General features: G+C 40.3%; 1 protein-coding gene across 4 annotated transcripts; it reads left to right on the top strand.

Moving 5' to 3' along the window:
- The first annotated feature begins 17,270 nt into the window (after positions 1 to 17,270).
- GPAT3 (glycerol-3-phosphate acyltransferase 3) lies at positions 17,271 to 80,933 on the top strand. 4 transcript variants are annotated; one of them, XM_030313525.2, is made up of 13 exons: positions 17,271 to 17,305; positions 17,456 to 17,733; positions 25,540 to 25,606; positions 59,828 to 60,098; positions 63,834 to 63,908; positions 64,419 to 64,508; positions 66,621 to 66,714; positions 70,697 to 70,812; positions 72,014 to 72,069; positions 72,593 to 72,678; positions 74,185 to 74,313; positions 74,797 to 74,876; positions 79,653 to 80,933. In XM_030313525.2, the coding sequence occupies exons 2-13, from the start codon at positions 17,593 to 17,595 to the stop codon at positions 79,747 to 79,749; spliced, it is 1,302 nt and encodes a 433-aa protein (XP_030169385.1). In that variant the 5' UTR covers positions 17,271 to 17,305; positions 17,456 to 17,592; the 3' UTR covers positions 79,750 to 80,933. The 4 variants fall into 4 exon arrangements, with proteins under 4 accessions (XP_030169385.1, XP_030169387.1, XP_030169386.1 ...); XM_030313527.1 differs by lacking the exons at positions 17,271 to 17,305; positions 25,540 to 25,606 and having other exon boundaries at positions 17,457 to 17,733; positions 59,926 to 60,098; XM_030313526.1 differs by lacking the exons at positions 17,271 to 17,305; positions 63,834 to 63,908 and having other exon boundaries at positions 17,457 to 17,733.
- The last annotated feature ends 56,348 nt before the right edge of the window (positions 80,934 to 137,281 follow it).

The following is a 137,281-nucleotide window of genomic DNA, read 5'->3' as shown; positions in this document are numbered from 1 at the left end:
GAGGTAATAGAGGATTTAAACCACACAATAAACCAAGTAGATCTAACAGACATGTACAGAATGCTTCACCCAGTAACTACAGTGTGCACATTCTGCTCAGGTGCACACGGGACATTTTCCAGGAAAGACCATGTGTTAGGCCACACTTAAAAATCAAGAGATTTAAAAAGGTAAGTACCAGACAAAGTATCTTCTCCAACCACAGTGGGATGCAGTTAGAGACATCCATAACAGAAGGAAAACTCAAAAATTCACAAAATTATGGAAATTAAACAGCATGCTTTTAAACAATCAATGAATCAGCGAAAGATATCACAAGGGAAATTAGAAAATACTTAGAGATGACAATGAAAACATGGGGCTGCCTGGATGGCTCTGTCACTTAAGTGTCTGACTCTTGATTTTGGCTCAGGTCATGGTCTCACAGGTTCGTGGGATGAAGCCCTGTGTCAGGCTGTGTGCTGGCTATGGGGATCCTGCTTGGGATTCTCTCTCCCTCTCTCTCTGCCCCTCCCCCCCCATAAACATTTAAAAAAAAATGAGGGGCGACTGGGTGGTTCAGTCTGACTTCAGCTCAGATCATAATCTCGTGGTTTGAACCCCACATCAGGCTCTGTGCTGACAGCTCAGAGTCTGGATCCTGCTTCAGATTCTGTGTCTCCCTCTCTCTCTGCCTCTCCCCTGCTCGTGCTCTGTCTCTCTCTGTCTCTCAAACAATAAATCAGTGTTAAAAAAAAGAAAATGAAAACATGACATAACATCACTATGGGTCACATTGAAAATAGTGCTAAGGGGGAAATTTATAGCTATAAATACTTACATTAAAAGACAAGAAGGATCTGAAATCAACAACATAATTCACAACTTAAAGAAGTAGAGAAAGAAGAACACACTAAACCCAAAGCTAGTAGAAAGAATGAAATAATAAAAACTAGAGCAATAAATGAAATAGAAAATAGAAAAACAATGGAGAAAAATCAATGAAAAAAGTTCCTTCTCTTCCTGGTCAAGGAGGCCCTTTTTCCCATGAGAAATTAAAAAAAAAAAAATTTTTTTTTTTAATTTTAGAGTGAGAGATAGCAAGAGCATGAATGGGGGAGAGGGAGTGAGGAAGAGAGAGAGCAAATCCTAAGCAGTGTGGAGCCTGACATGGGCTCAATCCACTACCCTGGGATCATAACCCCAGGGTGAGAGTTGGACACTCCAATTAAGAGTTGAACGCTCAGGGGTGCCTGAGTGGCTCAGTAGGTTAAGCGTCTGACTTCAGCTCAGGTCATAATCACGGTTTGTGAGTTCGAGCCCTATGTTGGGCTCCGTGCTGACAGCTTGGAGCCTGCTTCCGATTCTGTCTCTCTCTCTGCCCCTGCTGCACTTGTGCTCTCTCCATCTCTAATAAATAAATAAAACTTAAAAAAAAAAAAAAGAGTTGAATGCTCAAATAAAAAAAAGTAAAAAAAAAAAAAAGAAGTTTGACGCTCAACCGAGCCACCCAGGCGCCCCTCTCATGAGAAATTTTATGACCTATTTTTTGGTAGAAAGAGTAGGTTCCAGAGCTCTTTCTGCCTCTGCTGTTTTTCAGATGTCTTCAGCTCAAAATAATCAATATGCTAAAGCAGTATATTTTGGGCTGGCATGTTCTAAAGCACTTCACCTTATTTATTTTATGCAGATTTACTAAACGTTCTCCTTGGTTGCAGGCATCAAATAATACAAGTATTAAAGGGAACTTCAGAGATTATTTAGTCCCTTCTCATTTTATTGATGAAGAAACTAAAAACCCAGAGCAATTAATCAAATCATCCAAATTCATAAATAGTTATTTTCTACAAACTATTTTTTATGGTTAATATTTATTTAGATTCATTCTCTTTTTAGCTTTATTGGAGTATAATTGACAGGAAGATATTGTATATATTTAAGGTATATAACTTGATGTTTTGATATCTGTACACTTTGTGAAATGATCACCACAATCAGGCTGGTTAACATGTCCATCACCCCGCATAGTTACCTTTTTCGTGTGTGTGGTGAGAAAAGTTAGGATTTACCTTCTTAGCAAATTTTGAAGTATACAATACAGCATTATTAACTATAGTCACTGTGCTGTATGTTAGATCCACAGACCTTACTCAGCTTGAATAACTATAAGTTTGTACTCTTTGATCAACATCTCCCCATTTTCTCCACTCCCTAACCCCTGTCAATCACCATTGTACTCTGTGTCTCTATGATTATGATTATTTAGATCATGAAATATTTGTCTTTCTATGTCTGGCTTATCTCACTTGCCATGGTGTTTTTCAGTTTCGTCCATGTTGTCACAAATGGCAGGATTTCCTCCTTTTTAAAAAGGTGAATAATATTCCTATACATTTCACATTTTCTTTATCCAATCACCCTTTGATGGATAATTAGGTTATTTCCATATCTTAACTATTAATTAATAATGCTGCAACGAACTGTAAATACTAATCTGAAGCAGAGTCGGAACCGGAACTTTGGGGTCCTGATTCCCAGTGCTATACCCGTCTTACTAGACCAAAAAAAATGAAGAGGTGATTGAGAGAGAAGAGGTACCCTCACATATAAGGCCATTAGACTTTGGAAAATCCTCCAAAAATGCTAGGAAGGCTGGTAGGGCCCAGCTATTGTCATTTCTGAAAAATGTAGTTATGATAGCTGTTAGGGTTGTAAACCACTACTTTACAGAAGATTGTAAATGCTTTTATTACCAACTTTTAGAGGTAAGGACATTGCTTACGTCATAGGGTGGCCCCCTACTCCAGTATGACTGGTATTCTTGTAATGAGACCGCCGTGTAAAGAGACAGACGTGCATGCGGGGAGAACACCATGTGAACATGAGGGCAGAGATGTTGTGATGTGTCTACAAGCCAAGGAATGCCAGACTGCAGGCAAACCATAAGAAGCTAGGAGAGAGGAAAGAAGCAGATTCTTCCTCCCAGCCCTCAGAAATCCATTCCTGCCCTCCCGAGCGTGGACTTCAGCCTCCAGAACTGTGAGACAACGACTTTCTGTTAAGTCACCCAGTTTGTGGTACTTTGTTAAGGCAGCTGAAGCAAATTAATGCATTTCCTAAAATAGCAGATTGCTTTGCTGCTAAATCACTGTCTGATCCACCTAATCTTCCACTGCCCTAAGCCTTTTCCCCACTCCCCACTAAAATCATGCTTTCTCTACTGAATTTTACTTTCTTATAGCCCTGTCTTTGTCTCTTTGGGCTGCTCCAACAAAAATATCATGAACTAAGTGGTCTATTCACAGCAAACACTTATTGTTCACAGTTCTGGAGGCTAGAAAGTCCAAGATCATGGTGCTGGCATATTTGGTGTTTGATGAAGGCTTCTCATAGTAGCCTCAATGGCAGTTGACTTTCTGGGGTCTCTTTTACAAGGGCGCTAAGTCCAATCTTGAGGGCTTTGCTCTCATGACTTAATTAGCATCCAAAGGCCCCACCTCTTACAACCATCACCTGGGGCTTAGGATTTTAAAATATGAATGGGGGAGGGGGGGACACAAGCATTCAGGCCATAACAGTCCCTTTCATTCCTTCTTTCTTTTCTACAAATCTGCATCTCGCCTATTAGAGTTCCACTTTCTCCTTAAATCCTTCACCATTGTACAAAGTTATTTTTACTCCTATGGAATTTTTCTAACCAACATCAATTATTTTGTTAGAATGTGAGCTTCATATGAATAGAGATTTAGAGTTGAACCCACAAATGGTGAGATCATGACCTGAGCCAAAATCAAGAGATGGCTGCTTAACCGACTGAGCCACCCAGGAGCCCCTGGTTTTTAATTTTTTTAACTTCTGGATATAGTAGGTGTTTCTTGGATTTTTTCCCCTCAATATTATTCTAAATTCTTAGAAGACAGGAATCCTGGCCTTATACCTTCCTCATATTCATGAATTCACAACTCGTGAATATGTACTTTAAATCAGGCTAGTCAGTGCCTGCCTTAATGGAATTTATAATCTAATGTGAGACAAAAACATTAAAGACATAATCTCTTATGTGATGACATAATTACATAATGCTGATAAATACTTTGTAGAAAGATAGAAAGCTAGAAGCAAGGATAATTAAGGTACCTAACCCCCCCTAGTGTTGGGATCAGGAAATGTCTGTTTAAGGACCTAAACACCGCCAGGGAGGAAGGGGTGGAAAGGAACACCAGGTGTGGAAGACAGGACTGAAACCTGAGGAAAGCGTTACCTCAGCTGAGAGAGAAAATTAGAATACATTTTGCAATCTTATTTTGAGTCAATTGTAAATAGACTCTTTAATTACACAAACGTAAAGCAAGTGCTTACGCTTTGTTTTTAGGAGAAACCTGAAAGGAAAATAGGAATGGAGATGTTTTGGACATTAAGTCTTAATCAATGCCATGTTTGGATTGTAAATAGTTGTACATGCTTTGTTGACCTTAAAGTTAGAACCTTTATTTTACCAGCAAAAATGGGTTTATTTGGGAATAGCAGAGGATTGAAATTTGGGGCAAACAAGCTACAGCAAAAACCATAGGCAAGTCCAACAAACAAAAGAGAGAAATGTTATTTTGTGGAGAAGAAGGAGGATGTTGGGAGGGGTGGTTCTGAATGAAAGTCCATTGGAGAAAAGCAAGAGTTCAGGATGATGATGGTTTCTCATCTGGATGAGTGGCTGGGGTAAGTTGATTTCTATGTCGGAGATGCAAAGTACATCTTTTCCTGTTGGGGCCTATAACTGATGATTCTCTCCTGTTGACGGTTCCTCTGTTGGGGGTCTATAGCTAATTAATTGGCAATTCTTGAGTTAATTGATGTTGAGTGTCACAGCATGAGAGCTCCCCCTTCTGGCCTCCTGACTCTATTTTAGTGAGGTTTCCTTTTGTTAATTTTCACAGCTTGAATTATTACTACACTGGGACTCAGTTGCTTCTGTGGTGGGAAATGTTTCTTGGCTTTATTTATGCCTACGGTTCCTGCTACATACAGCAAAGGAGGCTTATCCTTGGGGAGGCATATGTGGGATTATTTAAGAATTGCTTGCAGAGCTCCAGAGCTCTTGCATTAGTGCAAAGAACCCAGGGTCCTTACCTCTACTAGAAGAGAGTAATGAGGAATAGGACTGGGCTTGGAAAACCCAATCTATGCTGGATTGTTGATATCTTATACATGGCTGTAAGACCAAATAAGCTAAAACACGCTGATGCTTACTTTCAAAATGACTGCTCAAATAGCATAGTGGAAAATGGATTAGAAGGGGTAAAAGTGGATTCAGTCTAGATTATTCTGTATTTATGAACCCTCTTAATTTCTTCACATGCACTGGACAATTTTATTTTTCTTTAAACCTCTGAGATTATCACAATATCTGGCTTACAAATAGTATGTCCTGTATATTTACTTATTGAATGAATGGACTTTTTCATTAGGAGTTACTAAAAAAAGTCATTATATAGAGAATGGAGTAAGATATCCCCGGATCACCAGAATTTGGAAATAAGAACATCCATTGAGAATTAAAATAAGGTATACATTTATTATTTATACATTTATTGCTCATCACTTTTAATTTCTTTATTTCTTAAGGATTACTTATTTAAGAGGATGAATGCAACTATGCGTAATGAGTCATTTGTAGCAAAAAAAAAAAAAAATCAGAAAAAACTGGCAAATGTGTTGTGGAAGAGATGTGGGAAACACCCATGAAAGTGACTAGAGTACATTTCCCAGAAGAACCACCAGAATATGACTAACCCAAAAGGAACCATGACCTCACTGATGATCAAAAAACCCATTTAAAGAAGATGAGAGTCCGGGTAGAATTGGGTCATGGATGAAAGAACCCTCGACACTAACTACAACTCTCCTGCTCTCATTTCTTTTGCTTGTGAATTTTGCCTTTCATCCCTTTGACAGAGTGAAGGAGGAGGTACTATATTTTGAAGATGTTCTGGCTACTAGGAAAATATATACAGCACCATATATATGGTATTAAGCACCATGATTCATAACTCAGTCTCCTCTGAATTTGATTATTATGAATCGGCCACAAAAGCTTGACTAAACCAAGTTTTAGATCTTAAACCCAAGGGCTATTTTAGCTATCTCAAGTGGAGATGATTACATAAGGTAGTTGTGAGTCCCCATTTTTGATATTCTGTTTCACCGTCTCTAATCCCAGAGGAATTTTATGGGAAGAACCTGCCTCCTCAGGGTAGTTCATTCCTAGGCAATCTTGCAAAATCTCTGCGGTGGAGTCATTTGCATTTGGCTTTAGGAGTGCTGGGGAGATTGGGTCATGGTATTTTCCAGGTAGGAGTCACCAAGAAAATGCCCCCAACATACTTTTGTAAAGGCAGGTCAATAGGAGAGTTTGAGGCTGAGACTTTAGTCAACAGTGAAGAAGCTGATGTTTTCCTTACTTCATTCAACACAAACATGTAGATGAACCATCTGTTTTTTAAGGTCTTTAGAAACAGAGCCATAGGCTGGGATTTTCGTGGTTCCAAAGAAAGAACATTTCCTACAGATTTAAGTTCATCAGATTCAGAACCATATCACCATCTTCCTGGGATGCTCAAACCAGAGTATTCTCAGATCTCTAATGTGTTTGTATGCTCTAAGTTAAGAAATACTGAATTGAAAGAGTAGATGGTCACTACTTACTCACAGAAGACTTATGGATCCCCCAGACTATGTCTGTGTCCCTGTGGTTCCAGGAACCCCATTTTGAGAGGAACCGGAGGGATGATTGTCTTCACCTGACTTACTCACGGACAAGGTTGGGTTAACGAGTTTTCTTTGCATTGATGTTGAGGTCCTGCCCAAAACACTGTTAGTCATTTTCTAGTGAAAGCAATACCTGGTAGCTTTAAAGTAAGTAAAACAAAAAAAGTTTTCATTTGTTAAAATAACAAAAAAGAATGGTGGAAATAATTGAAGCATAGAAATCACACTGGAATGTGCTTGGCATCATTACCTCATTTTAAGCTTTGCTCAACTAAACTCTGTTTTGATGACAAGAGTGGTTTTCCTCCAACTTCAGGGAGGAGACACCAGGAGGAGACAAATAAAGAGAAATGGGTGAAGCATTATAAATAACAAGAGTGTGTTATAACAGTCATCACAATAGTTGAAGAGATTTTATTTTTAAGAGGTCAGAGTACATTTGAAGCTACTAATTAGTCAGCAAATTATTTTCTTTTTAATTGTTGTCAGCTAGTTGCTTTCTGCTCAAAATGCAGAAGTGAACTTTAGCACTATATATTATAGGGCGGCGACAGCAAGCCATTAATTAAAGGCAACTCTCATGATTTGAAAACGTTTTTAACTTATGAACTTGCAGAATGAAAGACTCTAGGACTAATCCTGGGATAAATTTGACTGTTCTTCTTAACTGCTAATCTACTTATTTTTATTCTGCCCTAGAAAAGGGAAGGTATGCATCTAAATAATATTTAAAATACCAGTTTCTACTTATTACCACTTGTCCAAATCTATAATTTAGAACTGCATTTGGTCTTTGAAAATTTTTATCTGTAAGTTCTTAATTTTCCCTGAAATGTGAATATTTTAAGGACAAAAGACAGAAAATCAATCTCCATGACAAGTTTTCCAGTCATGAATGAATTTCAGTCCCTATGTCATCAGAGAACGGTAAATCATGAAATCATGCCTATACTCACCAAACCACCAAGACCTGTGTACATGCAACTATGTATGTGCACGTGTGTGTGCAGATATGGTATAATACTTCACCAGAGAGATGAGGATTTTACTTACTCTCAGGTAAGTTCAGATGGCTAGATGTAGTATTAGCATCTCATCAAATTGTTGCTATTATCCAGAAATTTTGAATATAAAGTCAATTTTTAAAATCTGTTAAAGAAAAATAAACAAAATCTTTTAAAGGTTTTACTGGTTATTATAATAATGTCATGATTCTTCCAAAATTGGGGAAATATTTTGGGAATATTGGTAAAAAAAAAAAATGTTTTTGAGAGAGAGACACAGAGAGTGTGAGAAGGAGAGGGGCAGAGAGGGAAAAAGACAGAGAATCCCAAACAGGCTCCTCAAGGTCAGTGTGCAGAGCCCAGTGCGCAGCTCAAACTCATGAAACCGTGAGATCATGACCTGAGCTGAAATCAAGAGTCAGATGCTTAGCCGAATGAACCACCCAGGTGCCCCTGGAATATTGGTAAATTATGTAAATGTGGATATTACTGGGTATAAATTGATTACAGCTGCCTGAGGAAGAAGATCTTCCCTAAGTGACCAGTTCCTTAATGGGAACTTTTGCCAAAATGTTTATTATCCCCCAATTTTATACTCCTTTGTCATCATCTCTCCCTAAATTTCTGGGGAAAGGAAGAGAGATGATGACAAAAGAGAATAAAATTGGAAGATAATAAAAATGTTGGCCAGATTCTAGAGTGGGGTCTTCTGTCTCTTGGGGACACAGGGCACTTGACCATCAAAGTCCTTCTCTAATCTTTTTCTTTTTTAATTAAAAAAATGTATTTTTAATGTTTATTTATTTTTGAGAGAGAGAGACACACAGAGCCCACGTTGGGGAGGGGCGGAGAGAGAGGGAGACACAGAACCCAAAGCAGGCTCCAGGCTCTGAACTGTCAGTGCTGAGCCCGATGCGGGGCTTGAACCCACAAACAGCAAGATCATGACCTGAGCCGAAGTCAACACTTAACCAGCTGAGCCACCCAGGTGACCCTCTCCTTCTCTAATCTTGAACAAAGATCTCTAATCTTTGAACAACAACAACAACAATAACAACAACAATTTAAAAGAGGGAAGGAAATAACAAAAGAAGGAAAGAAAAAGAAAATAAAAAGAAAGTTATTTCTTTATGATATCCAGCTCTTAGGAGTACTGAAACTCTAAAGCTTTGCTAGCAATGGGGTAATAAAATTCCCTGTGGAAGAAATTCTGACTAACTGGGCTAACTGAGGTTTATCTACTTTCAAATTCAAATACCTACTGGAAGAGGCTGGGTAGGTAATGAAAATGAAGAAATAGGCTGAGGTTAAGAAAAATTTTGCTAAGTCCCTAGGTACAAAGTACAAGTCATTGTTCTACTATAAGAAACACATCAATGGCATTCTATGACAAAAGACCATGAGAGGGATGAAGATGGAGAGGTTCTGCCCTATAGGAAGCATGCTCAGTGTTGCCTGATTATAGGAGTCTAGAAATTTTAATTTTAGTGTGAATATTTTAATATGTGGATTATCAATTCAAATTTTCTAAAAAAGCATTGAATGGGTCTTATAAAGGCGCTGTAATTTCTGATGGCTAATTTACATAAAATCAATGAATAAATGGCTTGGGAAAAGGGGAGCTTGGACTCTTTAGGCAGAGACTTCCCTTCTCCCTATGTACACACTCCTTGAAGCTACATTCTTGCCCTTTTGGGACATTCTGTTCAATTTAGCAAACGTTCATTGAGTATATCACTATATCATAACAGTTTTCCATGGCATGAAAAATTTTAACTACTAGTTGTTGCTCCTACATTTGGAGACTAAACATAGTAGGTTCGGCTATCAGGTCCTATGATAGTGGTTCCCAATCAGATTGTAGATTATAATCTGTGGGGTCACATTCTAGATCCAAGAGTTAGTTTCTTAGCCCACCCACAAAAGAAAAAGTTGAGGGGCACCTGGGTGGCTCAGTCAGCTAAGTGTCCAGCTCTTGATTTTGGCTCAGATCATGATCTCACAGTTCATGGGATGAAGCCCCACGTCAGGCTCTGGGCTAACAGGGCAGATGCTGCTTGGGATTCTCTCTCTCCCTCTCTCCCTCTGCCCCTCTCTCTCATATGTGCTCTCCCTCTCTCTCAAAATAAATAAATAAACATTTAAAAAAGAAAAAAGAAAAGAAGCTGAGTATGTCAAAATCATCCTTGAAGAGTTCACTAGAAATTCTCCATCATGGAAACTGAGAGACTACCTCTTACCATGTCAGTTTTCCTTCCAATATTGGAATAGATTCATTGTCCCTTGGACTGAGCACAGATGAAGTAATTGCTTGGCTTTTAGGGCTAAGCAGTTTGAAAAATGTGCATTCTAGTTTTTAACACTAGAATCATACCCAGCAAGGGAAATGTTCACACTTTGAGAGACCCTCATCCCCCATCCGGGAACTGACACCTTGAGAAGGAAAAGATTTATGCTCCCTATCTCAAAATGCTACCTGAGTGGAATGGCCATTATTTCATTTTTTTCTCTTTTCATTTTTTAGTCATATAATTTAATTCACATAAATAAAAATGAGGCATGAGGTATTAGGCAACTCTGCCATAAATAATGTACCTCCATGCACTATTATTTTTTTTTGTTGGACAAATACTTGTGTATACTTCAGTAGTTTGCAAAGCATAGCCCAGGGACTCCTGGAGGTCCTTGAGAGGCTGTCAGGGGTACATGAAGTCACAACTATTTTTATGGTAATAGTAAGGCATTAGTTTTCCTTTTCCCCCTTATTTTCACATAAGTGTGATTGATGGTATTTAAATTTTTTTTTTAATTTGAGTAGAGTTGACTCACAATGTTACATTAATTTCAGGTGTATAACATAGTGATTTGACAAGTCTATACATTATGCTGTGGCTCACCACAAGTGTAACTATCATCTGTCACCACACAAGGCTATTACAATATCATTGACTATATTCCTATGCCATGCCTTTTATTCCCACGACTTACTCATTCAGAATCTTAAGGATGAGTTTCTGGAGTAGTTTTTCTAATCTGATTAGATTTAAATGCACCAATGCCTCTATTTTCAGGGATAAAGAGGACACTGGTGGTCCACCTCAAGATATGGTAGGAGACATGCAAAATATGGCCATGGGATATTCCTAATCAATATTAATAGAAGGCAAGATTTTGGGTGACCCTATATTTACTATTTTCGATCATTTTAGTTAAACTAAGGAATATTATGAGGTTGGTATTTGTTCCTAACTATACTTGAGTAGTAGGGAAAGAAAAGGGTGAGCTTAGGGTTTCAAATTCTTGGGTGGCACTCCAAATAGATGACCTGACAGCTTCTTCTGTATGTGCCCTGAAAGGAACCCTAACCTTCTGACCCATGGGCCAATATGTCTGAAAAGCAAACCTAGAGCCTCATTCTGTGAGTGACTGAATTGCAACATGAAAGCTATGGCATTGATTGGGAACAAAGAGGGTCCTGAAAACTGACAAGTGGATATATGGGCATATTTGACAAAGCTAGGAGACATTGAGCCCTTAAATTCTGCTGAGTCATCTTTGCCAGAGGAAGCAGTTTTCTACCTCTGCCCAAAGAACTCAGCCCTCCTTTGCCTGAAGGACCTGTAATGGCCTCCCCTGAGGTACTTGCCTTGAAAGACAATGATGACTCTCCATCACTCTTGGCTTCTAGACCTGTAACTACACTCAAGTCTTAGCAGCCCTGAAAGGTAAAGTACAAAGTATACGCCATGAGGAAATGTGCTATACTCCAAAAGAACTTCATGAGTTTTAAAACTTAGATGGGCAGAAATCTGTGGACGATGTGTGGGAATGGCTATTAAGGGTGTAAGAGTATGGCGGAAGGAATATAAATATAAGGAATTTATATTTATATAAGGAATATAAGGAAGGAATATAAGAGTATGGATCAGGTGAAATCTATTGAAATGAGCCCGCTAAGCAGAAATTACAGATTTGGTGTTTCAGCTCAAGGGGTCAGAAAGGACTCTAACAGTATGATTGGTGGCTTGAAACATGAATCCAAAGATGGTCTCCATGAAAGAAGTTGAAAAGGCAGAACTACCTTGGTATAGTATGAGGAAAGTATCCAAAGGCTTAGGGAGATTGGAATGTTAGAGCAGATTTGTCATGTAAGGTCACTCATCTTAGGAAGATCCAAAGATGTACCCCTCACTTCAACTGGGAGAAATAAATTTGTGAAAGGGGTCCCCAGCATTCTCAAAGAGGTTGGTGGTTGCTTTTCTCTGTAGGTTAGAATTTACAGTGGGAACTGGGGTCCGTAAGTGTAATGGGGATCATGGGACACTAGGAACACAGGGGCCAAGTGGCTGCTCTTAATTGCCACAGATGGTATGATGACTATAGTGGGAGCAAAAATCAGAGTAGTTATCAGAATAGTTTGAATCTAGTAAACCTCTGGTGTTGACCAGTTGACCAAAAAAAAAAAAAAAACAAAAAAAACAAAAAAACAAAACAAAAAAACAAAACAACCCCCCCCCCCCCCCAAAAACCAGATGGGCTTTCTACTGGATTCTCACTTGTATTCTGTAGAAGTGGAAGATGTTCCAGGTTTAGTCAATAGAAGTCTACTTTGAATCACAGAGAGATAATCTTAGTCCCTCAATGAATTCCTCAATTTGAGCCAGATTACAGACCCTGAATCACTTCAAAGAAGGGGAGACTGAGTCCCCTTAAAGACTGACAAGTGTTAAACTGTTCATCTGTCTTCCCCCAAAAGACCTATGGCCATTTATCAGGGTGATTGTCCATTGAAAAAAAGGGAAGTAATCAGACTCCCAGGGAATACTGGAGACTGTTTCTGAATTGACACTAACTCCTGGAGACCTAGAACATCACTTTGGTTTATCAGTGAAAGTAGGAGTTTATGGAGGTCAGGTGAATGATGGAGTTTTAGGGCAGGTCCATCAAACAGTGAGCCCAATAAGTCCTCAAATTCATCCTGTGGCTATTTCCCCAGTTTTGAAATGCATAATTGCAATAGAATACTCAGCAACTGGTGGGATCCCCATGTTGGATCCCTAACCTATGAAGTGAGGGATTTGGATGAGAGATCAGAAGAGGGGTGTGGGGTGGGAGTTGGACAGGGATATTGGTGGGGGGCACAGGGAGGGGGAACTGTGATGTGATCAAAGCCCCAGAGAAGAAGCAACCCTGCAGACACCAGAGGAAGATGAGAAAGTTTTGTTAGAACATAATGGGAGTTAGAGTTAGAGTGCTTCAAGAACTAGCCAAAGATATTTGAACTTTGTGACCATTAGGGTCACACTGCTGGCATTGACTAACAGTGTGGCATGAAGTCAAATTCTGTGCAGGTGGAGGAGTGGATAACAGAGGGTAGGGAGTAATACAGAAGAAGGAAAAGATCCCTGACAGGAAACAGTTTACAGTGGGACAATAAAGCAAATACATGAATCAAGGCAGGAGATGATGAAGTCCCAAGAAAGGTGTGAAATCTGAGAAAAGAGAAGTCTCATACTAAGACTGGAGATGAGAAACACGAAACTTGTTTGTTTAATAAAATGCTTCAGCAATCTGCTTCATCCCCAGATTTCTCTGTTCTACCCTACCTCTTATATTAAATCAATGTTCATCATTTGGCTTCAACTATGGCATCTTATTTGCTGTAGGCATCTATTCATGAGAGTATTGACAATTGGTCAAAGTTTTTAGCATAAACTCCTCTGTTCACATTATCCATTTGCTGTCAAAGCAAGGGTATAAAGAAGATGCAAAATCACAAAAGGAGTTCTTAGATAAGGGCCAGCTCTTCAGAATCAATTCTTTTTTTTCTTTAATGTATATGTATTTTTAAATTTTATTTGAGAGAGAGAGAGAGAGAGAGAGAGAGAGAGAGAGAGAGCGCGAAAGCTGACCCTGGGATCATGACCAGAGCTGAAGTCAAGAGTTGGATGCTCAACCAACTGAGCCACACAGGTGCCCCAGAATCAATTCTTTTTTGTGTTGGATCCCAAAGACCTACCTGAACCCTTGCAATCTTTTATTATCTGTCAAATGTGAAACTCATCCTTTGTCCATACTCTAAGGGCTTGCCACTCAAGTGTGGTCTGAGGCCAACAACATTAGCATCACCTAGGAACACACTGAAATGCAGCATCTCAGGCCCCATCCCAACCTGACTGACTAAGAACCTACATTTTAACAAGAGCCCCAGGGATTTCTACCCACATTAACAGGTGAGAAAATCTGAATGAGATGGTAATCCCTTTTCTTCATCCACCAGCACAATTTCATTTGGCCTCTGTTGTTGACAAGGGGTCAAGCATGGACACGACAGTGATTTTTGTCAAAGAATCTAATATTTTAGAACTGGGAAGGCTCTTAGAAATTATGTAAAGGAAACCATGTGATTTACCATTCAAGCCAGGATATTTTTGAGAGTAAGAGGAAGCATTATTAAAATATGTGCCAGGACAAAAGGTGAAAAATAGGATTGTCCTGAAAAACCTCATTATTGAGCATTTTACTATCAGCTAAATTTTAAAAATACAATCTCAAATCCCAATACCAACCTCTCCAAATGGATGTCATTATCCCCAGTTTACAGAGATGATAAGTGTCATGAATTGAAGTGTAGCCTCCCCAAAGACATACCCAAGTCCTAACCTGTGAATGTGACCTTATTTAGAAAGAAGGTCTTTGCCGATTGAGTAGAATTACATGAAGTATCTCGAGATGAGATCACCCTGGATTAGGGTGGGGTCCTAAATCCAGGATGACAAGTGTCTTTATCACAGAGAGAAGGCAAGAAGAGATTTAGGAAGAAGGCCATGTGTAGACAGAGGCTATGAGTGTAGTCGTGCTGCCACAAACCAGCAAACGCTGGGAGCCACCAGAAGCTAGAGGAAATGAGGAAAGATCATCCCCTAGAGCCAGTGGAAGGAGCTTGGCCCTTCAGACACCTTCGCTTCAGACTTCTGGCCTCCAAGACTGAGAAAATAAATTTTTATTGTTTTAAGTCACTAAGTCTGTGATCATTTGTTAAGGCAGGCTCAGGAAACGAATGGAGTAAGTGAAGGAGTCCTAAATGCATGAAAGGGAGGAGGGTCCTACTTAGGTTTGATTGAAAGCGACTCAAGGGCTGCAGGAGAGGGGAGAGGTGAGGTGAGTGCAAGGAAGGGAGTGAAAGGGAACGTTGGAACCATTCACCCATTCTTCCCTTCTCTCCTTCTCCTCATCACTTGCAAAGGCGAGCCTATCTTGGCTCTTGTGTGTTTTAGGCAAGAAAACAATGGAGAGCTTTTGCACTTGCACCAACTTGCCATCTGATCTCTGCACAGAGCTTTGTTGTTAAAAAAGTAGTTTTAGGCTCATAATCCTGTTTGACCCTAAAAATGATCCATGTTACTGATGAGAAAGTGGAAACACAGAAGGGCACTCAACCTAAAACTACAAATCCTATGTTATTATCATTCCACCATGCCGTTGGGGGACAGTAATTCCTCCACAATAGTGAAAAAAAAAACAACAAACAACCAAGAACAAAAAACCCAAACCAGTTCATGGAATTTGGTCATGAGCAGCGGAAATTATTAGGGATTGAAGGCAGTCAGCACCTGTGTGTGGCTGGGTAGAAAAAGCCGTCCTTACACTGAGTTGCCTGCACTGGGACTTTGTTGGGTAAACTTTGGTATAAACATTCAGCATTCCTTAGTCACCTTCCTTGGAGGAAATATAAGGAAAGTAAGGATTTTGCCTGGAGTGTTAAATGAGTTAATAGAATCTTTGTAAATGAGTTAATAGAATATATTTTTCACACACACACACACACACACACACACACACACACACTATGAGTGGGGTAGAGGCAGAGAGAGAGAGAGAGAGACATACACACAGAATGGGAGGCAGGCTCCAGGTTCTGAGCTGTCAGCACAGAGCTCCCCCCCCCCCCCCCTATGGGGCTTGAACTCACTAACCATGAGATCATGACCTGAGCCCAAGTCTGATGCTCAATCGACTGAGCCATGCAGGCACCCACCCCAGAATCTTTGAGATTTTATGCTAAATATATGTTTATTTTCAGCAAGAACTCTGGACAGATTTTGGCAATTGTGTCTTCCTTGTTTTTGAAAACTGGCAGAACATACAGAGAAGCCAAGCCCCTAAAACTTCATTCATAACTTGGTTCTCATGACCAAATCATAATTTTTTTTTTCTTTCTTAGCTGGGGAGGAGGTTGTGATACACACCTGGCAGAAGGTGCAGAGGACAAACATTTACATTCTTTGGTTTGGGGCTTCTTTGCATCTTTCTGCACCCCACTTCCTCCACACCCTAGGCAGGGGCAGCTCTCTTTACAGTATTTGCTATCAATACTGCTTCAATTCAGTTCGCTTGCCCTCCCAGTGTTTCCAGCTTGAAATAACACCTGAAAGAGACCCGTCTGTAGGAGAGTTTGGTCTCATTCAGTAATGATCTGGAAGCCTTGGGCAGCCTGATTTTCTGTCTCCTACAGTCTGGGCATCCCGTCTCAGGTTCGTTCTTAAAAACAGAGTAGGTCCCCAAGAGACATGAGCTGCAGTGAAGCAAAGAGCCACATAGGTTTTTGCCCTTCATTGTTCCAGTAAGGGCTAGCAAGGCGGCTGTGCGGAGGGGAACTGAACGCCCAAGAGGCGCGCGTCAGCGTGGTGAACATTTGAGCCGGCCTGGCATTTTTCTGCAGTTTCTGTGCGCTCAGGGTGTTGGGTGAACGGTTGGGCAAACTGGTTGGAATCTTCCCCCAGGAAGAGAGGGACCCCCAGCCCAAGGATTCCTGTGCCAGGGAGATGGCGGCTGAGTGGAGTAGGAGACTCGTGGAGAGAGCTTTCCCCTCTCCCGGGGAGCAGGAGAGAGCCGCACAGCCGCTCAGGGGAGAGGGCAGGGAGGCGTGGGAGACCTGCAAAAGCGGCGCAAACCGCGGCTCAGCGGCGCTCTGTGCCTTTCCCTCTTCTTGAAAGCTCTTCTAAAGAGGTTGTTTTACAACCACACAAACGTGACCTTCTCAAGAGCCCCGGGTGCGTCAGTAGTTCATTCTGGAGGTGAAGAAATGCGAACATTTTGCAGAAAACTCTGCTCCCTAAAGGACCTTGGCTAGGCGTGCTGGGGGAGGCGGGGCGCGGGGAAGAAGGGAGGCCTCCCGGGAGGCTGCGGCGCTGGCGGTGCAGATTCCCGCCTGGAAGCTCCCCGTTGGGTGGCGGGGGAGGTGGGGCGCGGGCAGGGCACAGAAATAGGGCGCCGGGCGCGGAAGCGCAGCCTGCCCCCGGCACGGTGCTCGGCCTGGGACCCGTTCCACACGGCTGTGGAAGTGGCCGGTGTGCAGTGGTGCGGTGCGCCCGCAGGGATCCGCGCTCGGGGAGGGCCTCCGGGAGGGCCTCTGTGAGTCAGCCGTTGAGTCGTCGTAATCGCCACCCAGAGGAAATTAGGCACCAGGGTGGGGCGCGTTCCCGACTGCTCTGTCCTGCCCGCGCCGCCGTGTCACTTCGCTCACCCCCCAGCTCCCGTCCTCTGGCCGGCACGACCAGGTCTGTGCCCGCTGCTGTGGCTTCGGCGCTGGCCTGGGCCTCCAGCGGAGAAAGAGTTAACCGGCCGGGCCGGGAGGAGCCCGAAAGGGAAGGAAGGAAATTGCCGTCGTTCTGAAAGTTTTTTCCTTCCTTTTTTTTCTTTCCCCGCAGAGGTGAGTGCCAGGAGGCGGCGGCTCTGACTCTCCGGAGCCCGGCTCCGCGCCTCCGCTCCCGGAGCTGCTGCCCCACTGCCTGGGGACAGGGACAGCTGTCTCCCGTGGACTCCTTCGGAGAGGGTGCGCCGAGCCATGGAGGGCGCAGAGCTGGCCGGGAAGATCCTTTCCACCTGGCTGACGCTGGTGATCTGCCTCATCCTCCTGCCTTCGGCCTTCGGGGTGTCTTTGGGCATCTCTGAGATGTACATGAAGATCTTGGTGAAAACTTTAGAGGTGAGTGCCGGGGGGGGGGGGAAGGCGGCGCCCCAGCACCGTTTGAGGGCTTTAGGGAGAGAGAACTTGGGGCAGTGGTGGCCGCTAGTAGAGCTGTTGAGAGCCGAGTTGATGCGAGGGGACCAGTTCCGAAGGTCAGCGGTCCCGAGGGCTGTGCATTTCAGTTTATCCCCCTCTGTAGCGCCCAGACAGCATCCTGGCTACTCCTTCAGAGTGAAGGGATCCGGGCTGAGACCATGGGACCACCGTGTTGTTCCCCTAGTTGAGTGCAGAGCCATCCTCACCCACTGCTATTATTGTTGTTGTTGTTGTTGTTATTATTATTATTATTATTATTACTACTACTGATTAGAATAACAGTGCAACCGTCTTTTATATCATCGATTCTTTTATATCCATGATGTAGTGCCCTTGTCCCTTCACTCTCCTTAGTTTTTACAGCCCCAGGTTTCAGAGGTCCTTTTCGTGTACTAAGGCATGCTGTCCAGAAAGGCATCCTGTTCTAGTTTATGTTCAAGATAAGAAAGCAATTGCGGGGCGGTAGTGAGAAATCTGATTATGTTTTAATGGAGTCATGGAAATTTTATCTAACCAAAAGCACTTGAAATGTCATCGTAAGTTTATATTCTTTGATCTCTGTTCTCTCTACACTCCTGTTTCCAAATTCTGCTAAGAAAGCTGGTAAGTTAGATGGACGTGAGCCTGGTAGGGAACAGCAGCTCACCCTTACACAAAGCTTAATTAAATTACACAGGGCTTTCCCATTTGCTCTTTCATCAGACGCTCCCCAAAGCCTTGGAAGGTAGGGAGGGCCAATGTTATCCCCCTTTTACAGGCAAGGAAACTGAGACTTAGAGCTAAGTTCAGCGGTTTGCTTGAGTTAAGTGGAGACAGGAGTCTTAACTGAGGGGAGGACCTGTGGTCTAGTGATTTAGGAGGACGGACTCTAGATACAGGTTTGCTTAGGTTTGGTTCCAAAATCCCAGTTCTGCTTCTCAATATGTGACCTCAGGGAAGTCACCTACTTCTTGTGCTTCCTTTTCCTCATCTGTAAAATAGGAATAACAATTTAACACCTGTTTGCATAGGGTTGTTCAACTGACCTAACACGTCAAGCATTTTAGAAAGGTGCCTGTGGGGTGTTAGGTGCTATATCAATGTTTGCTGCTATTAAAAGAATATTATTATTATTTAGACTCTAGCATCCTGGTTTCTCTAACTTCGCTGGTACCTTCTAATATGGGTTCTCATTTTTCTGCCCTTCTTTTCCGTCTACCCCCAGAACTTGGCTTTATTTGCTCTTCTCCCTCAGTGAGTGGGGTGGCTCCCAGATACACATCTGTAAACTGCTAATCTCCCACCTGGAGATTACCTGCTAATCTCTCACCTACTAAACTCCTGAGACTCTCTTCTACCTGCTAATCTCCTGTTTTGCCCCAGATTTTTGTTGCACTTTCTTTCTAGTGATTATTTTTCTGTCTAGTCTTTGAAGTCATATTTGATTCTTCATCCTCAGCTCTCATGTGTTCAAAGGTGTTTTGTTTTTGCTTGGGAGATATTGCAGTTTTGAACCTTTTGTATTGACTTCACGCTCCGAACTTGGTCACACTGTGCTGTGAACTTCTCAGGCTGCCTCTTACTGCTAGATCTTCTTCAAATACTTTCCCCATAGCAGATGATCCTCTTTGGCTGGTGTTCAGAACTCTTTCTCAGAACTCTGAAATGGTTGAATTGTTCTCCCATACAGCAGTGTCTTTTGGAGTTTATACCCCAAGTGACATTGGAGTGAAGGTAAATTGCACACACTGGTTTTCAGCGGCTGACTCCTGTTGGTCTTGCTTTAATAATTCAATGTATGACTGAAGAGTTGTCAAGGAGAGAGGCCAGCTAGTTGCTGGCAAATAACTTCTATACTTGGAAGGGATATATCCAGCTTAGAGTCTGACCATCAATTAGGTAGGACCTCAAGTTTTAATTTTTGTCCATCTAGAGTTGAAGAGACTTTTCAGAGATGCACTGCTTGGTTAGTGGGAGATAGACCACTTAGCCTGGAAACCAGGTAGATGGCAGCATAAGGAACTTCCGTTTTTGCTGAGAGTAAGCTTTTGGGTCAGAGTGATGCTTGGCATATATGTAATTAGAATGGAGATTCATTTTGTGGGCCAGCTCTGACAGTAGTTGCTCGGAGTGCCTGTGGTTGGGAGCCTCTGGGCTCATCAGGAAGGAGCTGTGATCCCATAGTGATGTCTGCTTTAGGCACAGGGGAGGGAAATGGTGACCCAGGGTTTCTCATCCTCCAGCCAGAACAGCCTTAGATGTTTCAAAGACATTTCTGTTAGGCGGCGGGTAGTATAGCGGATTGCTTTTCCTGACAGTAGGGATAATTCCCTTAAAATTTGTGCTGTTTGCTTAGTATTAGGACATCTTTAGTTCTGGACAAATGCTGTCTTTTTGTAGATTCTATGCAAAGCCCAACCCTTCAGTTACTCATTGCACTTTGTTTTCAACAGATTTGGTTGTATCTTTCTCTGAACCAGTGATTTTCAAGGGGTATATAATCATTTCTAGGGAGTATAGATGGCATTATTACAACTTTATACTGGGAAGATTGTTTTTAGCAATTCAAACTACGAAAAGTAAAACTTTTGGGTGGGGATGTGTAGAGGGTTAGTCCATCTGGATTGTAGGGTGGTGTATCAGAAATTCTGGAGGGTGCGTGTGTGAAGTTTTCATGTATATTAAATAGGAGCATGGATTTAATGCTGTTTTCAACCACAGAGTATGGATTAAGTGCTGTTTTCAACCACAGAAATCGATGGGGGTAAGGGGGGGTGAGGATTGCTATTTGTTGGCCTAAGGCTCATGATTAGAGGGAAATAAAGACTGGGAAGAGAGTATAGCATTGGTGGAGAAGAAGGTAGGGCAATGGTATGTAAATTATCTAATCTCACCAGGTAATACAGTCAATGGACAGATAATGAATGTCTACGGGGCTAATTTTTCCCTCAGCTTTTGAGAAATAAGATGGAAGGATAAACAGATTCCTCCAAATTTCTGGCCTTGTGACCTTGGGCAGGTCACTTAACATCTCACCCTTAGTTTCTACGGGGGGGGGGGGGGGATAGGAGAATGCCTCCGAGAGTTACTGTACCGTGTGCATGAAATGAGGAGAGGTCAGGGAAAGCACGATACACAGTAGGTGCTCAAATCTCAGTGGAGTTTGAATGGAAACACTCTTTGGTCTTGTTTTTATTTTTTGTTTGTCTTTGCTCCTATGTGGCTTGAGATTTAACCCATCTTCAGATCTTTAATGAGTTAGCATCCATACTCAGAGCAGACTATTCTTGCCTTTTATTTTATTAAAAATATATTTTTTAAGTAGGCTTTCTGCCTACTCGACCTGAAGATTGAGAGTTGCATGCTCTATACACTGAGCTAGCCAGTCACCCTACCTTTTGTCTTAATTATTTTGCTTCCCCTTTATACTTTCCTCCATCCACCAATTAGCTTTTCATCTTTTCAAAAGACATGTCAATAAATGTCATGTAGGATGGTGTATAACACCTCTGTTAATATGATATTCAGGTGTTATTCCTGGTGTTGGAAATACAATAAATGTGCTAGAAGGCCATGGCTGTTTATGACAGAAAGTAATAATAAAGAAAAGCTACCAAGGCATTGTGCTTAAATGCACAACTCTCTGACATAGTCTATATTACTCCCACTGATAGATTGGGGAATGGAGATTCAGAGAGTTAATTTGTCCAGATAGTGGCATACAGCTGTTCGTAGTAGAATTAGGATTTTAATTTGAATCTAGAGCCTGAGATCTTGCTCTGCCAAGATGACAGATTTGTCAAGAAAACTGTTTTATTAGGCTACAGACAGTGGCCTGCTGTTATCTGCATAAACCTAATATTTTGAATTTTTATGTAATTGTATACATTTTCATCCTCTCCTTTTCTCTTTTTAGTTAATCTTTAAATGTCTTTTTAGTGTAAAAACTAAATGTTGTAATTGTCTCGATGACAGTATCATTTTTGCAAGCTTTTGATCTAAGCTTTAATACTCAGACTTAACCTGTTTTTCTTTTTTTGGTGAATTAGAGACAGCTACCTTTTGCTCCCCAAGAGGAGTTTTAAAACTAAGTAGAGTGAGAACCTGATTTGAAGGTAGCGTCTTTCAACCTTTCTTTGTAGGGAGAAGTGAGATGGGAGTAGCCATGGGGATTAGAAACTACTATCATACTTCAGCATCATCCTGTGGGCAAGAGGCAGATGTGTTTTGAGATAACCACTGTAAGAGGTTGGGAACCTCTGAAGAGATATTCCAACCTCTGTCTTCGGGCTTACTTGATCATTTGGCATGGTGGAAGTGGAGTAGCTATTTTGTGGGAAATGCACTGGGTGGTTTGCAAAAAAGTGATCATTTTGGAAGCTAATAAATTTTGGGGCGTGAAGTGGGAGGAGGAAGCCAGTGTTTTCTACTTTGAGGCCTACTGGGTGGTGGTCATTGGAAAGATTATCTTCCTTACTCTTTTATCTTGGTATTGTCCCTGGTTTAGGGATGATGAAATTGGGGTCCCAAGAGGTGACAACCTTTCATCAGAGCCGAGTACAGCCAGGAGCACACAACTGCGATTCGTATGCATATGTGTCTGGCTGCAAAGCGTTAGCGCTTTTCACTTTTGCTGGAGAGTAAGCCCAAAGAAGAAAATGGTTTTCTAGTGCAAATTTCCTTTGACATTAAATGACTTCTCCTTCCACCTGAAAATTTGTAACTGCATTTTGTAGGACAGACCTTTGGCGTGACCATTTCAGGAGAGGTTATGCATTCTGATACTTGTGACAGAACATGGAGCTCTTTGTAGTACATCATGCTGTATGAAGCACGCCCCTGTATTCGTTCGCTCTGGCGGCCATAACAAAGTACCACAGACTGGGGGGCTTAAACAACAGAAAGTTATTTTCTGACAGTTCTGGAGGCTTGAAGTTCAAAATGAAACTGTTGTTGGCAGGTTTGGTTTCTTCTGAGGCCTCCCTCTCTCCTTGACTTGCAGATGGCTGCATTCTGTGTCCTCATATGGCCTTTCCTCTCTGTGTGCAAATCCCTGGTGTCTCTGTGTGTTCAAATTTCCTCTTCTTATGAAGACACCAATCATATTGGAGTACGGCCCACCCTAAAGACCTCATTTTTTAACTTTGTTACCTTTTTTAAAAGGTCCTATCTCCAATACAGCCATATTCTGAGATACCGGGGAGTTAGGGCTTCAACATATGAATTTTGGGGGAGACACAAAATCAGCCCATAACAGCCTCAAAATATCAGTATTTTCCATAAAATAAGCATGGAATAATTGTCTTAATCTAAGGTAATTATCATTTATATAAAATATAAAATCATATTGCTACTTATAAATGATAACAGGTGCTAAAGCTTTAAAGTGGAAAAACTATGGAAATAAACCTTTCCTTCTATTGAGAAGACATGGGAGGTATATCTAGAGTTTGAGAACTCCTACACCAAATCAGCAAGGAAGGGAAAAGGCTGCAATCAGATTAAGATTGAGTCTGATTATCATTTGTGACTTGCCACTTGAAGCCCAGAAGATTAAGTCTCTATTTATAGGCTGTTCTCTAAGCACAAATAGCATGTTCCTACTTGGCTCTTTGGGATGTTGTGCAGGGGTCCTGACGTAGTCAGATCATGCCCTACTTCATGACCTTCAGGTACAGGTTTTAGGTCATTTAGTCTCTATCCGTCATTTTCTTATTGATTTGAATTTTTAAAAATTTGTTTAATTCCTTGTGAGCCTAGAAATACCAGTTTTTTGCCACTAGGTTTTTGATAAATTCTTTTTGCTCCTTCAAGGGCACTTAAGTCCTAATTATAACGATCACAATGCCTTTCACCTCTAATTTCACCCTTCCTCCTCCCACTCCCCCGTCACCTTTGACAATGTTAGCTTCTGGAATTGTAATCACCATTGTAATCATTTAGATAATATTTTATTTGTTTCCTTTCTAAAGTAGAAAAATAGTCATAGGGATTTTCCAGGATGCTGTCAACAAAGTTAGTTCATTTGTGGTTTTTGAACTATTGTTAATGGTTGATAATTTTGGAAATGCGTAAAAAAGCGCATAAAGAAGCAAATAATAAGTCACATCTTGGTGTATTTCTTTATACTTCCATGTACATTCAAAATAAAATGAGAATTGGGATGCCTGGATGGCTCAGTCGGTTGTGTCCAGCTTCGGCTCAGGTTATGATCCCACAGCTCGTGGGTTTAAGCCCCACAATGGGCTCTGTGCAGACAGCTCAGAGCATGGATCCTGCTTCAGATTCTGTGTCTTGGCTCTCTCTGCCCCTCCCCTGCTCATACTCTGTGTGTGTGTGTGTGTGTGTGTGTCTCAAAAATAAACAAACATTAAAAAAATTTTTTTTTAAATGGGAATTGATTTTCCCTGTTCTTAAATTCTCACAGATGTGTGGTTCCTCATATTCATAACATTTTCCCTGTCCATCCCCACGGAAGCAAGTGACAGGTCGGCAGGTGGTTTCCTTTGTTAACGATTTCACTAATTCCTTTCCGGCTCCCCACGTCTTTTTTTTTTTTTTTTTTTTTTTTTTTTTTTTAATATTTATTTACTTAGGGAGAGTGTGCAAGCAGGGGAGGGGCAGAAAGAGAAAGAGAGAGAGAATCCCAAGCAGGCTCCCTGCTGTCAGTGTGGAGCCTAATGTGTGGCTCAAATCCACATACTGTGAGATCGTGACTGGAGCTGAAACCCAGAGCCACCCAGGCACCCTATCCAGCTCTCCAAGCCTATTTTTTTTTTAATTTTTTTTTTTAACGTTTATTTATTTTTGAGACAGAGAGAGACAGAGAATGAACGGGGGAGGGTCAGAGAGAGGGAGGCACAGAATCTGAAACAGGCTCCAGGCTCTGAGCTGTCAGCACAGAGCCTGATGCGGGGCTCGAACTCACGGACCGCGAGATCATGACCTGAGCCGGAGTCGGCCACTCAACCGACTGAGCCACCCAGGCACCCCAAGCTCTCCAAATCTTAAGCCTATTTCTGACATAGGCAATTAGGTCTGTTTGAATGTGTCTTGCCCCTGAATGCCTAGTTTGTTATGAAAATATAGTTATTTTTTGGGCCCCATGTTTCAATTAATCCTCATAGCATCCATATGGGATAGGAACTATTATCCTCATTTTACCGATGAGGAAATGGAGGCCTAGAGGGATTAAGTAACTTTAAACTTAGTCTTTTTAAATTTTTTTAACGTTTATTTATTTTTAAGAGAGAGAGAGAGAGAGCACAAGCAGGGGAAGGGCAGAGAGAGAGGGAGACACAGAATCCGAAGCAGCTCCAGGCTCTGAGCTGTCAGCACAGAGCCCGATACGGGGTTCGAACCCGTGAGATCATGACTTGAGCCAAAGTCGGAAGCTTAACCGACTGAGCCACCCAGGCGCCCCTGAACTCAGTGTTGATGCCATAACCTGAGCTCTTGCCTGACATGCTTCATGACCTTTTCAAGGAGTAGTTTATTGGGGTACCAGGTGTGTGTGAGGGGTTTAAATAGGGTTTATATAGGGTAAATAGGGCATGATCAGTAGCTAATATAAAAGAGTATACTTGAGACTTTGAATATTGCTACTTCTGAGATTTACTGAGGTATCTCTTTAATTCAGATAGTCCTGGGCGTAATGTTTAATTTCACTTCTGTATAAGCATGGTTTGAGTATTTTACATTGTGTCTATGGAACAGTTTAAATTAACAACACTACTTATTTTTGAACAGTGGGCCACAATACGCATTGAAAAGGGAGTCTCAAAGGAGTCGGTCCTTAAAAACTCAGCTTCTGTTGGTAAGTCTCCTTTTTCAGTTATGATGGCTAACATATCCACACTGTAAAAATTTACATCTACCGAATTTGAACTTGAAATATGCAGAGAGCAGTGCATTCTATAGGCCTAGGATCGGTCATAATTTTGTTCTTTATGCAAAATAGCAGTTGCCTGAGTTTTGAATGAGTTTTCACTGGAAAGGTGGTAATAATGTGCTAGTTCATCTATGTGTTCTTACTTCTAAAGGCATACATTTGAAGATGTCTGCCTATAGTTTTCAAGATGCAGTCAGTGTTTTGAAAAAATAATGCTAATTGGACTCCTTTGGAGTTAAACCTATTTTTGAGGTTTTATTAGCACTGTAGTCTAACTTGCGGTTCTCAAAAATGTTCCTCAAAATACCCTTTCCTGATAATGACTGATTGATAATACATGAAATAAATAATAACTGCCCCATGAAATAAGTTTGGGAATCACCACATGCTATACCTTACTTTTGGAAAGTAATATTATACAGTAACAAAAGCTCAGAAATGTCCTACAGTAAAGAAACCTGTTTAATTTTTGTTAGAAGTGAGTTGACAAGTCAGCTGAGCTCACTCGTGTATCCATTACTGCTTTGCTTTTGTTCCAACAAACCTTTTCACTTTTGGGGTAAGAATTTTAAGAATTGGTTAAGACACGGGGGATCATAGGAGAGTAGAATTCTATGGAAAGGATGACTACGAAATTAGGAACTTGATTTAATTAAAAGACTAAGCCTTTGTGTGTTTTCCAAAAATAATGTGCAAACAATTTTGTGCCTATCTAATTTAGGATAAAAGATGACCAAAGTGTCAAGCCCTTCACTAGAAGGAACTTATCTTCCAGAGGCTTGTCTAGGAGAAATTGTAGAAATGGTATACCAGAGTGCATTTTGGAAATAAAGTATTTGAGCGAAAACATTGGCTCATTTTGTGTAAATGAATTGTTATATTCAAATGATTGAAGCAGCTAATAGACCTTCAAGGTGTATACTTGGACATCAAGTATTATCATCAGTAACATTTTACCAAAATTAGATATTTTCGGTGCTACACAATCCCCTTTTTATTGCCAGGTACCTTCTCTTGGACATAGCAGATCTACTAATATTTTATGTTTCTGGGTACATTTAAAAATGTACGTTATGATTACGTACTCCTTATGATTTAAGGAGACAACAAACTTTATTGCTGGTTTTTCTGTTGTACTTGGTGAGACTTTGGGCTGTCACTGATTTTTTGTTGTTGTTGTTAGTTTATTTATTTTGAGAGAGAGAGAGAGAGCAGGAGAGGGGCAGAGAGAGAGGGAGAGACAGAATGCCAAGCAGGCTCCAGGCTGCCAGCGTGGAGCCCAATGTGGGGCTTGAACTTAAGAACTGTGAGATCATGACCCGAGCCGATGTCAAGAATCAGATGCTTAATCGACTGAGCCACCCAGGCGCCCCTGAGCTGTCACTGATCTTGAGTGAAATTCTGTAGAGCCCTAGAGATTGGGGTATTGGTGGTGCATGTGTTGGGCCATGAATTTAAAAGGGCACAAGGTGTTTCAATTTGGTAGGTTAAGAGGATTAAAATCTCTAGGTGAGGGTTTCCTTAGCACTTTTTAGCCTAAATAGAAGTGAATATTGTCACTTGTTGAATTTTTTTTTTTTTTTTTTTTTTGTCACACATCTGTCTTTTCCATGGTACCACCAGGAAAGAATAGAAGCGAACAAGAGGAGAAAACAGAAATCATAATGGTTTAGAGTATGGCTGAAGACTGCCAAATTTTCTTCTTTCATTCAGAGTAGCCATCTTTCCTTTTAGTCATGAAATTGGGAGTGACTGTTGCAGTTACGAGCATTTGATATCTGTAAGGTTGGTGGGGAATCCAAAGATGATGAAGATAAGGTTCCTGTGGGGAGACAGGTATCCGACTGGTCACTGTGATAAATGCTAAAGTAGGTGCATAAGCAAAGGACAACGTGGGATCTAATTTAGGCTCTGATATATCCTGCTTTCGTCTCTGTTAATCCCACAAGTGTGCATGGTATGCACCTCCATTCCCATTCTGATTTGCATCCTGCTTGGGTAGCCCTGTTAGAGGGTGTGTGCCCTATTGATACATCCTGCTGTTTGGAGTCAGCAGAGAGGTAATATCTTAATCCTAGATAGACTGGCCAAGGGTGATGAAACACACTGAGCACTTGTGTGCCTGGCTGGTGCAATCTTCTGCCTTCGGAGCATCATGTCTCTGTACTGCAGCCAACAGTAGCCCGAGTCAGCGTTGAGTCGGTCAAAGTTGAGGCAAGGGTCACAGGCAGACCAAGGGCCCCAAGAGTGCGGATGTGATGTCTGAATGATATAGTGCTGATGACAGGTTTACGAAACTGAGAGGGAGAGAATTGCTAAACAGGGAAAACAGTTATGTTTATTTTCTGCACCCAAAATTCACTCTGCTGCTCTTTTACTTAATGAAGCACATTAAAAAAAAAATGTTTATTTTTGAGAGAGGGCCGGGGAGAAGGGGGCAGAGAGAGAGGGAAACCGGGGATCTGAAGCAGGCTCTGCACTGTCTGCACAGAGCCTGATGCAGCTCTCGAACTCATGAACCATGAGCTCCTGACCTGAGCCAAAGTCGAGGCTTAACCGACTGAGCTGTCCAGGTACCCCGAAGCACATTTTTGGAAATACTTTTTAAGTCTCTCTTTCCAGTGAGACCCCTTTTTCAGTGTATGTCTCCTGTGCCTTTATTAGTAAGACAGCTAAAAGCTGAACCTAGAGAAATATTACCTTTGTGGTTAAATAATCCTCTTCTGTCTTTAGCCATATTCTGCTGTATCTTCTGTTAAAAACCTGTCTCATTTATTGATGGAGCTTCAGATATGATCATGAGCAAGAGCTCTTTAAGAAGCTCTGTTATTGCACCTTCTTCTTCCAGTTTTAAGGACTTTTCCTCATTGTTAATACAACCATGAAGGTAAATATTTCCCCCCCTCTTCAAGTAACTGTGTTTTTCTGAGCATCCTGCCTCAGTGGAGAATGTAGAAGTCCCTTCTACCCTAGTTTTTGTTTCCTGAGGGCTCATATGCTGGGGAGGCTAAAACAAGAGACAAGAAGGCTATTGGGTCCTTTGCTTCTCTGCATTAGCTGTGCTTTATCACTCCAGCCTTAGGACAAATGCATCTTCTTGGACCCAGGTACGTGGTCTGATGGAGATAGTATCAACTTTTATTTTACTTTGTTGTAAATAGTGCAAAGGACCATCGACTATTAATAAGAGCCACCAACCTTGGGTGCCTGGGTGGCTCAGTCATTAAGCATCTGACTTCCGCTCAGGTCATGATCTCATGGTTTGTGAGTTTGAGTCCCACAGTGGGTGAGCTTGAGCCTGGCTTTGGTTGATCATGAGCCCTGCTTTTCTCTCTCTCTCTCTCTTTCTCTCTGCCCCAGGTGAGATTCTGTTTCTCTCTGTCCCCCTCTCACTTGCACATCCCCCCTCTCTCTCAAAACAAACAAAAAAACCCACCCCAAATAAAACAATGAAACTGTAGTTTTATGCTATATTTATTTAAAAAAAAAAAAAAAAGCCCCCAACCTCACCCTTGGGTGCCTAACTGATATGGAAGACTTCTTGTGCAATAGATTTCAAATAGTAATTAGGATTGCACTTGTAATCATTGTGATTCATTATGCCATTTTCATGACTCAAGATGAATTCCACTGTACATTGCCTTATATTACTAGGACATTTTGAACAATTACCCACCATAGGTCAACAGGCAGGATGAAGGGCCCGAATTTGCCCTTGGCCTGGAGTGTCTCAAACAAAACCAATAAATAGAGGCTATGGTTCAGTCATTTTGGCACTGTTTTCTAGAATGTGGTGCTGGCCTGACTTAGTGTTATCTGCATGCCAGATGCATGCCACCTCCTCAGTCCTCCCCTTTGCCCCACTTCAGGAGGCATCACACACAGGGATCTGTGGTCACATGGCCTGTTGTTAGTGAAGCCCCGTGCTGAATTTCTCTCCTGCCTTGTGCGTCTTACCCCCAGAGCCCATCTCTTCCTCCACCCAAACACACACAAAGGACAAAATGCTGTGGAGAAACTTCTCATGTTATACCTATTCAGAGAGAATTCAGGCTGCTTAACATTTCCACTGATTTTACTCTTGGAATTCTTTCTGTGAGACTTGATCAACCATGGTGATGCTGGTACAATATAGGTCACATCAATATTGTGAATTTAATAAATTCACAAGATAAAGATATTGTAAATTCAATAAAGATTTTTATTTACTATATTTATCTTTATTGTAATTTACAATAAAGATATTATAAATTCAATAACCTTGAATTTATAGAAAATGTGGGATACTATTCTGTGACAGAAATTTGAGTATCATTTTCTATACTCATTTTTGCTTCGGGCAGGCTGTTTTTGATAGTCTGTTTACATCAACTAATTGTCAACTAGTATTGTCTTGGCATAAACTCCCTGAGTACAAGTCCTCAAGGATATAGAGTATAATGCATTTAAAGGGGTTATCTTGCTGATAAAATATTGGAACTTGTCTAGCTACTTGTAGAGAAAAAAATAATCCATTTATGGGATATGGAAGGATTATAGCATGAAATTTTTCCTTATCACGGCCAGATGCTTTTATTAGTCTGCCTCTATTCATAAATCTTGTGCCTGATGGTGGTGATGAAGATGGTGGTAATTTTCAAACATACACAAAGGTAGAGAAATAGTATATTGAACCCAATATAGGCAATATTTGTCAAGATTTTGCCACACCTGATTCATCTATACCTTCTTACTTTCTGCTAAAATATTCAATGCAGTATAAAATTTCATATCCTTTCATGCATTTTTAAATTAAAATTTTTTTTAAACGTTTATTTTTGAGAAAGAAAGACAGAGCATGAGCAAGGGAGGGCAGAGAAAGAGGGAGACACAGAATCTGAGCTCTCAGCACAGAGCCTGAGGCGGGACTTGTACCCACAAAACACACGATCATGACCTGGGCTGAAGTCCCGTGCTTAACTGACTGAGCCACCCAGGCACCCCTTTTCATGTGTTTTTAAAAAAGGATTAAAAAATAATCAGTGCTATTATCCCTTTAATTCAAACCTAATTTTTTAATATCATCTAATATACAGTCCATATATAAATTCCCCTAACAGTTTCAAAATGTTTTTATAATTGATTTATTTGAATTGAGATTCAGTCATGGCCCACGAGCTTGTTTGTTTATTTATTTATTGATATGGCTTATTGGACAGATGGAGTATAATTTTTGTTCTTGGAACAAAATAGCAGTTCTTAATAGCAGGTGATTCTGAAAAATTTCGCTTGCATACCTTGCATGTTTATCCTCACAGCTTGATATAGCTCTGTGGAAGACAAGGTTTAATTCTTTTGCTTGTTATTTGTTTGTTTGTAAACCGTCAGATTAGTCCTCTGTATTTCTAAGCAATATAATGAAATTTAATCAACCACTTAGGAGAGCAATTTGGCACAGCTGAAGACCCATTACACGGTAGCCCCTTAATTCCACTTTTCCTAAGATATCAAACCCACCCAAACTCTCAGCATGTATGTATTAGGAGACATGCATCAAATGGATGCCAATAGTGAAAATAGGGCAACAATCCTGTCACTCATCAGGAGGAGAATTAATATGTGAGCTAGTTCAAATGAACTAACTGGATTTACATGAAGAGAACAAAGTATGTACATCTTAATGTTAAGCGAAAATAAAATGTATGGTGTAACATTTATTTAAAATTATTACTCGGGGCGCCTGGGTGGCTCAGTCGGTTAAGCGTCCGACTTCAGCTCAGGTCACGATCTCGCGGTCCGTGAGTTCGAGCCCCGCGTCGGGCTCTGGGCTGATGGCTCAGAGCCTGGAGCCTGCTTCCGATTCTGTGTCTCCCTCTCTCTCTGCTCCTTCCCTGTTCATGCTCTGTCTCTCTCTGTCTCAAAAATAAATAAACGTTAAAAAAATTAAAAAAAATAAATAAAATTATTACTATACGCAGATACCATATAATTATGTAGATATATGTAGATAAGTGTAAAATATATGTGGAAATGAAATGTACTATAGGTTAGTGTTTATCTTCTAGGAGGGAGGAGAAAAGGTGGGGAGATGGGCTTTAACTGTATCTCTAATTGTTTTCTTTAAAGAATATCTGAAGGGACGCCTGGGTGGCTCACTCGGTTGAGCGTCCGACTTCAGCTCAGGTCATGATCGTGGGGTTCATGAGTTCAAGCCCCACATCAGGCTCGCCACTGTCAGTGCAGAGCTCGCTTTGGATTCTCTGTCCCCCTCTTTCTGTCTCTCCCCTGCGTGCTCTCTTTTAAAAATAAATAAACATTAAAAAAAATTTACCTTCCTTAAACAAAAAAAAGAATACCTGAAGCAAATATGACAATAAGTCTCTTTTTTCTTTGTTGAACTCAAAAATTTTTTGTTAAACTTATATTTTAAGCATAAAAATTTAAAAAACCCAACTAATAAGATATTAAGAATATTAAGAATTGCTCAACTAGAGTCTTTAGTCTGATGGGTGGAAGTAGTTTTATAATAGAAAGTAAAAATTTGTCTCAGGGGTGTGATTGATGGTTACCTACCTGCTCCAAAGTACATCTTCATTCAGTCTGTCCAATGCTTGGAGTTGACATTTAAACCAATGGGAATCGAAATATATTATAATTAATCCAAATTAATCCAAATATATATATTTGGAGCTGGGATTCTCAGCCTCAGCACTACTGACATTTTGGGTTGAATAATCCTTTGTCATGGGAGTAAATACATTGTAAGATGCTTAGCAGTATCCCTGGTCTCTACCCACTAGATGATAGTAGTGTACCCCCTAATGTGACAACCAGTGTGTCTCCAGACACTGACAAATGTCCCCAGGGGGCAAAGTCCTCTCCTGTCTCCTAACCTCTGTCCTCTCCTTTGCAAAGCACTGCTCTTAGAGAATAATGTGTTTTTCTATTGGTATCCAATATCATTAGCATAGTTTATCTTAGTTTTCTAACAAATAGGCCCTTGAGGGAGCAGAACTTGATTTCCAGTTTTTGGTGGTGTGGCTGGTGTGGGGAAGGACAGAAAGTGAGGTAAGGCACGTGAACAACAGGGTGAGCAGAGAACACTGGATGGTGGGAGAGGAAGCTTGCTCCTTAAGGAAAGGTAGAAGTGAGACAAGGGACTCTTTCTGCAAACTTTGCCTCATAATCTGATGAAAATATGCTGTTTTGGAGGGAGCTTTATTTTAGAATGGATTGGAGACTTGCGTATAACTATGTACTCTAACCTCTGGAAAGGAGATGACTTAACATTTAATTCTGGCCAACAGTGAGTAAACAGGAAGGAGTGGTTCTGGCAGGAAAGAAAGTAAAAAGTCAGATCAGACTAATGGCTTTCATTGCATTGTAAAGTGATGGGTGGGAGGAGAGTGATATAAGCCCTAAATCACAGAAAGGAAGGCTCCTAACTTAAGAAAGCGGTTAGGAAGCTCATAAAACATACTCTCTTATTTTGCAGATTGTTTGTCTTGTCACGTAGCAGGAACAAAGTAGGTGACGTGCCCTGTGCCCAATCCCTATTTTCTATGAAATGAGTTTTGCTTTTAAACACAAACGATAAAAGCAGGTTTTAAATCTTTCTATCCCCAGCACTGTTTAGCTGTTGGCCATCTTGTTGGTGCTTTGGCTCTCTTAGTTCTAAACTCCTCAGCGGATTGGGAGAGTACCTGCATCTCAGAATTGTGGAGGTTTGAAAAAGTCAGATGAGAATGAGACTCAGGGATTCTTTGAGAGTGAGAAGATAGCTGGATCAGGTGACTGGATAGTCAACTTGAGAAGAACTGTTTAGAGAAGTTCTCTGCGACATTGGGAGGAGCAGACATCTCATCAGGTACCTATCAAATCTAAAATCCAGCTTGTCACTCTAGAAGTGTTCCCCAAACTAATCTCCCCACCTAACACACCCCCCAGAGAAAACCCTAGTCAAAACTACAAAGCTTCTCCATTTTGTTTCTACTTTATAGACAAAATCCTGTCAATAATAATAAGAATCACCACCATTTATTAAACAATGGCTCCATTGTGCAAAATTATTTACATGAGGGAGGTCTTCGTAATTCTCTCTTAACTGATGAGAAAACAATGGGTGAAGGAGGTCAAGTGACTCCTTCAGATCATTTAAGTAGTCAGGGCAGACTGAAAAGAAAGCCCAATTTGTCTTTCCTATTCAGAATCTCTTGCCACAACTCCCTGCCTAAACTATACCTTCCTTACCTGCTCCTCTGGTCAATCCATGCCTTCTCATTCTCCCTTGGAAGGTTGAGGTAACTCTTCCACAAATGGAAACTCCCTGCTGAAAGTTGGCTTCATCGCATCTTAGGAAACGCATAACATTTCAATTCCAAATCATCAGCAGAATTTTTAAAGAAATGAAATCTATTAAGAACATTTAGAATTATAATAAAAGATAATATACATAAATGCCACGCCATAATGTTGACATTATAATTGATTTGATGGCTTATTTGACAATGAAGTTTTATAGATGCTTCTCTATTGTGGGATTTCTTGTTTAATCAAACGAGTTATGTCCAAATCAACAAAGTTAATGGGGTCCATCAGCCAAGAAGAGATGGGTTAACAGTATACTGAATGGGATGTTAAAATGTTAGTTAAACTGAAACTCTGCCTGTTAATTCTAAATGCCTGTTAGTTTCTCTGCAGTGTTGACAGAGACTTGATTACAACAATGTCCATACTTCCCTCCATTTATGCTTCAAAACAGTTGTAAACACATGGTTAATTTCATGACTAGCATTTATATCTGGGGGTTAAAATCTTCCTCTTTTATCATTAGCATTGGTTATTTTGTAAGTTTCTAGGGAACTACCTGGGTATATAATGGTGAAAAAGGGAGTTGATTTTCTCATCTGCTTTTCTCAGGAGAACAAAAATTTGTCTCCAGTACTTGTAGCTTAGTACTTCTAGTCTTGATTACTTGTAGCTTCGTACTTCTAGTCTTGATAACTGAGAGACACTAACAGGAAAGTACTCTAAATTTAATAAGGGCAAAATTTTTCTATTACAGATATATAAGCAATATAGAAAACAGGAAAATAGAAGGTACCTTTACTTCAGTAAAGCTTTTGATTGTATCCTATTCCAAATAACAGGGTTGACAAATCCACTCTATCTGTTACCTCTCCCACGGCCCTGGAAGACATCTCTGGTTGATGAAGTCTTTGCCACTGAACCACCAGGTAGCCTCCTTAGCACAAACCTGCAGACACGCCCTCACTTCTCACTGATTTGGAGTTGGTCTGTGTAGGCTGATGAAACAGTTGAAACAAGTTGAAACCTTGTTACCACTCAATCTGGAGAATAAATGGAGTTTCTCATACTGTGTAGCAAAGGATCACTAACTAAAAGGAGGAGAACCTCTTGAGTAATTGGGCTCTGGCATAGATTTGGTTGTATTGTTCAAGGGGTTGTATTGAAAGTGCAGTATCATTGACCGAATGCTCTTAGTTGGGTTTTAAATTACCTAGGTAACCGAATAGAATTTGAAGTAATGTTTTTAAAAATTTTATTTATTTGGAGCGCCTGGGTGGCGCAGTCGGTTAAGCGTCCGACTTCAGCCAGGTCACCATCTCGCGGTCCCTGAGTTTGAGCCCCGCGTCAGGCTCTGGGCTGATGGCTCGGAGCCTGGAGCCTGTTTCCGATTCTGTGTCTCCCTCTCTCTCTGCCCCTCCCCCGTTCATGCTCTGTCTCTCTCTGTCCCAAAATAAATAAAAAAACGTTGAAAAAAAATTTAAAAAAATTTATTTATTTAAATTCAAGTTAGTTAAAATACAGTGCAGTATTGGTTTTAGGAGTAAAACCCAGTGATTCATCACTTCCATAGAACACACGGTGCTCATCCCAACAAGTGCCCATCACCCATTTAGCCCATCCCCCCCATCCACAACCCCTCCAGCAACCCTGTTTGTTCTCTGTATTTCAGGGTCTCTTATGGTTTGACTCCTTCTCTGTTTTTATCTTATTTTTCCTTCCCTTCCCCTATGTTCATCTGTTGTGTTTCTTAAATTCCATATATGGGTGAAATCCTGTATTTGTCTTACTCTGACTTATTTTGCTTAGCATAATACACTTTGGTTCTGTCCACATTGTTGCAAACGGCAAGATTTCATTCTTTTTGATACTCAAGTGATATTCCATTATATATACACCACATCTTCTTTATCCATGCATCCGTTGATAGACATTTGGGCTCTTTCCATACTTTGGCTGTTGTTGATAGTGCTGCTATAAACATTGGGGGTGCAGTGCCCCTTAGAATCAGCATTTTTGTATCCTTTGGATAAATACCTAGTAGTGCAATTGCTGGGTTGTAGGATAGCTCTATTTTTGATTTTTTGAGGAACCTCCACCCTGTTTTCCAGAGTGGCTGCACCAGTTTGCATTCACACCAATAGTGATCTTGATTGTTTGGATTCGTGAGCCATCAAAGAGAAGATTGACATTCAAGATCCTTTATCCAAGGTGGATGCTTGGAAATGGAATAGAAAAGCCAGCCTTGATAGGAAAAGGCTTGCCACTTCAGAAGGACCAGAAGCAGAGTTTTAGACCATCAGGCATGGAAAGCCAGGGAAAGTATAGAACCCAAAATAATGCTGCAGTTCATGGCAGAACCAGCATGTTCAACACACAGTGACAAGCTGCTTTGAATCACTCACCCTGGTCTCTGCATGAACACTTTACCCAGTGTTTTCTGGGTACCTGGGTTATATGCTGAACTATGCCCTCAGGCAACCCTTAGCCTACTTAAGGAGATATCACCAATATCCACATGTCCATGTGGCAAATGGGAACCAGGCAGTGCTGATGGTGTTGAATTTCACAAAAATAAATACAATTATCTCGAGTAAAGAAATGCATAAACGCAGTATGAAAAGAGATCGTTTCGGATGGGGGATATCAGAGAGAGTGTTTTGGTGAACATGTTAGTGTTGAACCAGTCATGTAGAGGTGGATTGGGATTAACTGAGGTGACAGGGCTTTCTAAACTGGGGGAATGAGGGAATAGCTTGGACAGCAATGGTAGTGAGCTAAGATTATAGAAGGGAACAGACATAGAAATAAGGTTGGCAAGAAGGTGACATGAGGTTGTGAAGGGCTCAAACGCTAAGGGCTTTCAATGTGATATAAAGGCATAGAAAAGCCTGCGTTTACTGTTTATATTGAGGGTGGTAAAGAAGAAATTCTGAAACCTGCAGAAAGGATTAATATAGTGGCAAACCAGACCGGTGAAGGTTGATTATTGAATTTGGAAAAAAAGAAGAGATGATTCCAATGACAGTTGATTAATTATTAGAAGGTAGAAGCCATCCCTCTTTCCCTCCACATCCATAAAAGATGGAACAAAAGAGGGGCACCTGGCTGGCTCAGTCCATGGAGCATGAAACTCTTGATCTCAGGGTTGTGAGTTCAAGCCCCACATTGGTCATGGATCTTACCTAAAATAAATAAATTTAAAGAAATGTTGGAACAAAAAGAATGTTGTAAAGTAAAAGAATTGTTACATGTAAGACAGAGATTCTTAGCAAAAAATGATCATAAAACTAAACCAAGCTAGTAGGTAGATTATAATACAGAGAAGTTTTACAAATAGAATACATAGTTGGGGCACCTGGGTGGCTCAGTTGGTTATGCATCTGACTTCGGCTCAGGTCATGATCTCACAGTTCGTGAGTTCGAGCCCCACATCGGGCCCTGTGCTGACAGCTCAGAGCCTGGAGCCTGCTTCGGATACTATGTCTCCCTCTCTCTCTGCTCCTCCCCTGCTCATGCTCTGTCTGTCTCTCCTTCAAAAATAAATAAAAACATTAAAAGAAATTAAAAAAAAACAAATAAAATATGTAGTCGAGAACTTAAGTTTTTCAGTGTGTGTTTGTCTCTGTGTATCTGTTTGTGGGTCATTGGCTCCATAGGCAGAGGAATCAAGAAAGCTCTTCATCGGTTCTTTATTCTGCCAATAAGTCATGACAATCAAGCCCTCTTCACCTTTTCTCCTCCCTCTAGGAGGTTTTATAATGGCATTTCCCAGTTTTCTGTTTTCTTGCTGAAGCTTTTGGGAAAGCATAAGTTTTTGAATGAATAAGAAGGTGACAGGCTAGAGTGCCAAAGCATGCTTGGTACACAGAAGGCTGGGGAGATGGGGAGCAGACGGTGGTGGTTCCATCGTTGTTCAGGATTGGCTCTTGGGGCTCAGGGAAAGGAGAAAGCCTGTTAGAACTGTGATCAGACAGAGTCCTTTTCTTGGGTTGGGGTAGGAAGAAGCTGGTGATGTCTGGATGCCTTGGGGATGGGCAAAGCTCTTAGACAGGGACCTTCCCCTTGTATGCCAACCCCAGTGTTTTGAAAGCTCTCTTTCTGTACCTCCTCTCCTAACTTTTCTAGGTCAGGTGCCTCGTTTTTCCACTTCTCTTTCTCAGAGTTCTGTTTCCTTCAAAACTTGAGCTGACTAGAGAAGAACTTTAATTCCCTGGAGTCCTATTTTGTTTTTTTGAAGATTCCTCAGGGAGTAGAACCCGTAGAGCCCTTATGTCTCCTGTAACTTCTGGGGACACCTGGTGAACAAAAAAAAGCTGGGATGTGGTCTGCTTTTCTGTTAGGGTCTTAGAGTCTTCACCCTGTCTTGCCTCAGCATTTGTGGAATTGATGGGCCTTGCCTGTGTGCTTTTCTGGTGTTGTGTGCTGGGTAGCCTGCACTGACACATTTCACCTGGGAAATGGAGTGGACCTGAAAGCCTGAGGATGTAGGAAATGCCATAGACAAACTTTGTGGGTGGGATAATTTGGCCCTTTTACCTTTAAAAGGGAAAATGCACTGTCTGCAGAGGACAGCAACTTGGAGGAACATTGACTTTGGCCTTTACAAAAAGCTAAAATACTTTGAAGACAGTGCATATACATATGAAGTGACATTCTTCTTCAAGTTATAAGAGAAAACAGCGTTATGATTTCTGGTATCACTTTGCAACCAGTGGAATTCTGTTGGCTTACACAGAGAGGAAATTGATAATGAATTCTAGAGACTATCTTTAAAAGAAAGAAAGAAAGAAAGAAAGAAAGGGAGGAAGGGAGGAAGGAAGAAAGGAAGGAGGTAAAAAGGAGATTAAGACTGGACAGAGAGTATAGGTTTTGGCTATGAGTAATTAATAACATTCGCCTACTTGGTAGACTATGTGCAGTACTTACAGCCTTTGCAAGGATTAAGTGTATGTCCCCTTTTTCCCAAGTGTGGTAAGTTTTTTAGGTTGTTATGTTAGAGTATCAGGCATATAGATCACTTCCTTTCCTTGCCTCTGTAATGACATTGGTACAAATCTACACAAATAAATGAGCATCTTCATTTTCAATGGCTCAAATGTTCCTAACAGTCAGTTTATTTGCACCCAGTCCACATGACCTCTCCAGAACAGATTTCAAGTGTGTGAAGCCAGCAGGCATTGTGAAATCCCAACATGTGATGGTGTTCAGCCTTTGATGTTCATCTGACATTCTGCACAACAAGCCTGTCACCAGTCAGTAGAGAAGCATATGTCTCAGGGTATATAATCAAGGAGAGAGAAAGACAGGTATTTTGTAATCAACAAAAAGAACTAATGTCCTTTTTTCCTTAAGGAAAGCCATTGCTTTGCCACTCTGTCCTTACCCCCATAGGAAAAGCCACCCATTGTGTCCTTTGGAATAAGCTTGTTTTAGAAACTTAGGAAAGACATTTCATGAGTTTGATGTAACTCGGTCTTTTTTTTCTTTTTTATATTAAATATAATTTATTGTCAAATTGGTTTCCATACAACACCCAGTGCTCATCCCAACAGGTGCCCTCCTCAATGCCTATCACCCACTTTTCCCACTCCCCCACCCCCATCAACCCTCAGTTTATTCTCAGTATTTAAGAGTCTCTTATGGTTTGCCTCCTTCCCTCTCTGTAACTTTTTTTCCCCCCTTCACCTCCCCCATGGACTTCTGTTAAGTTTCTCAGGTTCCACATATGAGTGAAAACATATGGTATCTATCTTTCTCTGCCTGAGTTATTTCACTTAGCCTAATACTCTTCAGTTCCATCCACATTGCTACAAATGGCCATATTTCATTCTTTCTCATTGCCAAGTAATATTCCATTGTATACGTAAACCACATCTTCTTTATCCATTCGTCAGTTGATGGACATTTAGGCTCTTTCTGTATTTTGGCTATTATTGAAAGTGCGTTATAAACATTGGGGTGCAAGTGCCCCTATGCATCAGCACTTCTGTATCTCTTGGATAAATTCCTAGCAGTGCTATTGCTGGGTCATATTTTTAACTTTTTGAGGAACCTCCACGCTGTCTTCCAGAGCGGCTGCAGCAGTGTGCATTCCTGCTAAAAGTGCAAGAGGGCTCCCGTTTCTCCACATCCTCTCCAGCATCAATAGTCTCCTGATTTGTTCATTTTAGCCACTCTGACTGGCATGAGGTGGTATCTCAGTGTGGTTTTGATTTGTATTACCCTGATGGGGAGCGACGTTGAGCATCTTTTCATGTGCCTGTTGGCCATCCGGATGTCTTCTTTAGAGAAGTGTCTATTCATGTTTTCTGCCCATTTCTTCACTGGATTATTTGGTTTTTGGGTGTGGAGTTTGGTGAGTTCTTTATAGATTTTGGATACTAGCCCTTTGTCTGATATATATTTGCAAGTATCTTTTCCCATCCCGTTGGTTGCCTTTTAGTTTTGTTGATTGTTTCCTTTGAAGTGCAGAAGCTTTTTATCTTCATGAGGTCCCAATAGTTCATTTTTGTTTTTAATTCCCTCGCCTTTGGGGATGTGTCAAGTAAGAAATTGCTGTGGCTGAGGTCAGAGAGGTTTTTTCCTGCTTACTCCTCTAGGGTTTTGATGGTTTCCTGTCTCACATTCAGGTTCTTCATCCATTTTGAGTTTATTTTTGTGAGTGGTGTAAGAAAGTGGTCTAGTTTCATTCTTCTGCATGTTGCTGTCCAGTTTTTCCTGCACCATTTGTTAAAGAGACTATGTTTTTTCCATTGGATATTCTTTCCTGCTTTGTCAAAGATTAGTTGGCCATACGTTTGTGGGTCTAGTTCTGGGGTTTCTATTCTATTCCATTGGTCTATTTGTCTGTTTTTGTGCCAATACCACACTGTTTTGATGATTACAGCTTTGTGGTAGAGGCTAAAGTCTGGGATTGTGATGCCTCCCTCTTTGGTCTTCTTCAGTATTACTTTGGCAATTGGGGGGTCTTTGTGGTTACATACAAATTTTAGGATTGCTTGTTCTAGTTTTGAGAAGAATGCTGGCGCAATTTAGATTGGGATTGCATTGAATGTGTAGATTGCTTGGGTAGTATTGACATTTTAGCAATATTTATTCTTCTATCCAGGAGCATGGAATGTTTTTCCATTTCTTTGTATCTTATTCAATTTTCATCTTGAGCTTTCTATAGCTTTCAGCATACAGATCTTTTACATCTTTGGTTAGGTTTATTCCTAGGTATTTTATGCTTCTTGGTGCAATTGTGAATGGGATCATTTTCTTTATTTCTCTTTCTGTTGCTTCATTATTGGTGTATAAATATGCAACTGATTTCTGTACACTAATTTTGTATCCTGCAATTTTGCTGAATTTATGTATCAGTTGTGGCAGACTTTTGGTGGAGTCTATCGGGTTTTCCATGTATAATATCATGTCATCTGCAAAAAGTGAAAGCTTGACTTCATCTTTGCCAATTTTGATGACTTTGATCTCCTTTTGTTGTCTGATTGCTGATGCGAGAATTTCCAACACTATATTATACAACAGCGGTGAGAGTGGACATCTCTGTCGTGTTCCTGATCTCGGGGCAAAGCTCTCAGTTTTTCCCCATTGAGGATGATATTAGCTGTGGGCTTTTCATAAATGGCTTTTATGATCTTTAAGTATGTTCCTTCTATCCCGACTTTCTCGAGGGCTTTTATTAAGAAAGGATGCTGAATTTTGTCAAATGCTTTTTCTGCATCTATTGACAGGATCATATGGTTCTTATCTTTTCTTTTATTAATGTGATGTATCACATTGATTGATTTGTGAATATTGAACCAGCCCTGCAGCCTAGGAATGAATCCCACTTGATCATGCTGAATAATTCTTTCTATATGCTGTTGAATTCGATTTGCTAGTATCTAGTTGAGAATTTTTGCATCCATATTCGTCAGGGATATTGGCCTGTAGTTCTCTTTTTTTGCTGTGTCTCTGTCTGGTTTGGGAATCAAAGTAATGCTGGCTTCCTAGAATGAGTCTGGAAATTTTCCTTTCATTTCCATTTTTTGGAACAGCTTGAGAAGGATAGGTATTATCTCTGCTTTAAATGTCTGTTTCCCCAGGGAAACCATCTGGTCCTGGACTCTTATTTGTTGGGAGATTTTTGTTAACGGATTCAATTTCTTCGCTGGTTATGGGTCTGTTCAAGTTCTCTATTTCTTCTTGTTTGAGTTTTGGAAGTGTGTGGGTGCTTAGGAATTTGTCCATTTCTTCCAGGTTGTCCAGTTTGTTAGCATATAATTTTTCATAGTATTCCCTGATAATTGCTTGTATTTCTGAGGGATTGGTTGTAATAATTCCATTTTCATTCATGGTTTTGTTGGTTTTTGGGTCCTCTCCCTTTTCTTTTTGAGAAGCCTGGCTAACGGTGTATCAATTTTGTTTATTTTTTCAAAAAACCAACTCTGGGTTTCGTTGATCTGCTCTACAGTTTTTTTTAGATTCTATATTGTTTATTTCTGCTCTGATCTTTATTATTTCTCTTCTTCTGCTGGTTTTGGGGTGTCTTTGCTGTTCTGCTTCTATTTCCTTTAGGTGTGCTGTTAGATTTTGTAGTTGGGATTTTTCTTGTTTCTTGAGATAGGCCTGGATTGCAATGTATTTTCCTCTGAGGACTGCCTTCACTGCATCCCAAAGCATTTGGATTGTTGTGTTTTCATTTTCGTTTGTTTCCGTATATTTCTTAATTTCTCCTCTAATTGCCTGGTTGACCCATTCATTCTTTAGTAGCATGCGCTTTAACCTCCATGCTTTTGGAAGCTTTCCAGACTTTTTCCTGTGGTTGATTTCAAGTTTCATAGCATTGTGATCTGAAAGTGTGTATGGTATGATCTCAATTCTTTTATACTTATGAAGGGTTGTTTTGTGACCCAGTGTGTGATCTATCTTGGAGCATGTTCCATGCGCACTCGAGAAGAAAGTATATTCTGTTGCTTTGGGATGCAGAGTTCTAAATATATCTGTCAAGTCCATGTGATCCAATGTATCATTCAAGGCCCTTGTTTCTTTATTGATTTTGTGTCTAGATGATCTATCCATTGTTGTAAGTGGAGTATTAAAGTCCCCTGCAATTACCACATTCTTATAAATAAGGTTGCTTATGTTTGTGATTGATTGTTTTATATATTTGGGGGCTCCTGTATTTGGCGCATAGACATTTATAATTGTTATCTCTTCCTGATGGATAGACCCTGTAATTATTATATAATGCCCTTCTTCATCTCTTGTTACAGACTTTAATTTAAAGTCTAAGTTTGTTTAAGTATGGCTACTCCAGCTTTCTTTTGACTTCCAGTAGCATGACAGATAGTTCTCCATCCCCTCACTTTCAATCTGAAGGTGTCCTAAGGTCTAAAATGAGTCTCTTGTAGAGAGCAAATAGATGGGTCTTGTTTGTTTGTTTTTTTATCCATTCTGATACCCTATGTCTTTTGGATGGAGCATTTAGTCCATTTACCTTCAGTGTTATTATTGAAAGATATGGGTTTAGAGTCATTGTGATGTCTGTAGGTTTCATGCTTATAGTGATGTCTCTGGTACTTTGTGGTCCTTGCAACATTTCACTCACAGAATCCCTCTTAGGATCTCTTGTAGGGCTTAGTTGAGTGGTGATGAATTCCTTCAGTTTTTGTTTGTTTGGGAAAACCTTAATCCTTCCTTCCATTCTGAATGACAGACTTGCTGGGTAAAGGATTCTCGGCTGTATATTTTTCCTGTTCATCACATTGAAGATTTCCTGCCATTCCTTTCTGGCCTGCCAAGTTTCAGTAGATAGGTCTGCTACTACCCTTATGGGTCTACCTTTGTATGTTAAGTCCTGTTTATCCCTGACTGCTTTCAGAATTCTCTCTTTATCCTTGTATTTTGCCAGTTTCACTATGATATGTCATGCAGAAGATCAATTCAAGTGACATCTGAAGGGAGTGCTCTGTGCCTCTTGGATTTCAATGCCTGTTTCCTTCCCCTGATCTGGGAAGTTCTCAGCTATGATTTGTTCAAGTATACCTTCAGCCCCTTTCTCTCTCTCTTCTTCCTGAATTCCTATGATACGGATATTGTTCCGTTTGATTGTATCACTTAGTTCTGTAATTCTCCCCTCATACTCCTGGAGTTTTTTACCTCTCTTTTTCTCAGTTTCCTCTTTTTCCATAATTTTATCTTCTACCTCACCTACTCTCCCCTCTGCCTCTTCAATCTGCACTGTGGCCACTTCCACTTTATTTTGCACCTCATTTATAGCATTTTTAACTCATCATGACTATTTTTTAGTCCCTTGATCTCTATAGCAATAGATTCTCTGCTGTCCTCTATGCATTTTTCAAGCCCAGTGATTAATTTTGTGACTATTATTCTAAATTCTTGTTCAGTTATACTGCTTAAATTGGTTTTATCAATTTGTTAGCTGTCACCACTTCCTGGGATTTCTTTTGAGAAGAATTCTTCCATTTAGTCATTTTGGCTAGTTTTCTGTCCCTTATGCATTTTAAAAGCTTGTTGTGTGCTCTGCACCTGTGAGCCCTGCTGTATTAAAGGAGGGTCATATACTCTCCAGGGCCTGGCCCTTCAGGAGGTGTTTTTTCAGAGGTTGTTACTTGCTCTCTGTTGTTGTGACTTTTGTTATTTTGTTACCCTACTCGTAGTGCTATTTTGGACTTCCCACAGGTATGCTTTGATTTGTTCTTTGGAGTACCCCTATCTTTTTTCCAGCTTTCCCATTTTCTTTCTGGTAGATTCAGTCTCTTTTCCTCCCAGGCTCTGGTGTTCAAAGTTTTTTGGCTTATGCACTTCTTTGTTTGAGAGAAGCGGGAAGTGTGGATCCCCTACTTCTCTGGCATATTTGGATCCCCTACTTCTCTGGCATGTTGGCCCCTCCTCCCGAGCTAACTTGGTCTTTTTTTGATCTTTGCTTATAATTGGTTAAGACAATGCCTGCATCATGTAATGAATGGAGTTCGTGGTTCATGGGCTTGAAAAAAAGGGGGTGGGGGTGGCATTCTGCTGATGTGAATAATTTTGAATGATTTTAGGACTAGAGTCATCAGGTGGAAGAAATTGTAAGGAAAAGCAGGAGGGTGGGAGAACCCAGGAAGTATTAGGAGCCCAAAGACTGATTTAGTTTGGCTGGAACTAGAATAAGTGAAAATGAGTTGGATATAGGAGTTAAGATTAGATAGATATAGAGGTTTAAGTTAAGTCCTAAAAGGCCTCAAATGCCAGGTTAATAAAGTACTTCTTTAGATGAGGGCGTCTCAAAGTTCCATGTATCTTTAGCTTTGCAGAAGTAGGATTAGACAGGAAAAGGGAGGGAGAAGTGGAGAAAGAAGAGATGGTAGATGGCAAGCCATTCTGGAAATAATGGGACCTTGATTTGCAAATATTGATCACTTTTGTATCCCAGGCATAAATCTCCCTTGATCGTGGTGAATGATTTTTTAAATATATTGTTGGATTCGGTTTGCTAATATTTTGTTGAGGATTTTTGCATCTGTGTTCATCAGAGATAGTGGCCTGTAGTTCTCTATTTTTGTGGTGTCTTTGGGTTGTTTTGGTATCAGGGTAATGCTGGCCTCATAGAATGATTTGGTAGTTTTCCTTCCTCTTCTATTTTTTGCAATAATTTGAGAATAATAGGTATTAACTCTTCTTTAAATGTTTGGTAGAATTCACCTTTGAAGCCATCTGGTCCTGGACTTTCACTTGTTGGGAGATTTTTGATTACTGATTCAATTTCATTCTGGTTATTGGTCTGTTCAAATTTTTTATTTCTTCCTGTTTCAGTTTTGGTACTTTATATGTTTCCAGGAACTTACCCATTTCTTCTAGGTTGTCTGAATTTGTTGACATATCATTCTTCACAATATTCTCTTAGAATCTTTTGTATTTCTGTGGTGTTGGTTATTATTTTTCCTCTTTCATTTGTGATTTTATTTAAATCTTCTCTGTCTCTCTCTGTCTCTCTGTCTCTGTCTCTCTCTCTCTTTTTTTTTTTTTTAGTAAGTCTGGCTAGACGTTTATTAGTTTTGTTCATCTTTTCAAAGAACCAGCTCCTGGTTTCATTGATCTGTTCTGTTGTTTTTTTAGTTTCTATATCATTTATTTCTGCTCTAATCTTTATTATTTCCTTTCATCTGCTGGCTTTAGGCTTCATTTTTTGTTCTTTTTCTAGCTTCTTGTAGGTGTGAGGTTAGGTTATTTATTTGAGATTTTTCTTGCTTCTTGATATAGTACTGTATTGCTATATACTTCCTTTTTAGGAATGCCTTTGCTGTACCTCAAAGGTTTTGGACCATTGTGTTTTCATTTTCACTTCTTTCCATGTATTTTCTTTCTTTCCTTAAAAAAATTTTTTTAATGTTTTTTTTTTGAGAATATGAGAGAGAGAGAGAGAGAGAGACCAAGCAGGGGAGGGGCAGAGAAGGAGAGAGGGCGACACAGAATCCAAAGCAGGCTCCAGGATCTGAGCTGTCAGCACAGAGCCCGACATAGGGCTCGAACCAGTGAATCATGAGATCATGACCTGAGCTGAAGTCGGATGCACAACCAACTGAGCCACCCAGGCACCCCTCCATGTATTTTCTTTATTTCTAATTTCCTGGTTGACCCATTCATTTTTTTAGTAGCATGTTGTGTAACCTCCATGCATTTATGGTCTTTCCAAATTTTTTCTTGTGGTTGACTTCAAGTTTCTTAGTGTGGTGGTCAGAAAATATGCATGGCATGATCCCAATCTTTTTGTACTTGTTGAGGCCTGATTTGTGACCTAGTATGTGGTCTATTCTAGAGAACGTTCCATGTGCACTTGAAAAGAATGTGTATTCTTCTGCTTTAGGATGAAAAGTTCCGACTGTATCTGTTAAGTCCATCTGGTCCAATGTGTCACTCAATGCTGGAAAGTGTTTGATTTTAGTAAGGTAGGAGGATATAAAAGTAAGAATTCTCATACTGTAGGTAGGTTTTCAGATTTTCTCTCTGTTTTTTTTTTTTCAGGTATGCAATTATTTTAACTTAAAATAGTGATGATTTAATCACTTCTTATTCAACTTTAGTTTGTCCTTGATTTCTTTTCCAGTTTCTACTTGATTTCTTTCACTTGTCTAAGTGCACTGGCCACTACTCTGGTCCATTGCTGAAGGGCAGTGATGCTAGCTGCGGGTCTGGTTGGGACAGGCAGTAGTGCTGTCTGTGTCTTCCCAGTAAGCAGCGTACTCTCTTTGGTCTAGCTCTCTATCTCATGTTAAGTACTTGACTCTTGGTATATTAAATGAAGAATGTCTGTTGCATTTTTCATACTTTTTTCAGCTTTTTTGGTGATGAATATATATTTTACCCCTTAGACATATTATGGTAAATTTCATTAATAGCTTACTATGTGAGCCCCTTCGCATTTATGCACTAAACATTGTCTGGTCATAATGTAATGCTGGAAACTGTCTGCCAAATTGGGGTTAGGATTGTTGCAATTGATCCTTGAGATTAGTGTATTAGCTACCTCCTTACTTCATCCTTCCCTTTCTCTCTTCCTTCTTAGATTTAAAGGCTTGGTAGAATTTTTTGTAAAGCTATGGGTCTGGTGCTTATGGGGGGGGCGGTGAAGCTTTTTTTTTACTCCCTACACATTATTTTATTTTTACAAACGGTTCTCTTTAGAGCCTTCATCTCTTGGTGTTAGTAATAGCCACATGTTTTTGGTTTTGTTTGTAGAAAACTATCCGTTTGGCCCAGATTTTTATTAAATTTGTGTAGAACTTTGTGCAAAGTTTTTTCTTACGATTTTTATAATTTTGTTTATATTATTTCTCCTTTGTAAATTCTTATTTTGTATTATATATGGGCTTCGTCCATATTTATTTTATCTTCCTTAATTGGATTAATTTGTGGGGTATATAGGTGTTTAAAGTAAACTTTACCCTTTTTTATGTCAAAAAATAAAATTAAACTAAAAAGTTGAATGTCACTCTTAAATGTGCCAACTGGGGAAGCATTGCCAGGGAGAGCATGAGTAGTTTCGTAACTAATGCTTGTTTTAAAATGAGGCAATTGTGATCGAGTACCTCTTAGGAAACCAAAGGAGATGCTAAGCCAGCATTAATTTTGAGCACTTTTCATATTTATGACAGGTCATGATATTTGTGCTGATTTTGCCCTCCTTTTCTTTTTATGGATCTATTATATGACATACAATAATCTAGTTTTTTAAAGCATTTTTACTGTGATAGGGACACATGTGAAACTTATGTAGTGAGCTTTTTTTCATTTTGCTTGTATTCATGTTTTTTGCATGTCTCTTCAATCTCTCCACTTTCAAAATTAGAGAAACTTCAGACCTTAAAACAATAACCAAAAGACAACCTAGGCAACAGCAGTCCTCTAATGAGTATATTGCTGATTTGATCATCAAATAGGTAATATATTATCACTAATATGTGAAATTAAGCAGAAATATGTTAATGTGTGTCTGTGTACTTATTGGTTCTAATGTTCTAATACTTATTGGTAATAACTTGGTTCTCTCATCTTTTTTTTTTTTAATTTTTTTTAACGTTTATTTATTTTTGAGACAGAGAGAGACAGAGCATGAACGGGGGAGGGTCAGAGAGAGGGAGACACAGAATCTGAAACAGGCTCCAGGCTCTGAGCAGGCGCCCCGGTTCTCTCATCTTTTAAGTATTTCTCCTTCTAAATCAATTTAATTTGCAAGGTGAATGGTTTATCACAGATCTGGTGCTTGTAGCAACAAAATGATAATGTGATTCAGAGGTAAGGGCAAATGTAATTTTGTGGGTGCCTGAAGCTTATACAACTTGGAGAGCCTAATCTGTAGGTGAGAGAATATAAAAAATTAGGGATGAGACCTTGGAAGGAGCCGTGCAGGTGAAGAGACTGAAGATGAACCTTACTGCCTTCACGGTCAATCTATCTTTGGCTCAGAGAGTTTGAACTCAAACCTAGAGTCATGGGTGAAGGCACAACAGATTGTTGGAACCAAAAGAGATGGAGGCTGTTTCCTAAAAAGGTTGGCTGAGTGACAAGGTTAATGAGGAGGCAGAAGGTGTTAAAGTATTTCTAAGAGCAACAACAATAAAACACCAGGGGTGATTATTCTTTCTAAACCTTGACTAACCTATAAGATGCATGGGGCAGCTGCTTCTGCCACAGCGAGGACTTGAAGAGCAAAGTACCAGAAGGACATCTGTGTGCTGAAGTCATAGAGTCATAAGTCCGACAGAAGAGCTTCCTTGGACAACTCAGACCTGGCTGAACCACAGAACTAGGGAAGCATCAAGCAGGGGCTGCTTATCATGAGAAGGCATTAGAGACCTAATCAATGTGTTCCTGGCTATGAAAGATTGCTCCTCTAGTTTTTTTTGGTTGTTGTTGTTGTTGTTTGTTTGTTTTAAGTGACTTGGGTTACAATTATCTGGGAAGGATGAGTAAGTCTAAGTCAGTTAGTGACAAGTACATATCCAGATTAACGATAGGTGGAGGCCATGTATAGTTTTTCCTGCATCAAAGTTCCATTCCTTCCCTCAAAGATAGGATAGATACTTGTAAGAACTGTTACTCAGGGCTTTCTATTTAGCAAGGTGAACTGGGCCTGATGTGGAGTCGATGGGAAAGATTGTACACATTTGCGACTTGTCAAAGGGCAGGTGTTGGAGAGGGTGATGTGGAATTTGAAGCTTGCGGATGTGAGGAAGCATTTCATTTTGGAGTCACAGAGTTGGCTTCAAATCCTGGTTCTCTTCCTTATTGTCTTTGTGGCCCCAGGCAAGTTACTCAACCCTACTGAGTCTTAGTTTCCACATCTGTAAAATGTGGGTAACAGACAATACCTCATAGGGTTATGGGGATTATGGAAGTGCAGGTGTCAAGCGTTTAGCATAGAGTCTGGCATCAGAAAATATTCAATAACTGTCAGTTGTCTTCTAGTTTAGGATGGGAAATTTAAAAATATTCAGGGGAAAAATATGTATGATTGCCAGGAGCCTCTAATTGGGATTATAGCAAGAAATTGTGGAGACTCTTAAATGTAACATTTTTCTTATTTTTAAGAAATTGAGGCACAATTAACATATATTAAAATGCACAAATATCAAGTGTTCAGCTAGATGAATGTTTGTGTATTTATAGACCTGTCAAAGAACCTGTTACAGTCCCCCTAAAGAACATACCCCAAATCTCAAAAGCTCTCTCAAGCCCCTGACCATATATAGTGCTCATCCCTCGGTCCCTGTGCAACCACTCTTCTGATTTCAGTCATCAATTAGTTTTAACTATTTTTGGAATTCACATAAATGGAATCATACAGTATGTGCTCTGTTGTACCTATTTTTTTCCACAAAGTATAATGTTTATGAGATTTCTCCAGGTTACGTGACTCAGTGAACTTTATTTTAATGTTTATTTATTTTTGAGAGACAGAGACTGAGAGAGACAGAGTGCAAGCAGGGGAGGGGCAGAGAGAGAGGGAGACAGTGAAACAGAAGCAGGCTCCAGGCTCTGAACTGTCAGCACAGAACCCAACACCGGGCTCGAACTCAGGAACCGCGCACAAGATCATGACCTGAGCTAAAGTTGGAGGCTTAACCGACTGAGCCACCCAGGTGCCCTTCCACTCATGTATATTTTTAAAAATGTAGTTGATGTTTTAGTTTAGTTGATTTGGGGTTGGGCCCTGACAGCTGTGTTTTTAAAAAAAAATTTTTTTTAATGTTTATTAATTTTTGAGAGAGGGAGAGAGACAGAGTGTGAGTGGGGGAAGGGTAGAGAGAGAGGGAGACACAGAATCTGAAGCAGGCTCCAGGCTCTGAGCTATCAACGCAGAGCCCGATGTGGGGCTCAAACTCACAGACGGCGGAATCATGACCTGAGCTGAAGTTGGGCATTTAACCGACTGAGCCACCCAGGCACCCCCCGACAGCTGTATTTTTATAGGTTCCCAAGATGTTTTGATGCAGAACCATGCCTAGTCTAGCTCCTTTTCCCTCTCCTCTGTGTTTAGTGCCTGACATTCTCTCTCTAGAGTGGCTGACGACTGACTAAATGAATGAATGCTTTTGGTTTAGATGAGGAAATTGACTTTTCAAACGAGTTTCTTAAACAAATTTTTAAAAAATGTAGCATTTATTTTTAAGAAGTATAAAGAATAGTGTCACTAATCTTATACCCATCATCCAAATTTAACAAGAATTTGCATCATCTGTCCTTTTTTCAGTTTTTCCTTTGTGGAAGTATTTTTTAATTAAAATTTAAATTACAGATGCAGTATGTGAGCAAGGTAGAAAATTAGAGAATACAGAGAAGCTATCAGAAACACCATATTCTCACCTTAATGCGTCCTTTTATGGAAGTAGTTTAAAACTAATCCCAGAGAATATGCCATTTCACCTTTAAGTACTTCAGTATATACATCTCAAAAAATTGACTTTTTAAAAAACAACCCTGACACCATTTTAACTAAGTTAGTAACAATACACTGGACTTTTTTTTTTTTTTAACGTTTATTTATTTTTGAGACAGAGAGAGACAGAGCATGAACGGGGGAGGGTCAGAGAGAGGGAGACACAGAATCTGAAACAGGCTCCAGGCTCTGAGCTGTCAGCACAGAGCCCGACGCGGGGCTTGAACTCACGGACCGCGAGATCATGACCTGAGCCGAAGTCGGCCGCTTAACCGACTGAGCCACCCAGGCGCCCCAATACACTGGACTTTGAAAAAGTACTTAGGAAGGACAGCAGGGATAATCAGGAACACAAAGGATTCACTGTGAAATAAGCATAGTCAATTCCCTAATTATGTAAATTATAGAAATTATAACCTGACTATTGGCCCAGGGAATTTTTTGCACATGGTGTATCTAGCGTTTAGCCTTGCCGTGTTACAGCTAAATTTTTGTGATAAAAGGTGACAAAGGGAGGGCTGGAAATCTGTACAGTTAGGTGGCTATTTAGTTGATGCACCGATGGATATATTCATATGTATGATGACTGATGGAAAAGAATGAGAACAGAGATTGGTGGTCTGAGGATCCGTCCTAGGCCCTTACTTGTGAGAACCATCTAAAGACCTTTCAGTCTTGGGGCGCCTGGGTGGCTCAGTCGGTTAAGCAGCTGACTTCGGCTCAGGTCATGATCTCGCGGTCCGTGAGTTCGAGCCCCGCATTGGGCTCTGTGCTGACAGCTCAGAGCCTGGAGCCTGTTTCGGATTCTGTGTCTCCCTCTCTCTGACCCTCCCCTGTTCATGCTCTGTCTCTCCCTGTCTCAAAAATAAATAAAACGTTAAAAAGAAACAATAAATACCTTTCAGTCTTTAAATCTAAGCGATCGCTTGAATGTGGGTCTTCTTTCTCTGGAGCTTGACGTTGCATATTTTTGTTCTTTAAAGCCAGCAGCAGTGGTCCATGCCACCCCCGACTCCAACCACATGTAGTTAATCTTTACAACTAGTTTACTTTGGTCTCTTCTTTAATCACATGGGTGAGTCAGGGAGGATATTGGAGTCTGGTGGGGGTAGAATGTACGCCCGGCTTCCTTGCCAAGGACCACAGCCCCTCAGAGGAGCTCCTCACACCAGGAAAGGGACTTCAGTCCCAATGGTTGGTGCAGAGACAGGTAAACTCCTCCCTGTCCACTTGCTTAGGGGGATATGAATTTATTTATTTATTTATTTTTTGATCATGGAAGTAGGTATTTATGTAATCCTGTAGTGGATAAATCACTGAAACAGGGGATTCACAGATGCTGCTTCCTTCAATTCTTCTTTTTTTTTAATTTAATTTTTTTATTGTTAAATTTCTTTAATGTTTATTTATTTTGGGATAGAGAGAGAGGGCATGCGAGCAGGGGAGGAGCAGAAAGAGAGAATCCCAGGTAGGCCCCACGCTGTCAGTACAGTGTGGCTGGAGGATGGAAAAACTGTGATTTATAAATGAACTGTGAGATCACGACCTGAGATGAAATCAAGAGTCAGATGCTCAACCAACTGAGCCACCCAGGTGCCCCCAATTCTTTCTTTCTTTCCTTCTTCTTTCTTTTTTTCTTTCTTTTTTTTTTTCTTTCTTTCTTTCTTTCTTTTCTTCTTTTTTTCTTTCTTTCTTATTTTTTTTTTTTTTTTTTTTATTTTTACTTTTTAAGTTTATTCATTCTTGAGAAATAGAGACAGAGCATGAGCAGGGGAGGGGCAGAGAGAGAGGAGGAGACACAGAATCCAAAGCAGGCTCCAGGCTCTGAGCTGTCAGCACAGAGCCCGACGTGGGGCTCAAATTCACGAACTGCGAGATCATGACCTGAGCCAAAGCCTGGCGCTTAACCGACTGAGCCACCCAGGTGCCCCCCATTTTATTTTTTTTAAACTGTGGTAAGAACACTTAACATGAGATCTATCCTTTTAACATTATTTTTAAGTGTATAATACAATATTGTTAACTATAGGCAATATTGTACAGCAGATTGCAAGCAAAAATTTTTTTTAATTGAAACTTAACATACATAGGCAAGAGTGTAAAATTATAAATGTACAACTTAATTTCCCAAAGTCAATTTATTCATGTATCTCTCATTTAGATCAAGAAAAAGAACATTATCAGTACCCCTGAAAGTTTCCCAGTGTCCCCTCTAAGTCACTACAGGATAAGGAAGTATATTTTTGTTAATTCCAAACCAGATTTAATTTATTTTCTTAAAAAAATTTTTTTGGAGGGCGCCTGGGTGGCTCAGTTGGTTAAGTGTCCGATTTTGGTCTCACAGCTTGTGGGTTCGAGCCCTGCCTCAGGCTCTGTGCTGACAGCTCCAAGCCTGGAGCCTGCTTCGGATCCTGTGTCTCCTTCTCTGCCTCTCCCTTGCTTGCGCTCTGTCTCTCTCTCAAAAATAAATAATTGTTTTTAATGTTTATTTATTTTTGAGAGAGAGAGAGCACGCATGCAAGTGGGGGAAGGGCAGAAAGAGAGAGAGAGAGACACACAGAATCCCAAGCAAGCTTCAGGCTGGGAGCTGTCAGCACAGAGCCCAACAAGGTGCTTGAACTCAGAAACAGTGAGATCATGACCTGAGCTGAAGTCAGACTCTTAACTGACTGAGCCACCCAGGTGCCCCCAAACCAGGTTTAATTAAAAAAATTCTGGTAGAAACAGTGCTAAAAGAGATTTCTACTTCATGGTATTACTAGTATATGATTACCTATGTTTTGGGGTTGGTTGGGCTTATGATGGGATAGGATTCTAGCTCAAACAGATAAGTTCAATTCAAGTTTCCAGGTGAGAGTGTGTTTTGAACTCTAAGCTTCTGACTTTTGGAATATAGCCCATTCGTAGATTAAAGATCAACTTCTCTGTATAAAGTCCATTGTATACACTTTTGGTCTGTAGTGGGCCCTAATTTTCCCTAACTGCTGACTTAGAAACATGCTTTACAACTAGAGGATTGAAAAACTACTGTGATTTATAAATGGGCAGTCATTCCAAGAGTTTGCTCAGCTAATTTAGAGTTAATTATATTTGAGATGGTTTTAACTTTAGCCTCAATTTAACAGGACTTTCATAGCTGATTATTTATGTACCATGACTTGCTGAGGGCACAGGGCACAGGGCAGCTTGTGCAATTAATCTCTTGCATTAGATAGAGATAGTTTTTTCATTTTATTTTCATTCAAGCATGAACCTTGTTGGGTTGGCCAAAGCATTCGGTATTAGGACAAAGTTCAAATGTTTACGGCCTGTTTTGATTTATGAAACAAAAGGAAATATTTCCTACAATCAGGGTCTCATCAGTTTATGAAGGATCCTGAAGGATCAGGACTAATTTGTTGGTGATAACTAGGTTTCCTTAATGACAATAAAAACTGATATCAAAATTGTGTCTGTGCTAGTTAAATCCAGTATGTGTTTTTAATCTATATTTTGAAGACTTTCAGTCTATTTATAAATGCGTCTTCGTGCCAAAAGAAATATTTCCCCTTTTTCTTTCTAACGTGTACTTTGATGCCTGATACAGAGTAAGTATCCCCTATGTGTTGATTGAATTAAATATTTTTTTTTCTCTCAGAAGATATACCTAGGGTAAATTGAATCAGTGTTTCTGACCATCGTAGTCAATATAATTGAGGAAGGAAGTAATATTACATATTTAGTAGTGCTGCTTTTGACATCTAATTTTAAAATAATACCCATTTTCATATTTTGTGTGCCTTATTAAAGAGCTTCTAAGCTGGTACCTGCTTTCTTATAATATAGATCTTTATCTTAGGAAAAATCTTCAGTTTCATGTAACTTTTTTTGGGGGGGGTATAGCACATGTGTAGTCACTACTTAGTTTAATAAATAAAACTTTACAGAAATAATAAAATTCTTTGGTGTATCCCTCCCTGATTCCATTCCCCTGTCAACCCCTGAAACTATTACTCTGATTTTAATGTTTATTATTTTTATGCATCTTTTCATATTCCCCCTATACATGCATATATCCTTAAACGATACATAGTATTTATTGTTTTGCATTATTCAAGCTCTATAAAAATATCACCTTCCACATATCATTCTGAGTTGTTTGTTCTTGCTGATGTTTGCAAATTACCTAAGGGAGTAATTGTTCTAGTTAATTTCTTTTAGCTCTTGTGTAGTATGCACTGTATGTATCCATCTCTTTTTTATATGAACTGCCTTTTAGTATTTATTTTTATTGAGGTATAATTAACACAACAGTAGGTTTTAGGTGTACAACATAATGATTTGATATTTTAATACATTGCTATCTATCTTATGTACCTTTAGATTGATTCCGCTATTTTGCTATTGCACATAATGTGGCAGATGTTCTTATATATGTCTACTTTGCACAATTTTATAAGAATTGCTCGAGCATGAGGGAAAAGCTCTTCTTTTTTTTTTTTTAATTTTTTTTTTTTTAACGTTTATTTATTTTTGGGAGAGAGAGAGACAGAGCATGAATGGGGGAGGGGCAGAGAGAGAGGGAGACACAGAATTGGAAGCAGGCTCCAGGCTCCGAGCCATCAGCCCAGAGCCTGACACGGGGCTTGAACTCATGGACTGCAAGATAGTGACCTGAGCTGAAGTCGGACGCTTAACCGACTGAGCCACCCAGGCGCCCCGGAAAAGCTCTTCTTTAAGGTGGGATGCCAGATAATACATGGGGAAGGAGTGAGAAAATACCATTTTAGAATACACATAGTACCAATTTATTCAGGAAGGACCATTAATAGCTGCTAATATTGGGTGAAGGTTTGAAGAGCAGGATATTTCCATGGTCTCAAATATTTCCATAGTCTCAATATTTCCATAGTCTCTCCTTTATACATACTTATAGATAATAATTCTCCACTTACTAATCAAAAAGACAAAAATAGTAACTTTATAGTAGAGAAACCTGGTAATAACTATCTTAAACCAAGTGGTCAAAGTAACAGGTCATTAATTGTGGGACAGATGTCACATGTTTCCAGTGTGACGCATGGAGGATACATCGTTCATATAGTATTTCTGCCTAAAGTGTGCAACATGCCTCTCACCGTGAGGAGACATCAGATTAACCCAGATTGAGACCGTCTACAAAATAAATGGTTTGTAGTCCTAAAAACGTCAATATCTTGAAAAACAAAGAAAGGCTGAGGAACTTTTTCATATAATTAGGACACTACAGAGATGACATGTAAATATCATGTATGATCCTTGGTTGAATCTTGGGCCAGAAAAAATGATATGAAGGATATTACTGGGACCATTGTCAAAATTCGAAAAGGGCTGTACATTTGTACTAGTATTGTAGTAACGTCCACTTTCCTGATTTCGACAGTTGTACTGTGGTTAAATAAGTAAAACTTCATGTGTTGAGGAAATCAATGCTGAAATATTAGGGGTAAAGGGCATGATGCCTGCAATTTGTTCTCAAGTGGTCCAGAAAAAAGTATCATTTTATATATATCTAGAGATAGAACAATAAAGCAAATGTGACAAAATGTTAGCAATTTATGAATGTGGGTAAAGTGAACTATTGTTGCAACTTTTTTGTAGATTTGAAATTATTGAACAAAAGTCTTCCTGAGGTATACCTGGAAGGAGAGTTGCTGGGTCTTGGGCTACGAATTTCTTTAAATTTACTAGGTGGTACCAAATTCTTTTCCAAATTTTCACCAACACTGGATACTATTCAATTTAAAATTTGTATTAATCTTCATGGGTATGAAATAGCATTTGATTGTGGTTTTTGTTTGTGTTTCTCTGCTTATAGTGGAGTTGAACATCTTTTAAAATGTGTAGTCATTAAGGCTTACTCTTTTTATGAATTGTTTGCCATATATTTGTAAAACTTCTCTTATTTTTTTGTATGTCTTTTCTTTTTTAAGTTTGTGTACTTATTTTGAGAGACAAAGTACACGAGTCGGGGAGGGGCAGAGAGGGAGAGAGAGAGAATCCCAAGCAGGCTCTGCGGTGTCAGCTCTTACCCTGATGTAGGGCTCGAACTCACAAACTGTGAGATCGTGATCTGAGCCCAAACCAAGAGTCTGACGCTTAACTGACTGAGCCACTCAGGCACCCCTTGTATGTCTTAGTATATTCTGGAAATTAATCCTTAGTCAATTAGATGCATTGTAGTCACCCACATACTTTTGAAAGAGGCTTAACAAGGAATGCCTGGGTGGCTTAGTAGGTTAAGCATCCGACTTCGGCTCAGGTCATGATCTTACAGTTCGGTTCATGGGTTTGAGCCCCACTTTGGGCTCTGAGCTGACAGCTTGGAGCCTGGGGTCTGCTTCAGATTCTGTGTCTCCCTCTCTCTGTCCCTCCTCCACCTGTGCTCGCTCTCTCTTGAAAATAAATGAATAAACTTAAAAAGAAAGGCTTAACAAAAATATAAAATTGAGTTATATTTTATTTGAGCTCCACAAAATTAAGTAGGTCAGGGGGCAGAGAGAATATTGCACATCAAGTGGATAAGCGCTGGGGGCTGGCTCCTCTTTACAGATCTCTCTCCTCGCTCAGTTAAATAATGAGGCAACTCAAACTTGAAATTTTATCTCTGGCCCCTCCAAAAAACATTATGTTTAGAACGGCTGTCCACTTGTCTCCAGTGTGTTTCATTCTGAGATTTGCTGAATAGGTTGTTCTCCCTATCCTTCTAGAGGTATTTTTTTTTTAATTAAAAAAAAAAAAAAAGAAACCCACAAAAACCCTATATATTGCTAAATAATGAAATTCTTGCCCCGTTAAATATTGGTCAGTACTTGGATTGAGTAAGCTGCTCTGAGTGGTATTGCAGTGTTCAAAGAGCAAGAGGGTAATTCACCAATGACACTGTCTTGGGTCATCCTCTAATAGGAATCAAATCCTTTTCAGAGGTGGTGAAGAAAGGTTAAACCACTTAGACTTGATGGCTGGAAAAGATAATCTAATCATCTCAGAACTTGCTTTATTGCTCGAATTTAAGGTGATTAGTTTGCATGTTGGCAAAAACCAAAACCAAAACAAACAAACCAAAAAAAAAAAAAAAAACAAAAAAACAAAGAAAAACCACCCCAAAAACCCAAAAGGAAAATCGTGTAACTTGAGTCCCGTAAGGAAGCTAAAACTTTTCCCACCCCCTATTTTGTAAAGGAGGGCACCAACTTAGGTGACTTGTCTGTTTATACAGTCACAGAGCCGTTTTTGTCCTAAACAGAACTTGACCTTGGACTCCAGGTCCTCTTTACTTTCTACTCCAGTGCCTTATGCTTCCATTCCTTCAAAAAACTGATATATCACCTCTTCATCTATGGATGCATGCACTTGTTCTCCAGCGGTTAGGTAATATAGCACTCTTCACTCTCCTCACTGGTTTCCCAGTAAACTGGAAAGTGAGACAATCAAAAGGGATCTTCTTTCAAAAGAAAAGACTTTTCTACTTTGGGAGGTAAATTCCTTTGTGACACACCCCAGAGGGGCAATCAGATGGTCTTGTCACTGTGTGTGTAACTACTCTTTATTCAAAAATCTCATCTATGACTCTCACTTAGTAGTTAGAACTGGGTGACAGTAGTCATTTTTTCAACTTACAAAATTTATGGTACCTTAAAAATCTTTGAATTATTTTCCTTATGGGAAATACAATTACTGTTTAAGGAGGAAAATCTAATCGTATTGCCCAGAGATAACTGCTTAATGTGGCCTTCTTGACATTTTTTCTATGCATATATATTTCAGAGTTAGATCGAACTATAGTTTTAGATCTTGCCTTTTTTCACTTAACATTAGAGTATTTATTAACTAGGGTATTTATTAGATGCATTATATCTCATTGTCTGGATCGATTATAATGGAAAATGCTACAGTGAACACTCTTGCCTACATTTCTGATTATCTTAACTATTAATGTTTCCATGAATTCAGTTCATGAACTTTGCTCACTTTTTCACAGGAGACTGATTTTCTTATTAAATAATTTTTGCATATTAAAGACAGCAGCCTTTTGCCAATTGTGGTAAAGACCTTTTGCCACTTTGCTTGCATTTTGGTTTTATGGTTTTTATCAGGGGTAAACTGAAGGTTTTATTTTCACACAGTCTAGTTCTATACTGGAGAGTTTGTTCGCTAGCGGTGTGGAGGGAGGAAATGCAACAAGAAAAAGGCTACTGAGGACCAGTAGTGAATTGAAGTCATTCGGTAGAGGCCATTTCATGCAGACTCAGTGATTTCACCTCTTTTCCCACTGTGGTTGCTTGTCTTTTATTTTTGAAATCTGCTTCGTGTTACCCATTAAATCTGTTTACTTGTCTTCTGTACAAAGTTGCCTCATTGGTCAGTTCTTGTGTCCTATGGCATTTTCTCATGTTCTGATGCTTTCTTTTAAGGTATTATCCAAAGAGATGAGTCACCCATGGAAAAAGGGCTCTCTGGTCTGCGAGGAAGGGACTTTGAGCTGTCTGACGTGTTTTATTTCTCCAAGAAGGGCTTGGAAGCCATTGTGGAAGATGAAGTGACCCAGAGGTTCTCCTCAGAGGAGCTAGTGTCGTGGAATCTCCTCACAAGGACCAATGTAAATTTCCATTACATCAGTCTGCGGCTCACAATGGTGTGGGTACTGGGCGTTATAGTACGCTACTGTGTCCTACTACCCCTGAGGTAAGTCTCCTGCCCACTAATTTGATGGTATAATTGGTTCGGCTTTCTTTTTAAATCATGTATATAATGGTCCCATGAGAGTAGTATGGTACTAATCCCACCCCTTCACACCTGCAAAACACCACCAAATGTGACCTCCACAGGAACATGTTAAGTATCTATTCTCCTTTCACATTTTTTCCCAAATGGAAGTGTTCTTCAGAATCTACTGTGTATCAGTCTGGATCCATGTTGTTCTTTCGGTCATAAATAATTTGAGGATGGATAGAAAAGGGAAGTAGAAAAAAGAAGAGAGAAGATGTATAGTTTTGAATTCACCAGAGTGTCAACCAAACTATAACTGCCTTTCTTTGCTAGTCTTTAGCAGTTCACAGTTGCCCAGGAGAGAAAAAAATTTCTGAGAGTGGTTACCACATGGGAGAGAGCCATTCAGAAGACTGAATTTGTTCCATCCAGTCCCATTATGATTACTCACTTTTTTCTTTCTTTCTTTCTTTCTTTCTTTCTTTCTTTCTTTCTTTCTTTCTTTCTTTCTTTTCTTTTTTCCCCTTCCCTTCCTTACCCTTCCCTACCTTTCCCTTCCCTTTGCGGGGAGCAGAGAGAGAGGGAAAGAGAGAATCCCAAGCAAGCTCCATGCTGTCAGCACAGAGCTTGAACCCATGAACTGTGAGATCATGATCCGAGCCAAACTCAAGAGTCGGGCACTTAGCCAACTGGGCCACCCAGCTGCCCCTCACTTTTCTTACTAAAAGTTCCCCCACCTGTGTCCCCTTCTGGTTCTAAGTTTGAATGCTGACTGAGGAAGGAGGTACCTTCAGGTCCAGTTTACTGGAACCACAGTGTGGAACATAAGATTAGCAGAAGTGACACTGCACAGTGGGAAGAAGCACGAGTGGCCAAGGTGTATTCAGCATGGTGATGGGAGGTAGTAGGCACGTGTACCAGTCACAATATTGCTATTGATCGTCTTGTTTGTTTTCCCTCGACACAGCCTTGGCATCCTCTTAATAGAGTTTTCCAGATAGTTGCTATCAGCCACCTTAAATGGGCACATGAGTTGAAACCTTTTTACCATCCCTCGGGTGGCCTATATTTGCTTCATTTAGGTCTATTACAAGAGTACAAAGAGTACAAAGGTACAATGTGTGTGTGTGTGTGTGTGTGTGTGTGTGTGTGTGTGTGTGTACGTGCCCATGTTGCCAGTTGGGGCATGGTTTGTCTTTTGGGAATCATTTCAGCTGTGATAACAAAGTGAAATTCAGGGTTTCACATCTACTTTTCCTTCAACCTTAAACCGGTGTTCCCAAACTGGGGTTCATGTACTCTGACCATGCACAAGACTATCCACTGGTATACATGCATGAACTTTTATTTATTAGAGATTTCTAGTCTCTAGAATTTCCATTTATTCTGTTTTTTATTCTTTTTCTTTTAAATTTTTTAACACATTTATTTTTGAGAGACAGAGTGAGACAGAGCACAAGCAGGGGATGGGCAGAGAGATAGGCAAGGGGACACAGAATCCAAAGCAGGCTCCAGGTTCTGAGCTGTCAGCACAGAGCCCGATGTGGGGCTCGAACTCACCGACTGCAAGATCATGACCTGAGCTGAAGTTGGACGTTTAACTGATTGAGCCACCCAGGCGCCCCTATTCTGTTCTTATTCTTAAAAAGGAATGAAACTTCAATAAAGTAGAGTATATAGATTAGCTCTTATATCTCCACTTGTCCCATGAGTCATTCACTGTATCTAAGGCAACGTGATAAAAAAAGTGAGGATTTTGCCACACAGAGTATTTGAGATGCCCTCATTTGTTGGTTAGCTTTTAGCTGCTGTGGCTGCCAGCAAATGGTATTATGATTCTGTTATCTAGTTACATTTAAGTAACACTCACAAACTAAAATAACATAAAAGATTCTTGCGAAGAAAGCAGGTGTAGGATAATCCAGTAATGTAAGCACCCAAGAACAAGAAGAAATGGCAGAATTGAGACTCCTACTTAGTACATACTCTTCAGTGTGAAAGAATTGCTCTGTAAATGCTTTATAAGATGAGCTGTTGCTACAAAGTGAACACTCAAAAAGCAGATTGTGCTAAAATTTATTATGTTGATGGTTGCACAACTCTGTGAATATGCCCCAAACCATTGAACCCTTTAAAGGGGTAAATTGTATGATATGTAAATTGTACCTCAGTAGAACTCTTATAAAAAACAGGTTGTGGCTGAAAAGTAGTGTCATCTATGAGAACTCTCATGTTGGCTCTCTTAAATTGCGAAACAGAATTTTTTGGCCCGTTCATCAAGCAAATAAAAGCTTTCAATAGTTTTGAACCCAATGATGAAACATGTTAAAATGTAAGGCCCTTCTGACTTAATGTGTAGGAACAGATGATTGCCATTATGGCAGGATAGCAAAACGTTCTTTTAAAACTTTTGCATAATTGGTGAATGAGATTAAGTAGTGATCTAGTTATTGCATCAGTGCTGGCATGAGAATGTGGCATCGAAAGAAAATGGAATCTGACCTTCAGATTGTTCTGTCAAAAGGTCTTAAAATAAGACTTCAACAAGGTTTAACACCTTAAGAAGGTGTTTATAAGGAAGTCCCCCTTATTTGGAAAGATTTTAAATCTCAATTTTTTCTTTTTGGGTTAATTCTACTTACATTTCTAAAGGTGACTATTTTCTTTCTGAAGTGATTAGAATGTATATTAAAAGCACTTTTCAAAACTGAGAAAGTGTCTTTGTGGAGATTAGATGTGAGTTACCACAAACATGCAAAGGGACAAAGGTCTGCATTAAAGGATTTCTACATGGTGATATAATTTGGTGTTCTTAATATGAAAGAGCTTTTCTTGCGATTTGCCATAAATTTTAAATTCCCTTGAGAAAAATTTGAATTGTACCTCCCTCCGTCATGAAAAAACACAGAAAAACAAGTTACTTTCATACCTTTGGAAAATATTTTCTTTTACACCCACACTATGCCCACCAATGTATCCTGAACAGAATTAGATAACTCCTTTCAACCTGATGTGACTCCTTTACACAACATAAAACTTTTTATTATATAAGATGTTAGTTAATATGAATATATTTTTGAAAATTAAAATAATTCTGAAAAGCAAAAGGGGCAAGCCTTTAAATTTATTCTTGTCACTAACCCACTTAACCCTTTGGTGATTACACAGATTGAATTTGATGGCTTTATAAATAAATTTCCAAGCCTTCTCTATGCATCTATCAACTAGTTATATGCTTGCTGTCGTTTTGAAAATGGTTATCATACTCTACATATTATTTTGAAATTAATTTTGCTTTTCTTCTCTCAAAAGTACCAAGGACCATTCTCCCATGTCAGAATCTATAGATTTACCTGATTCTTTTTTTTTTATTTTTTTAATGTTTGTTTATTTTTCAGAGAGAGAGACAGAGACAGCATGAGTTGGGGGTGTGGGGGGGGGGGGCGGAGAGAGAGGGAGACAGAATTTGAAGCAGGCTCCAGGCTCTGAGCTGTCAGCACAGAGCCTGATGCAGGGCTCTAACTCACGAGCCGAAGTCAGACGCTTAACTGATGGAGCCACCTAGGCGCCCCTACCTGATTCTTTTTAGTGGCGCTGCCATACATGTTTCGCAACTTATTTACAATGTAATTATTTATGAATTTTCAGGTTATTTCCCTCTACTGCTGCTATTCAACTAACTTTCACATTACCTTTTCTTTTCTTTTTCAGGGTTACCTTGGCTTTCATTGGGATCAGTTTGTTGGTATTGGGAACTACACTGGTTGGGCAGCTTCCAGATGGCAGGTGAAATGTTTGCCTCCACCCAGCCATAAATAGGATCGTCCCTCTTCTTGGCCTTATCCTCAAAAAAGAATATTTGATTCCTATGTATTGCATCAAATTTATGGCCTCATCACACTTATTAAAATTTTGCTTACTTCCTATTCATAGTCTTCATCTGATTTGCCACCACACTTTCATATAAATCCTAAGAAATTGTTTTTCAAAGGGGAAATGAAGAAAAGAAAATAGAGTGAGGGACTCAAGGAAACCACGAGAGCGTTATCTCATCAGGCTGAGACCAGAGAAGCTTCAGCTAATCTTGGTCAGGCATTTATCATGATAGTCTAGTAGGGCGGGAGCTATTTTCCATTAGAATTTTGTCCTAATGCGTCAATGAGACTTTAAGAATTGAACTGTGCTTGTGTTTCAGAACACAGTATGCTGCTGTGAAGGAGCACATTGAAGTTTTTATTCTATTGTTTCTTAGCAGTGCCCAGAACTGCACCATAAAATGTTTCCTCTTTTTTTCAGCCTCAAAAACTGGCTGAGTGAACTGGTTCACCTGACTTGCTGCCGGATCTGTGTGCGAGCCCTCTCTGGTACCATTCATTACCATAACAAGTGAGTGTGTGCCTGCTTCCTTCTGCCTTTCTGTTCAGGAAGTCCAGCCCATGACTGACAGTAGCAGGTGGAGGAAGCAGATGAAATGAAAGTCCTTCCAGTGTGTTCATTCTTGCTGCTTAGAGTGTCACAGACATAACAATTTTGCCCGAAAACCTTTTAAAAAGCCATCCATTTGCAGAAGGACCATAATAATAGACATGTGATGACACTTAAAAATTGCGCAGGGGTGCCTGGGTGGCTCAGCCCATTAAGCGTCCGACTTTGGCTCAGGTCATGATCTCATGGTTTGTGAGCTTGAGCCCCACTTAAAGCTCTTTGTCCCTCCTCCCCCACCTCTCAAAAATAATGAAAAAACATAAAAACAAAAAAACCAAAATTGGGCATTTATGGTGTGCAGCCAGGCCCAAGCTTCTCATAGGCCATCCTATGAGAGAGACACCGGTGTCCTGTTTTACAGGTGAAGAGCTGGGAGCCCTGGGATTGGTTGTCTAGGGTCACATGCCTGGCACGTGGCAGAGTCAGGTTGTGAACTGGGTCTGTCGATATAAAAAGCCATGAAGTTGACAGGCCTGTGGTGTGGAGGAAGGAGGACTGGCCTTCGAGTCTTGAGGCCTGGTTTCCAGTCTCAGTCCTGCTGCTTCTGAAATTCTGTAACTGAGCCTTGAGACAGAACACCCACACTTTGCTTCCCTCACCCCTAACTGTAGAGGGTAGGGGTAGTGGTAGCTAACTTGTTAGCTGATTGAAGTAATTTTGGTTGTTTTAATTACTTTTCTGTTAACTCAGTTTTATTTTTTTACGTTTAATCTCATTGTTTTAAAAGTTCTCTCTCTCTCTCTCTCTTTTTTTTTTTCTGACTGGGTCTTTCTGTCTCATTTGTAGAAGGGAAACATTTTCTCATTTGGCTTTACCATGTGTTACCAACATTGAGAGGCCCCTTAAGATTCTAAAATTACATGATTTTTTCATTGAGCTGTGTGTTTTGGGGTGAAAAGTAGAAGAAAATGCTTTGATAGAACTGTGATCAGAAGAGATACTATCTACAGAAAAGGTGCTTTAATTACATAGAGAGTTCGTAACTTATTATATATAGAATTACTTCTAATTTATTTATTATTTTTTTTTAACGTTTATTTATTTTTGAGACAGAGAGAGCATGAATGGGGGAGGGTCAGAGAGAGAGGGAGACACAGAATTGGAAGCAGGCTCCAGGCTCTGAGCCATCAGCCCAGAGCCCGACGCGGGGCTTGAACTCACGGACCGTGAGATCGTGACCTGAGCTGAAGTTGGACGCTTAACCGACTGAGCCACCCAGGTGCCCCGAATGACTTCTAATTTTAAAGAAAACATGCTAAAGTTGTTATGCATTTGGTTGCCTTTCTTCTTTGTATAGGGCCAACAAAAACTACTTTGCTTCATTAATATCAAATACTGGTTGAACTTTAAGATAAAGGTCGGCAAACTATGGGGCTGGAGGCCAAATGTGGCCTGCCATCTGTTTTCTGTAAATAAAGTTTTATTGAAACTTATTCATTTATATATTGTCTGTGACTGCCTTTGTGCCCAAATAGCAGAATCCGGTAGTTTTGGCAGGGATTGGCTGGCTTGCAAAACCTAAAATATTTATTATGGCCCTCAGTAGGAGAAGTTACCAGCCTCTGCTTTAGGGGGATAAGAGGGAGGAAACTATAGTAAATTTACTTTTTGGGTCATTGTGAAACTACTAAAAGTGATGCATTTAAAGAGTGGAATAATATGAAAATACTTATAAAAGATGTGAAACTTACATATCACAATATTAAAGTTGTGGCATCTTTGTAATTCAATCTAACATTTTTAAATTACTTTTTCATTATAAAAGGAAAATACGATCATTACAAAAAAACAATGTAAATATATATAAAGGGAAAGTCATGGGCCCCTTCTTCTCTATCTACTCTTACCCCACTCCCATCATACTGCCTAGAAATAACCTTTTAAGATGAGCCCATATACTTTGAAACTGTACTTTTAATGTACTTTTTAAAGTAAAATAGGATGAATCTCTACATGCTGCAAAATAGTGGCTCTTTTCCAGGGTATAGTATTTACCACTGTTTGTAATTGCAGACAATACAGACCCCAGAAGGGAGGCATTTGTGTTGCCAACCATACTTCTCCAATAGATGTTTTGATCTTGACAACAGATGGATGCTATGCTATGGTAAGAGCAGCTCATTGATAGTTCAAGTAATTGCATGATTTGTGGATTGTTCAAACTTTTAATTTATTTTGGCACAAATTAGAAAGTGACTCGGTTATACTACTATAGTTGTATGAATTATATAACACATTAAATGAGGACTATATGGGGCAAGAAAAAGAAAGAAAATAGCCATTATATTTAAGGTAATAGAAAATTGGGGACACTTGGCTGGGGTATGAGACTCGGTGGAGTGTGAGACTCTTGATCTCAGGGTTGTGAGTTCCAGCCCCACCTTGAGTGGAAAGATTACTAAAAAGAAAAAAAAAACCTTTAAAAAATAAAAATGAATAAATGGATCAATCTCTTTTTTAAAAAAAAGATGGTAAAAAATTTAGCTTAGTGAAATATAGACATACATGAACTTGATAGGAATTTACAAAGTTGACTTCATCTTGCTTCTAAAATCCCTGCAATGTTCAATAACACTTCAAGACATTAAAGTCTTTCTCCTTAGAGCTGTGCAAATCCCTTACCAGCCAATTAGTTCTGTCTTCCTTCAGGGAGTCATATACAATTAAACAAGCAAACAAAAAAATCAGACTTTTTAATGAAGATCAGATGAGAAAGACAAATATATATATAACACATTGCCTTTCTCTGTCAATAAGTTCAGATATACAACTCTTGTGCAAACCGCATTTTTTTTATTAAAAAAAAATTTTTTTTATGTTTATTTATTATTGAGAGACAGAGCATGAGTATAGGAGGGGCAGAGAGAGAGGGAGACAGAATCTGAAGCAGGCTCCAGGCTCCAGCTGTTACCACAGAGAGCCCCATGTAGGGCTCAAACTAAGGAACCAAGACATCATGGCCTGAGCCAAAGTCCGATGCTTAACCAACTGAGCCACGCAGGTGCCCGATGCAACCACATTTAATCTTTAAGTTGTGGAGCTTGTTCTAAATCCAAGGAAGCTTTAACTACTTCTAGGAAAAGACTTATGGGAATTGGTGGATCTTAACCTTTTTTAGGTTAGGAATCAGTTAATAGTTATGTACCCTTTCTTGAGAAAAACAATGACCTACATATGCATCATACAAGCACAATTTTGTGCATAATTTCAAGATGTTTATGGCTTCTTAGAAAGCCCATGCAAGGACCCTTATATTAACAATCCTTGGTAGACCCCAGTACAGTTCTGGGTGTATGATAGTTCCTTGCATTTATGTGGACAAGCATATTCACATGCATTGTATGTGACCTTCCCTGTAATGCGGTGGGATTAAGGCTGAGATTTTGTTATAGATGAGAAAGCAGAGGCTCAGGCATTTTAACCAACTTACTTAATTATGATTTTGTGTTTCTGGGACCATATTTGTTCTCTGTCCCTGTCAACAAAAAGTTGAATAAAACTCATTTGTGACTGAGGGCCTCAGAATTTTGTTGGCTTTTTTATTGTTGTAACTGCAGTTATAATATTAGCCAAAGTTTAGAAAAGCGTAGAGCCTGCTAACTTTCCATTGGGCTGAGTGATAGAAACCTAAAGCCAATGAGATTTAGATCAGAGGCAATAAAGGGCAGAAGTGGGAGGAAACTGTATTGTTGAGCTCCAGAGGTCACTTCTGGCCTCTTTCGGCTACAAGTAAACTATATATCTGAAGAAGATTTTAAAGCCCTCTTTCCTCCTAAACAAAGACTTCTTAATTTTTAAAAAAATTTGGAAAGATTTTCTAAGGTACAGAGAAATTGTAATAATAAAATGGTATGCAGAACATTCATATACCCTTTATTCACATTTACCTATTGGTACTGTTTTGTCCTATTTGCTTTATCATGCACTGGTTTTCCCGCTGTCTCTCTACATAAAAATGTATGTAAATTATTTATATTTTTATATATTGGTATTAATATTATTTCTGATATTAATATACTATTGGAAATTTGAGTCTGTACCAATTCATGCAATTCATAGGGTTCTTTCTTGCTTTCCCTCCCATCCATATTTGTATCTCCCTTTTTTTCATAGTGAATACCCTGGCGCCCAACATTATCAACATATTTACCTCTTTTCTCAATCCTACAATACATCTAGAATTGTTTCAGAATTGCTTCACCTGTTTTACTACAAAAACAAATGTAAAAAAAAAAAAAATCAGGATATTTTGTAGTTTTCCCCGAGATGGAGGATGTGTGGTCAAATACTCGTCTTTGTACATTTCTTAGATTTTTTTTCTCCTTCTTTCAGTGTTGTTCTTTTATTCATTTGACATACAGTTGGATTTATTTGTTTCAGTTTTCTTTCAGTTTACTAGTCCCATTGTTGTTGTTTATTGTTGGCGTGCTTCTAAATGTTAAACAGCAAAGGCATGCTCAGAGTTGTGTTGCTTCCTCCCCTCCCGCTGTCGGTTCAGTCCGGTTCCCTCTGACCCTTGTAAGTTTCCAGCTTCGCTGCTTTGGATTTTTTTCTTTTTGTAGAAATGTATATTATATATATATATATATATATATATATATATATATATGTATATGTGTATGTATATATATACATACACATATATATATGTAATTATATAACATATATTTCCCCTTCTGTCTTACACAAAAGGTAGCATACTATATTTGCTTTTTTTGCAATTTGCTTTTTTCACTTAACAATATGGCCTGACTGGTGAGCAAAGCATGACGTATAGAGATGGTGAATCACTATGTTGTACACCTGAAACTAGGGTGCCATTGTGTGTCAACTATACTCAAATTAAAAAAACAATTAAATTAGAAGAAAACAAAACCAGAACCCCAACCAGTATCTCCTGGAAATCACATCACGCCTTATCAGTCATAGAGATCAACCTTCTCTTTTCCCAGCTGCATGATACTCTATTGCATATATGTATCATAGTTTATTCATCTGATTTCCTAAAGTTTGAATATTTAGGTAGTTTCCAGTATCTTGAAATTACAAATAATCTTACAATTAAAGCCTCGTGCATATGTACTTTCATCTTGTTGGAGGTATATCTTCAGAGTAAATTCCCAGAAGTGGGATTACTGAGTTGAAGGATAAATGTGTATGTAGTTTTGATAGATATTGCCAAGTTTTCTTCTATGGGTGTTATAATCTCCCCCATCCCAGGCAATGTACGATTGCCATTTTCTGTAGTCTTGGCTCTGAGTGCATTGTTAAGTTTTTGAGTCCTTGTCAGTCTGATGATTGAAAAATGGTATTTCAGTGTAGTTTTAATTTGCATTTCCCTTATCTTGACTGAGTTGAAAGACCTTTACTTTTTAAAGCTAGATTATAACTAGTGTAGGAACACAGTTTAAATTCAAAGGTGCTACTAACGAACACTTTTTGCTTATATCTGGCCATTCATATCTTTTGATTAGACTAAGAACTTCAGTCAGTAGAAGAAGGCCAATCTTTTCTCTTGGTGGGGAATAGGAACTTACTGGTACTTTAAAAAAAAAAAGCTTTCTTTGCATATCTGTGCCTTTACATTTTTCTTTTTTTCTTTTTTCTTTTTTTTTTAAGATCTTTATTTTTTATTGCAGTGTAATTGACATAGAACATTTTATTAGTTTAAGGTATGCAACATAAAGACTCAATATTTGTGTATATTCTGAAATGATCACCAAAATCAATGTAGTTAACATCATCACCATACATAGTTGCAAATGTTTTTCTTATTATGAGAACTCCTTTTTTTTTTAATTTTTATTTATCTTTTTTCATTTTTCAATATATGAAATTTATTGTCAAATTGGTTTCCATACAACACCCAGTGCTCATCCCAACAGGTGCCCTCCTCAATACCCATCACCCACCCTCCCCTCCCTCCTACCCCCCATCAACCCTCAGTTTGTTCTCAGTTTTTAAGAGTCTCTTATGCTTTGGCTCTCTCCCACTCTAACCTCTTTTTTTTTTTTTTCCCCTTCCCCTCCCCCATGGGTTTCTGTTAAGTTTCTCAGGACATTTTTCTTTTTTTCTAATGGTACTTCTAGGTTGGCCAGGTTCACGGTGGATTGATGGGAATTATTCAGAGAGCCATGGTGAAGGCTTGTCCGCATGTCTGGTTTGAACGATCGGAAATGAAAGATCGACACCTGGTCACTAAGCGGTAAGCAGAGACATTGCTCGGTGTTCTTTGGGGTAGCATAAAATCTGATAAATCTTGGCCTTCCTGCAAAGACAGCAGAGCAGTACTAAGGATTAAACCTAAAATATATGGGGTTTTCTTTGTGGTTGACTTTTCTTTGCTGAATCACCTGTCTGAGCTACATTCTTAAAAATTTGAATTCTGTAGTCATAGTGGGTTATAGGATGAGATTAGAAGTCCCATACATTTTGTATTGCTGTGGCTTAGGTATAGTCCAGTCACTGAATTTTCAGAATTAAAACTTACTACCACTAAAGTTAAATAATTGGTAACTGTTTGCTGAGTAAATAGATGGCTGATTGTTTGCTGAATGTCTGTTATCATTTAAATCCATCAAGAGACTGGCAGAGCTAATGCTCTTTATGGAACAGAAGAAATCTCTGGGGTTTGGGATTGAGAGGAGCTACCAGAAGCCTTTGTTGGGAAACAACAGCTTTTTGCCTGAGGCCTTTAAGTGAAGGCCGTCTGGTTATTGCTTCTAGAAACTTGAAGGTAGGGCATGCTTTTAAGAGTAAGATGAAAAGTACTTGTTGAAATCTGTTGAAGGTTAGTGAAACCATTCCCCAGTTTGAGATTATTTAACATGGGACACGGGTAGCTGTAATTTCTCTCTCTCAGTCTTACCAGTTTCTGGTGAGCAGTTGGGAATATAAAGCTGGCTGCAGGGGAGACAGGACCTAAGCCTGGAGGAACTTTCATGTTCTCAGCTTTCTGGCATCTCTATTACATATCACAGGAAAGCTGAGCCTGACTCATTTAAGGAATTTCTTTACACTCAATGGCCATGAGCCTGACAGGTTCCAGTGATCAGTATTCTCATTTTTCAGATGAGGAAATATAAGTACATGGAGAAGGGTACAAACTATATGACACAGGGGGCTCCAGAGCTCATGTCACATGACTGCCTAGCGTTCTATTTTAAGAGTAGGCAGAAGGCACTGAAAACTGCTCACTTTGAAATGAGAGAAATTAAAATAGTACAGATAGCATTATGCTTTTTAGAAAGGGACCAACTTGAGTTTTTCCCTTTACTTATGTTTTATTTTTCCCCCTCCTTATTGCTATACAATTATATTTGTGCTAGTGGAGTGTAAACACCAAAGTGGATTCCCACCTCTATTTTTATAAAGGTAGCATTCTGATCCTTTATTTTTCTTCACAGACTAAAAGAACACATTGCTGATAAGAAAAAACTACCCATATTAATCTTTCCTGAAGGTAAGAAGGGTAACTGCCTACCAAGCTATAGTTGATAACAACCAGCACCAAAAGTATGTGAGGCATCAGATTGTTCTAGAAGTTCACTCTTAGTCCAGATCTCTGCTGTCCTATAGGAATGGGATGGCCTTCTCTGAGCCAATAATCCCTTGCTTTCTTTTGACATTTGATGGAAGGCATGGTGCCTCTTTGATCTTAAAAGTTATTTCTGGGTAATGAACTTGGATAGGTAGTGTTCCTAATTTTTTAAAGTATTTTTTAAAGTATTAAAATTATCACCTGTTGTGCAAAAGTTTTATCTCCAGAGTATTTAATAACAAAGCAAACGTTTGTTTTTAAACTTGCTTAGAACTGTTGAGTTACTTAATTAAGCAGGGATTGATTTGTGAAATAAGAGTAAACTCCAATGTTGCTAGGATTTGAATATTTTATTTTGTGTCAAAAGAATTCCTTTTAAAAGTTTGTTGAAAAGAGAAAAACTGCCTTTAAAAATAGTCACCATACCCTTTTCTCCCTTCTGCAGGGACTTGCATCAACAATACTTCAGTCATGATGTTTAAAAAGGGAAGCTTTGAAATTGGAGGAACCATACATCCAGTTGCAATTAAGGTAAAACAGATATACCCCTCCCCGCCCCGAGGCTCCCCAAAGGGGAGCGACTTGGTAACTTTATTTTGATATAACTTCAGTGTTAAAATCTGTAAGAATAACAAGTGCTTGTACACTCTTCCCCCTGCCCCAGCTTTATTGGGATATAGTTGACATATAACATTGTGTAAATTTAAGGTGTACAATATACAGTGTTAGTAACTATATTCACCATGCTGTGTATTAGGTCCCCAGGACTTGTTTATCTTAATAACTGTAAGTCTGTTGTCTTTGACCAATATCTCCCCAGTTGCTCCACTGTGCCGTCTCTCCTCCTCAGGCCCTGGTAACCACCTTTCTAATCTTTGTTTCTATCAGTCCAGCTTTTTTAGATTCCACATATAAATGAGGCTATACAGTACTTACCTTTCTCTGTCTGACTTATTTTACTCCTCATGATGCTTTCAGGGTCCATCTGTGTTGTCACAAATGTCATCTGTACACACACACACACACACACACACACACACACACACCCCACATCTTTATTCATCTGTTGACCTACACTTAGGTTGTTTCCATATCTTGGCTATTGTGAAAAATATGCTGCAGTGAACATAGGAGGGCAGATATCTCTTCAAGATCTTGTTTTCACTTTCATTGGATACATACCCAAAAGTGAGGTTGCTGGATCATATGGTAGTTCTAATTTTTGACTTTTTGAGGACGCTCTCATACTGTTTTCTATAGTGGCTGTACTGATTTACGTCCCCACCAGCAGTGCACCAACGATCTCTTTTCTCCACATCTGTTTTTCCTTTTTGCAAATCTGTTTTATATCCTGGGATTCTGCATGAGATGTAATTGAAGAAAAGGATTGGTAATTTGCTGCTAACCCAGAATGTTTAGAAACCACAACTTTAGTTAAACTTTCTCAGTTTGTAAATTGAGTCTCAGAGATGTCATGTAATTTGTCTCACAGTTATACCGTTACTTGGTGGAAATATTGTGTTGCCATTATGTTAGAGATATTTAGCCAACCAACATATTCTAAAGACCTGTTGTGTATAAGGTCTTCCTTAAGGCATTTGTATACTCTTTATTCAGATTCACCAACTGTTTACATGTTGCCCTGTTTGCTCAATCATTCTGTCTCTATTGGTACATATACAGACGGGTTCCAGGGGACTGTGTGAGGACATTTTATTAAGTACTGAGGACACGGTAATAAGCAAAAGAGGTCCTGTGCCTACTTTCACTGAATTTCAGTGAAGTGGGAGACAGATATTGAAGACTCATGTGGATAACTCTCTTATTGCAGCACTCTGGGGCTCTGGTCAGAGGAGTTAGCTGGCCTGGTTTACTTTTTTGATCATTTCTATCAAGCAAAGTAGCTTCTCTTTCTCTTGGGGTTCAGGAGAGATGTTTGGCCTGTTGCCTTGGAAACACTAATGTGGATAAGCCATCACTTAGTTCATGACTGCAATGTTTTTTCTTTCTTTTACTTCTTTTTTTTTTTCCCCCCAGTATAACCCTCAGTTTGGGGATGCATTTTGGAACAGTAGTAAATACAACATGGTGAGCTACCTGCTTCGAATGATGACCAGCTGGGCCATCGTCTGTGACGTGTGGTACATGCCCCCCATGACCAGAGAGGTATCCATAGATAACAACTGGTCTTTGGTGCTTTATCCAGTCAGATCCAGGGGAGAACACTTTTCCCTGAAAATCTGGGTGCCTGCCTTCCTCACAGTAGCAAGAGCTTGGCTTCCTTTCTGCTTTCTCAGCAAACAAGTCATTTAAAACGAAATGTATTTGGCTTTCTTCAAGTCAGGCTCTTTTATATTCAGAAACTCTTTTCCATAATGGTTTTTATACTTGCTGTTGGTTTAGCGAACCTACAAATATTATGGAATGTTACATATTGGTAAGGCTAATAATATATGTACACGATAAAAATTAAACATTACAGCACTGCATTTTCTTGGCAGACCAAATGATATTTGCTATGATTGAGAACAGAACTGAGCTAAAAGGTGAATCTTACATTTTAAAACAAATCTAAATGATTGTGAGATATTTTAAGAATTGTTTGAAAACTCTATTCCCAGGATGTACTTGTAATTTTCTTTTCCCCAGGAAGGAGAAGATGCTGTCCAGTTTGCTAACAGGGTTAAGTCTGCTATTGCTGTGCAAGGAGGATTGACTGAGCTTCCCTGGTAAGAAATTTTTTAGACGTACTATCATTTCTTTTTCATTAAAAAAATCACTTTTATTTTGCATTATTTATCTATTTATTTTTAGAAGTGTGTTTATTTTGAGAGAAAGAAATAGTGAGCCAGCGGGGGAGAGGGAGAGAGGAAGAGAGAATGTCGGACACAGCTCCACGCTCAATGCAGAACCCGACATGGGGCTTAATCTCATGACCCTGGGATCATGACCTGGGCTGAAATCAAGAGTTGGACACTCAACCACCCAGGCACCCCCCAAAAAAATCGTCTTTAGTAATGTCATTTATTGTGCTAGCTAGCCAGAAGTTTAGCTGAAAGAGCGGTTTACTTAAATACCAATGGCTTAAATAAGGTAGAAGTTTATCCCTCTTGCTTAAACACAGGCTGCACAGGCTCGTATAACAGCTCATTCTGTATCCCATCCTCAGTGTGCTTCCACTTTCGGGTCCAGGCTGATGGCTTCAGGGCTACTCCATGTGTCCAGAAAATGGCCAGTAGGGAAGACTTAAAACAAGGACACCCCTCTCATTATTACCATTATAGGTTGGACCAGCCACTTCCATTTGTAGCCATTGGCTAGAACTCAAGTTATATGACGGCAACCGCAAAGAAGGCTGGAGAATGCCGTCTTTGTTCTGGAAGGCCATGTGTCTAGCTGAAATTTAGCGTTCTTTTACTGAAGAAGAATGTGAGAATGGATTTGGGGTTGGAGAATGGACCCTGGGAGCAAGGGGCAACTTATAGGCTTGTTCATATTTAATGCTAGCTATAACTAAATTAGAGAAAACTTAAAAACTTGAAAGGAAATAAGTGAAATATTTTAGTTATGGAAACTTTGGATTTAATTTTTTCTTTGTTTGAGGAAGGTTGAATGTAGGGGAGTGTAGTAGTCTGCTTGGGCTGCCATAACAAACTACCATATATGGGGTTGACTTAAAAAACAAACTATTTCTCACAGTTCTGAAGGCTGGAAATCTGAGATTGGGGTGCCAGCAAGGTCGGTTTCTGGTGAGAGCTCTCTCTCCCTTTTGGCTGGCAAATGGCCGTCTTCTTGCCTTGTGTTCACACAGTCTCGTCTTTGTATGAGTATGGGGAGAGAGAAGCGAGCAAGCTCACAGGTGTCTCTTCTTATACAGACATTAATCCTATCTTGAAGATTCGTGACCACTCTTCTGACCTCATCTAAACCTCATTACTTCCCAAAGGCCCCTTCTCTAAATACCATCTAAATATTGGAGGTTAGGGCTTCAATATATGAATGGAGGGGGTCGGGGAAGGCATAAACATTTAGTCTGTATCAGTGAGGGTTAACTATATACCTACATTATAGTGGGAGATTAAATTCTCACACACACAGACATTATGTTAGCAAGCTTGCATAAAGCAGTTCAAACTTTGGGGCACCTGGGTGGCTCGGTTGGTTAATCGTCCACTCTTGATTTTGTTTCAGGTCATGATCTCATGTTCATAAGTCTGGGCCCTGTGTTGGGCTCTGTGCTGATAGTGCAGAGCTTCCTTGGAATTCTTTCTCTTTATCCCTGCTCCCTCCCCCTGCTCTGCCTCTCTGGCTCTCTCTCTCTCTCTCTCCCCCCACCTCAAAATAAATAAAAAATAAACTTAAAAAAAAAACAGTTCATACTTCAAATCCTGTAAGTTTAATAAAGTCCCTCTGTTTATCATTTTTGGTGTTTTGGAAACACTTTGCATGAAAAGTTCACTTAAGGCAATTATAGTTATGTTCTAGGAGCAGGATTTGACTGAGTCAGGTTGTCAGCCAGTTCATCCAACTGCAGAGGGACCCGGGACTGCTCAGGAATTAGCCTCTGGAATAAGGGCTTGCTGGGTTCTTATACTCCTTTATGCAAAGGTGGGGAATGTCTCTAGAATATTTTATCCATTCATATACCTTGAGTACAACCAGTTTCACCCAAGAAACCTGTTTCTGGCGTCTGTTATGCTAATTAGGAAGCCAATCATTTCTGTAGTGAAAACCCATTTCTAAAATTCATTAGGTGAATTAACAAAGGTTGGGAAGTTGATGGGAGACAAAGATAGCTGATGCCTTATAGTGACACCTTTGGAGGGTGGCCTTCTAATTAAATGCCTGGCTGATCATCCCCAGAGTATGAGTTCTTGATTTAGGGCAACTTGACTGGCCCTAAGGCCAGGACTAGGGTCAAGATAGGTTAAAACTAACATTTGTATCACACTACCTAAGCCGAAATAGGTGAAACTAAATTACAGACATCATAATATCATGAAATGACAGGCTTACACATGTCCTAGTTTATCAATGCCCTAGTGAATCCAAGTTCACTCTGGATCTGGCTTCCTCTTTCCTCATTGTTTTCAGTTCTTTGCTCTGCTTCCTCTCACCTGACATCAAAGCCCTCCTCCTGCCCTGAAGCCATATGAAAATCTAGGAGTTTGGGATCGGTAGCCTCAGACACCAAAGAAAGGAAGAAAGTCTTGAAAGACAACAGCCTAAGGAAGTCAGCCACAGGACAGATCCCAATCAGATTGGCTTAAAGAAAATCTGTCAGATTTTGAGAATTTTTCAATTTCCTTTTATTGGGCCATATGCAAGTCTCACTGCCTTTCCAGGTGCACCTGTCATTCACACACTGAGTATGAATTAACATGTCTACATGGCTTTTTTCCTAGATGAAATGAGAATTCGGTTGTATCATCTTAAACAGGTTTTTACATACGGTTGCTGCTATCCTTAGGAGCTCAGGTCTGCTGCCATTGCAAAGGGGAACTGGGTAAAACTTTAAAGTCTCTAGAGGGGGCAGGTCACAGTTGGGGTGCTCAGAGCTGTGTGTGATACCTGGGTGCTTGGGATAGTTGCATCAAAATAATGTCAGGATGCTCAAGGGCAAATGTTTTTAACTGTTTTGTCAGTTTTGGCTTGGACTTTAGGAAAGAAAGAAAGGCTTTTCTTCTGCCTCCCCCCCCCCCCCCCCCCCCCACTTAGTTCCTACTATTCAGAATTCACATCAGTGCTATGAATAGTTAGAGGCAGCTCTTCTGGATAAAAGAGGCTTTGGGGGACAATTCTGGGGAGCTAATAACAATTTATAACTTTGTTTCATGGAAATTTCCTACATCTGATCCCCTGGAAGATGTGTGGACTTTAGTCTGTTTTTAAGTTGAGGACTCACTGGCAGGCTGAGTCTTGGTTTTGACTTCAGAGGCCAAAACATTGCAGTGGTTCAGGCGGGCGTCTGTTTGTAGGTCAAGTTCTGTCCTCATGGCAGAGTTTACAGGCTAACCTGTGATCCATTCATCATCATCAGAAGGCACTTGGTAAACATTTGTGTTTAACTGGGTTAAAATTAAACAGGTACAGTATAAGGTAAGCAAGTTCACCATCTATGCTCTTAGGAGTTAAAATAAAAAACATTAGATTAGGAGAGAGATCGTGGCCCCTTATAGTCCAGTTCTCCTCTCAGAGCTTACAGTTTGTTGTTCCTTTGTGTTGACCAAAGAAGGAAAGGCATGCAGAGTCCTTATAACCCAGGCAGCTCTGTGTTTTTACCACCATGGAGAGAGTTCAAAGATTCACAGACTCTGAATTAAGGAATGCTACTTACATAGGCACTAACTACTGGTTAAATGCAATTTATGATTTTGTTGTTCGTTTTTATTCTGAGTCTGTTTTGTAATATGGGAGATCATTAATGCTTGAAATATGTAGTGCTTTGAATGAAAATACAACTTTTCATTGTATTTTCCTGTGTCTTTCCTATATTTTCTATGTATTTTCCAAATGTCTTCCTATGTAGACATAGGAAAGAAAGGAAGAAAGGCTTTGGTTTGAATAATGATTAACCCATTTATCTGTAAGGAATTTACCGGTACATACACAGTACCCTCACCATTATTTGAGTGTACCTTAAATTTTCCATATGGGTTTTCTAGTAAGACATAGGTTTATTGGATGAAAGAAAACAATACTTTGCTTTCCTTGCAGAAAAAGACAGGCAAACAATCCTAGTTTTAATATAAAGTCCAGGGGTGCCTTGGGTGGCTCAGTTGGTTAAGCATCTGACTTCTGCTCAGGTCCTGATCTCTCAGTTTGTGAGTTGGAGCCCTGCGTCTAGCTCTGTGCTGACAGCTCAGAGCCTGGAGTCTGCTTCAGATTCTCTGTCTCTGTCTCTGTCTCTCTCTCTGCTCCTCCCTGCTTGCAATCTGTCTCTCTAAAAAATAAACATTTAGAAAGTTAAAAAAAACATGTAAATTCCAAATATTGAATATAGCAACCCTAACTTCTTAATTTTTTCTTTTCCAGTGGTCATTCATTTTTGAGAGAGAGACAGAGTGCGAGTGGGGGAGGGCAGAGAGAGAGGGAGATATAGAATCCGAAGCAGGCTCCAAGCTCTGAGCTGTCAGCACAGAGCCCAACGCAGGCCCGAACCCACGGACTGTGAGATCATGACCTGAGCCTAAGTCGGACGCTTAAAAGACTGAGCCACCCAGACGCCCCTAGCAACCCTAACTTCTAAAAGGAAACTGAGTGGAGATATTATTCTATATTTTAATTAAGCATCAGAGAGATCGTTCCTTCCCCAGAGTAACACACATTTAGTCAGTAGAACTGAGACTGAAATCTTGGTCTTTCTGCTTCCAAATCCCATGTGCTTTGCCCCATTGTTGACCAGCCACTTAAAGTGTCATGGCACCACACAGTGTGTGTTAACAGCAAATGCTTTTACATCATTGCTGGGAATATCTTTCATTTATTTGCCTTTCTATTCCCAGGGATGGAGGGCTGAAGAGAGCAAAGGTGAAGGACACCTTTAAGGAAGAGCAGCAGAAGAATTACAGCAAGATGATTGTAGGCAATGGATCTCTTTGAATCAGACTGAATCCTACCCTGGTGATAAAATTTGGCTTACCAGAACTAGCCCCAGAAATGGAATGTGTTGTTTTTGGCGGGGTGAGAGGGAGAGTGGAGTATTGTTTTGGTTTACTGTTTTTGTTTTTTAATGTTAATCTTTTCTATAGGATGAATTGTCTCTACCTCTTTACGCCAGAGGCAGAACCCATCTGGGGCCCTTTTTGGCTTTTGTTGTCATAGCAATAGTCTCATGAATTATAAGGTAGTTTACTGACTTTAAACAGATTCTGTCTTGTGTAAAATGATGAAGTCATTGTTGATTGAATGAAATATTTGTACAGGAAAAAGTGCTTCTAAAACACTTTTGGAACTCACTGTGTTTGGAACTTGTTGATATGGCAATTCTCAAAAAAAATCCCCCAGGCTCTTTTCATGATTCGTTTTCTCACTCCTCCCCACCCCGCCCCTCCGCCAATCACTTAAACAGCGGGAGTACACATCAGTTCAAGGTTACTGCCACGGTTGTGTTCCACTGCAAGGTTGAAAAGAAAAATGAGGATCGTATTTAGGAGAAAGGACAGATTTGTGGCCACTTGATCTGAAAGTTGAAAGCAAATGTAAATATTTTTTTACTAGTGTGTTAGAAGAGAAGTATTACTTGGTGAGTTTTACCAAAGAAAGGTGAATGCAGGTTACTGTGTGTGTGCATTTGTATGTAGGCAAGTTTTGAATAAACAACTTTTTAGCGGGCCACTGGTGGTAAAGCTTTAAGGTTTCCTTGTGGTTACAGTAGAGATCTATATGTAGTGCCTCTCCCATTTACGGATTTGTTTGATTTTGTACCAAAGCATATTTTCAAACAGGAGAAGGCTTTAACAACAAAAAAATCACTTTGTCTTCAGGGGAGGTATGAATGAGCCAGGCGTGTGTGCTGCTTCTCACCCTCTACCCCTTTGAGGTTTATTTCAGGATGTTCCCAGTTTTTTAAACAGAAGAATGAGTGGTAAAATTACCTTTTGGAAACTGAGCCTTAAATTTTTTTAAGGGGAAGATAAGTGTTTCCCAATTTACTCAGTGTAAACAATGTTTGATAGCAATATAACACCATGTTAAACTCTGGGAGTGTTCCATCTCTTCTGGTAACTGTGTACCGAATGTGAAACTGTCTTACAGTGAATATAAATAAATTATATATTTCTAAATGTGTGTTGCATTATTTTCCCTCACCTCTACCCTCTTCTGGTCTGAGGAAGGTTAAATTTTTTCTTATTATAAACAAGAATTGTTTGTTTTCCATATCAATTACATAGTTAGATTTTATTGGACTGGAATATCTGAGAAATGAGACCATGAACAGCTAGTTTTGGTTCTTTTCTTTTCTTTTCTTTTCTTTTCTTTCTTTCTTTTTTTTTTTTTTTTAGCTTGATGATTTGGACTCTGACCCTGTGGACTCTGCCTTGAGCAAGTCATAAACTTCACTTGATTTGTGGGTGAACTCAGGCAACTATCTCTTTTTTTTTCTTTTTAGTTTTTTTTTAATGGTTATTTATTTATTTAAAAAAAAATTTTTTTTTTTTAGCGTTTATTTATTTTTGAGACAGAAAGAGACAGAGCATGAATGGGGGAGGGGCAGAGAGAGAGAGTGAGACACAGAATCGGAAGCAGGCTCCAGGCTCTGAGCCATCAGCCCAGAGCCCGACGCGGGGCTCGAACTCACGGACCGCAAGATCGTGACCTGAGCTGAAGTCGGACGCTTAACCGACAGCCACCCAGGTGCCCCAATGGTTATTTATTTTTGAGAGAGACAGAGCACAAGTGGGGGAGGGTCAGAGAGGGATGAAGATACAGAATCTGAAGCAGGCTCCAGCCTCTGAGCCTTCAACACAGGGCCCGAGGCAGGGCTCAAACTCTTGAACTGTGAGATCATGACCTGAGCTGAATTTGGATACTTAGCCTACTGAGCCACCCAGGTAACTATCTTTTAATTGACTATACATATGTCTGGTATAGGGCTATGGTTTACAATCTTATCAAACTAGATGGATTTGCTCCCAAAGGAACATGTGCAAACAGGTTACCCAAATGGTGAGCTACTCTTCTGTTCTTTGCACCCCCCCATCCTTTTTCCCTTTGTTCTTACTCTTTGATTCTTTCCTTTGATCTTTTTTTTTTAAAGGTTTTATTTTTAAGTAATTTCTACACCCAACGTGGGGCCTGAACCCACAACCCTGAGATCAAGAGTCACACACTCCACCAACTGAGCCTCCCAGGGGCCCTGATTCTTCCCTTTGATCTTGACTGAAAATCAGCAAGTGACTCATTCGGGGTGACTCTTTGTCTTGAGTTCCTTTTTCCCTTTTACTTTTCATATTCAATATAACTTGAATTAATGAATCCATTGTATTAATTAGCCCAGTTCTCAGAAAAGCTGATAGAACAACTAACAGCTGTTTTGTTTGGATGTCAATAAGATGTATCTTTCCAAGTGCACTGTGGAAGCAATAATGCTATCACATGTTCTCTAGAAAGTCTAATGCTATCTCAGTGGGAACCTTTGTAGGTCTTGGACTTATGCAACTAGTTTTCATTGGCATAAGTGAATTGCAACTTATTGTGAATTGCACAATAAGTGAATTGGAGTTGGGGGAATAGCCATGCTTCCGTAAACATCTTTTTAGAAAGCAAATATTGCTCAGATTTAGATTATGCTTCCTAGATAGGAATGTTTATGTTACCCTTCCCTAATTTGTTTTTACGTTACCCTTCCCTAATACTGTTTTTTTTTTTATGTTACCCTTGTTTTTATGTTACCCTTCCCTAATATTGTTTTTTTTTTTAAATATGAAATTTGTTGTCAAATTGGTTTCCATACAACACCCAGTGCTCATCCCAACAGGTGCCCTCCTCAATGCCCATCACCCACTTTTCCCTCCCTCCCACCCCCCATCAGCCCTCAGATTATTTTCAGTTTTAAGAGTCTCTTATGGTTTGCCTCCCTCCCTCTCTATCTTTTTTCTCCCCCCTTCTTCTCCCCCATGGTCTTCTGTTAAGTTTCTCAGGATCCACATAAGAGTGAAAACATGGTATCTATCTTTCTCTGTATGACTTATTTCACTTAGCCTAATACCCTCCAGTTCCATCCACGTTGCCACAAATGGCCATATTTCATTCTTTCTCATTGCCAAGTAGTATTCCTTTGTGTATGTAAACCACAATTTCTTTGTTCATTCATCAGTTGATGGACATTTAGGCTCTTTTCCATAATTTGGCTATTGTTGAAAGTGCTGCTATAAACATTGGGGTGCAAGTGCCCCTATGCACCAGCACTCCTGTGCCCTTGGGTAAATTCCTAGCACTGCTATTGGCTGGGTATAGGGTAGATCTATTTTTAATTTTTTGAGGAACCTCCACGCTGTCTTCCAGAGCGGCTGCACCAGTTTGCATTCCCACCAGCAGTGCAAGAGGGTTCCCATTTCTCCACATCCTCTCCAGCATCTATAGTCTCCTGATTTGTTCATTTTAGCCGCTCTGACTGGCATGAGGTGATATCTCAGTGTGGTTTTGATTTGTATTTCCCTGATGAGGAGCGACGTTGAGCATCTTTTCATGTGCCTGTTGGCCATCTGGATGTCTTCTTTAGAGAAGTGTCTATTCATGTTTCCTGCCCATTTATTCCCTGGATTATTTGGTTTTTGGGTGTGGAGTTTTGTGAGTTCTTTATAGATTTTGGATATTAGCCCTTTGTCCAATATGTCATTTGCAAATATCTTTTCCCATTCTGTCAGTTGCCTTTGGTTTGTTGATTGTTTCCTTTGAAGTGCAGAAGCTTTTTATCTTCATGAGGTCCCAATAGTTCATTTTTGCTTTTAATGCCCTTGCCTTTGGGGATGTGTCAAGTAAGAAATTGCTGCGGCTGAGGTCAGAGAGGTTTTTTCCTGCTTTCTCCTCTAGGGTTTTGATGGTTTCCTGTCTCACATTCAGGTTCTTCATCCATTTTGAGTTTATTTTTGTGAGTGGTGTAAGAAAGTGGTCTAGTTTCATTCTTCTGCATGTTGCTGTCCAGTTTTTCCTGCACCATTTGTTAAAGAGACTATGTTTTTTCCATTGGATATTCTTTCCTGCTTTGTCAAAGATTAGTTGGCCATACGTTTGTGGGTCTAGTTCTGGGGTTTCTATTCTATTCCATTGGTCTATTTGTCTGTTTTTGTGCCAATACCACACTGTTTTGATGATTACAGCTTTGTGGTAGAGGCTAAAGTCTGGGATTGTGATGCCTCCCTCTTTGGTCTTCTTCTTCAATATTACTTTGGCTATTCGAGGTCTTTGTGGTTCCATACAAATTTTAGGATTGCTTGTTCTAGCTTTGAGAAGAATGCTGGTGCAATTTTGATTGGGATTGCATTGAATGTGTAGATTGCTTTGGGTAGTATTGGCATTTTAGCAATATTTATTCTTCTATCCAGGAGCATGGAATGTTTTTTCATTTCTTTGTATCTTCTTCAATTTCCTTCTTGAGCTTTCTATAGTTTTCAGCATACAGATCTTTTACATCTTTGGTTAGGTTTATTCCTAGGTATTTTATGATTCTTGGTGCAATTGTGAATGGGATCAGTTTTTTTATTTGTCTTTCTGTTGCTTCATTATTGGTGTATAAGAATGCAACTGATTTCTGTACATTAATTTTGTATCCTGTGACTTTGCTGAATTCATGTATCAGTTGTGGCAGACTTTTGGCGGAGTCTATCGGGTTTTCCATGTATAATATCATGTCATCTGCAAAAAGTGAAAGCTTGACTTCATCTTTGCCAATTTTGATGACTTTGATCTCCTTTTGTTGTCTGATTGCTGATGCGAGAATTTCCAACACTATGTTATACAACAGTGGTGAGAGTGGACATCCCTGTCGTGTTCCTGATCTCAGGGCAAAGCTCTCAGTTTTTCCCCATTGAGGATGATATTAGCTGTGGGCTTTTCATAAATGGCTTTTATGATGTTTAAGTATGTTCCTTCTATCCTGACTTTCTCGAGGGCTTTTATTAAGAAAGGATGCTGAATTTTGTCAAATGCTTTTTCTGCATCTATTGACAGGATCATATGGTTCTTATCTTTTCTTTTATTAATGTGATGTATCACATTGATTGATTTGTGAATATTGAACCAGCCCTGCAGCCTAGGAATGAATCCCACTTGATCATGCTGAGTAATTCTTTCTATATGCTGTTGAATTCGATTTGCTAGTATCTAGTTGAGAATTTTTGCATCCATATTCATCAGGGATATTGGCCTGTAGTTTTCTTTGCTTGCTGTGTCTCTGTCTGGTTTGGGAATCAAAGTAATGCTGGCTTCCTAGAATGAGTCTGGAAGTTTTCCTTCCCTTTCTATTTTTTTGGAACAGCTTGAGAAGGATAGGTATTATCTCTGCTTTAAATGTCTGTTTCCCCAGGGAAACCATCTGGTCCTGGACTCTTATTTGTTGGGAGATTTTTGTTAACGGATTCAATTTCTTCGCTGGTTATGGGTCTGTTCAAGTTCTCTATTTCTTCTTGTTTGAGTTTTGGAAGTGTGTGGGTGCTTAGGAATTTGTCCATTTCTTCCAGGTTGTCCAGTTTGTTAGCATATAATTTTTCATAGTATTCCCTGATAATTGCTTGTATTTCTGAGGGATTGGTTGTAATAATTCCATTTTCATTCATGGTTTTGTCTATTTGGGTCCTCTCCCTTTTCTTTTTGAGAAGCCTGGCTAACGGTGTATCAATTTTGTTTATTTTGTCAAAAAAACAACTCTTGGTTTCATTGATCTGCTCTACAGGTTTTTTAGATTCTATATTGTTTATTTCTGCTCTGATCTTTATTATTTCTCTTCTTCTGCTAGGTTTGGGGTGTCTTTGCTGTTCTGCTTCTATTTCCTTTAGGTGTGCTGTTAGATTTTGTATTTGGGATTTTTCTTGTTTCTTGAGATAGGCCTGGATTGCAATGTATTTTCCTCTGAAGACTGCCTTCACTGCATCCCAAAGCATTTGGATTGTTGTGTTTTCATTTTCATTTGTTTCCGTATATTTCTTAATTTCTCCTCTAATTGCCTGGTTGACCCATTCATTCTTTAGTAGCATGCGCTTTAACCTCCATGCTTTTGGAAGCTTTCCAGACTTTTTTCCTGTGGTTTTTTTCAAGTTTCATATCATTGTGATCTGAAAGTGTGCATGGTATGATCTCAATTATTTTATACTTATGAAGGGGTGTTTTGTGACCCAGTATGTAATCTCTCTTGGAGAATGTTCCATGTGCATTCGAGAAGAAAGTATATTCTGTTGCTTTGGGATGCAGAGTTCTAAATATATCTGTCAAGTCCATGTGATCCAATGTATCATTCAGGGCCCTTGTTTCTTTATTTATTTTGTGTCTAGATGATCTATCCATTGTTGTAAGTGGGGTATTAAAGTCCCCTGCAATTACCACATTCTTGTCAATAAGGTTGCTTATGTTTGTGAGTAATTGTTTTATATATTTGGGGGCTCCTGTATTTGGTGCATAGACATTTATAATTGTTATCTCTTCCTGATGGATAGACCCTGTAATTATTATATAATGCCCTTCTTCATCTCTTGTTACAGACTTTTATTTAAAGTCTAGTTTGTCTGATATAATTTACTTCCAGTAGCATGACAGATAGTTCTCCATCTCCTCACTTTTAATCTGAAGGTGTCCTCAGGTCTAAAATGAGTCTCTTGTAGAGAGCAAATAGATGTGTTTTTTTTTTTTTTTATCCATTCTGATACGCTATGTCTTTTGGTTGGAGCCTTTAGTCCATTTACCTTCAGTGTTATTGAAAGATATGGGTTTAGAGTCATTGTGATGTCTGTAGGTTTCATGCTTATAGTGATGTCTCTGGTACTTTGTGGTCCTTGCAACATTTCACCCACAAAATCTCCCTTAGGACCTCTTGTACGGCTTTGTTTAGTGGTGATGAACTCCTTCATTTTTTGTTTGTTTGGGAAAACCTTTATCTCTCCTTCTATTCTGAATGACAGATTTGCTGGATAAATGATTCTTGGCTGCATATTTTTCCTGTTCATCACATTGAAGATTTCCTGCCCCTCCTTTCTGGCCTGCCAAGTTTCAGTGATAGGTCTGCTAATACCCTTATGTGTCTACCTTTGTAAGTTAGGGCATGTTTATCCCTAGCTGCTTTCAGAATTCTCTCCTTATCCTTGTATTTTGCCAGTTTCACTATGATATTCATGCAGAAGATCGATTCAGGTTACATCTGAAGGGAGTTCTCTGTGCCTCTTGGATTTCAATGCCTTTTTCCTTCCCCAGATCAGGGAAGTTCTCAGCTATGATTTGTTCAAGTACACCTTCAGCCCCTTTCTCTCTCTTCTTCTTCTGGAATTCCTTTGATAAGGATATTATTCTGTTTGATTGCATCACTTAGTTCTCTAATTCTCTCCTCATACTCCTGGATTTTTTTTATCTCTCTTCTCAGCTTCTTCTTGTTCCATAATTTTATCTTCTACCTCACCTATTCTCTCCTCTGCCTCTTCAATCTGTGCTATGGCCGCCTCCATTTTATTTTGCACCTCATTTATAGCATTTTTTAGTTCCTCATGACACTCTTTTATTCCCTTAATCTCTGTAGCAATAGATTCTCTGCTGTCCTCTATGCTTTTTTCAAGCCCAGCCATTAATTTTATGACTATTATTCTAAATTCTTGTTCTGTTATATTGCTTAAATCAGTTTTGATCAATGCGTTAGCTGTCACTACTTCCTGGAGTTTCTTTTAAGGAGAATGTTTCCGTTCATCATTTTGGTTAGTCCCTGTGGTAGCTCCAAACTGCAGGGCACTTCCCCTGTGCTGTCAGGAGCAACTTCTGTTGGTGGGCGGGGTTGCAGTCAGACCTGACGTCTGCCCCCAGCCCACTGCTGGGGCCACAGCCAGACTGGTGTGTACCTTATCTTCCCCTCTCCCAGGGGCAGGACTCACTGTGGAGTGGTGTGGCCCCTGCCTGGGCAGCTTGGACACTGCCAGGCTTGTGGTACTGCTTGGATGGGATCTGGCCAAGGGCATATTAGAAGGGGTGGATCTGCAAGGTGCACAGGGGTGGGAGGGGCAGGCTTAGCTCCATTTACTGTTGGTGGTCCCCTGCAGGAGGGGCCCGGCAGCACCGGGAGGGAGGCAGACCCGTTGGAGGGATGGATCCACAGAAGCACAATGTTGGGCGTTTTCTTTTTTTTTTTTTTTTTAATTTTTTTTTTTCCAACGTTTATTTATTTTTGAGACAGAGAGAGACAGAGCATGAACGGGGGAGGGGCAGAGAGAGAGGGAGACACAGAGTCGGAAACAGGCTCCAGGCTCTGAGCCATCAGCCCAGAGCCTGACGCGGGGCTCGAACTCCCGGACTGCGAGATCGTGACCTGGCTGAAGTTGGACGCTTAACCGACTGCGCCACCCAGGCGCCCCTGTTGGGCGTTTTCGAGGTACAAGCAAGTTCGGTGATGGGAGCTGGTTCCCTTTGGAATTTAGGCTGCGGGATGGGAGAGGGAAATGGCGCTTGCCAGTGCCTTTGTTCCCCCACTGAGCTCTGTCCTTCCGAGGCTCAACAACTGTCCCTCCTGTTGTCCTCTAACCCTCCTGCTCTCCGAGCAGAGCTGTTGACTTATAACATTCCAGATGTTAAGTCCCGCTGGCTGGTAGAACACACTCTGTCCGGCCCCTCCACTTTTGCAAGCCAGACTCGGCGGCTCTGCCTTGCAGGACAGGCTGCCTCTCTACCGCCCCGGCTCCCTCCCGCCAGTCTGTGTAGCACGCACCGCCTCTCCGCCCTTCCTACCCTCTTCTGTGGACCTCTCGTCTATGCTTGGCTCCGGAGACTCCGTTCTGCTAGTCTTCTGGCGGTTTTCTGGGTTATTTAGGCAGGTGTGGGTGGAATTTAAGCGATCAGCAGGACGAGGTGAGCCCAGCATCCTCCTATGCTGCCATCTTCCCCTATATCCCTAATATTGTTTTGTACCTACTTTAGAAGCACTATGCCCAGAATGTAATCTTCTAAACTTCTGAGTCTTCTCTGATTATAATGGCATATCAAGGGTAGGTAGAATTTGGTAGAAAAATCCCATTAGAAAAGACTTTTCATCTAACCTCTTGCACAGATTCATTTATTGAGCCTCAAGTTTGCCTATTTAAATTCCAACTTTGCCCTGGTCATATTACAGACACAGGGTTTTAGGAATGTCAAGATGTTCTGAAATATCCTGGTACATTTTAGGATTAGATGAGCAACCATGGTAGGAAACAGTAAACATACTGGAAGAATGGGAAATAGACCTGGATCATAGTCTGTAACAAAGAACTGTATTGAGGAAATTTTCCTCAAGACTTTCCAAGGCATATTCAGCTTCGCTTTGGTGATTTGCCATCATTCCTTCTGCCTATGTTACACGTTGGGTATTCTGTTGATAATTTAAGGGCTGTTCATTTCTTGTGACTCTAGATAATGTAGTCTATACATAATGAGGACTGCCTTTTGGCCAGAGTTTTCTCAGTCTTTGTTTCTGAGGTGTGGCTTTCTGCTTGGCCAGAGTAGGATGGAATGGGAGATGGGGCGAAATTGGCATTTAAGGTTGGTACTTAAAACTAGGGACCCTAGTAGGGATTTTGACAAAAGCTGTGTGTTTGCTTTTGCTTATTTAACACTGGTTTCTAGTGAATTGATGCTAGTAGTATTTGACGTTATTTTTTGGAATAATGGTTAAAATGATGAGATAAAGAATCATAAAGACATTTTCTAATTGTGGCTCTGGCACTCGCTGGCTTTGTAGCCTTTGGCAATTCTCTGATTTCTACTTATCTTTTAATGTGTTGTGAAATTACAGAATACAAGTATATATGAAAGTGTGCAGGGCAATGATAAATTGCAAACTTATTTCTCAGTGTTACCCTGGTTGGTTGTTACCCAGGCCAATAAGTAAAACATGAATGACTATACCCTAGGAGGCATGAGAAGTCACAATTTATTATTCCTTTTACTACTGATTGACAGTAGTGCTATTTTTAGCTTTGTTGTAAATGTCTCCTAGTATACATGCACAAGAGCTTTTCTTTAGTTGGTATGTTTAGTAGGAATTAGGATTGTTCCATAGTAGGATATAAACATGTTTAACTTCAGTGTAGAAACTTCCAAACTGTTTCCAAAAATGTAGCAATTTACATGAACTATCGGCACTGTAGGAGAGCAAAATTTATATTTAGTGTAGGGGTGCCTGGGTGGCTCAGTCAGTTAAGTGTCCGACTTCAGCTCAGGTCATGATCTCTCAGTTTGTGAGTTTGAGCCCTGCATCGGGCTCTGTGCTGACAGCTCAGAGCCTGGACTCTGCTTCAGATTCTGTGACTCCCTCTCTTTCTGCCCCTCCCCTGCTCATGCTCTGTCCCTCAAAAAATAAATATTTTTTTTTTAAATTTTTGTATTTACTGTAATAACATAGTTGGATATGTTATTTTATTTTGTACTTTTTCTTCCATTTTTTCTCTTTTCTTGCCTTCTTTTGGACTTACTACTTTCCTTTTTCCATTTTCTCTAAATTGTTGGTTAATGGTCTCATTTCTATTTGTTCTGTGGTTGCCTTATAATTTTTAATTTACATACTTACCAACGTCTAAAATGGATCACTACCCTTACACTCCTGAATAATTCAAGGACCCTAGAATTTGAGTTCCAATCATTCACCACCACCCCTCCACCAATTTATGGTATATGATATTATGTATTTTAATTACTTACATAGTCTCACAAATTGTCATAATCATTCTCATCAGCAGCAACATGGTTATTCCTTTATACAGGCAATGTTTACCCACACTTTTTCCCACTTTCTTTGTTATTTCTCACCTCTTATCTCAGTTTTAACATCTGGGATCACAGTTTGATAATGGCTAACTCCTTGTTTTTGTTTTTCTGTAAGTATACACTTTATACCCATTTTTTAAAAAATAATTTATTGTCAAGTTAGCTGACATACAATATAGTCTTGGCTTCAGGGGTAGATTCCCATGGTTCATCACTTACATACAACACCCAGTGCTCTTCCCAACAAGTGTCCTCCTCAATGCCCATCACCCATTTTCCCCTCTCCCCTGCCCCCCACCCAACCCTCAGTTTGTTCTCTGTATTTAAGAGTCTCTTATGGTTTGCCTCCCTCTTTATTTGTAACTGATTTTTTTTTTTTCTCTTCCCCTATGGTCTTCTGTCCATAGTTTCTCAAATTCCACATATGAGTGAAAACATATGATATCTGTCTTTCTCTGACTGACTTATTTCACTAGCATAATACCCTCCAGTTCTACCCATGTTTCAAATGGCAAAATTTCACTTTTTTCATTGCCAAGTAGTATTCCACTGTGTGTGTGTATGCGTGTGTGTACGTGCGTGCGTGTGTGTATACCACATCTTCTTTATCCATTAATCAGTTGATAGACATTTGGGCTCTTTCCAGAATTTGGTTATTGTTGATAGGGCTGCTATAAACATCGGGGTACCTGTGCCCCTATGAATCAACACTCCTGTATCCTTTGGATAAATTCCTAGTAGTGCTATTGCTGGTCACAGGGTAATTCTATTTCTAATTTTTTGAGGAACCTCCACAGTGTTTTCCAGAGCGGCTGCACCAGTTTGCATTCCCACCAACAGTGCAACATGGTTGCCCTCTCTTCACATCCTTGACAGCATCTGTCGTTTCCTGAGTTGTTCATTTTAGCCACTCTGACTGGTGTGAGGTGATATCTCAGTGTGGTTTTGATTTGTATTTCCCTGATGAGCGATGTTGAGCATGTTTTCATGTGTTGGTTAGCCATCTGAATGTCTTCTTTTTTTTTTTTTTTTTTTAATTTTTTTTTTCAACGTTTATTTATTTTTGGGACAGAGAGAGACAGAGCATGAACGGGGGAGGGGCAGAGAGAGAGGGAGACACAGAGTCGGAAACAGGCTCCAGGCTCTGAGCCATCAGCCCAGAGCCTGACGCGGGGCTCGAACTCACGGACCGCGAGATCGTGACCTGGCTGAAGTCGGACGCTTAACCGACTGTGCCACCCAGGCGCCCCTGAATGTCTTCTTTGGAAAAGTGTCTGTTCATGTCTTCTGCCCATTTCTTCACTGGCTTATTTGTTTTTTGGTATCATTTGCAAATATCTTCTCCCATTCTGTAGGCTGCCTTTTAGTTTTGTTGGTTGTTTCCTTTGCTGTGCAGAAGCTTTTTATCTGAATGAGGGCCCAATAGTTTATTTTTGCTTTTATTTTCCTTGCCTTCAGAGACATGTCTGTACTCATTCTTGAAGTTATTGCTGGATGTAGAAGTTTATATTCAGAGTAACACTTATTTTTCTCTGAGTACATTAAAGATTATTCTGTAGTTGGTGTTGAGAAGTCAGCTACCAGCCTAATTATAACTTTTTTGGAGGATATTTCTTCTGGTGTATTTAAGATCATTTCTCAGTTTTTGTTATTTTAGAAGATCACTCTGCTGTATCTAGGTGTGAATTTCTTGTTAATTGTGACTTCTTGGGTTCTCATCTGGGGATTTGTATTTTTTATCAATTCTCAAAAGTTCTCAGAGATCCTTTAGATATCCTTTGTCTCAGTTTCCCACTCCTGTCTTTTTAGAAGTCTGATTAATTAAAACAAATATTAGATTTTCTCATTGTATCCTACATGTCTCTTAGTCTATTTTTTATGTTTTCCATTTCTTTGCCTCTTTAGACTTTTTTCTTGACAATCTTCAGTTATACAATTTCACTAATGCTCTCTTCAGTTCCATCTAGTCTACTGTTACATTTTTTCATTGATTTCTTTTTAATTTTGATTTTTAAATTTCTCATTTCCATGAGTTAAATCTGTTTTTTTTTTCCAAAGGTACTTACTCTTGAATAAGTTTTGAAGCATCTTATGCTTATTGATTTTGTATTTTTTCCAATAATTGCAAAATCTTACATCTTTTGTGGGTATGAGTCACCCCCCCCCACCCCGTTGCTTCTCATTAATGGAGCCTTATTTCTTTGTGTGTTTAGAGATATTTCACCATGATCTGTCATTTTCTATGGATTTTTTATCTTCCTTTAAACCTTTAAAGCAGGAATCAGCAAACTATAGCCCATAGACTAAATCCTGCCTTCTGCCTGTTATTGTAAATAAAATCTTATTGTAAAGCAGCCACACCTATTTATTTATACATTGCCTGCATTTGCTTTTGCTTTATAACAGCAGAGTTAAGTAGTTGCACCAGTAACTGAATGGCCCTCAAAGCCTAAAGTATTTGCTCTCTTGTCCTGCACCCCAAATAGTTTGCCTGCTCCTGCTGTAGAGCATTATCAACCTGGGACCACTTTAAACTAAATTATTGGCTTGATGTCTATTGAACCATGTAAACAGTGAGGATTTAGCCTATAAATCCAAATGAGAACCATCTTGTGGTTTTAAATTCTCTGCATAATGTTGTTGAGACTCATCCACGTTGTTGTGTTTATAAGCAGTTCATTCCCTTTAATTGCCAAGTTGTTGTAAATCCTTTGGGGAAAATTATTTTCCCTTTTCACTTAGCACTGAGGTTTGATAAAGACAGTATCCCTGGCTGGCATCTTGGTGTGAGGGATGGGAAATTTCTACTTTCTTTTTCCTTAAAAGTTGTAGCCCTTTGAGATCCCACCTTTGAAGGGTCTCTGGCTGGAGACTAGAGATTCCCAATTCCAACCTTGAGTCAGCCTTCAATTTTATCTATTGTTCCTTAGGCCCTCGATGCTCTGGAAACCACTGCTCCAGTTTGCTTGGTTTAGCCAATGCCCTCAAAGTGAAAGCCAACAGCTGGCCTCTCTGCTCTGCTTCTCTCTCTGTGGGTTAACCTATCTTCCCTCAGTCTTTGGCCTGAGTAGTCATAACCTTCTTGCTAGTTTAAGAAAGCATTCAAAATAATTTTCTTTTATCATGTAAAAAGATGGTGGGTATATGTTGGTAGGAATAAAAGCTCTAGAAAGCAAAAACTCTAAAAAAAATGTTTCTCTGAGCCATTATTTTAATATAAAGAGCAAAAAAGTCTCCTTCAGAATCATAACTGCTAAGTTATAAATTAAATACTCTGATGAAAGTACACAGGAAGATACAGACCAATACAGGAAAAGCTGTTAGAGTTTTAGTGTGTGTAGAGAATAAATACCCTACCAGCACAAAAACAGCTATAGGTTCAGTGATATTTTCTGTCTGCATTGTGGTAAGTGGCAAGTTCTCTTGATGCTCACGTTACACCGTAGGCTGAGGTCCCATCAAGGCCTTTTATGGCACTTCGCAGGAGTCAAAAATCCCTCCGAGGCGTGCCGCATTGCTGTTGTAGGAAGCATGTAGCAGTTCTGGCTGTTTCTTGGGTTCTTGGCTCTATATCTGGAAAGGATTCCCAGGATAGCTTTGAAAACAGAGCATGTATTCTATCTTGGTGAACTAAAATATTTTAGATCCCTTTGAGTCCCAAGCTCAAAGATTAGGGAGCAGGATGTCTGGAAGAGTGGGACCAAAGAGTCAGTCTCCTCTCAAGGTGAAATAGGATACATATTTTGAAAATAAGTGACTTTAATTTTTTTTTGAAAAGCTTTGAAAACTGTATCCTTGACTTAGTTAAGATACATCCTTGCCAGTAATAAAAATCAATTGGGAATCACAGGTTAGAGTTGGGAAAGCTTTCAAATTACTGTTTCTCTGGCTTTGTAAAGTAAAACGCATATATTTTGCACCTGCTGTGTCCACATCAGTTCTAGGTCTAGAGACACAGCAATGACAAAGAAAGACAAATCTCTGAGTTTATGGAAATCTACTGACGAAGATGGAAAGTTAAAAAATCAAGAAGCTTATTGGGACAAAACCATCGCAATGAATTCATAGTGGCCTTTGATTTTTTTCAAATAACCCAGGGATAGTAAATGCCTAAACATTCCTTAGCGAGAATTTACGGAAAAGTATACTCTTACAGTTATACAGTGTCAATGGAATCGAGCTCTGTGATTGGGAGAAGGTAGCGAACCGAAGGTCTGTGGAATGCACATCTGACAATGCTTATTCACTGAGTCTACTGAGGATTTGACCTTGGGTAAGTCCTCTTTATTATAGCAACCATCTTTTGGTGCAGGTAGCCCTGACGTCTATTTGTTACTAAATCAGGTATAAGTGAAAGGGTACCAAATTACCTAACTGGAAGGAATTTTCGGTGCTGGTTGTTTGTAAGGCAGGTTCTGAAAATGTTCCTGAAGAGCCAGAATTTTGCTCAGGATGAGGCAGAGGAATGGCTTTGAAACCCTGTTCTGTCCAGTGGGTTCTACAGTAATTTGGTTAACAAATGAGATACTACAGTTTCACCCAAGAAGTCCCTTGGTTTAATACCTCTTTTTGGAAAATGCTTCTTTTTCTTTTTTTAAGTTAATTTATTTTGAGGAGACAGAGACAGTGTGAGCAGGGGAAGGGCCGAGAGAGAGGGGGGAAGAGAGAGAGAATCCCAAGCAGGCTCTGCACTGTCAGCCCAGAGCCTGATGTGGGGCTTGAACTCACTCATGAAACCGTGAGATCATGACCTGAGTTGAACAGAAGAGTTGGATGCCTAACTGACTGAGCCACCCAGGTGAGAAGGAAAGCTGGTAAAAAAGCAGATAAAAAGGTGCAGCCAGATGGTCGAGGCCAGACACTCCCCTTGCAGGCTTTGGCTTCTTCAAATCTTGCCTGCCTTTTGTATCAGCCTGTAGCCAGGAGCCTGAAGCTTGACTGTACTAGCTCTGCCCATCCCGGAAGCACGTGTGTATAAAAGACCAGGAAAACCGGAGCCGGATGCTCAGCTTTTGGAGGTGACTCCGCTGGGCCAACACTGGTGCAAAATAAATATATTTTTCTGATTCCCCGAGTGCTCGTCGCTTGTCTCTTCCTGGGCAACGAGTATTTGCTATAACACAGGGGCCCTGGAAAATGTTTGTATTAGTAATATTGTTTAGATATTTGACATACGTTTGATGAAAAGCATATGATGACAGGTTCTGTTAGTCCCGAGGTTCTATGCTGCCCAGGATAGGAATCTGCATTAAAGAAGCTTAGACTCTAGAAGCGGAGACAACACCACTAACCACACAGGAAGTAGCAAGGCCTTGTCTTTCTTTCTTTCTTTCTTTCTTTCTTTCTTTCTTTCTTTCTTTCCTTCTTTCCTTCTTTCCTTCTTTCCTTCTTTCCTTCTTTTTTTGTCCCTGGAGGAAAATGCTGTAGGAGTCTGGAGAAGTGATTAATGCTGGGGCTGGAGCTGTGTGTGTAGGAGGGAGGACATTTGAGCAAGCTGCGGTGGATGAATAAGTGCTCTCTGGTGAAATTAGGGAAAATGGTAGTGAATGAATTTCTTGTTCTGTATACATTACCCCTCCTCCCAATCAAAAACAAAAACAAAAACCCGAATAGGAGAGGGCTGTTTATAATCACAGAACTCTTTGCCTCCGAAATGCTCCCCGTTCGTATTTTTGGAGCCATTTACTCTTTTCCTACCTTTCCTGCCTGAGCCCAAGCCAACGTCATCCCTCACCTTGGCTACAGTAAGAATCTTCCAACTGATCTCCCTGCCTCTGCTCTTGGCTTCAAAATTGTCTAGTTGGTAAACAGCCGCCGGTTGTGACTGAAGCATGTCACTCCCACATGCAAACCTCTCCGGTGGCTTCCCTCACACTGAGAATCAAATCCCAAATCCTTATCCTGACCTCCAAGGCCTTGCTACCATTCTGGCCACTGGTCACTCCCTCAGCCTGGTTTCTAGCATTCCCTCCCTTGTTCAACCTCTCCCCACACTATGGCCTTTTTGTTCTTTTTCTGAAGCCAAAAGATAGTCTTTCTTCAGGGTCTTGACACTTGTTGCTTCAGGTTAGGACGTTCTTCTGGATATTTGCAAAGCTCCTTTCCAGTTTGATTTGTCTGCTCAAACGTCCCCTCTTTGCTGGCCACCCTCCCTCACGTAGCAGCCCCTGTCACTCCCTATCCCCTTACCCTGCTTTTCTTTCTTCTTTTTTTTCCCCATTAGCACTCATTTCCAGACACGATGTGTTTGTTTTATGCATTCTCCACTACACTGTAAGCTTAATATTTGCTAAATGAATGGGTAAATTTGCTAATCTCATCTTTCCTCGACTTTCTCAATCTTTCCTCAACTTTCACGACCTTGGCAATTTTGAAAATTACAGGCTAGTTATTGTTAGTGTATCCTCTCATTTGGGTGGGTTTTTCATGATGTTTTTCATGACTAGATCCGGGTCATGCACAGGTTGTACAGTGACATGCTGTAGTTTTGGCGTGCCATCCTATCAGGCTGCCCCCACCCCCTATCACCCTGCACCAGGCTGGGCTTGGACCACCTTGGCCTTCCTACTACCAGGGTGATGCCCATCTGACTCTGCTCCACCTGTAGGCCTGAATTACTCAGGAAAGGGTGAAGGAAAAGAGAAAGGGGAAGTGAAAGAGCTGCTCCTGATTTTTTGTTTGTTTGCTTTCACTTATGGTTGCAGAGTGGATCTTTTTTCAAACTGTGCCCTTTTTAAAAGAGTTTATTTATTTTGAGGGAGACAGCACAAGTGGGGGAGGGGCAGAAAGAGAGAGGGAGAGGGGCGCCTGGGTGGCTCAGTCGGTTAAGTGGCCGACTTCGGCTCAGGTCGTGATCTCGTGGTCTGTGAGTTCGAGCCCCGCATCGGGCTCTGTGCTGACAGCTCAGAGCCTGGAGCCTGTTTCGGATTCTGTGTCTCCCTCTCTCTGACCCTCCCCTGTTCATGCTCTGTCTCTCTCTGTCTCAAAAATAAATACACGTTAAAAAAAATTAAAAAAGAAAGAGAGAGGGAGAGAGAGAGGATCCTAAGCAGGTCCCGCACTGCCAGTGCAGAGCCTGATGTGGGGGTCCAACTCATGAATTTTGAGATTGATGAAGTTTTGGGGCAATAGAGGGTCAGAGCCAATGGCCAAGAAAGAATTCTTGAAGATGCCTTTGGTGCAAAAAGGTGATTTTATGAAAGCATGGGAACAGGACCCCGTGGGTAGAAGAGCTGCACTGGGGTTGTGCAGAGTGACTGCTTTTGTACTGCGGGTTTGGGGGAGGTAAAGTCAAGAGGAAGTTTATTAAAGGGATTTCTATATGCTAAAGAGTTTTTACAGACTGCTAGAGGCATGGCTATTGTCAAGTTAAGGTTGTTTTTCTCCTTAGCAAAGCATCATCATTAAAATAGTAGGGAGTTCCTGGAGATTAGGCTATTGATAAGATTGCTTTTTTCTTGTAATATGCTAAGATATTTGTAAACTGTTGGAGAATCTATCAGTTTAACCATTTGTTTCCTGTCCTTTCCTTTGTCCTTGGGTAGCCAGGAGTGCCTGAGGAATATTACACATATCTCACCTGTGGGGTGGTCGTGGGGGTGGAGGAGTTGTGCTAGCTTGTGCTTGGCCCTCAGCTTGCCTTATGGTCCTTTATCAAGATCATGACCTGAGCAGAAGTCGGGCACTTAACCGACTGAGCCACCCAGGCGCCCCCACCTGTGCTTTCAATCTTACATGTTTCTTTAAATTACAATTGGACAAGTCCTTGAAACATATTTAAGACATAGACTTTTTAAATAACTAGGTCACTCTCCTGGATAGATTTTAATTTGGCTTTACAAAACAAAGAATATTAAAATGTTTTAAGCCTACACTTTCAAGTTTCATTTTGAAAACTGAGATCTGATATTATTAGGAAACAAGTCTGATATTACTTTGATGCAGTGGGTAAATGTTATCCTTTCCCTTTCCCATATTCTTTCCTTTTATTGCCATGTTATAATGTTGAGAAAACAATTTCTCTGCTACAAAGGTTGGCACGTGGCCCCCAGGCTGGCGAGTTAGAGGATTTCTTCTGGTTTAAGTGTGGACATATGACCTAAGAGTGTCAAGCAGAGTCTTTTGTTTTTTAATTATTATTTAATTTATTTCATTTTTAATTTTTTTAGAGAGAGAGAGAGGGGCTGTGTGCATGCTGTGTGAGTGTGCAAGGGAGGGGCAGAAAGAGAGGGAGACAGAGAATCTTATTTATTTATTTATTTATTTATTTATTTATTTATTTTTGAGAGAGAGACACACAAAGCACAAGCTAGGAGAGGCAGAGAGAGGGAGACACAGAATCCGAAGCAGGATCTAGGCTCTGAGCTGCCGGCACAGAGCCTGATGTGGGGCTTGAACTCACAAACTGTGAGATCATGACCCGAGCCGAAGTCAGATGCTCAACCGAGCCACCCAGGCTCCCTGACAGAGAATCTTAAGTAGGCTCCATGCCCAGCACAGAGCCTGATGTGGGGCTTGTCCTACAACCCTGAGATCATGACCTGAGCTGAAATCAAGAGTCAGGTGCTTTATCAACTGAGCCACCCAGGCGCCCCTTAGCAGAGTCTTTTTGAATGAGCAACAGGGACACAGAGGAATAGTTTCTTTTCTTCTGAGATTGCACATGGAAAGAACTACATAGATCTAGAGCTCCTGGGGGTCATCTTTGGTGTCACATGGAAGGTCCCTCCTGAGAATGAAGCCAACAGAAAGGAAGGCAGGGAAGAAAAAAGAGAGACCTATCCTGATGATATAGTTTGATATGTTTCATTTCACAATGCCTGAAGCCAGAAACCCTTTGACTTTCCAGATAAAATAGTCGATAGAATCTTTCCCCCTGTTCAAGCTAGAGTAGGTTTGCATTTAGATTCAATTAAGTTTATAGCTATAGTGTGTTGCAAATGAAACAGCCCTAAAACAAATGGTTTTACAAATATACATGTATGATATATATATATATATATATATATATGTATACATACACATGTATATACACACATACACACACAGACACATTTCTTTTTTTAGCTAAGGGATTCTTTTTTCTCCCCCTCCAAATGAAATGTTCCTTAGAACTCCCAAACACAGTCCATTAAACGAAATATAGAATCAGGGATGGGTTTCTAGAAGCCAGAGCCTCATTCACTTGGTCTCCCTTCGCCTCCATCGATGCTTTCCAGGGCAATCTATGAAACCTTAAGGGCTCTGCAAGACAAAAATCAAAGCACAGCTTTAAGGCAGCAAACAGGTAATTTTAAGGGATTTTCCTCCCTCAAGTGTTGGACCTAATTTTAATGATTTAAATACAAAATATGTACAACACAATTTGTTGAACGTTTATAGAATTTAAATGTCTTGGGGCACCTGGGTGGCTCAGTTGGTTGGGTGTCTGACTCATGGTTTCGGCTCAGGTCATGATCTCACAGTTCGTGAGTTTGAGCCCCATGCTAGGCTCTGCGCTGACAGCGTGAGCCTGCTTGGGATTCTTTCTCTCTCTCTCTCTCTCCCTCTGACCGCTTTCAAAAAATGGATAAACTTAAAAAAAAAAAAAAAAAAGAACCTAAATGTCTTCCTCAGAGTAGTTTTTTGGACAGCCTCCACTACTAAGCTCAATCAAACATAAATGTAATTAAAACTGAGTCTAGCTGAGATTGGTAATTGTGCCCAGGAGCTTCTGGAATCTTCCTGCCTGGTGCAGAACTGCTGTCTGAGGCAGAGAAGCCAGTGTGGGGTGTTTCCATAGACAGTGCAGCTTGCAGATTTATAATTGATTCTTTCAGCAGCTGTAGAACACAGAATCTCTGGTCAGTGCCAGGGCAAATAGCCAGGCAGTATGAGGTAAGGCCGACTCAATGCAAACTCGTAGGAACTGGAGGAATACTTTCCAGAAGTCTCTGTCTACCATTTTGGGGTGAAATGGGGGAAAAAAAAAATTTAAGGTCTTGAATATTTGTCGTTGTTAATCTATACCCGATTCTACTCTCTGTATGTAGTCTGAGCGAAGTCCCCATAGTCAACCCTAAACACATATTTATGTAAAAAGTTGGAGAGTGGTAAATTTCATCATAGAACACACCATTCTGACAGCTGAACGTAAAAGGGATAATTTACCAGACTCTTAAAGGATATATTAATACTGAGAATTAAGGGTTCTATAATGCTGTAGTCCCACGTTTTGGGGGAGCCTGAGAAGGCAGGTCTGTAAACACACTTCTACTGTAGAAGAGAATGCTGCTTTACAGAAAAATACAGAAAAAACAATGCTCAGAATCTCAGCATGTGTAAACCAGGGCACCATTCGGAAAAATAATGTAAGAAGTAACTCGTTTTCTCTTCGTGGCTGGGAATCTTAGTCTGTATTAAAGAAAAGCATTTTGGTTGTTTCTCTGACCTTGTTTTCTCCCAATATTCTCTTTTCTTCTATTTACAGTGTGACTCCTTTAGCACTTGTCTGGCCTTGTTCACGTCTTATGCTCAGTTCATTGGTGGTTTGCTAGTATTAATAGGTTGTTGAGGTAGTTTTAGATCAAAATCATGTATCTTGGCAGCACAGATCCTTCAGCTAACAAAGGCACAGGAATCACTGGAGTGATGACCAAATCAGAATTATTTTTAAATGTGTTCAGTTCTTCTAAGCATTTCCAAGTGGATATGTGAATTGTTATGAGATTTGCTTTGGAGAAAGAAGCATTTAATTTCCTAGTGCTGATCTCTCTTCCTTCTAAAGTGGTCTCATCAAATAATTGCTTACATCATTAGAAGAAAACTCATAGACATAAGCCAAAGTCTGAGGCCAGAAGTTCAACTTCATCTTCTATTAAGAAAGTAAATAATGTCATATTAGCATTCTTTTTTTTTTTTAATAATGGAAATTGCTATGTGGTCATAGGTTTTAAATTTCTTCTTTTCCCCTACTCTTTCTTTTTTTTCAACGTTTATTTATTTTTGGGACAGACAGAGACAGAGCATGAACGGGGGAGGGGCAGAGAGAGAGGGAGACACAGAATCGGAAACAGGCTCCAGGCTCTGAGCCATCAGCCTAGAGCCTGACACGGGGCTCGAACTCACGACCACGAGATCGTGACCTGGCTGAAGTCGGATGCTTAACCGACTGCGCCACCCAGGCGCCCCTCCCCTACTCTTTCTAATAAATTCCAATTCAGAAGATTTTGTTCAGAAGAATTGTCATGTCATATTTACGGATAAAATTCAGAAAGTAGATCTTCTGGCAACAGTTCAGATTACTTGGAGAACAATCACTTGTTCCATAGCCCAACTTTCTGAACAAAAACTTTAGGGACTTTCATTCATTCATTTATTCCATAGTCACTGAAGTAGAATCTTCCCGACAGCCTCTGACTGGGTGGAAACAAATGTTACTTTTCCATGTTGGGCGCCTCACCAGGCTGGGTGTGTAGCTCAGGATGTCTGTTGCTATGGCCCTTGGGCAAGAGCTAAGGTTGTCTGCAGATCTTGGGTTAGGTGTCTCCAGCATCTTGAGGTGGGACGGGCCATGACAGGGAGTCAGGCTTTTGAGCCCTGGCTTCTGAGATTGCTACTGGTGTCCTTCTTGGAGGGGCTGCATGTGGCCTCTGCTGTGTGGGCAGATTTGTAGCTGGCCGGTAATGGTGGTTGGCATTTTAAGAATCCTGATTTCAAATAAGGGTGAGGGAGACTATGGTTCTCTGCATAACCCCCAGTGTTGGGATTTTTACACATAACTGGATTCTTCCTTTAAAATGTCTCTCTTAGTTAATTCTTCTTTGTCATCACCATTCAGTCAACATTCAGACTTTTTCAATTGCTTGCTAGATTACAAAAATTTTAGAACCCAAATTCTCTAAGTCTGAAGCCACCCTTAGAATGCATTTTCCCCAAATCCCCTTTCTTATGTCATAGTTCCTTATTAGATACCAAATGAAGTCCAGCTCCTGAGCCTGGAGTTCTAGGCTCTCCATAATCTGGTTCAAAGCTGCTGAAATTCTTATTTGTCCCCTTTCCTCTAAATATGTGTGTGTACTTGATGTTTCCAAAACACCATGTGGCAGAGACCATTTATTGTCTCCACATTCATTCTCTTCCTCCTTCTTTGTTGTGGAACCACACTTTTGTTTACAATTTCAGCATATCCAGTGGAAAACCGTATCCTTCAGGCTCTGTTGCAACCATGTTTAGCTATAGGACTAATTTCTTGTCAGAAGACCGTGAATACAAGTACTTCTGGGTGGTACCCATAAAAAATATTTTTTCCTTCTAGCTCGTTGGTTTGGGATGTGATGGCTGAAGCTCCAGTAGCCATTTTGGACCTTGAGGACAAGGACCACATTCTAGGCAGGACAGACCAAAGATCTGGGTCCCAGTGACTTTGTGGTTCTATATTATCAGCTCTACTTTCTATGTTATTTGAGTCATCATTTGGTTTTCTTATTACATGAAACTAAACCTAATCCCAACTGACACATATACTTCATGGAGGAGGTTACACTGAAGTGGTCCTTGAGAGAAGAGTAGGATTTAGACAGGCAAGAAAAATCACAAGCAAGGGGATAAAATAACAATAAATGCACATTAATTCACATTGCATTTACAGCTTATAAAGTGCATTCACATCCATTATTTCATTTGTTCATTAGAACAACTGGATATATTATATGAAAATATTCCTCTCATTTTACAGATTAGGACTATGGAGTTGAAAGTTGAACAAATGATTAAATGGAAAGAACATTGTATTCATAATCAGAAAATCTGGGTTTGAGTTTCTTACTGTGACGAACAGACTTTATGATCCTTCTGACGAACAGACCATGATCCTTCTCCTGGTATTCATGTTTTTGTTTATTCCCCTCCTCTTGGGTGTATGTGTACCTGTGACTTGCTTTTAACCAGTAGGATATAACAACGATGACAAGATATTACTTCCATGATTCCTTTCCATTATATATCACTCTGTCTTTCTAGCTTACTCACTCTAGAGTCTTTCTCTCTTCATTGCTGACCTTGAAGTAGGAAGTTGCCATGAATCTTACAGGTTCAAGGAACCAAATGCTGCCAAGAACCATGTGAGAGAGAAAGTGGATCCTTCCCTAGTCTGGCCTCCAGATAAGACCTCAGCCCAGGCTGACACCTTGGCTGCAGCCTGGTGAGACCCTGTAGTAACTTGTGAGGCGAGACAACCCATGTCCAGACTCCTGACCCATAGTAGCTGTGAGAAAACAAATGTGTATTGCTTTAAGCCACTGAGTTTATGGTATTGTGTTACACAGAAATAGATAGCTAATATACTTATCTACTAGTTATACAACCTTGAAGTAATTACATAACCACTCTGTCATGGCAGAGATAATTAACTGCTCACCATGAAGTTATACTTTCTCTTTCACAGAATAGCACTGTCACTGAGAAGTGGCTGTTCAGCCAAGGACAACATTTCTCAGTCCCCCTTGCAACTAGGTAGAGCTAATAACTGGTTCTCACCAATGCAATGCGAATGGAAGTCATCAGGTCACTGCCAGGCTGAGGTTGCTAGGAAGTGGGCATGCTTTCTCCACTCTTCCTTTGACTGTCTGCCAGCTGGAGGCAGAGGACTCTGAGGTCCTAGGGTCTGGTGGCACCACAGTCAGAATGAGCCCGGGCTCTTCAGTCACCTTAGGAAGGAGAGCTACTCAGTGACCGGGAGCACTTGCGTCACACTGACTGTTACATGAATGCGAATTAGACCTTACTGTGTTAAGCCACTGACTTTTCCCAATTTATTAATTGTAGCATTACCTTTCCCCTAATACAGCTTCAATATCTTATCTGTAAGATGGGGGTAAAGTTGTGGCTGAATGAAACAATCTATTTGAGACACTTACAAAGTTGTAAAATATTATGTTAGCATGAAATGTTAATGGTATCTTCGCAAACCCCCCAAAATGTAAATAGGGAAGGAATGAGCTCTTCGTTTTAGAGTGGATAAAATGAAAATGGCCACAGGACTTGTTTGAGATCACTCTGTGAATTAGTGACAGGGGGTTGGGATGGGGTAGGACTAGAACTTTCGATTTCCTGTCTAATCCTTATTCATAACATCATGTCAAGTGTTCAGAGGCGTGGAGGGTATGCAAAGCAGGAGAGATTGCAGGAAGACACATTTCTTGAAACATGAGCAGATGAACACAGTGATTTCAAGGCTGTCCCTGTGGGGGTGAACCCCACGCATGTCTCGGCAGGGGCTGCATATTTGGTGGCCAGTATATTGAAAAGAAACATAGCTATACATGTTATATATGTTTTAGTTAAATTAAAATATTGATGTGTATGTATTTTGAGGTGATCGTTGAAATACCTTCCTTGTGTGTAATGGAATTTTCTCCTTTTGGCAATGGTGAAGACAGCTCATTTAGCTACATATGTTGTCAGTGAAATTTCCCACATGCTTACATGAAACATTTGTCTTCTCCAGATGGCCTGTGTAAAGCCCAGTTGTTCTTCCAAATAGATTTATAGTTATGACAAATGTGTTATCTCTCTAGAGTAGGTGAGAGTTCTTTCTTGGAAGAGGAAATGATCTCCTACCATCCAAAAGGGAAAAGTGAGCCCTGAATTCTTCTAAGGCTGAAACGTGGTGGGGTATCTGAGTTTAAGGAAATCAGTAGGTCATATGTGTTGCTTTTATCATCTCCCCTGCATCCAGCCATAGAATCTCTGTAGGTTTTTTCCCTGTAAAAGAACCCCAAACACAAAAGTTCCTCTAAAGAGAGTCTACATATCTCTAACTTGTTGCTTTTGAGCTTTTTTCCCCCAGTAAATGCCTTACTTTCTTTGTTTAAAAATTCAAACGTTTATTATTTAGTATTTAATATATAAAAAAGAATGTCCGTACCACATGTATATATGTTAAGAAGCACACTAATAAATGTAACACCCACAGAACCACTGATCGACTTCAGAGCCAGAACATGATTAGGGCATTGATTAAGGCATGATTAAGGAATTGATTTGTGGTTCCTTTCTTTTCCCATCCTTCTCCTTCATCTCTGAACTACTGTTGTGCCTTACTTCAAGTTTTCACAAACTGACTATAATCACTTACAAAAATGGTCAGACACCTTTGTGGGAGAATATGCAATGTGATTTCAGCTGGTGTTTGCAACAGTTCTTAAGCTTTCTTGAGGGCTTTCAAGTGTTTGATGTTTGAAATTCACAGTCATCCTGTGAGCTAGCCAGGATGGGCATTTTATACCTTTTCAGATAGAAAACAGAGGCCAGCACAGAACTCATACCTGATAAGCAGGCAGCAGAGTGGAGATTGGAACCAAAGTCTTCAGACCCTAAGTCCTTGAACTTTGCACTAAACGACATTGCCTGTGAGTGAGTAGCTGTTATTGAGTAGATTTCAAAGGAGAAATCCTTGTTTCTAACTTGACGGAAATGCGGCTACAGCAGTGGACTAACAGTAGCTTGTATTGTCAGCGGACTCAGCAGCTCAGGGCCACGTGTGGTATCTTGTTTACTTACCTTTATGTTCTCAGCCCTCGGCATGGTGTCTGACACACAGTAGGTCTAGGTTAGGAGCCTGGGCTCTGGCATCGAACATCACGGGACTGAAAACTAAATGCCCTTCGTTTAGTAGCGTTATGACGTTGGGCGAGTAAATTAACCTTCGTAAGCCCCACTTACTCCTTTAAAAATGAGCCCAGTCACACCAATGCTCAGGGGGTGCTGGGAGGAGTAATTGAAACAGTGACAGTGACAGCAGGGTGCTTGGCACAGAGCAAGTGCCCAATAGATAGCAGCTAAAAGTAAAAAGTCTCTTTGGGTGAGTCGTGCAATTTCACCTGTTTGTCCCTTCCCAAGGCTTCAGTGCCTCATCTTTGAAGTGAGAGGGTTAGACAAAAATGAATTCTCCAGGTTTTCCTGACTCTGATTTTCAATAATGCTAGATTTAGTTCTTAAGATTTCTGTTGGCCTAGTTTAGCTCATTATTTGACTCTAAAACACCACATCCAAATGCGTTTATTGTTCATTTCCAAGTCTGCACATAACACGTAGACTAGTGTGACAAGATAAAATTGCAAATGCTTTTCTTCCTGCAAATTTCTTTTCTTTTTTTTTTTTTAATTTTTTTTTTCAACGTTTATTTATTTTTGGGACAGAGAGAGACAGAGCATGAACGGGGGAAGAGCAGAGAGAGAGGGAGACACAGAATCGGAAACAGGCTCCAGGCTCTAAGCCATCAGCCCAGAGCCCGACGCGGGGCTCGAACTCACGGACCGCGAGATGGTGACCAGGCTGAAGTCGGACGCTTAACCGACTGCGCCACCCAGGTGCCCCTCTTCCTGCAAATTTCTTGTTGCCACATAAGGCTTCTGCCTATTGGAAGGATTTGTTGCTTCGGCTCTGAAAAATGTAAAAAGTGAGTTACTGGATTGATTAAAAACACACTGCAACGTTCACTATAATATTGAAAACCTTCCTTTTGGAAGAATCAGATTTTTGAGAGAGCAGAGGAGTCCTTCAGCACTGACTTTATTTTCTTTCTTTTTTCCTCCCTCCCTTCCTCCCTCCCTCCCTCCCTTTCTCCCTTCCTTCCTTCCTTCCTTCCTTCCTTCCTTTCACATTGACTTTATTTTCTAATTGTAGTCTAGAGAAGGATGCACAAAGGCATGGGAACAGTTCCCCATCCAATAGGCATTAAAACCTAAGTGACTGGTGGGAAGCCAAGATTCAGGGGGGAATATGACTGAGAATCTGAGGCTGGTGAATGCCTCAGAGGGGACTCCTACACTGGACCATGTGGTAGAGGTGGACGATCAGAAAGGCGAGACGCTTTCTTTCTTTCTTTTTTTTTTAATTTTTTTTTAATGTTTTATTTACTTTTGAGACAGAGAGAGACAGAGCATGAACAGGGGAGGGGCAGAGAGAGAGCAAGACACAGAATCTGAAGCAGGCTCCAGGCTCCGAGCTGTCAGCACAGAGCCCAATGCGGGGCTCGAACTCACAAACTGCGAGATCATGACCCAAGCCAAAGTCAGACCCTCAACCGACTGAGCCACCCAGGTGCCCCAAGGTGAGACACTTTCAATAAATTTGGAGAATGCCAGAACAGAGACAACCTGGCCCTCATTTCCCAGGTGAAGCTTGGAGGCAGCAGGTCTTGAAAAGAAATCCTTCTGTCCCAACCCTCCTGCTAACATGGGCACAGCTAAATAAGAGCAGAAAAGGTGGCATGGAACGTGTGGAGAGAATCCCTTCCCATTCACCCACATGCACGCATGAGGTTGCATAGAACAGAAACCCATAGGGGCACGGGACTGACCGGGAGTCAACTAGGAACTTGCAGAGGCTTTGGTGTGAAAATGAGGAGGGCCCAGGGTGACTTGTAGGGACATGGTGGCCAAAGAGAAGGAGACAGGCACAAGACACTACTGCGTGCAGTGGGTACTGAGGCCCTTGAAGCAAAGAAAGGTAGAATGAATTGTGTAAGCAGCAAAACCAGCATGAGACCAGACAGATCACAAGGGCTGGCAGACTGTATTTCTGCGGATTGTAGGACAACAGATGCTACAGCTTAGTCTGGGAGACAGACGAGGAATGCCATTTGTTATGTGCGGGGCTAACTTATGTCCAAGGTGCTATGGTTATGGGAATATGGCAGAATGTAGCTCCAAAGAGAGGGTGATGTGAACTGGGCTGTGAAGAATGTTAGGTGCACGTGATGTGGGAGAGAGGATGTCAGGCATGCGGAGGAGAGAGAATCACATGTGCAGAGTCCTAGAGAAGTAAAAAGCATGAAATGTATGGGACAGAGTGAGAAGACCAGTTGGTCTGAAGGTCAGCTAGATGTGGGAGAAAGGCAGGACAATAGGCAGGCAAGGGCATTGAATGCCACATTGTAAAGGATTTTGTAGGATATGTTAATTTCCCCTAACCCTAGATCACTCTGTAAAGATCCTCAGAGTTTATTTTATGAAAGACAAATCTGATCGTGTCGCTGGCTTAAAATCTTATATTGGCTCTCCTTAGAACAGAGATGCTTAACTTTTATTGTGCCATGTAATCATATGCTAGTCTAGTAAAGCTCAGAAAAATACTTTTCAAAGCATAAAATAAGTAGGATCACAAAGGAAACCAATTATATTAAAATATAGTTATTAAACTGGCTTAACATTAATAATATATGTACATCTTCAGTAGGTCTGTAAGTAGGTCTAATAACTACTGTAATTTGAAAGTAGTGATGAATTTATGCCGTATTTCATAGTATCTGCAACAACTATAAAATGTGCAAATATTTGTGATAATGATTGGTTAAGTCACAGATACTGTTAATACCACATGGTTTGATGTTTATATTTCTAACTAAATTCAGTTAGAAGTTGAAAATAAAGATGCCAAGTGTGTGACAGACATGCTTCTGGATTGGTGGGAGGTAACCCACTAAAAGTCCCAAGAATGGGGCTTGGTCACTTTGCCCTTCCCTGCTCAGGCAGTGACCTCCAGGCATGCGTCTGCCCACTGCACGAGTCAGCTTTCCCTTAGATGAGTTTCTGAGATCAAGACGAGGCTTAGGAAGGCTGTCTGACTCTGACGATAGGCGTTGTTCTCCAGCCCAGCCTTTATGAATACAGTTGGTAATTTGCTTCTCTGTCTCTGACTCATTTATGGCACTTCTGGCTTGGTTCAGGAGTCAGGCAGAGAAGAAGTGTGCTGTTTATTGGACCTCCTTAAAGGTTCCAGCAGTAGCAAGGAGACTCCATGAGGGGCTAGTCTCCCAACACCTGAGCAAAGTTTAACATACTAAACTCTTCAGTCTGTAACTTCCTCTTGGGTTCTGGGTTATCAGGCTCTTTGTTCTATTATCCACCTTCCCCGCTACCCCCCCCCCCAACCCATTAGTCATCAGGCTGCTGGATTTAAGGGAGCAAGGGTGGAAAGAGGGTAGAAGGTCCCTGAAGGGGGTGGGCAGTTCAGAAGTAATACTTTATTAGCAATACACACTCTATCTTATCCTTCTATGCATATAACAACTTACTAAACACCTTTACATATAAATATTAACTGAGTTAGGCTGTTACAAATGAAAAAGAAGAGACTCAGATTTCTAGATTTAAGCTCTTTCCACTATTAAGCAGGAAAAGACAGTGCCTAGAAATGGGTGTGAGTGTGTGTGTGTGTGTGTGTATTGGGGTGGGAGGGAGAAAGGCAGATTGCATACAGACAAATAATTGCACTTGTTTTATAGTAACACTCTGTATTCAGGAAATTGGCTTAGAATTGTGATGCTCTCACTCATTTATTTATTCAATAAATATTTATTGAGTGCCAGTCATTGGCATAGGTGCTAAGTACATAGTGGTACAAAACAGTTCTTCCCTCAAGGGGATAGTAACTGTAGAGAAAGGGAGAAAAATATTAAGCAAATAATGAAATGGAGATGTATAATTACAAATTGTGCCAAATGCTAAAAAGAAAAATTACGGGCTGTGATCAGTATATAACCTGTGATGGTGTTTTACTATGAAAGGAGGGGCGGGGCGCCTGGGTGGTGCAGTCGGTTAAGCGTCCGACTTCAGCCAGGTCATGATCTCGCGGTCCGGGAGTTCGAGCCCCGCTTCAGGCTCTGGGCTGATGGCTCGGAGCCTGGAGCCTGTTTCCGATTCTGTGTCTCCCTCTCTCTCTGCCCCTCCCCCGTTCATGCTCTGTCTCTCTCTGTCCCAAAAATAAATAAACGTTGATAAAATAAAAAAAATAAAAAAAAAAAAAAAGAAAGGAGGGGCAACAGAGAAGGACTCTTCCCCATAAAGAGGGTTCACAAACATTCTGGTGGTAGAACCTTTATATTTTATCTAAGAGGCTTTGCCCTTCCATTTTAATAAACTCACATTCAAGCATAATCCAAAGATACAATCTGTAAGATGTAGTATATTTTTGTGTTGACCTTATGTGTAGTAAGTTGTGATTGAAAACTGAAAGCAAGTTTTAAGAAGACTTTTTGGGCCAGTTGGTAGACACTAAATCTGGTTTATAGACAGGGACATAAGCTGGTGAGTCTGAGTTGTCAACAGGGAAAACGGTTTAAAAATAATATAGGGCTGTGTCTGGCCATAAAAAGGACAGATAATCAGGTTCATTTCGTGGGTGTGTAAATAGGGGTTTAGTGATTTCACCTGTCGTACAGCATGCTCATATGACTAAATTTTCTGAACACATCATAGGTAGATCGGTTATCCTGAAAGAAATGACCAACACCTACCTCTTTAAGTTTGTTCACTATTTTGGTGATTTGACAATCTGCTAAAGACAATTAAGTGCAAGATGCTCTGTGAAGCTCACTTTACTACCAGGATGCGTATGGAATCCTCTAGAAGGGAACAATATTACAACCTAATAGGATCTATGTGGGGCATAAATAAGACGTTTGAATTTGGCAATCATGGAGAGCGTCTGGTTGAGAAGTTTTTGAAAGAATGCTTTAGGTGCCATCTTGTGGTCAGCATTATAAAGATATTGAATTCAGCTCCTCAACTTGCCAGAAAGGTTGTGTTTAAAAAGTTTATGAGGGTTTTTGGGCAATTTGGACTTAGAAATGTCTCCCCATAGAACCAATGTCATAAAGGACGTTTACATTACCTGGCTATGGCAAAGCCTTGGTATATTAATCAGATTTCTTTCAACTTCAGGGGATAGAAACTTATTTTAAACTAGCTTAGGCAAGAAAAGGGTTCTCACAGAACTGAAGGAGTTGCTGTAGCAGCCAAGGTCTTGGAGGCTAGATCCAGGACCCCGTGTTGCCAGGACCTTCCCTCTCTGTTTCTCATTTCTGTTTGGTGTTTAGTTCCTCTTGCTTCAGAGAAGATTGTTGCCAGATGTCCAGATTTCATATAGTTTCTGCATTATGACTCAGGAACAAATAGAAGGATCTCAAGGAGGATGCTGGCCTGATTTGGGTCACGTAACAAGCATCGCATCAGTCATTCGGTAAGGGGAATGAGGCAGCCTGCCTGAGTCTGGTGATTATCCCCTGTAGTTCCAGGCGGGGTGGGGGGAAGGAGAAGGGACCTTAGTGACATGAACATGTTACCTTAGTGACAAGATATAGGAGGATGCTTCCTGGGAATTTGAGCAAACTGAAGGAGTAACACAACCCAGTGCTACATTCCATAGCCTTTCCCCACGCATACAACTGTGCAAGGGCCAAGATACTTTGTTTCCTGAGAATAAATACAACCACAAAAACTCCCCTCCTCCTCAAGAGGGAAGATACATTGAGTTGAATTCAACACCAAGTTTAGGATTTCTGGATAATGTGTATTCCTTTTAGGTCCAGCTTCTCTTGGTCCAACTATCTTATTTCCATTAAGAAAAACAAAACAAGGGGCGCCTGGCTAGCTCAGTTGGTTAAGTCTCCAACTCTTGATTTCCACCGGGTTCATGAGTTTGAGCCCCACATCAGTCTCTGTGCTGACAGCTGGGAGCCTGGAGCCTGCTTCGGATTTTGTTTCTACCTCTCTCTCTGCCCCTCCCCCACTCATTCTCTCTCTCTCTCTCTCTCTCTCTCTCTCTCTCTTTCTCATAAGTAAACATTTAAAAAAATTATAGGGGCGCCTGGGTAGCTCAGTTGGTTGAGTATCCTACTCAATTTTGGCTCAGGTCATGATCTCGCAGTTTGTGAGTTCGAGCCCCACATAGGGCTCCTCACTGACAGCTGGGAGGCTGCTTGGGGTTATCTCTCTCTGTCTCTTTCTGCCCCTCCCCTGCTTGCTCTCTCTCTCTCTCTCAAAATAAATAAACAAAAAACTTAAAAAAAAATAGAAAAACAAAACAAAACAAAAAACCTGACCACAAAGTCAGTTCTCTCAAATTGATTTTGGGTCCACTTAATATACCTTTAAAGATTTCATAGGAGGGGCACCTGGGTGGCTGAGTCAGTTAAGTGTTGAATTCTTGGTTTTGGCTCAGGTCATGATCTCACAACTTGTGAGTCGAGCCCTGCATTGGGCTCTGTGCTGACAGTGTGGAACCTGCTTGGGATTCTCTGTTTCCCTCTCTCTGCCCCTCCCCTACTCTCTCTCTGTGCCTCAAAAACAAATAAATAAACTTAAAATATTTCCAAAGGAGAAAAATCCTGTGAGAAACTTATTTTTTAGTAAGTCAAGCACTTCAGAAATCTCCATTTATTTATTCATTCATTCAAATAAATGCTTATTTGATTCCTAATATTTGTCAGGTATCATTCCGGGTGCTAGGAATATGTTTCTGACTCCTCTGAACTTAAAGGCATGAAAAATAATTATACCAAATAGCAAGAGGCTGCAATCGCAGTATGCAATGTGTATGTGTGTTCTGTGTGCAGCATTTTTCAGAATTGTATATATTTTACAGGTGGTGCCTGTGGACCATCAAAACCACTGAAATGAAAGAATCTCATTGAGATAGAGGATAGGGATAAACAGAACCTCAAAGAGTCAGAGGTATTACAAAGATTATTTCAGATTGGAAGGCATGTGGCAATGGTTTGTCTAAAAAGATAGAAACATTTCCTTCCTCTTTCTAGTTTTGGGAATCTTTTGTTCCAAGCAGAGTTTGGTTTGTGCCCTTGAGTGATAATTAATCATGAAATGATTTTGGAATCCATTTACATTCTTCATTAATTAGTTTCAGACCTCCTTGTCCTCTTGGTGTTTCTAATTTAAAGCAAATTGACTTATTTTAAGACACACATTTAGCTTAACGATTACAGGGGAACAATAGGGTAGGGCTCGAGGGCATGGGTTTTGGCATCGGACTGACAAAGGTTGAATCCTGGCTCCACTTCTGTTAGTTGTGTGACTCAGCAAATTTTCTCACCTGTCTGTGTCTCAGGTTCCTGATCTGGGTACAGTGCCACTCCCTGCCCCTTCTGTAGTTTTCACTTTCCACGGTTTCAGTTACCATCAATGGTTCATTACCACCATCCGTGGGGGCGTGGGGGGGAGAAGCAGAGAATTTTGACCAATCATCAGAAAGCCAATAGTAGCCTAACTCTGCGTCAGGAAGTTACGTACTTCTCCTCACTTCATCTCATCTCCCAGGCATTTTATCATCTCACGTCAGCCCAAGAAGGGTGAGTGCAAGACATTTTGAGAGAGAGAACGCATTCACATAACTCTTATTATAGTGTACTGTTATAATTGTTCTATATTATTATTATTATTGTTATTAATCTCTTACGGTGCGTAATTTATAAATTAAACTTTATCATAGGTACTTATACTTAGAAAAAAACACATAGTATATTTAAGGTTCAGTGCTACCTATGTTTTTAGGCATCCCCTGGGGACCTTGGAATGTCTTCCTTACGGGTAAGGGAGCACTACTATAGTGGGGATAAGACCGGTATTAACCTCAGTAGGTTAGTGAGGGTTAAATAAATATCTAATGGTATTGGCACCTTAAGGGTACAAAATGTCAAAAGAAAAATCAGAAAAAAGCAAAGCTTTTCTTAAATGCCTTTTATAGGGGGCCACTACATGGCTAAAATTCATTTATTAATGTCATAGAGACCATTGATTTAATGATTGTCTGTTCATATAATTGGTTACTTAATTGGGGCCAATATCACTTGCAAAGAGTATTGAGAGTATGGAAATGAAAAGATTTTGTTGCTATTTATTGAGTGGTATTGGGGAATCATTGGACTAGCAAAATTATGTTAGGGTGTTGCTGACAGGATGGAGTGTTGGTGGTGGTGTTGGGGACACTTCTTTCCATTGAGGATGTTTTATTTTGTGTGAAGGGAGATCTGCTAGTGTAGGACTTTTGGCTTTTTTGGGGGCTGGGGTGGGGGAAGGAGTAACCAAGACTGTGTGGCCCACACTCTCCTCTTTTTCTCTTGGGAGTGAGTCTGCTTGCATTCTTTTCTCTCTTTCTTTCTGATGTTTATTTATTTTTGAGAAAGAGAGAGACAGAGTGCAAGTGGGGAAGGGGCAGAGAGAGAGGGAGACACAGAATCCAAGCAGGCTCCAGGCTCTGAGCTGTCAGCACAGAGCCTGACGCGGGGCCGGGACGAACCTTGAGATCATGGTCTGGCCTGAGGTAAAGTCACATGCTTAACTGAGCCACCCGGGCACCCAGGAATCTTGCATTCTACTCTGACCCTCTTTGCCATAAATATACCAGGGACAGGTGCTGTCTTTCTGGGGCTTGCCCATTTCAGTGGTGCTTATCTAGAAGATAAGTTTAATTCTTAGGTTGACCGTAGTGGAACTCACTTGTCTAGAGATATGGACCACATTTTCTAATAGTAACAATGCGATATCAAAGTCTTGTCTGCGTTACTCTTTGGTCTTATTTATTAATTATCTGATAACATTTATGGGGAAGATGGATATTATTTATTGAATCTAGTGAAATCCTAACAGTCCTGTCAAAGTACTGATTGCACATGTTGCACTAAGGACTTCATAGGTGCCCAACTGGAATATACTTCAGGATTGTCTACTGAGGGGCAAGAAAGTGCTTGAAGTAGGAAACCATCAGTGTGACTAGAACTACCTGTTGAAGTTACCAGTGACTTTCAGTGTATGTTGAGGGGATTTGGTTGGAGTACCAACATTACCGGCTATAAAGTTGTCCTTGAATTCCCATTGACTATGTTAGATGCCCTTGTTCTATGATCCCACAGCCTCCGGTTTCCTCCATTATAAAAATTCTGACATTGTACAGGTCGTCTATTTTTCTTTCTAGGCTATGTGGGCAGGGATAAGATCTGTGTTCTTCACTGTGGTATCCTCAAGTCTGGGTAATCAGTGAATACTTGTTGGATGGATTTTTTGTTTATGAGAAAATAAAATATTCACAGTGAGAAAACCAACTATGATTATTATTAAAGCTTGTTTTGGTGTTTTGTAAGAAATAAATTTACTACACATGGGATAGTACTGCTGAACTAACTTAACACAAAGACATGAAATGCTTGGTTTGAATCCATCTGATACTGGTGTCAGACATGAAGGAAATTTTTGTCTTTTACAACTTTATGGTAAAAAAAAAAAGTTAGAGATGAGGTATTTTCCTTAAAACAAACAAACAACCCCCCAAAACCCCAAATGCTGTGATCAAGGAGTAGTTCCTATGAAGGTAATATAGGGTAATAAACTCATTCTTTCTGAATTCTTTATAATTGGTTCTGTTTGTGAAGTTGCTTGTCAAAGTTTCCCAAAGGGAGAAAATTCAGCATTTTAGATAGATTTCAGAGCTAAAAAAATGAGGTTGTAATGTGACAATCGTGCCAGTAGGTGGTGCTGTTTCATGTAGCAATTGAGACTTTGGATTTGGACAGTGATAGAGTTCACAATATTAATCTCAAAATGAATTAGGTTATTTTCTGAACAACTGATAGGATTTTTTAGCAACACATAAGCAATAAGGGGAAAAAACCTGCCCCCCCCCACCATTCATAAGCAAAAAAATCAGAGAGAAATACAATCTTTGCAAGTCCTACAACTGCAGCCAATTGAATGGGGGAGAAGAAATACACAAAAACGATGGCTAATTCCAAATTGATTATATGCCCTGGTGTGGCCTGGATAATTCCAGTTTTGAAGGACTGTTCTGGATGGGCATATACGCTAGAAAAAATTCTAGTATAGTGGCTGGTTTTTGTTCCAGGGTCAAGGGTTGCTTGAACATATGGCTTTAAGATGAACTGGGAAGTACTGAACTTGGCTTAGTGAATAACCACGTATGAAATACATTTGTGCTTGCAAATTACTACATTTAAAAACAACTCACAAAGTAATTCTTAATACTTTGATACGTATAGCTTGACAAACCGCTGAGCTGTCTTAATATTTCAGTCGAATTTAATAAACACTTATTGGGGGTCTACTATGTACCAGGCAGTCTGCCAAGCACTGGGAATCCACAAATTAATAAAACAGAGCCTGTCCTTCTGTGTTAGCCTTTAGCCCAGCTGTTTTCAGGCCTTATGGAGACCCTGCTTCTGCTCCATCATAGTAAAGGTCTTGGTCCAAGGACTGTGGTGCAGGGAGGAAAGTCAATACTCCCTAAATACATGGTCCTTTGTTCCCTTTAGGATTCCCTAAATCCAAGGCCCTGTTTCCCTCATAGAGAGACCTTTTGTACTATTCTGGAAGCTACAGAGGAATAACTTCTGGCCTTCTGATTATACTTCTTGTGCTAACGCCCTTCAAACAGAGGGGAACACTATGGTTATTTTAGATGTTTATTAAAACCCAGCGATAAACTAAAAGAAATCACTCGTCATACCTGCATTTTACAATCATACGCTTTTCCAGGATGCTTGCGGAAAGTTCAAAGACGCGGTAAAATGGTCAATGTTATATTCTAGGGGAAGGTTCTAAAGTGACACGTCTCATGCCAAGACACGAACATGATTGCCCCCAGATTTACCTTCTCATCATCCAGAAAGATTGAAATTTGCCCCATGCAGGTGCAAAAATTTGCCCCATGGTGAAATTTGCCCCATGCAGGGACAGAAATTACTACGTTTAAAAACAACTCGTAAAGTGATTCTTAATAATCTGGTATGTATAACTTGGCAAACTGCTAGGATGCTCAGTTACCTTCTGTAAGAGTCAAAGTTTTAGAAGAAATGAGTAGCAAATATTTTGAAGTGGGATCATAGAAAAAGGACGTCTTTGAAAACACACAGTTCTGGTTCAGATCCCAACTTAAACATGTTATTAGCTCTATGATTTGGGGCAGTTTATTGAACTACTCTAAGTCTTGGTTTTCTCACTTGAAAGCAGGAATTACAGTTCCTAGCTGATAAGGTTTTGCAGTACTGGAAGTAGGATAACATGGGGAAGCACCGATAGTAATTCCTGGCATACTAGGCATTCTAGTTAGAACTGTTAGAACTGTCCCTTCCCTCTTTGGAGAGGGTATTGGTAGTCAGTCACACGGTCACCAAACCACATATACGGATGTTTAGGATCAAAATTATGTCATCTACATTGACCCGTCATCTCCTCCTGGCTTGCTACTAATGCTCCTTATTTTGATAGCAAAGTCAATAGGCAATTTCACGGTAAAGTCAATGAGCAGAGCATCTCCAGGGCTAATTCTGAAAGCTTTCATAGGCAAATCCAGAGTAGAAAGAGGCCATTTATATTTCTCACATGTTTTCTTATAACTGGTGCACTGGAAAGCGGGCATCCTGAAAGAAACTGATTAAATGACAGATTATGTCGGCGCATCCCAGAGCCTTCTCATTTGCTGTGTGATTCTCAGCCTGCCGGCTTACGTGAAGTGAGGAACACTTCCTCTTCCCGTGCCATGGACAATATGGGAGCACGGCTGCTTTTGTTGCTGATGAAAATATTATGGCCTCGGTTCCCTGTAATCAATTTACTGCTTTATGGACCCAAAGTCCTCCAGAGAATTTAATAAATTCACATAATGTTTCTAAGTGCTGCATTGTGCATTTGGAGCGCTGATTTAGCTGACAAATGTGAAAAATTCGTGTAGCTAGACAACTCCCTAGTGATTAGACATGTGTAGAAGCTAAAGAGAGCACGTTGCTCCAGAGAAGGTCAACATTAACATATAGCAGAGAGTCTTCTCTCATGATTGGCTTTGTGACCCCTTTGCTCTGATAGATAATACCATCTGACCAAACATTTGGGGGGTTTTACCTATTTCCGGTGGAGCTGCACTTATGGTTCTCTACCAACTCGCAGCTTCTAACCGGGGGCAGAGCAACGAACAACGAAAATAAAGGCAATGGTGGAACGTCTGTCTAGGATGGCACCCACTGGATTTAGATAATGAAATGGCCACTGACTTCTAGACATTTGACCCTGAGGCTGTCACAGGTTTCTAAGGGAGCTTTTTTTATGGGCTAGTATCACAGGGTCACTTGTTTAAAACTGGCTGCACTTAAGTTGTAGTGAATCTTTCTGCACATCTCTTCTTCCATTCTAACTTTCTTCTGACCGTAAACAGATTTTACCAAAAATAATAAATATTAAACCATTTTCTTATTCAAAATAATCTGTCTTTACTAACGTCCATATAAGCATTCTGCATAGTTATAATGAGTCAATCTATTACTTTGTCTTAAAAATACCATTTTATATTCCATTTTTCCTCCTTAATGTTATTTCATAAAAACAGTAATGTTATTTTATATCTATCAAGATGGGCCACAGACCTGTGGTTTCAAATAGGTATTTAGTGTTGAATTTCTTAAGCTTAGCTTTAAAGTGAACAACTATGCTGCCCAGTGATCACCATTGTTCAGAATTACTGCAGATTTTATGGTCGATTTTAGCTTAATTTTGATTCTCAGTTGGAGGTAAGATTTAGGATTCAGCTTGAGTTCTCAAATTAGGGGAAATCAACAATAGGTATAAGGGCCTGAAGATTTTGTAATAGCTAGTGTGGCAAACAAGCAAACACCTGTCTGTCCCACCTTCCCACCTCAGTGACACGGGGCCCAACTGTTCTCTGTAGTCCGGCAGGCTGAGGGTACTGACTGACTGTTGGCTCTCTCTTGATGGACTCATAAGGTTCCGGGCTGCCTGCATAGCTTTGGCATCTCGGTAGCACCGACACCCAGATGGCTCACTGATTAACAGGGAAGATCACCTCATGTGTCTGGCTGCTGTAAGCAATGTCATTTGACAGGTAAGCTTTCTATGGCTCGCAAAGCAGCTGAAGAATTGAGAACCACGATGTGGTCAAGTATTGACAATTAGGGATAGGCTTGGAATGAATAACCCTAATCAGTGAAATTGGGGTTCATAATTGAGAGACGAATATTGCTAATTGGCTATCTGGGGTCATGGTTTTTAGCAATGGGCAGGAACCTGGATAAATCGTAACTATTTCCTTTGATGGGTACTTTTATGCTTCCCAATGAGCTTGCCTTCACGGTCCTCATTTTTCCGATGCAGAGAAGGTACAGAGAAGACAAATAACTTATTTAGGCTCCAAAAGCTAGTTAGCGTCTGAGGTAGGATATAAACCCAGTTTCTGTTCCCACCCATACTTTCCCACTAGACTGACAGTTCCCAACCTTTTTTTTAGTATGAGGACACTATTTTTGTGTTAAAAAGTTTGAAACCCTTGTATGATGGTAGTTACATGTATTTTTCTTCAATTTTTTATATGTGGTAAAATACACAAAATTTGCCATCTTAACCATTAAAAATTTTTTTTAAATGTTTATTTTTGAGGAAGGGGGCAGAGACAGAGGGAGATACAGAATATGAAGCAGGGTCCAGGCTCTGAGCTGTCAGCATAGAGCCTCACGCACAGCTCGAACTAGTGAACCATGAGATCATGACCTGAGCCACCCAGGCGCCCCAGCTGTCTTAACCATTTTAATTGCACAGTCCAATGGTATAAAATACGTTCATAATGTTGTGTGACTATCACCACCATTCATCTCCAGAACTCTTTTCATTTGTAAAACAGAAACTCTATACCCATTAAGCAATAATTCCCATTCCCAGGGCCCCTAGCCTATGAGAATCACCATTCTGCTTCTCATCTTTATGAGTTTGACTACTCTACCTCGTATCAGTGAAATCATACAGTATTTGTCCTTTTGTGATGAGTGTATTTCACTTAGCACAATGCCTTCAGGGTTCATGCATATTATAGCACATCTCAGAATTTCCTTTAAAGACTTAATAATATCTCATTGTATGTATATACCACATTTTGCTTATCTACGCATTTGTCATTGGACACTTGGGTTTCTTCCAGTAGCTATAGTTTCAGTATCTATTGCTTGGGAAAATCCAAAATAGAGTCATAGACCCTTTGCAGTGACTCTGTAACCTCTTAGGGGTGCACAGATTGGAAAATGATTGCAGAAGAGATTTTAATTTTAAAAGACCTTTTAGTGAACTCTGATCTGGATGGCAGTGCGATGCAATGATATTATAAACAAGATGTGTAACTGTGAAGCTTTCTATCACCCAGGAATTAATAGTAGATGATGAGAAATGGAAACGTCGGGGGTTTAGTGAAGGTCCCTTTCAAGAGCAGAGACTTGCTAACGAACATGTTTTCTAGGGGTTCAACTTTCTGCGTGGGGAATGGTACCGTGTGCCAAATCTAACCGTATTATACCCCCACCACCCATCCGGAAATAGTAGAAATGAAATGCCTGTCCCAGGCAGACAAGATTCTACATTATTACTCAAATGATAAACCAATGATACCAACCTGTTTGTGAGACTGTGATCTCTTTTTGCCACTATTCTGTCATTATCATTCCTGATAAGTATATCTCTGTGCTTGTCAGGTTGAATTTACTGTCCATTGGAATACATAAAATGCATATGTCCATATGTATACTTTTTTTTTTATTTTCTAAAATGAACATCATAAAAAAGACAGAAATGTGACCTCAAAAGACAGGATACAGACTCAAAATATTGTACAGCAGCTTCATCTTTTTATTAGATTTTCTGTGTTTTTTTCCCCCCTCTAGTTGCTGGATAAAATCCATACAAATGAAATACTGGCTCACTCAGTAAATAATAATGAAAAGGTAAATTCATTTTACAGAGAAGCCAGTACATGTAAGACATCATCTTGAATGACTGTGATTTTCTTGAACTGATCACCAGGCTATTATAGTCTCTCAAAAATAATATCTGGCTTTTAGGCTCTTCAATTGTGCCTGCGACCTCTCCTTAACCCTTTGGCTCTTAAGAAAAATTGATTTTTTTTTAAACATGTGCACAGTATGCTGCTAAAATCACACAGGTGCAGTTTAGCTCACATTGCACTGGTGTTCTAAGAGATGACGGTACATGTTGAGGGTCTGGCTTCCTTCCGTTATCATTTTACCCCTCTAATTGCATCCTCAGCAGTTATGATATAACTACGAAGTTCTTTAAAAGAAGCAGAAAAGAAATATCTTTAGGGATAAAATCCTGTATTCTTTTGAAGTTTATCTGGTAGCTAATTACGTCTCTACACCTATGTTGGATTCTGTTTTATGTGTCTCAGAAAAGTCCAAATGTGTACATGTGATGATTTTGGTTTTGCCTTGGAGTATTCCCCCAGACTAGTGGGAAGCCCTTTAGGAAGGTGTACATATGCGAGAGAGGGTGGTAGGTGACCAGCCATCCAGGTATTCCCAGGACATGCGACATTCAGTGCCAAACCCTATGAAATCTCTGGTAAACCAGGATGAATTGGTCACTCTAGAGGATGGATATTCTCTGGACTTTGTTTATGTATAAGAGAAAGATAAAATTCAGCTCAACAACTTTTTTTGAGCACTTCCAATGTAAAGAGCCTACAAGGACGGAAGATTAACAAAACAAATCTGCTCTCAGTGAGCTTTCTACCTGGAGTAGGCTGGTGAGTGAAGTCTCCAGATAGCTGCAGAAAAGACAGCATAAGCCAAGTGCTAAAGGGACAGATACAGAGGCCATGAGAATACAAGGACAGATGTCATTTCAGAGTGGAGATGATCCGCTCCCAGACATTCCTTTTTTAATGAAAATAAAATACCCATAGCTGTGAAATGCCATGCAAATAACTGCGTGTTTAGGGAGTATCTAAGAAGATAAAAATATACAAGTAAACCTTTGAGTCAGAAGGAGTTTGCCCTCAATTCAAAATGAGATTTGGGCTTGGGGTGCCTGGGTGGCTCAGTCAGTTAAGCACCCAACTCTTGATTTCGGCTCTGGTCATGATCTTGCAGTCTGTGGGTTGGAGCCCCGCATCAGGCTCTGTGCTGACAGCTTGGAGCCTGGAACCTGCTTTGGATTCTGTGTCTCCCTGTCTCTCTGCCCCTCCCCCACTCATGCTTTGTCTCTCCCTGTCTCTCAAAAATAATAAATAAACGTTAAAAAAATGTTAAAAAAATGAGATTTGGGCTTTATTGAAAATTTCAAAGATGGAGGGCACCTGGGTGGCTCAGTTGGTTAAGCATCTGATTTCAGCTCAGGTCATGATCTCGTGGTCTGTGAGTTGAAGTCCAGAATGGAGCTGTGCTGACAGCTCAGAGCCTGGAGCCTGCTTCAATTCTGTGTCTCCCTCTCTCCCTGCCCCTCCCCCGCGCGCGCGCGCGCGCGCGCGCGCGCGCGCGCTCTCTCTCTCTCTCTCTCTCAAAATAAATAAATATTTAAAAAAATAAAAAAAAAAAGAAAATTTCAAAGGTGGAAAATAAGTGGGAACCTCCGATGTATTTGCCTCCAATATTAAGAGGGAATGGCTGATTGATGAAACAGGCCTGGAAGCTCTGAGAGGTGCATCCGGGTTGAAGCGGCCTTGATTTAGAGGGAAGCCTTTGAATTCGAGGGAAGGGATCTGTGAGCGTGGCATCCTCCTGCGGAGAAGCCAGGCTGGTCCTCGGGAGGGTCTGCAGACAGGAGGCCTCAGGAATTAAGCGTGTTGTGCTCTGATGGACTCTCAGGATGGGCGGGCCCTGGCACAGATTCTTCTAGAAGAAGAGGAGAGTGGGCTGAGTGTAGGATGCCTCTCCTGGTTTTTGTCGAGAAAGTATGAAAAGTGGTCAATAGCTGATGAATCAAAGTTAAGGGCAAAATGAAAAAAACAAACAGAACGAAAAAGAACCTCCCCAAGAAAAGAAGAAAAAAAAAAGATGTTAAGGGCAGAGTCAGATAGTCCTTTATCAGAATCCCTTTTTCCATTGCTTTTTAGCTACACAACCTGGGGCAATCCATGTAATCCCTGCAAACTTCTGTTTCCTTATCTGTGAACAGGGGCACAATTTCTTCACTGTAGTTTGATTCTTAGGGTTAAATGAGCTAATGTAAGCAATTTAGCATAATTCCTGGTACCTAGTTGGTACCCAATAAATAGTAGGTATGAATAGTATCATTATTAATAATAGGAGAGCCATTTCATTCATTTTTGCTATGATGTAGTAAGCTTGGTAATTCTTTCTCTGCTCAGTTTATGCGATCATTTTTTCCTCCTGAGCTGAAATCATCCTTTTGTTGATATCGTACTGTAGTTCTGAGAACCATTTTCTAGCTGCTTTACAGATTTAAAGTGTAAAATATCCATTTGATAAATTCTTGAGGATTAAAATCTGATTTATGTTAAAAAATGGCTGAGCCAGGATTTCTTCAGAACTAGTAAGTTTCTTCCTGGGATTCCTCCGGGATATGGTTTATTCTTTCCTCCAAGTGCTATCTGCTCTCCTTGGCTGAGAACCAGGGGTGCTCACTCCACTTTGAAAGAGACACCATGGACAGCTGTCAGCACAGCATAAAAGTGTGACCAGCAGTGGGAACAGCGGAAATGTAAACCAATCTTGTACGCACAAACCTGCCCAATTTTCTCTTCTCTTCTCTTCTCTTCTCTTCTCTTCTCTGACACATCTACTGACGTTCTGCACTAGGGAAAGTAATCCTGGAGTTGAGGATTAACCTGCTTCCAGTACTGTGGTACAGGTGAGAGCAGGAAGCAGACACAACTAAGGCCAGGTTTAAGCTCAAGGAGAAGAGAGACATGCTCGAAGTACCTGCCCTGGGCAGCGAAGCAAATTTATGGCATGTCCTCCTTACTGGGCAGCTGGAAACTACACAGATCAGCTAATAAATGTGCGGAATTCATCCTCCCAGGGGTAAATTTTGCTGCTAAGGCAATTCTTTTGGTTTCAAAGGAACTAGAAATTGTTCATTCTTTTTAAAATTGCAGCTACAAAGTGGGCTGAATTACAATTCTCTGCTTAGAAGGTGAATATTTGGGGCGCCTGGGTGGCTCAGTTGGTTTAGCGTCTGACTTTGGCTCAGGTCATGATCTCATGGTTCATGGGTTTGAGCCCCATGTCGGGCTCTGTGCTGACAGCTCAGAGCCTGGAGCCTGCTTTGTGGATTCTGCGTCTCCTTTTCTTTCTGCCCCTCCTCTGCTCGTACTCTGTCTCTCTCTCTCTCTCAAAAATAAATAAGACATTAAAAAAAAAGAAAAAAAATAAGGTGAATATTTATGCTCACCTCCTACCAGAAAACAACATTAAGTAGTTAATGATAAATCCTGTGGACTGAACAAGTCACATGAGCATCAGCTGTGTTGGTAGCTTGAGTTCAGCAGGCCTGACAGAAGGCTATCTGTATAGGTCTATCTGTATAAAGAGGACTCATCCCGAGCGAGGTAGGAACCAGGCTTCATGAGCCCAATCCCTAAATGAGCCCAGAGTAAGTTTTGGGAGGAACATTATTTGAACATGTCTACCTCAGTCCTATGGATGAGTAATGGTGGGGGGAAAAAGCTATTAAGGAGGAAGCTCAGTGTAGAGTCCAATGCAGGGCTCAACCCCATAACTCTGGGATCATGACATCAGCCACAATCAAGAGTCAGATGCTTAACTGACTGAGCCACCCAGGTGCCCCGGTACTAAAGTTCTTATACCAGTCTTATTCCAGACTGCTCTGGAAGCCCTTCAACAACAGAGCATCCATAAGAGGGACAGAAACCCTGAGGCATATACAGCTCATGGGGAAGTACAGAAGCCGCAGAGGTGCCCTCCGTGTTGAGCTGGGATTGATACCTGCAAAGATAGCAGTTTTGACATGTAGCAAACTTGGAATTTACACTCATAGAATGGATGCTGCAGGTTGGATTCCTGGGAAGTGGATATCTCCGATTAGTACTATGCAAGGAGTTGATTAGAGCAGGCTCTTGGGATTGACACGTGCTGGAGAGGGGTTGGGCCATGATGTGACTGACCCCATGGAAAGCTTTGCATCTGCAATAGCCCTTTGGAGCTGTTGCTATCGTACTGTAGTTATGAGAACCATTTTCTAGCTGCTTTACAGATTTAAAGTGTAAAATATCCAGCATGGATTTTCATGTCTCCACATTGACCCTGGGAAGAGGGTAAGACTTTGGTTATGGCAGTTACATTCAGCCAGCCGAGGGCAATTCCCAAGGGCTGAGAGCTGACAGTTGTTGGAGGGGGTAGCAGGGCCAGCAGTTGGAGGAATAAATCTTTCAGTCCTGCAGTTGGGATCCGGGTGGTATAATACAGTCTATTAGAAAGGACTTATCTTTTGAGAGACCAATGGAATGCACTGAAACACTTCTGATTTGGGAAGATAGAAATTGGTGTGGGGGCGATCTCAGGGTCATGAGATTGAGCCCCATGTAGGGCTCTGTGCTGATAGCACGGGGACTGCTTGGGATTTTCTCTCTCCCTCATCTTCCCTCCCTTCCTCTCTCTCTCTCTCAATAATAAATAAACATAAAAAAACAAAAAGAAATAGGTGTGGACTATCAAAACAAACTATAGTAACTCTTGAATTTGAACATCAGGAACTCTCTTGTGTCTGTAAACTAAGCTTTACATCAAGTCAGACTGAAGTGAGTGAGTTACAATCTGTTCCTGTGGCCTTCTCACTTTGAGAAGAGCATGCCTCAAGATTTTCTCATACTCTAGTAAATGGTAACAACTCTGTGTACTGGTAATGTTGTGTGGTGCTGCAGGAGGAATAGCAGGAATGGCAACAACAGCCTGTTGTGTTACTACCGGCCATTACTATCTACGTACTCCATTTACCGTCTTATATTTAATTTTTATGATGAGCCTTGTGATGTAGGCAATTTTATCATAATCACTTTAGGGATGAGGAAACAGGCTCGGAGAGTTTAAAAAACTTGCCCAAGTTGACATAGCAAATAGATGGCAGTGCTGGATTGCAAAGTCAGGCACGAAAAACAAAATGAAAAAGTCAGAACCAAAGCAGGGTGGTCTTTAAAAGAGATGGTCCCTGATGTCTTGAGAGCTGTTCACATGAGGTTTCCTAAGCAACCGCAGTGAGCATGACCAACCATCTTCTGTTTCAACAAGCAGTTGGGCTATAGAACTGTGTCCAACCTACTCAAAACTTGATCTCCTGTGTTAGCCCATGGAAGGCATGGCCCCCTGGGAAGGACAGCCTCTTTGAGGTGCTCAAAAGAGATTTATTCGATGATGGATTGAATGAATATACTGGAAGGATTAGTGTTTTTAGAGTTAAACAGAGGTAAAACCGTGGGCAATTTACTTTCTCTGTGCCTCAGTTTTTTCATGTATCATAAGGAACTGTCTCAGGGGTGATGGGAGGTTTGGAAATAATCATCGATGTAGCATACAGTCTTGCACAACATATGCTCTCAACAAGTAGGAGCAATTGTTATGATTATGTTTTTGTTATTGTTATTATTGTTATTATTATTATTATTATTATTTTGCTCCATGTTGGAAGGTGGCATTTGATTTAAAAATTGCAAAGAACTGGGACGCCTGGGTGGCTCAGTCAGTGAAGCATCCGACTCTTGATCTCAACTCAAGTCATGATTTCACGGTTTGTGCGTTCGAGCCCCATGTCAGGCTCTATGCTGACAGCACAAAGCCTTCTTGGAATTCTGTCTCTCCCTCTCTGTACCCCTCCCCTGCTCATGCTCTATCTTTCTCGCTCAAAATAAATAAATAAAAAAACACTTAAGAAATCTTCAAAAATATTGCAAAGAACTAATTGCCTCATTTTCTCAGCTTTGGAAGGTTTGGCTACATTATCTCTGTGTTTTATCTTAAAATTAAGTATGGAATCCTAAAAAAGGTACAACATAGGGAGTATAGTCAATGGTATTGCAGTCGTATTCTATGGTGACAAATGTTGGCTACACTTACAGTGAGCATAACATAACATACAGACTTGTTGAATCCCTATGTTGTACATCTGAAATGAATGTAACATTGTGTGTCAACCATACTTCAAACAAAACAAAACAAAACAAAACCAACCTAAGTATGGAATCATAGATTTTGATGTTTCTCAGGTGCAGAGTTTTTAAACAAAATAATTTGTACTGAAGTAAAAATGGAGTCTCTTGATTCCCACCTGTCCCTCCCCGCCCCCTTCCAATGTTTTCAGGGCACGTCTTGTATTTATTACCCTTGCATTAACAGATCCACTTCAAGGAGCTTACCATGACCAGGAAATGGATGCTGACTCAAATTGGAGGAGAGAGGACCAGGAGACATAAAAGGGATTTTATGTTCTTTTTCAGGAGTCATTAAAGTAGTATAAAAAGAAAAAAGACCTTAAAATACCACCAAAGTAGTATTTAGATAAGACTCAGAGAATGTTTTCTATAGACAGGTGGAAAAAACGCAGGCTATCCAGTTTTGCCTAAGATAATACCTGGGAACAGTTATGGTTAGGAGATCTGTCGGTCAGGACTTGGGTGGATATAGGAGAAACCACTTCAGCTATTTGAAGCAGAAAGAGATGTAACATGGGGGATAAGTGTGCTTACAACATTGTCGGAAGGACTGGAGGAGCAGGTGCTGGCTGGCTCTCCAGGGACCGTTACCAAAATGACAACCCAAACTGGCCTGGCCAAGGAACTATGACTTCAGCACCATCAGGAAGCTGGGGAATCAGGAAGCCTCTCTTGATTCCAGGGTCACGTGACCTTAGCTGTGAGTCTGGGTCTGGAAGCCACTGCCTACACTGTTGGTTCAGAAATGTACCACCTGGGCCAAAATTTAGGGGTCAGGAGGCTGACTCAATCATTGTTGCCTCCAGAGCCAAGGTCTTCTGCTCAATCTGCAGCAGCAAAATGATTATCTCCCTCGTTCCTTAGCTCAGATTTGAACCTGGGTCTTGCCCCAAATGCATGTTCACACCAGTCAGGGAAATGGAGTTATCTTTCCAGCTTCTGCAGTGCAGGAAGGCACTCACCTTTATCTTGATCCCATGACTAATTTCAGTGAACTCTAACATAGAAACTGAATTATTTAGAATCCAGCACTTCGCTAATACCAGATATGCATAGAGAAATGGCAATTTAAATATCATTGGTAAAAGCAGTCCCTGTCCTTGAATTCTATTTAAAAGTCCCACACCCATTGAAATCTCATTAAAATATAATAAGAACTCAAATTCTCACAAGCAGACAAGCATGTTTAGTAACGATGAATTTAAAGGAGCTGTTTATTTTGTAATATACTTGGAAAACCATTGCTTCTCCATGGTCATGGTCAGATAAGTGCCTAGATTGTTTCTCTTCAGACCCTTCGGTCATTCCTGGATGCTTGGATCATAATCAACTCTCTCTCTCTCTCTTTTTTTTTTTTAACATTTATTCATTTTTGAGAGGAAGAGAGAGACAGAGCACAAGTGGGGGAGGGGCAGAGAGAGAGAGGGAGGCACAGAATCTGAAGCAGGCTCCAGGCTCTGAGCTGTCAGCACAGAGCCTGATGGATGCTCCAACTCAGGAACCATGAGATCATGACCTGAGTCGAAGTTGGATGCTTAACCCACTGAACCACCCAGGCGCCCCATAATCAACTCTCTTTTTAACAAGAGCACCTCAGAGCAATAGTGATTAAAGTCTAATTGACGAACACAATGTAATTTGTTATCTCCATGTGATCTCTGTGAAGTCAGGGAACATGTCTTCCAACCTTCTTTTCATTCCCCCTCCCACTGCCATTAATGCTGTTTCCCTAGTACTACGGACATAGTAAATGTACAGGAATTATTTTTTTACCACTGAATAATGGAATGCATGAATGAATAATTGCTAAATAGATCACATCTTTTTTTAAAATTTTATTTATTTCCTTTGAGAGAGACGTAGCGCATCTGCAACCACACATGTACATGAGCGGGGGAGGGGCAGAAAGAGAAAATACCAAGCAGATTCCATGCTTTCAGTGGGGAGCCTGACATGGGCTGCAACTCACAAACCTGAGATCATGACCTGAGCGGAAATCAAGAGTTGGACGCTTAACCAAATGAGCCAACCAGGTGCCCCCACATCTTGATTTTTAATGGTGGTGAAACACTGGGAAACAACAGGGATTTTGTGATTTAGAAGAAGTATTTTTTATTTACTGTTGGGCGCCCCCCATCTTTTTTTTTTTTTTTACAAGAATGCTTATGAAAACAGCCCATATCTATCACAGACAATTTCTTTTCCCTCAAGCTTTTATTTAGAACACACCCCATGTTAAAATGAAATTCACAAGTGACTTCTAAATTGGAATTTTTCAAATCACTGGAAGATGTGGCTGTGTGCACAAGAGAAGGAACACATTCTCCCAGTAATATCATTACTCTAGCCTTCTTTTTCAGTACTTAACATGCTTTCTTAGATTTCATAATTCAATCCAGAATACCTGTTTCCTCAGCATTTATTACCCCTCCTGAACCTTGATTGATGCTGTCCTTTTTGACCTTTGCAAAGAGTAGTGAGCAAAGTAAAACTTTCTTCTGTAGATAAACTGCAAATTATTTTCCCCAGTGAGCTTGCAATGAATGACTCAGAGTAGTGTTCCGCAACAGACATTTCTAAGCTGCATTATCATTATAAAGTCAAATACTTATCTTCTGTATGAGACTTCCGATAGGAGCAAAGACATGAGTTCCAAACAATCTATTCTCATCCGGTGTTCATTTGTGTACCTGAAAGAATGTGATCAATTACTAAGTAAAAAGATCAGAGATTATTCCACCGTTTAACCATTCTGAAATTCTTTTCGAGTACTTGCTGTATGCCAGGCACTCTTTCAGTTGCTGGAAATACAGCAGAGAACAGAACAGACTAAATCCCTGCCTTCACAGAACTTATATTCTAGTCAGGAGACATATTAAACAAATGTACACATGGATCATAAATGTGATGTCAGGTGGTTGTCATTGGAATGAAGAAAAATAAAGCAAGTTAAGGTGAATGTAATGAGGGATGACACTTAAGCAGATAAAGATGTGAAGGGAAAGAGTGTTCTAAACAGTGGGCAACAAGTGCAAAGGCCCTGGGGCCAAATAAGCAGGAAGGAGAGTGGTCAGATGATGGAAGGTCTTGTAGGCCATGATAAGGAAGGAGTCTGATTTTATTTTGGATGTAAAGGGAAGCCAACAGGACATTAAGAGCAAAAGATCGACATGATGCAATTTATATTTTAAAAAGAACATGCTGCTGCTGTATGGAGAATGGACTGTAGAGAGGTAAGGCAGGCCGGTAATCGGGGCTACTGCAGTTATTTGGGTGGTTTAGACTAATTAATGTATTGACAATGGGGTGTTGGGAAGTGGTCACAGAATAGTATTGAATACACTTTGGAGTTCTAGTACAGATACTACTGACCTAGGTTTCATTCTTACTGTGCTGAGGACATTATAGGAGGAAATGGGCCCTGGTGCAAGCAGAGAATTTAGTTTATGAGGAGAAAGAAGAGTGGTAAGGGCAAATTTGGATTGGTCGGATGGAAGCAATGTGGAATACCTTTCTTGAAGATATTTTAGAAAAGGGAAGTATTGGGGCGCCTGGGTGGCGCAGTCGGTTAAGCATCCGACTTCAGCCAGGTCACGATCTCGCGGTCCGTGAGTTTGAGCCCCGCATCAGGCTCTGGGCTGATGGCTCAGAGCCTGGAGCCTGTTTCCGATTCTGTGTCTCCCTCTCTCTCTGCCCCTCCCCCGTTCATGCTCTGTCTCTCTCTGTCCCAAAAATAAATAAACGTTGAAAAAAAAAAAATTAAAAAAAAAAAAAAAAAAAGAAAAGGGAAGTATTGAGGACGTAAAGGAAGAAGATACTTCAAGTTAAAGTGACCATGTGACATGTTTTGTTAAGGCACTTTCTCCCCAACTGGGCTCCTTCCTTTCATCTCTGTTTCATCTAATTACTTAAACATGAGATTAGATTTTTTTTTTTTATTTTTTAAAAGTTTATTTTGAGAGATGGGGCGGGGGGGGGGGGGGGAGAATCCCAAGCAGGCTCTGTGCTGACAGAGCAGAGCCCGAAGTGGGCTCAAACCCATGAAACACAGATCATGACCAGAGCTGAAACCAAGAGATGGACACTTAGCCGACTGAACCACCCAGGCGCCCTGAGATTAGGTTTCTTAAAGTGCACGATCAGAACTTTGTCAAGGGAAAGAGGAAGGATAGGTTCACATACATGCTAAGAAAGTTGGAAAGATAGGAAAAAAGTCTAATTGACTTATAGAAGAATTACATAAGCTTGTGAAATAGAAAAAAAGATTTTAGAGAAAGCTGAACCTTTAAGGACAAATACCTGTACAAAGGTTCATAAAAGTAAGGTCAGAATTACTAAAGCAGGAAATGAGATGCAACTTCTAAAGTTGAAATAGAACATTTTTTTTTTCTTTTTACCCTAGCAGGAGCAAGAAGAATAAAGCAGAGTGTTGTCCTTTAATTACATAGGGAAGAAAGAGACTCAGGGATGACATCAAAAGGCCACAGGGCATTTGATATCTTTTTAAAAAAGCCTTTCTGCATGATCAAGTGAATGCGGCTCTGGAAATAGGTAATGCATACTTTAGGAGAATGAAAAGGTTTGAAAAAGAAGACTTGGGGGGAAGATAATTTAAGATCTGTATCTCAATGTGCAGGCACCAGTGATTTGCATCCAAGGGTCCTAAAACAATTGGCTGAAGTGTTGTGGACTGTAAATGAACATGAGTCAGCGATTTGTAATGCTATTATTTAAAGGGGGAACATGACTGAGAGATGTATTAATAGGAGTATGACATGGAAAGGGCAAGCATACACTTGGCATTGATCAACCATTATTTAGAATATAATTACCAATTTTGGTTGCTGTACATTAAAAGAGTTGAGTAGGTTCAAGGAAAGAAGCACAAGATGATAAATGGAATAAAAAACGTGAGAGAGACCAATGGTGGGAGTAAATGGTTAAATTCTCCACTCCTACGTCTCTTGGTTAAAAATACCGGCTTCCAGGGGCGCCTGGGTGGCTCAGTGGGTTAAGCATCTGACTTCTGCTCAGATCATGATCTCATGGTTCATGAGTTCAAGCCCCACATCGGGCTCTGTGCTGACAGCTCAGAGCCTGGAGCCTGCTTCAGATTTTGTGTCTCCCTCTCTCTCTGCTCCTCACCCGTTCACGCCTTCTGTCTCTCCGTCTCTCCCTCTCAAAGATAAATAAACATTAAAAAAAAAAAAAAAAGAAGAAGAGTGGCTTCCAGATTACACTGACTTGGAAAACACAGGCTTTGCATCTTAAGTGATCTGTATCTCTCTCAGTAGCTGCATCTCTGGTTAAAGGGAGTGGGTTGTTTGTTCAGAAAAGAGGCAGCTAGAGTAGAAGAAGGATTATTGTGAAGAACCATTTGTTCTTCAAATTTTCCAGAGGAGAGCATGAGGGGGTTGGTATATATTGGTATTAAGAGAATTGGACCAAAATAGAACTAAAATAACAGTGATTAAACACCAGAAGGGAGGGCTTGTTTTCTGAACAAATCATCATAGTAATGCAGGGTATACATTGTTTTCCTGTGTTGTCATAGAACCTTCTGTGCCTTGGTTCAGTGAAGGAGCAATGCTCTGACAACAGTAAATGAAAAACAGTGCCCATTTCAGTGGGAATTCTGATAATGAGGCCAAAATTACTAAATTGGCAAGATTCGTTTCTTATTCCTCCTAATTACTCTTTGTCTCCTTTTTCCATGGGCGCATCCCAGAATGTCTCTTCCTCAGATGCCCAGACATTTATGTTGCTTCTCTCCAGCAGTTCAGTGCCCCCTAGCCCACTTGGACATTTTCCCTTGGACTGCTTTCTCTGTGACGGCTCTTCTTATCTTGGGACTACCCCACCCCCACATATCTGTCTAAACTTACCTTTACTTTGTCAGATTACCTAGGATCTTTTACTTGGCTTTCCAAATTGACAGTTTATTAATTTTTTAAAAATATTTATTTATTTTTGAGAGACGGGGGGAGAGGGAGAGAGGGAGACACAGAATCCAAAGTAGGCTCCAGCTCTGTCAGCACAGAGCCTGATGTGGGGCTCGAATCCACGAATGGTGAGATCATGACCTGAGTACTCAACTGACTGAGCCACCCAGGTGCCCCATCAGTTTATTAATTCTGATAAACTCTTTCTAAAGGAGTTAATGGTGGTTCTTCATTGTCTCTTACCGAGTAGCACCATGCTACGGGTATGAGGGAGAACATTTCAGGTGGCATATGAATGTGGCATCATTACATAACATTGAATCATGTAGACTAAAAATTATTATTCCCTTTTCAACTTCTTTTCAAATCTGATTCAGTCAAGAAGAAAGCTTCATTTTGGTACTAGTGTATTTTTAATCCTTTAACAGCTGTGGATCTTCCTTTTTAACAAAGTAAGTGTAGGATAAAAGCCTTGGGAGCTAGAGGTATTTCCTAGACTTTTCTTATAGAAGTATAATATACACACTAAAAAGGGGCATTAATAAAAATGTACACCTTGATTAACTATACTAGCTAGAATTAATTTTTAAAACTATTCTAATTGCATTTATTTATGCAGTTCCCTTTTATTTATGCCAATGATACGGGTTTTCAAATGCAGTGAAAAAAATATTTTCTTTTAAAAAAGAAATTTATTTAAAATAAGAAGAAAATAAATTTATCAATTAAAAAGTGAATTGATTTGAAGAAAAAACATATTACTCTATCTCATAGATTCTAAAGATGCACATTTTCTCCCAGTATTTTAATGACTCTAAACTCATGGTGCATCAACAATTAGTGTCATCTTATGAAGCCCATGGCCTAGTGGTATAAACTGTCAGTATAAACTTTGGCTGTGGTCAAATCAAGAAAGATCAAGGTCAGGGCAATTTGGATTTGATGAAATATGGTAAATAAGCTGTAATACTACAGGTAGTACTCTGATATGCAAAAAGTGGAGATATGGTGTGCAAATGCCTGAGGTTTGGGAAACAGTGGTTTTGAGACCTATTCTTTCCATCTGATGCCCTTGTGTTTTAATAGGAGCTCTCTACAGATGCAAAAACAGCCCCAAAGAGTGATAGCAGTAGTAGAAATTTCAGCCCTATGGCTGGGTTGTGGTGGATGTCAGGGATCCTGGGGAGTTTATCAACCCTGAGGCTCACCTGGCCCTTTGTGACATAATGTTACCCTAGCCCAGAAATCTCTAGGTACTACATAATCAGGCTGCCGTCTTATGAATGATAAAGAAACCAGCTTTCAGATGCACAATGTTATTATACTAGAAAGAGATAACCCTGAACATCAGCTATCTGCCCTTAGACTTATCTCCAGTACCCTGATGATCCAACATGATGCTTTCTGCATAGAAGCTTTTAAATACGGATTTGTTAAAATAACAAAGGAAGGAAGCTTAGCCTTGGCCCTCCCACATGCAAACTCTAGGTATGGCCAACTAGTCTTGTTGTCTGAGCAGCTAGGGGCCAGCAGCAGCCCACAGTTGGCTCCCCCAGCCTTCTCTGAGTCTCCTGAGGCAATGACTGAGCATTTGTATGGCACACCATTTGCATACTCTAACGAGATGGGCTATAATTGGCCTTCATTGATTTTGTTTTCATTGAGCTAAAATAGAGTCAGAGCTTCTTAGGCTAGAAGAACTGATTGATTTGTGGTAGAATTCAGGACTATTCAGTTGAAGAAATAATTAATTATGTTCTTATTTAGTAATCATCAGGGTTCAGCCTGTTTTTTAGCAGGAGAAATGTGCTCAGTGGAATTGGACTTTGGTACTTTAGCTGGCAAATGGATACTACACATAATAATAATAATTACTATTGTTATTCTTGAAGAAAGCTCTGTGCAGATTGGAGACAAGAGTGTATATACACGTATGTAGAGAACAAGAGACGTGCATCATATCTTACTGTTCCTCATTTTCTTCCTTACACGAGCATACTATCTGTCTCTCTCTCCATCTATCCATGCATTTATCTATTCTTTTTATCTGTTTCTGCATCCTTGAATCCATCCACCCATCTTTCGATGCTTTGTAGGTTCTCCGTGAGTCAATTCAGTCCAAGTGAGGGATGCTTCCACTTTGTCTTCCACCTCTCAGACTTGGGAGTTGGTCCAGATTGGCCCCAACCCTAAAGTAACAGACGATAATTTCAGCCTGTTTGATAACCCTGAAGTTTGGGACACTTAAACAAGTAGAGGTGTTTGATGGGCCATTCTGGATGGGTAGAGTAGCTTAGAAGTTTGAATTGATTATGATTCTAATCTTTCTAAATGGTTGAGTCTCTCCCCTTCAAAAATTTCTTTTGAAATTATTGTGTGCAATTTTTGGGTATTTGTCCTTTTGGGTATTAGTCTCTAAATTGAGACCTTAAGTCCTTTGAAGAACAAGGTATAGATAAAAATAAATAACCACAATCTTCTTTCATTCAATAGACATGTATTGAGAAGCTCGATATGTAAGATATTATGATAAGTATTTTAAGAGATACAAGGATAAATAAAATGCTCTAGCTGTGCTAAGTCATCTTACTAATATAGAAATATTTGTCAGAAATTCTTTTGTAAGTTCCAGTTCTTTGGAACTACGTAGATAATATTATATATGGTCCACAGCCTAGATTACAAAAAAATCTATAAAGTGGTAGGGTGAACCATATGAAATTGCCAATGTTTCACCATTTTTACCCTACAAAAAAAGCAACTTCATATGCTTTAACCTAATATACATGTGAGTCAATGTACCTCACTAAAGTATAAAACCAAGAGTGACTGATGGCTATGAGTTATAATGATTATGTGAGGAAAATATGTGAGCAAAATCCCTTCATGAATGTTCCCGTGAATATTTTTGGAAGAATAGTTAAAATAGGAGTTTGCCTTGCTTCTTTCCTTGGGCAAGAATCCTAACAAGGTTGGAGAAATTATGGGAATACAAAAGAGAATAAGGAAGAGGCAAGGAAATTGGTTCTCCTGCAGGTAGAACTCGTGATGAAGCCTAGTGATGGGGTTGTCATTACTACAATCTTTTATACTAACCATATTGTGCCTGCTATGATTCACATGGCAAAATGGATGCCCATTCTCATTCTCTGAAGTCCTACAAAGCTAGTAACAAGACCTCTGCTAATGCAGCTATGTAAAAGTCAAATCCAGTAACACCAACTCACAGTAATGCAAATATGGATATAATGTGATTGGTCGCTATCTTCCATCCAGCCTTGTTTGAGAATGAGAGTGGGCTAAAGTCCTCAGTCTGTCTTGGGGCCTTGGGGATGAAGGGAAGGTATGGCCAGGTAGAGAAATCCAGGCAAGCCTATCTTGAGCTAGTGGGAGTGTCCCTGCATCTTTAGTATTCTTGTAATACTCAAGAATATTCAATCTCTCTGGATGGAGCTGACAAAGATGGGTACAAACTAACTGGGAAATTTCTGGAATTGCTATAATTGTCTTAGAATTATCATTGATATGAAAGATGAAGAAAAAAATTGCCATTGTTGACATCAAGCCTGAGCTAGGACAGAATAAATTTTAGTTGTGCAGCTGGAACTTCAGAACTTCCCAGCTGCCTAGCTGTGTGGGCTTGCTCCAGTCATTACACTAATCTCAGAATAACACCAGCCTGCCTTTTCTGTGATTGAAAATTTTGGGCCTGCTTTTCACATTTTGGGGCATTTTGCTGAACCTCCCTGATGTGCTTATCTGCAGAAAGAGTGGGAATGGCAACAGAAAGCAGCAGCATGGCCTCCACCCCTTCTACCCTTCAGATTCTGCACAAGTTCATTGGATGGATCAAACCAAAATCACATCTAGAGCTCTAGTTGTTGGTCAGCTGTGCTTTTCGTAGCTTTTAAGGCTTTGAAGTACAGGAAGATGTATCAGGAGGAGGGTGGAATGGATGTTGAGTGCCTATCCATTATATCTACCACAGAGCAATTTCAATTTTATAA

Source organism: Lynx canadensis, chromosome B1, assembly GCF_007474595.2.
Source record: "Lynx canadensis isolate LIC74 chromosome B1, mLynCan4.pri.v2, whole genome shotgun sequence".
Classification (NCBI taxonomy): Eukaryota; Metazoa; Chordata; class Mammalia; order Carnivora; family Felidae; genus Lynx; species Lynx canadensis.
This window is presented reverse-complemented; position numbering and strand designations above follow the sequence as displayed.

Excerpts from the sequence above, each read along its gene's own strand:
- GPAT3 (XM_030313525.2), top strand. The coding sequence starts at position 17,593 with ATGGAGGGCGCAGAGCTGGCCGGGAAGATCCTTTCCACCTGGCTGACG. Across the intron at positions 64,509-66,620 it reads ACCATTCATTACCATAACAA|ACAATACAGACCCCAGAAGG; the intron begins GTGAGTGTGTGC and ends TTGTAATTGCAG. Across the intron at positions 74,877-79,652 it reads GGATTGACTGAGCTTCCCTG|GGATGGAGGGCTGAAGAGAG; the intron begins GTAAGAAATTTT and ends TTCTATTCCCAG.